Source organism: Oncorhynchus clarkii, chromosome 4 (assembly GCF_045791955.1).
Source record: "Oncorhynchus clarkii lewisi isolate Uvic-CL-2024 chromosome 4, UVic_Ocla_1.0, whole genome shotgun sequence".
NCBI lineage: Eukaryota > Metazoa > Chordata > Actinopteri > Salmoniformes > Salmonidae > Oncorhynchus > Oncorhynchus clarkii.
The window spans coordinates 27,857,807-28,001,985 of record NC_092150.1 but is presented as its reverse complement, the minus strand read 5'-3'; the positions used below and the strand labels follow the sequence as shown (position 1 = coordinate 28,001,985).

At 43.5% G+C, this 144,179-nt stretch overlaps 5 protein-coding genes across 8 annotated transcripts; 3 read left to right on the top strand and 2 right to left on the bottom strand.

Moving 5' to 3' along the window:
- Positions 1–732: 732 nt before the first annotated feature.
- LOC139406676 (24-dehydrocholesterol reductase) lies at positions 733–19,678 on the bottom strand. The gene is made up of 9 exons (XM_071149549.1): positions 19,156–19,678; positions 10,494–10,649; positions 10,295–10,400; positions 6,624–6,742; positions 3,886–4,149; positions 3,620–3,763; positions 2,980–3,177; positions 1,677–1,855; positions 733–1,540 (listed from the first exon to the last, which is right to left on the bottom strand). Exons 1-9 carry the CDS (start codon positions 19,384–19,386, stop codon positions 1,387–1,389), a joined length of 1,551 nt encoding a protein of 516 aa, XP_071005650.1. The 5' UTR covers positions 19,387–19,678; the 3' UTR covers positions 733–1,386.
- A 1,307-nt stretch (positions 19,679–20,985) lies between these two features.
- Positions 20,986–23,908, top strand: LOC139406675 (uncharacterized). Its single transcript, XM_071149548.1, has 3 exons — positions 20,986–21,597; positions 21,692–21,978; positions 22,098–23,908. Exons 1-3 carry the CDS (start codon positions 21,511–21,513, stop codon positions 22,318–22,320), a joined length of 597 nt encoding a protein of 198 aa, XP_071005649.1. The 5' UTR covers positions 20,986–21,510; the 3' UTR covers positions 22,321–23,908.
- Positions 23,909–42,776: 18,868 nt separating this feature from the next.
- Positions 42,777–44,044, top strand: LOC139407961 (barttin CLCNK type accessory subunit beta). Its single transcript, XM_071151825.1, has 3 exons — positions 42,777–42,953; positions 43,718–43,797; positions 43,936–44,044. Exons 1-3 carry the CDS (start codon positions 42,777–42,779, stop codon positions 44,042–44,044), a joined length of 366 nt encoding a protein of 121 aa, XP_071007926.1.
- An 82-nt stretch (positions 44,045–44,126) lies between these two features.
- LOC139406674 (ubiquitin specific peptidase 24) lies at positions 44,127–92,047 on the bottom strand. 4 transcript variants are annotated; one of them, XM_071149545.1, is made up of 55 exons: positions 91,669–92,047; positions 88,018–88,186; positions 87,791–87,858; positions 86,253–86,396; positions 86,044–86,166; positions 85,893–85,928; positions 81,863–81,928; positions 81,523–81,588; positions 81,352–81,426; positions 80,994–81,152; positions 80,714–80,828; positions 80,391–80,602; positions 79,229–79,486; positions 79,002–79,100; positions 78,081–78,188; positions 77,726–77,875; positions 75,200–75,331; positions 74,697–74,808; positions 73,217–73,293; positions 69,276–69,416; positions 67,429–67,665; positions 67,067–67,276; positions 66,756–66,929; positions 66,590–66,675; positions 66,402–66,510; positions 66,058–66,213; positions 65,764–65,957; positions 64,770–64,992; positions 64,511–64,673; positions 64,167–64,328; positions 59,813–59,883; positions 59,586–59,746; positions 59,176–59,237; positions 58,900–59,091; positions 56,203–56,462; positions 54,571–54,816; positions 54,356–54,454; positions 54,160–54,242; positions 53,925–54,066; positions 53,463–53,791; positions 53,230–53,354; positions 52,945–53,086; positions 52,708–52,858; positions 52,280–52,375; positions 51,951–52,168; positions 48,619–48,916; positions 48,364–48,466; positions 48,139–48,257; positions 47,700–47,813; positions 47,520–47,585; positions 47,319–47,385; positions 46,982–47,060; positions 46,713–46,788; positions 46,423–46,620; positions 44,127–46,223 (listed from the first exon to the last, which is right to left on the bottom strand). In XM_071149545.1, exons 1-55 carry the CDS (start codon positions 91,939–91,941, stop codon positions 46,161–46,163), a joined length of 7,857 nt encoding a protein of 2,618 aa, XP_071005646.1. In that variant the 5' UTR covers positions 91,942–92,047; the 3' UTR covers positions 44,127–46,160. The 4 variants fall into 4 exon arrangements, with proteins under 4 accessions (XP_071005646.1, XP_071005645.1, XP_071005647.1 ...); XM_071149544.1 differs by having other exon boundaries at positions 77,726–77,878; positions 91,669–92,035; XM_071149546.1 differs by lacking the exon at positions 79,002–79,100 and having other exon boundaries at positions 77,726–77,878; positions 91,669–92,035.
- Positions 92,048–92,770: 723 nt separating this feature from the next.
- On the top strand, positions 92,771–100,695 carry LOC139407645 (biogenesis of lysosomal organelles complex-1, subunit 2). The gene is made up of 5 exons (XM_071151482.1): positions 92,771–92,973; positions 98,525–98,632; positions 98,874–98,993; positions 99,105–99,209; positions 100,025–100,695. Exons 1-5 carry the CDS (start codon positions 92,802–92,804, stop codon positions 100,054–100,056), a joined length of 537 nt encoding a protein of 178 aa, XP_071007583.1. The 5' UTR covers positions 92,771–92,801; the 3' UTR covers positions 100,057–100,695.
- Positions 100,696–144,179: the final 43,484 nt, after the last annotated feature.

Genomic DNA, 144,179 nt, shown 5'->3' with positions numbered 1-144,179 from the left:
TACAGACACGGTGTGTTTGGAATGTTGGCTCAGTACCCAGACGTTCCAGAATCTACCGCAGTACTCTGTCCCAATGCCCTCAACCTGCCGCGAGTACCCTAACCGTTGACCCCTAACCCAATGCGCTCCAAACATTCTAGGTAACCTGTAACATCCAACCCGACCCAAATGGTAGAAGAATAATTAATACCCTTCTCTTCTATTTGTCCTCTCCATCGCTCTCTCCTCAGATGTTCTTAGTCCCGTGCACTTCTCTGAGTCACACCCCCCCCCCCCGTTAAACCTAACCCTTCACCTCTAACCATGACCCCTGTATTCCTTTCCTCTCCTCCAAACAGAGCACAGTTGGTTCTGGTTGTTATGACATTGCAGAAAAGGGGTGGAGTAAGACTGACAATGGCCACACCTCCTCCTTCAGATCACAGACAGGGAGATACCGTCACAAACCTGACAGAGACGAGCACTCACACAGTAAGACACGCACACACAGTGATACCCGACCTGAAACAACAAAGACCTTTCTCTGACAGAGCTTGTGCGTTTCAGGGAGTTTCCTGGTGCCGCCCAGAAGGAAAGCTTTGATGACAGCTGCAAAGGCACACAGCATACACACAAGCAGCACGCCCCAGATTCAACCATCAGATTTCAAAGTTTTGTTTTTCAACTATCCTCAAATCTATATTGATCAATATGAGATGTCTATGTTTGGTACCGTAGAAAGTAGTAGAGAGATTTACTGTTGACAAATCAAACTTTATTATCATACATCAACAAAAACATTTATGTGGACAAAAGCAGTGACGTCCTTTCTCTCTGAACACGCACACACACACAGACTGAGAACAGGTGACTGTTCTTCCACAAGCCAGAGGAAAATGTGATTGATTAAACACTACAGATGACGTGCGAACCAATAATCATCAGATGAGTTTAAGGCGGAGTGATGTGATCACAGTGGACACAAAGAAACATGCTCCATATGTCAGGATAGATTCTAAACACATGATGGAAGAGCAGACTGGATATGTGTTGTATAACAGGCAGAGGGCATTACATCATTAAAGCCACAGTCTGTAAGATGTCCAGTCATTTGAACTAAGGAAATATACCCCATTAAGTCAAATTAAGGAATTTTAAAACAAACAAATGACAGCACAGGTCTCTCCTAGGGTTATGAGCTAGAGGCTGGTGTTGGGGTTAGGGGTCAGAGGTTAGACATCAAAACAGGCAAGTGTTAGGGCTGTGTTTGCTTCTTCAGCACATTCACATTCAGTGGAATTAACCATACAAACAGGATGAGAACATGGTGCAAACACTCCTTAAAGGCTCTTATCTTCATATTGTTGCTGGTGGGATGGCAGAGTTGAAAGGATCAGAGGTTAGAGGTCAGTGTCGTGCAGCTTTGCAGATCTTGTCGTAGACCTCGGGGAAAGCGTCCTGACAGCCAAGCTCTTTCCTCAGACGGTGATACAACGTCCCGTCAAACATCTCCCAGAACTCACTGCGCTCCATGTACACATCAGCATACAGCATCTGGAACCTGGAGACACACACACATCATCACAATCTGAACCCTAACTCCCTACTCTCTATAGCCCCTGTTGGGGTGTGTGTGTGTGTGTGTGTGTGTGTGTGTGTGTGTGTGTGTGTGTGTGTGTGTGTGTAAAGAAACTCACCCGTGAACCTCTCTGACAAACTGCTCCAGCTGTCTACACGAGGCTTTAGCCTGGAAGTGTTTAACTCCGGGTTCTCCATACGCTCCGATGTCCACATACAGCTCTCCCTCCTCACCTTTAGGATGAACCATCCCCCGGCCCGGGGGGAGCATGAACGGACACAACCACAGAGGGTACACCTGCAGGAAGGGACATACCAACTCGGTCACACCCCTACAACGAGACATACCAACTCGGTCACACCCCTACAACGAGACATACCAACTCGGTCACACCCCTACAACGAGACATACCAACTCGGTCACACCCCTACAACGAGACATACCAACTCGGTCACACCCCTACAACGAGACATACCAACTCGGTCACACCCCTACAACGAGACATACCAACTCGGTCACACCCCTACAACGAGACATACCAACTCGGTCACACCCCTACAACGAGACATACCAACTCGGTCACACCCCTACAACGAGACATACCAACTCGGTCACACCCCTACAACGAGACATACCAACTCGGTCACACCCCTACAACGAGACATACCAACTCGGTCACACCCCTACAACGAGACATACCAACTCGGTCACACCCCTACAACGAGACATACCAACTCGGTCACACCCCTACAACGAGACATACCAACTCGGTCACACCCCTACAACGAGACATACCAACTCGGTCACACCCCTACAACGAGACATACCAACTCGGTCACACCCCTACAACGAGACATACCAACTCGGTCACACCCCTACAACGAGACATACCAACTCGGTCACACCCCTACAACGAGACATACCAACTCGGTCACACCCCTACAACGAGACATACCAACTCGGTCACACCCCTACAACGAGACATACCAACTCGGTCACACCCCTACAACGAGACATACCAACTCGGTCACACCCCTACAACGAGATCTACCAACTCGGTCACACCCCTACAACGAGATCTACCAACTCGGTCACACCCCTACAACGAGACATACCAACTCGGTCACACCCCTACAACGAGACATACCAACTCGGTCACACCCCTACAACGAGACATACCAACTCAGTCACACCCCTACAACGAGACATACCAACTCAAGTCACACCCCTAAAACGAGACATACCAACTCAAGTCACACCCCTACAACGAGACATACCAACTCAAGTCACACCCCTACAACGAGACATGCCAACTCAGTCACACCCCTACAACGAGACATACCAACTCAGTCACACTTGAGTTTGTCTAATTTATTAGGGTATATGTTACGCTGTGGAATCATGCAAAGTATGTGTCTTACGTGGATGTCCTGGTGGAAGCGTGCGATAGCTGTCTGGATGTGTTTCATGGGGACCAGCATGTCCTGGACAACATGGTGTTGCTCATACAGCTGTCTGATGGTCTCTCCCTGGGTCAGCTTCAACAGAGAGATCTTAGGAGGAACCATCCAGCCAAACAACCACCGGAACACTGGGTGGTTACCAAACGGGATGATGTCCTGGAGACACATTCATGTGAACAGGAATCAGCTTTCCAGCAGTGCAGTGGTGTCCAGTACATTTCAGAACGTTTAGCTATTGTAATGTACGCCCTACAGACCACGACCCTCAATAAGGATAGAATATCAGGAAGCTGTAAAACTGCCTCCTTACCCATCCTCTCCCCCTTCCCCAACAACAACATCCTCTGTCTGCCAGAAAAAAACTACATTATTTATAACATCATTTAAGGTTAGGAAAGAAACAATTACCAGCAAACCACACATGACTTCCTAATAGCAGTGTGTGTGTGCATGCATTAGGGAGACTAATGCATGAGCTGGGGGAGAATATGATGACATGCTGAAATCTGCAGGATAAAAGGGTCACTCTGTATCATCTGTCTAATGCATTGTGTGTGTGTGTGTGTGTGTGTGTGTGTGTGTGTGTGTGTGTGTGTACCTGGAGCTCCCAGAAGATGGATCGTGTGTGTCTGTGGTAGTAGTGGCGAAGAGGGATGTACTCTACTGCTTTCTTGTTCTCTGTCAAGTATCTCTCAACGTGCTTGAAGAACCAAGGCTTATAGTGCAGGCCGATCCGGTTGATCTGAAACACACACACACACACAGAGGAGGGATATGGTTAGATCTTGCAGACAGACAGCACTCTCCTCCTCGCTTGTCCTTCTCAGTGTACCCGGTCATTCTTTCTCGCTTTCCCTCTCTCACCTTGTCGGGTTCAGCGGTGTCAGTCATAGTGCCAGTCATGATAACAGCTTCATCCAGTGAGTACTGCAGTCCTTCTACAAATGTGTTGTTCTTGTCCTCAGACGCCTCACTGAACCGACGGCAGATGTTCTCCAGCCCTCTGATTGGCTCATACTGCAAACGAACCCACAACCTCGCAGGGACAATCTTTATTTCCGCGGCAACCAGGAACCCCAGAGTTCCACAGGACCAAGGGACCGCGTGGAACAGGTCAGAATTCTCCTCCTGTTAGAGAACACAAACACACAGAACAACAGTTCCCTTCCTGTAAGAGAGACACACAGCAGAGGACAGAAACAATCCTCCTCCTCTCTAACTCTTTCCTTCGCTCTCTCTTGTTGTACTGTGAAACCTTTGTTTCCAGATTAGCTTTAGCTAGGTGTTGGCTTGTGTTTACTAATGGATTGGAGGTCTGTAGTATTACTCTGTTAGTTATAGAACTGGAGGTCTGTAGTATTACTATGTTAGTTATAGAACTGGAGGTCTGTAGTATTACTATGTTAGTTATAGAACTGGAGGTCTGTAGTATTACTCTGTTAGTAATACTACAGACCTCCAGTTCTATAACTAACATAGTAATACTACAGACCTCCAGTTCTATAACTATGTTAGTTATAGAACTGGAGGTCTGTTGTATTACTATGTTATAGAATTGGAGGTCTGTAGTATTACTATGTTAGTTATAGAACTGGAGGTCTGTAGTATTACTCTGTTAGTTATAGAACTGGAGGTCTGTAGTATTACTCAGTTAGTTATAGAACTGGAGGTCTGTAGTATTACTATGTTAGTTATAGAATTGGAGGTCTGTAGTATTACTATGTTAGTTATAGAACTGGAGGTCTGTAGTATTACTCTGTTATAGAACTGGAGGTCTGTAGTATTACTATGTTATAGAATTGGAGGTCTGTAGTATTACTCTGTTAGTTATAGAACTGGAGGTCTGTAGTATTACCATGTTAGTTATAGAACTGGAGGTCTATAGTATTACTATGTTAGTTATAGAATTGGAGGTCTGTAGTATTACTCTGTTAGTTATAGAACTGGAGGTCTGTAGTATTACTCAGTTAGTTATAGAACTGGAGGTCTGTAGTATTACTCTGTTAGTTATAGAACTGGAGGTCTGTAGTATTACTATGTTAGTTATAGAACTGGAGGTCTGTAGTATTACTATGTTAGTTATAGAACTGGAGGTCTGTAGTATTACTCTGTTAGTTATAGAACTGGAGGTCTGTAGTATTACTCTGTTAGTTATAGAACTGGAGGTCTGTAGTATTACCATGTTAGTTATAGAACTGGAGGTCTATAGTATTACTATGTTAGTTATAGAATTGGAGGTCTGTAGTATTACTCTGTTAGTTATAGAATTGGAGGTCTGTAGTATTACTCTGTTAGTTATAGAACTGGAGGTCTGTAGTATTACCATGTTAGTTATAGAACTGGAGGTCTGTAGTATTACTATGTTATAGAACTGGAGGTCTGTAGTATTACTATGTTATAGAACTGGAGGTCTGTAGTATTACTATGTTAGTTATAGAACTGGAGGTCTGTAGTATTACTATGTTATTTATAGAATTGGAGGTCTGTAGTATTACTATGTTAGTTATAGAACTGGAGGTCTGTAGTATTACTCTGTTAGTTATAGAACTGGAGGTCTGTAGTATTACTCAGTTATAGAACTGGAGGTCTGTAGTATTACCATGTTAGTTATAGAACTGGAGGTCTGTAGTATTACTATGTTATAGAACTGGAGGTCTGTAGTATTACTATGTTATAGAACTGGAGGTCTGTAGTATTACTATGTTATAGAACTGGAGGTCTGTAGTATTACTATGTTAGTTATAGAACTGGAGGTCTGTAGTATTACCATGTTTGTTATAGAACTGGAGGTCTGTAGTATTACTCTGTTAGTTATAGAACTGGAGGTCTGTAGTATTACTCAGTTAGTTATAGAACTGGAGGTCTGTAGTATTACTATGTTAGTTATAGAACTGGAGGTCTGTAGTATTACTCAGTTAGTTATAGAACTGGAGGTCTGTAGTATTACTCTGTTAGTTATAGAACTGGAGGTCTGTAGTATTACTCTGTTAGTTATAGAACTGGAGGTCTGTAGTATTACTCAGTTATAGAACTGGAGGTCTGTGGTATTACTCAGTTATAGAACTGGAGGTCTGTAGTATTACCATGTTAGTTATAGAACTGGAGGTCTGTAGTATTACTATGTTAGTTATAGAACTGGATGTCTGTAGTATTACTATGTTAGTTATAGAACTGGAGGTCTGTAGTATTACTATGTTAGTTATAGAACTGGAGGTCTGTGGTATTACTCAGTTATAGAACTGGAGGTCTGTAGTATTACCATGTTAGTTATAGAACTGGAGGTCTGTAGTATTACTATGTTAGTTATAGAACTGGAGGTCTGTAGTATTACCATGTTAGTTATAGAACTGGAGGTCTGTAGTATTACTCTGTTAGTTATAGAACTGGAGGTCTGTAGTATTACTATGTTATAGAACTGGAGGTCTGTAGTATTACTCTGTTAGTAATAGAACTGGAGGTCTGTAGTATTACTCTGTTATAGAACTGGAGGTCTGTAGTATTACTCTGTTAGTAATACTACAGAACTCCAGTTCTATAAGTAACATAGTCTCCCACTACAAGGTTCTCTCAAAGAGTCAAACAATAAAGAGAGCTATGCTCACCTCAGTACAGCGGACCAGGCTGCCATCAGCCAGCACCAGCTCAAAGGCAACACAGATGTGCTGGAAGAGTCCATAGATATGAGAGGACGACTCAATACCTGTACCCATCACAAGACCTCCTAGAGAGAGAGAGAGAGAGGAGAGAGAGAGAGAGGAGTAGGCTTGATTATTTAGTAAAAAAAATGGGGGAATAGTCTTTTTTAAATATAACTTTCATTTAACTAGGAACGTCAGTTAATTAAGAACAAATTGTTATTTACAATGACGGCCTAGGAACAGTGGGTTAACTGTCTTGTTCAGGGGCAGAACGACAGGTTTTTACCTTGTCAGCTCGGGGATTCGGTCTGGCGACCTTTCGGTTACTAGCCCAACACTTTAACCACTAGGCTACCTGCCGCTCTAATGCTCAGGAACAGTCAAGATACAGCAGTACCTTGTCTTAAGATGGAAGCCCCCACACACACTGGCATGGCTCCAATGGGTCTTCTAGTTTTTAGATATTGTTCTTTTGGAATAGTCCACTTCTCATTCTCAAGGTGACAATGAAAGAACCTTGTTAATGTGGTCTAATGCAGCTAAAATTGGAAGATCTCTTGCTACAAGGAGTTAAATCTAAAGAGTCACTCGGGTGGGATGGGGGGGGGTTATTTTCTAATTCATCCTATTTTTTCGTTTTTCTTATAATGTTGGAATCAATTAGCATAGCGTATATTGTTGCTTGCATGTACTATGAATGCTCCTTACAGTATGTTATTGATAAGCATGTAATGATTATTATTACGTGATATGGACGTGCACTGACAAGGTATTTGTCAAATGCTGTTTATTCTGACGGTTCATTGAAAACAGAATAATAGCAAACTGTAAAAAAATAATAATAATAATAATAACAACAACATAGAACAGCACAGGACAACAAAAACAACACTGACAAAAGTGAGGACACTTTAGGGATTCGGGGAACTCAATACCCTCACAGGTGAAAAAGAAGAGAGCAGGGTAAACACAGAGCAGGAAACAGAGAACAGAGAGCAGGAAACAGTTCCTTGGTTGTGTGTGTGTGTGTGTGAGAGAGAGAGAGAGTCTCTGTGGAAATCCAGATTAATCTGCAGCGTGCTGATGGGAAAACATTAAGCTGTTGATCTAACATTCATGGATCCGTAAAACCATTATGGAATCTGATCCAGGGGCGCTGTGCACTTCCGAAACCATTTCCTCTGAGTTTCACCTTCGGAACTCTACCATCTATAAACCATGTATCATCCAATCCAATAAGAGAGTGTGATGGTTATCACAACCCAAAATAACAACCCTGTGATGGATGTTATGCCATGGAAATGCTAAGAGAAGTATACTACAATCAACGAGTTAGCCAGCTAACTTTGATAAACAACCAGAAATAACTACTGATGTTCGTTTGGGTTCAAACCTCTTAAGGATCTGACCCTTTTTTTCAATTTTCACCTAAAATAACACACACAAATCTAACTGCCTGTAGCTCAGGACTTGATACCATTTGAAAGGAAACACTTTGAAGTGTGTGGAAATTGTAAATGAATGTTGGAGAATATAACACATTAGATCTGGTAAAAGATAATACAAACGAAAAAACATGAGTTTTTTTATATTTTTTTCCTTTTTTCCCCATCATCTTTGAAATGCAAGAGAAAGGCCATCATATAATATTGCAGTTTAGGCGCAATTTAGATTTAGCAGTGTGTGTGCAAAGTTTCAGATTGATCCAGTGAAGCCTTAATATACTGGACAATATTTTGTATCAAGTATGCCCAAATGTTCCCGAATTGGTCAATTGATACATTTTCAAGTACATAACTATAGAGAACATACAAAACATGATATGGTAATACAAAATAAGAGTTTACACACTCCAGGGAATGTCATACATGATAGATAATTAGCTTATACACTAACTGGCACACATCTAGATGGCCAGGCAGGATGGGTGTGGAGCCAGAGACAGCAGGGGTTCAAACTGTAGATCCCAGTTCCTACATTTGAATATAAAAATGTATTTTATCAAACAAAACTATGCTACATTTTATCTCTGGGACCCTCAGGATGACAAATCAGAGCAAGAGTACTGAATGTAAAGTACATTATTTACATTCAGAGGTGAATGTATCAAACCAGTTGCTGGGATAAGTTTTTTGTTGTTGTGCACTCTCCTCAAACAATAGCATGATATTTTTTCACTGTAATAGCTACTGTAAATTGGACAGTACAGTTAGATTAACAAGAATTTAAGCTTTCTGACCATATAAGAGAGACATTTCTTGTTACTTAAAACGGCATGCTAATCACATTAGCGCACGTTAGCTCAACCGTCCCAGTATAGGGACACCGATCTCGTAGATTAAGAAAGCTAAACATAGATATGTGTTTTTGGTTGTTGAGAGAATTAGACCATGCATATTTCACACTCATCTTTAAAAAAAATAAAAGGTTATTTCAGAATATTAGCCTTCGTAGTATACCCCTCTGGATGACAATTTGACAGTCGTTGTTTAGGACAACAACATATGCCACCATACACTGAGTGTACAAAACATTACGAACACCTGCTCTTTCCATGACATAGACTGACCAGGTGAAAGCCTTGATCCCTTATTGATGTCACTTGTTAAATCCACTTCAAATCAGTGTAGATTTGGATTGTTTTTCAAGTTGGCTGGATGCCCTTTAGCTGGTGGACCATTCTTGATACTCACGGGAAACTGTTGAATGTGAAATAGCCAGCAGCGGTACAGTGCTTGACACAAACCGGTGCGCCTGGCAACTACTACCATACCCCGTTCAAAGGCAATTAAATATTTTGTCTTGCCCATTCTCCCTCTGAATGACACACATACACAATCCATGTCTCAGTTGTCTCAAGACTTAAACATTCTTCTTTAACCGTTCTCCTCCCCTTCGTCTACACTGATTGAAGTGGATTTAACAGGTGACATCAATAAGGTGGTGGACAGTAGCTTTCACCTGGATTCACCTGGTCAGTATCATGGAAAGATCAGTGTATATACTAGAGCTGGGCGATATGGACAAAATTCCATATTGCGATAAATTGCCTGAATTGATGCGATAACGATAAATAGAACGATCATTTTATAACATTAATGTGTACCCCAGGTTTTTTTATTACCCTTTAAAATACTACTACTAGTTTGATTGTTGTACTTATCTTTGTACTTCAGCATCATATCATGAGCGTGTTTAGAGAACAATCAAAAAAAACATACAACAATATATACTACATTATAACCCCAACCCATATACCTAAGCAATAAGGCACCTCAGGGATTTGTGGTATATGGCCAATATACCACGGCTAAGGGCTGTTCTTAAGCTTGACACAACATGGAGTGCCTGGATACAGCCCTTAGACGTGGTATATTGGCCATATACCACAGACCCCCGAGGTGCCTTATTACTATTATAAACTGGTTAGCAATGTAATTAGAGCAGTAAAAATGTTTTGTCATACCTGTGGTATACGGTCTGATATACCACAGCTGTCAGCCAATCAGCATTCAGGGCTCGAACCACCCAGTTTATAAAATAACACATACCACCACACAATATAACCTGATCCATATACAACCAATATATGAGGATGATATGCAGATGATATGGTAACGAGATGCATAGCGTACCGACAGTGAGGTCGTCCAGTTCTGGCAGCACAGGCAGAGTCCAGCCCAGGGAGTTGAGGAGAGCAGTTATCTGGCCCATGTTGACCAGGGGCTCCACACGAACCACCTGTTACACATGCACATGTCCAGGTCATACGGGTTTACACACACACACACACTTTTATATACAGAGCTACAGTGTGTGTGTTTGATCTCCTACCTGTCTCTGTGTGTCCACCTCCAGTATGTCCATCATGTTGATCATGATGTTCTTATTGGTCTTCTTGTATTTCCCCACTCTGAGAGAGACAGTCAGCCAGCCTGGTCGACCTGTACACATGTGGGTTTTCCCCCCCTCCTTCCTCCATTCGCGCACCTGCAACACACAGACAGTATTATACTGTAGATTGATTAAGCTCAATTTATTCGTAAATTGCACACAAGGTCCTACCAAAATTTGACTTACGCTTTTAACCAAACCCTTTAAAAGACACGTGTACATACACATACAGGTTTTGGAGAGGTGTGGGGGGGCTGCCACACAGTGCGCCCGGGGAGCTGTTGTTGTTGGGGGTTAAGTACCTTGCTCAAGGGCACAACAGCAGGCAATGGATTCTAGGATTTGGTACCAGCAACCTTCCTGTTGCCAGCTCACTTCACGCCTGATTTTTTTCCCCCCGTCAGACCCAGGATTCGAACTGGCAACGCTCCAGTTGCTGGCTTGCCTCTCTAACCACTCTGAACACTATGGCCCCTGCCTAAAGGTCTGGAACTTTATGGCATAGAAGCAGTGGTGACCCGTCATTCAGGGCAGGTGGGGCAAAGAAAAAAAAATATATATATATATATATTTAGAAATGTCCTTGCTTTTGAAAGAAAAGCACATTTTTGGTCTATTAAAATATCAAATTGATCAGAAATACAGTGCAGACATTGTTAATGTTGTAAATGACTATTGTAGCTGGAAACATCTGTTTTTTATGTAATATCTACATAGGCGTACAGAAGCCCATTATCAGCAACCATCACTCCTGTGTTCCAATTCCACGTTGTTAGCTAATCCAAGTTTATAATTTTAAAAGGCTAATTGATCATTAGAAAACCCTTTTGCAATTATGTTAGCACTAGAGGTCGACCGATTAAATCGGAATGGCCGATTAATTCGGGCCGATTTCAAGTTTTCATAACAATCGGAAATAATTTTTTGGGGGCGCCGATTTTTTTTATATATATACATATATATTTTTTTATACCTTTATTTAACTAGGCAAGTCAGTTAAGAACACATTCTTATTTTCAATGACGGCCTAGGAACGGTGGGTTAACTGTCTTGTTCAGGGGCAGAACGACAGATTTTCACCTTGTCAGCTCGGGGGATCCAATCTTGCAACACTAACAGTTAACTAGTCCAACGCTATAACCACCTGCCTCTCGTTGCACTCCACGAGGAGACTGCCTGTTACGCAAATGCAGTAAGCCAAGGTAAGTTGCTAGCTAGCATTAAACTTATCTTATAAAAAACAATCAATCAATCATAATCACTAGTTATAACTACACATGGTTGATGATATTACTAGTTTGTCTAGCGTGTCCTGCGTTGCATATAATCGATGCAACGCTGGGGGATGATTTAACAAAAGCGCATGAGAAAAATCACAATCGTTGGACGACTGTACCTAACCATAAACATCAATGCCTTAAAATCAATACACAGAAGTATATATTTTTAAACCTGCATATTTAGCTAAAAGAAATCCAGGTTAGCAGGCAATATTAACCAGGTGAAATTGTGTCACTTCTCTTGCACGCAGAGTCAGGGCATATGCAACAGTTTGGGTAGCCTGGCTCATTGCGAACTAATTTGCCAGAATTTTACGTAATTATGACATAACATTGAAGGTTGTGCAATGTAACAAGAATATTTAGACTTATGGATGGATGCCACCCGTTAGATAAAATACCGTAACGGTTCCGTATTTCACTGAAATAATAAATGTTTTGTTTTCGAAATTATAGTTTCCAGATTCGACCATATTAATGACCAAAGGCTCGTATTTCTGAAAACTGTTGTCCTGATTAAAGAAGCAATAAAACTGGCCTTGTTTAGACTAGTTGAGTATCTGGAGCATTAGCATTTGTGGGTTCGATTACAGGCTCAAAATGGCCAGAAACAAATAACTTTCTTCTGAAACTCATCAGTCTATTCTTGTTCTGAGAAATGAAGGCTATTCCATGTGAGAAATTGAAGATTTTGTACAACGCTGTGTACTACTCCCTTCACAGAACAGGGCAAACTGGCTCTAACCAGAATAGAAAGAGGAGTGGGAGGCTCCGGTGCACAACTGAGCAAGAGGACAAGTACGTTAGAGAATCTAGTTTGAGAAACAGACGCCTCACAAGTCCTCAACTGACAGCTTCATTAAATAGTAACCGCAAAACACCAGTCAACGTCAACAGTGAAGAGGCGACTCCGGGATGCTGGCCTTCTAGGCAGAGTTCCTCTGTCCAGTGTCTGTGTTCTGTTGCCCATCTTAATCTTTTATTGGTCAGTCTGAGATATGGCTTTTCTTTGCAACTCTGCCTAGGCCAGCTCCCGGAGTTGCCTCTTCACTGTTGACGTTGAGACTGGTTATTTACACAATGGTTATTATGGCCAAACAGTTCTATTTTGTTTCATCAGACCAGCCACACTACTTGCCTAGAGAGTTTTCAGCTATACATTTCATGGCTGTTTATTTACCACCACAGACAGATGCTGGCACAAAGACCGCACTCAGTCAGCTGTATAAGGAAATAAGCAAACAGGAAACCACTCACCCAGAGGTGGCGGTCCTTGTGGCCAGATACTTTAATGCAGGGAAACTTTAATAATTTCTACCAAATTTCTATCAACATGTTAAATGTGCAACCAGAGGGAAAACAATTCTAGATCACCTGCACTCCACACACAGAGACGCGTACAAAGCTCTCCCTCACCCTTCATTTGGTAAATCTGACCAGAACTCTATCCTCCTGATTCCTGCTTACAATGAAAAATTAAAGCAGGAAGCACCAGTGACTTGGTCTATAAAAAAGTGGTCAGATGAAGCAGATGCTAAACTACAGGACTGTTTTGCTAGCACAGACTGGAACATGTTCCGGGATTCTTCCGATGTACACCACATCAGTCACTGGCTTTATCAATTAGTGCATTGGGGACATCATCCCCACAGTGACTGTACGTACATACCCCAACCAGAAGCCATGGATTACAGGCAACATTCGCACTGAACTAAAGGGTAGAGCTGCCGCCTTCAAGGTGCGGGACTCTAACCCGGAAGCTTACAAGAAATCCTGCTATGCCCTGTGACGAACCATCAAACAGGCAAAGCATCAATACAGGGCTAAGATTGAATCATACCACACTAGCTCCGACGCTCGTCTTATGTGGCAGGGCTTGCAAACTATTACAGACTATAAAGGGAAGCACAGCCGCGAGCTGCCCAGTGACACGAGCCCACCAGACAAGCTATATCACTTCTATGCTCGCTTCGAGGCAAGCAACACTGAGGCATGCATGAAAGCATCAACTGTTCTGAACGACTGTGTGATCACGCTCTCCGTAGCCGACATGAGTAAGACCTTTAAACAGGTCAACATACACAAGGCTACGGGGCCAGACGGATTACCAGGACGTGTGCTCCGGGCATGTGCATTTTTTACACCACCATGATTTACATGCTAAAATCGCCCAATTGTTAAAGCCGTACTCCTGCTTTTCCCTGTAAATTAATCTCTACAGAACATAACACATGGAAGCAAGAATTTGAACTTTGAACCGACACAAGGGAAATACAATACCTGATACCATGATGAAATGCTGAGCTCCCAGAATAAACTCACACACTGCCACACATTCCGAGATCTACGCAGTGAACCCTGCACAGTTTGTTATCCATTCCCAAATCCCTTGTTCTTTCCAAAATCCCTTTAGGAAGAGGGGGATTAAGGTCCCTCACCCCAGGAATTTCACAGCACAGTCACACACACACATAAAATGTATTATAATTTGATCTGTTATCATCTGGTGTTATCAGGGATCTGTGTTTAGGAACACACGCACGCACGCATCTGGGGTTGTTATCAGGAACCTGTGTGAAGGTCCAGATAACATAACATGTTAGAATTTAGACTGTAATAGCACTGCACAAGTTATCAATTAATAGGCCTTTACATGTAGGGTAGTAGAGTAGAGGCTAGAGGTCGACCGATTATGTTTTTTCAACTCCGATACCGATTATTGGAGGACCCCAAAAAAAAACAATGCCGATTAAATCGGCCGGTTTTTATATATATATTTGTAATAATTACAATTACAACAATACTGAATGAACACTTATTTTAACTTAATATAATACATCAATAAAATCACTTTAGTCTCAAATAAATAATGAAACATTTTCAATTTAGTTTAAATAATGTAAAAACTAAGTGTTGGAGAAGAAAGTAAAGGTGCAATATGTGCCATGTAAAAAAGCTAACGTTTAAGTTCCTTGCTCAGAATATGAGAACATATGAAAGCTGGTGGTTCCTTTTAACATGAGTCTTCAATATTCCCAGGTAAGAAGTTTTAGGTTGTAGTTATTATAGGATTATTTCTCTCTATACCATTTGTATTTCATATACCTTTGACTATTGGATGTTCTAATAGGTACTTTAGTATTGCCAGCCTAATCTCGGGAGTTGATAAAGTTGAAGTCATAAACAGCTTGTGAAGAGCTGCTGGCAAACGCAGTAAAGTGCTGTTTGAATGAAAGCTTACAAGCCTGCTGCTGCCTACCACCACTCAGTCAAACTGCTCTAACAAATCATAGACTTAACACACAGAAATACGAGCCTTTGGTCATTAATATGGTCAAATCCGGAAACTATCATTTCGAAAACAAAACGTTTATTTTTTCAGGGAAATACGGAACCGTTTCGTATTTTATCTAACGGGTGGCATCCATAAGTCTAAATATTGCTGTTAGATTGCACAACCTTCAATGTTGTCATAATTAAGTAAAATTCTGGAAAATGAGTTCGCAATGAGCCAGGCGGCCCAAACTGCTGCATATACCCTGACTCTGTTGCACAGAACGCAAGAGAAGTGACAATTTCCCTAGTTTAATATTGCCTGCTAACCTGAATTTATTTTAACTAAATATGCAGGTTTAAAAAAATATACTTCTGTGTATTGATTTTAAGAAAGACATTGATGTTTATGGTTAGGTACATTCGTGCAACGATTGTGCTTTTTCGTAAATGTGCTTTTGTTAAATCATCCTCCGTTTGGCGAAGTTGGCTGTCTTTGTTAGGAAGAAATAGTCTTCACACAGTTCGCAATGAGCCAGGCGGCCCAAACTGCTGCATATACCCTGACTCTGTTGCACAGAACGCAAGAGAAGTGACAATTTCCCTAGTTAAAATAAATTCATGTTAGCAGGCAATATTAACTAAATATGCATTGATTTTAAGAAAGGCGTTGATGTTTATGGTTAGGTACACATTGGTGCAACGACAGTGCTTTTTTTGCAAATGCGCTTGTTAAATCACCCGTTTGGCGAAGTAGGCTATGATTCAATGATAAATTAACAGGCACTGCATCAATTACAGTGGGGCAAAAAAGCATTTAGTCAGCCACCAATTGTACAAGTTCTCCACTTAAAAAAATGAGAGGCCTGTAATTTTCATCATAGGTACACTTCAACTAAAAATCCAGAAAATCACATTGTAGGATTTTTAATGAATTTATTTGCAAATTATGGTGGAAAATAAGTATTTGGTCACCTACAAACAAGCAAGATTTTGGCTTTCACAGACCTGTAACTTCTTCTTTAAGAGGCTCCTCTGTCCTCCACTTGTTACCTGTATTAATGGCACCTGTCCCAGAGTCCCTGTTCACAACCTCAAACAGTCACACTCCAAACTCCACTATGGCCAAGACCAAAGAGCTGTCAAAGGACACCAGAAACAAAATTGTAGACCTGCACCAAGCTGGGAAGACTGAATCTGCAATAGGTAAGCAGCTTGGTTTGAAGAAATCAACTGTGGGAGCAATTATTAGGAAATGGAAGAAATACAAGACCACTAACAATCTCCCTCGATCTGGGGCTCCACGCAAGATCTCTCCCCGTGGGGTCAAAATGATCACAAGAACGGTGAGCAAAAATCCAAGAACCACACGGGGGGACCTAGTGAATGACCTGCAGAGAGCTGGGACCAAAGTAACAAAGCCTACCATCAGCAAGGGCATTGAAGATGAAACGTGGCTGGGTCTTTAAGCATGACAATGATCCCAAACACACCGCCCGGGCAACGAAGGTGTGGCTTCGTAAGAAGCATTTCAAGGTCCTGGAGTGGCCTAGCCAGTCTCCAGATCTCAACCCCATAGAAAATCTTTGGAGGGAGTTGAAAGTCCATGTTGCCCAGCAACTGCCCCAAAACATCACTGCTCTATAGGAGATCTGCATGGAGGAATGGGCCAAAATACCAGCAACAGTGTGTGAAAACCTTGTGAAGACTCACAGAAAACGTTTGACCTCTGTCATTGCCAACAAAAGGTATATAACAAATTATTGAGATAAACTATTATTATTATTATTGCAAAACTATTGACCAAATACTTATTTTCCACCATAATTTGCAAATAAATTAATTCTAATTTTGTCTGTCATAGTTGAAATGTACCTATGATGAAAATTACAGGCCTCATTTTTTTAAGTGGGAGAACTTACACAATTGGTGGCTGACTAAATACTTTTTTGCCCCACTGTATATGCAACGCAGGACAAGCTAGATAAACTAGTAATATCATCAACCATGTGTAGTTAACTAGTGATTATGTTAAGATTGATTGTTTTTTTATAAGATACGTTTAATGCTAGCTAGCACCTTACCTTGGCTCCTTGCTGCACTCGCATAACAGGTAGTCAGCCTCCTCGTCTCCTCGTGGAGTGCAATGTAATCGGCCATGATCGATGTCCAAAAATGCTGATTACCAATTGTTATGAAAACTTGAAATCTTCCCTAATTAAGTGGCCATTCTGATTAATCAGTCGACTTCTAGTAGAGGCCCAACCGGCCACCAGATGGCACTATCTTGTTTAATCTGAGTTTGACTTCAATGTGCTCAGCTGGCTATGCAATTGTTTCCCCCAGCGACCGGCTCATACATAAAACATCCTTCATTCAGGCTGCAAAGGCGTCGGTTTCCTCAACTCGATCTATTGGTCCACCGACCTAAAAGAACTGGGAAAATATGTGTACTGTCTTAGTAAAACAATATTTTCCACCACCATGCTAGAATGGCCAATGCTACATCCTTAATGTTGCTGCACTGTGTTCAGGCAGGGGTAAACAACAGACTGCTGCAACCTGATTGTCTGAACGGTGCGGTGTGCAACATCTGGAAATGTTGATTGTTTTATTAAGACAGTAGGCCTACGCATATTTACTTGCAATACGGCTTTCAAAACATATGGCCCTTATCTTTCATCAGTGAGAAACAATACTTCAAATAAAAAAGATAACTACTACAGCTAGTGTTTGCACAGATCCATTCAGCTATGGGTGTGTCCATCCGACGAAACTACACTTCTGCTACACTTCCTGAGTTACACTTACACACATGCTAGATAACTAATTAGCACAGTTGGTCGCCTCTTGTCTTCCGTCTGTTTTCCTTAAACAAGCGCTGTAGCATGGAGACACGGCCTTGTAGGAACACTAACCCTATCAAGGCGTGTATCAATATAAACTTTTTTTAATGATTTCTCACTGATATGAAAGATAAGGTCCTTATACTTCCAAAACTGTACAGCAAGCGATGCATATTAATGTTCAGACCGAGTATCAGGGATCTTAACAAAACTCCCCCCTACAGAAGACACCTTCGTCCAATGACTCTAATGTGTAATGGAATGGAGAGTCCTGATCAATGACATTTGAATTAAACCAGATCAAAGTACAGTATGGTGACCAAATTATGAAAAATCACTGTTGCTTCTACTTTGATAACATTTGATCATAAAGTTACTGGTCCCCTCCCCCATGTCAAACACTTCGATTCAGGAGGCGGGTGTATTAAGGGGTTAAGGTGACATCACCCTAACCCTCATTTTAATACACCAATGATAACATGATGTTCTCTTACCTAATCTAAATAAGTACCGCTTTGTAACCAACATTGAAGGCGTGTTTGTAGAGGGGCGTAGTTTATATAGCTAGATAGCTACTCTACTGGTGCCAACAGTAGGGTTACAGTAGGGTGTCAGCAAATATATTTAAAAGTTTACCCTATTTATCTCTGGCAAAGATACTTACATATTTCCCCTTTCATCTGTGTCTGGTGTTAGCTAGTTACTGGCTACCTAGGGCTTCAGCCAGCATGGAAGAAAAGGGGGAGGGCCGTTCAAAACCCGAAGCAGTTGTCAAGTAAACACATCAGTCAGTGTTGCTGTGAACCACATAAGAGACATGCCAAACGGGAGATGTATATATATATAAAACGTTGACATCATTGATGCAATTTCAATGTTGTTAGAGTTGCTTTGTGTTGCAACACTGAATCCAAGTTACTTGACATAGGCGTTTTATAGCTGTCAGTCAAGGCAAGCTCATGAATTTAAGCTCCCTGCCCACTCACACTGTCTTTTCAAACTTCCTGGTAGTTAGTAATTTTCTCAAATAAATTTCCACTCCTATCCAAAACAAATATTATGGGTGATATTTTAGTCACACAGGAGGCTATTTTACATGGGAATCAGAATGACTGTTCGGGGCCTTTAATATTATCAATTTATTTAAATAGAGTATTATCACAGGAGTGCATACATAATTGATATTCAGCCTCGTGTTCTTACTTGTCTCTGGATGTTCCATACGCGCTGGTCGTGCTGTTTAGGCGCGGAACACATCTTGAAGATGAGCCACGCGCGCAGGTAATAATACACATCAAATATGACTGAGAGCGGCAGCAGAAACAGACAGACGAATATCCATCTCTGATGAACGATCACGTAGTCTAAGCCTTTCACCTTGATCCACAACAGAAATAGTACTACCAGTCCACCAAGATACAGCAACGGATCCATTGTTACCGCTCTGTTGGTCTACTTGGCCTGATGATGGTCCAATGGGACTTTTCCAGAGAGAAAATCCCTTCTAGGAACAATCGATCTTCTATGACCTTTAGTTGGGAGCGAGCGATGCAAGATTAAAAAGCTTCTGCTTTTAAAATCCAACACAGATTGTTTATGCCAACACGTGCACACACATAAATTCACACACACTTAAACACATAGATAGGTGTGTAAATTTTGAAGTTAGAATCCAGCCACTCCTGTCGTTCTCTCTGATATGCGAGTCTGGCTGGGTGGTCGGCTTGCCCCGCCTCTGGCCGGTGCTCATTGGCGAACCATGCGTCAATCGGGATAACTCCAGTTGCATGTCGGCGCGCTTCGTCCAATCAGAGAGCAGAAAGCTCGTCACACCATTCACCCCCTGCTCATGCTTTCATTAACATACAACAGTTAGGTAATACATGATATAAATCAATAAAACGTTGTAAAAACAAATACAATTATTTTAAACTAGGCCTACAGTATTTCAATATCCTATTATATGCATGATACAATTATTAAACTATATGAAAAACAGGCTATATTAATTCAACTATAAACTATTATAACTTCCATATAATTACAATAGTAGTTATTGCGATCATATAGCCAGGAAATAAAACTATACCAATAAAACAGGTAATAAAACTACATTGATTATTAGGATACATGAAACCCTAACCAATGAAAATAAATTGAATGTGTGAATACAGTGCGAATACATCCTTAAATATCCATAGTTAACTATTAGTCTGAAATCAAACTAGATAAATAATACCATATGCCCTATCCATACAGTGAGGTAGGTCTGGATACATAGCTTTAGCCACATCTATGAACTGTCACAGTGACAGGAGCCATGCTTGACTTGGGCAGGAGGAGCTCACCGGAGCTGAGTACCAACACCTCAAATGTTCTACTGCTTGAGCTCCTGTTCCTCTTATAGAATAGTAGCTCAAATGTATTGTGGAGCTCCTGTTCCTCTTATAGAATAGTAGCTCAAATGTATTGTGGAGCTCCTGTTCCTCTTATAGAATAGTAGCTCAAATGTATTGTGGAGCTCCTGTTCCTCTTATAGAATAGTAGCTCAAATGTATTGTGGAGCTCCTGTTCCTCTTATAGAATAGTAGCTAAAATGTATTGTGGAGCTCCTGTTCCTCTTATAGAATAGTAGCTGAAATGTATTGTGGAGCTCCTGTTCCTCTTATAGAATAGTAGCTCAAATGTATTGTGGAGCTCCTGTTCCTCTCATAGAATAGTAGCTCAAATGTATTGTGGAGCTCCTGCACCTACATATAAACAGTACCGGTACCCAAAATGAGTATCGACTCCTATTTCAGTCCAAGTCAAGCACTGGCACAGGAGAGATTTCTGCGAATACACATACACCGAGGCATGCAAACATGCACACACATGAATGGAGCATTACTTGCCTGGTGAGTTGTACACACACATTAGACAGAGGGTGGGGCGCCAGTAATTAATGGGCTCTGCTGTCAACTCGTCTGTCTCTCCTGCCCGGAACACGCACACCACACACTAATTCTCTCTCTTTTTCTCTCTCTCTCTCACACACTCACTCAGCCCTCCCGGATGATTCTCTCCTGCTTTCAGTGTCTTCATTTAAGAAACTGTATGATATTGACAATTTTTTTTATGTGAGCTTCTGGATATCATTGGAAAATGGGTCTCTATTATTCTAAAAGAAATTGATGGTGATCACCTCATCTTTTGTCTTCATTTCATCATCCAGTCTGGAAGGAATAAAAGAAAACCAACATTTCCTCCATTTCATTTGTATTTCTACTGCTGTACCTGAAGATAATGAACTCTGTGCAAATGTTTTTCAACTTTAACTTTCATTTAACTTCAAATCCATTCATCACCTTTGCTTCTTGAATCCAAATAACCCACACGGACCTGGGAACCACACTTGGAATGGGACCTGGTCCCATGGAACTGACCAGAACAGAGCACGCCTAACGGGTTATTTACCAGGGGGTTACATCCCTGGTGATCCCATAGAGAGGGAGATGCCTTCCCTGAACCACAGAAACTAACACACACACAAACCTCATCCCCGGAGGTCCCAGAGCGATGCCTTCCCTCCACCACGGCGCCATCTTCCTCGGAGTCTTTCTCATCGCGACAGGCGGCTCCACTGCCTTTCTCACCTCCTCACAGGTGGGTACCATAAAGAGATACAATGTACAATCTATTATTATTACTGTTATGATTATGGTTAATAATAAAATAATGTTATGTATTATTATTACAGAGCCGCCTGCAGGCGTTCTCTCTGTGCTGTGTGGTGCTGGGAGCCGTCATGCTGATCCTGGGGCTTCTCTGGGCCATGAGTAACAAGCACCAGGTAGAGTACAGCCAGGGAGAGTACCCCAACTTCCCCCAATACCCCCACCAGGGAGAACACCCCAACTATCCCTACCCACACCCAGACCTCAACTACCCTGGCCGGTACACCCATCCTGACCTGGGACATGTCCTCTTCAGCCCCCGTGGTCCTGTTGGACACTTCCCAGAGTCCCAGTCAGCCCTACTGCAGAGGTAACACATCCTTCTTGAATTGTTATTGTTGAATTGAAAGTACATTAAAAGGTCAATGAAAGGTTACAATGCACTGTGCATGTACTGTAACTGTCCTTTATGTGTGTGTTTGTGTCTAGGACTGAGCACCAACGGCGAGGTGTGTATGGGGCTAATGATGTGGACTACCCCCCACTCAGCCCCCCTTCCCGCTACCCCCCCGGGCTGGGCCCCCCACCTCCCTACGAGGTCGCCATAAAGACCACCTGTAGCTCCACCCACCTGCGCCGCGCCTACTCAGACACACACCTGGCCTCGGAACCCCTGTTTGGCCGATCACGGGAGATCAGCTTTGAGGTGTGACATCACCAGACAGGCCCACACACTGCCTCCACCCACCACACTGGAGGAGGAATACTGTGGCCACACCCTTCACCCAGGCTCTTCCAATCAGCTGTCAGCCCATAGGAAAAGGCAGGAATAGGAGATTGCCCTAAAGCAACACTCTGAGCAGCATATTATCTGTCTGTCTTCAACAACCTGTAGTTGAGCATGTTTTCACAAGCTACCTTTTAAATGAGACATTGAGTTTGCCTGGTGCAAAGGAACCGATGGAATAGCCCAAAAGTGCAAACCACACTCAATGTCCGCAGTGCCTTTTCCTGCCTCTGCTAGCTCTTTACATTATATGCATGTGTAACAGAATATAAAAGTTAAATACTATTTAATTTATGTAAAGTTCAGCAAAATAGTCTGAATACTTTAAATGATTTCATGTCATCTAATAGTCCTTTTGAAATCCAAATGTGATACATTAATGTGTCTGCGAGGACATCTAGTGGTCAGTCGACATGCTAGACAATTAAAACCATACAAATACCACATCCAGCCCCCTCCTAAAGGGTTTTGTCTAGCAGGGATACAGCTTCAGTCAACATAGAATTTTCTTAGCAGGTTTAAAGGCGACGCATGGTCAATCTGTTGTCTGCATTCGCCGTGCAGCATTTACGGTGAGACGGCCTCTGCAGAAATCAGGGCATTCATACTTCTTGTGCTTCGCGGATCAGCGCAGAGCTGTTGAGTAGAGCTGTTATGAAGTAAGTTGTCGAGGAAGTGAGTTTGTGTTTGTACAGGACCTCCCGCCCCCATCTACCGTCAACCAATCATGTCAATGCAGGACTATACAGCGCTGTATGGATCCCTCCACATTGTTACAACATTTGGGAGGCGCATGGCGATGCGGTATGGAGCTCAATTTGGCCTCTTGCACGAGTCCGGAGGCCACGAAATTGCGTCACACCCTCCAAATGGTGTCTCCTACCACATTTTCAGATCAAGCATATAATTTACGCAGCGGTTTAGGTTAATGTAGCAGGTTGTTAAGTTTAGGGAAAAGGTTAGCTAAAATAAAAAATATAACGTTTGACGTCAAATTTGACAAAAGCTGTATCCCATCTAGACATGACCCTTAAAGGCTCTGCATGGTCAATCTGTAACACATGATGGATGACCCACCTGTTCTGCCACAAGGAGAATGTAGTATGCAGAAACAGGCTCCACATACACAATCAGCCCAGAGATGTATCTCCTTGGCTGATTAATTAATGAGTTATGGTACTTTATAAATGCACGTATTGTTATTCTGTGCAATTTTGTTGTATAAGACTATGAATTTAGGAATTAGATTCCAAGGGCCTCATTTATCAATAATGCATAGGCACAAATCTGTGTGTAAATAATGCTTGGGATAATTTCCACGCAAAGTGTGAGATTGATCAATATGAACATTGGATTGAGGCTGCACAAATTTAAGCACAGCCATGACATTGGGTATGCACAGTGGCATGTGGTGGAATAAGGGAACTGCTTGTCAAGTGTAGAATGAGGAAAATATATGTTGAAAATGTGTGAAGTTGGGAGAGTAATCATTAAATATGTTTTTTTTATTCCATTGTATTTCCACTGAATTCATGCAACATACACTACATGACCAAAAGTATGTGGACACCTGCTCATCAAACATCTCATTCCAAAATTATGGGCATTAATATGGAGTTGGTCCCCTCTTTACTGCTATAACAGCCTACATTAATCTGGGAAGGCTTTCCACTAGATGTTGGAACATTGTTGCAGGGACTTGCTTCCATTCAGCCATGAGGATTAGTGAGCTCGGGCGATTAGGCCTGGCGTATTCCAATTCATCCCAAAGGTGTTCGATGGGGTTAAGGTCACGGTTCTGTGCAGGCTAGTCAAGTTCTTCCACACCAATCTCGACAAACACTTTCTGTATGCACTTCGCTTTGTGCACAGGGGCATTGTCATGCTGAAACAGGAAAGGGGCCTCTCCCAAACTTTTGCCATAAAGCTAGAAGCACAGAATGTCATTGTATGCTGTAGCATTAAGATTTCCCTTCACTGGAACAAAGGGGCCTAGTCCAAACCATGACTGTCTTTTAGGGCTCCCGAGTGGGTCAGAAGTCTAAGGCACTGTATCTCAGTGCTAGAAGCATCACTACAGACCCTGGTTCGATCCCAGGCTGTATCACAACCGGACGTGATCGTGAGTCCCATAGGGCGGCACACAATTGTCTCAGCATCGTCTGGGTTGTGGGAGGGTTTGGCCGGCCTAGATAAATAAAGGTTAAATTAAAAAAATACAAATTCCCCGAACCAGGACTGCCAGATGGTGAAGTGTGATTCATCACTCGAGAGAACTCGTTTCCACTGCTCCAGAGGCCAATGACAGTGTGCTTTACACCACTCCAACCGACGCTTGGCATTGCAGACCGTGATCTTAGGCATGTGTGCGTCTGCTCGGGCCATGGAAAGACATCTCATGAAGCTCCCGATGAACAGTTCTTGTGCTGACACTGCTTCCAGAGGCAGTTTGGAACTCGGTAGTGAGTGTTGCAACAGAGGACAGATGATTTTTCTGCGGTACATGCTTCAGCACTCGGAGGTCCCTTTCTGTGAGCTTTGTGGCCTACCACTTCCCGGCTGAACCGTTGTTGCTCCTAGAAGTTTCCACCTCACAATAACAGCACTTACAGTTGACCGGGGCAGCTCTAGCAGGGCAGAAATTGGATGAACTTAATTGTTGGAAAGGTGGCATTGCATTCTATGACGGTGTCATGTTGAAAGTCACTGAGCTCTTCAGTAAGATCATTCTACTGTGAATGTTTGTCTATGGAGATGTCATGGCTGTGTGCTCGACTTTATACTCCTGTCTTCAATGGATGTGGCTGAAATAACAACGAAATGGCACCGACAGAGAAAGCTGCCGTGCTTCTAGCTCTCAGGAAACTTTGCTGTACTTAGTTTTTTAAATTTATTATTTCTTACATTATTAGCCCAGAAGTTTTTTGGTGTTATTACATACAGCCGAGAAGAACTATTGGATATCAGAGCAGCTGTAACTCACCAGCTCTACCAGCATTACGACCAGGAACACGACTTTCCTGAATCGGATCCTTTGTTCGCACCCCCCAGGGCAAATTAACTGATTCCAGAGGCCAACCCAAAACACCGCTGGCAGAGGTACTCGGAGTGGTCTTCTAGTCCGACTTAGGTGCGCACACCACCCACCGCTTCCGAGAATATTACTCACTAATGTTCAGTCTCTGGATAATAAAGTTGACAAACTCAGGGCGATGATTTCTTTCCAGAGAGACATCAGGGATTGTAACATACTCTGTTTCACAGAAACATGGCTCTTCCGGGATATACTGTTTGAGTCAGTCCAGCCAGTTGGGTTCTCAGTTCATCGCGGAGACAGGAATAAATATCTCTCCAGGAAGAAGAAGAAGGAGTGTATGTTTCATGATTAACGACTCATGGTGTGATTGTGATAACATACAGGAACTCAAGTCCTTTTGTTCACCTGACCTAGAATACCTCAATCAAATGCCGACCGTATTATCAAACAGTAATTACCCGTGCTAAGGACTATTCTACGCTTGTCTAACCAATCCGCGCTTCAAAATTGTTTTGATCACGCGGACTGGGATATGTTCCGGGTACCCTTCAACAATAACCTTGACGAATATACTGATACGGTGACTGAGTTTATCAGGAAGTGTATAGGTGATGTTGTACCCACTGTGACTATTGAAACCTACCCTAACCAAAAACCGTGGAGAGATGGCAGCACTTGTGCAAAACTGAAAGCACGAACCACCGCATTTAACCATGGCAAGGTGACTGGGAATATGGTTGAATACAAACAGTGTAGTTATTCCCTCCACAAGGCAATCAAACAGGCAAAATGTCAGTACAGAGACAAAGTGGAGTTGCAATTCAACGGCTCAGACACAAGATGAATGTGGCAGGGTCTGCAGACAATCACGGACAAAAGGAAAACCAGCCACGTCGCGGGCACCGACGTCTTGTTTCTTCGCCCGTTTTGAGGATAACACAGTGCCACCGGAGCGGCCCATTACCAAGGACTGTGGGCTCTCCTCCGTGGCTGACGTAAGTAAGACGTTTAAGCGTGTTAACCCTCGAAAGGCTGCTGGCCCAGACGGCATCCCTAGCCGCATCCTCAGAGGATGCGCAGACCAGCTGGCTATTGACATATTCAATATCTTCTTTATCCCAGTCTGCTGTTCCCACATGCTTCAAGATAGCCACCATTGTTCCTGTACCCAAGAAAGCAAAGATAACTGAACTAAATGACTACTGAAGTAGCACTCACTTCAGTCATCATGAAGTGCTTTGAGAGACTAGTCAAGGATCATATCACCTCTACCTTACCTGTCACCCTAGACCCACTTCAATTTGCTTACCACCCCAATAGATCCACAGACGATGCAATCACCATCGCACATCCCTATCCCATCTGGATAAGAGGAATACCTGTGTAAGAATGCTGTTCATTGACTATAGCTCAGCATTGAACACCATAGTACCCTCCAAGCTCATCATTCTGCTTGAGGTCCTGGGTCTGAAGCCTGCCCTGCACAACTGGGTCCTGGAATTCCTGACGGGCCGCCCCCAGGTGGTGAAGGTAGGAAACAACACCTCCACTTCGTTGATCCTCAACACTGGTGAACCACAAGAAGGCGTGCTCAGCCTTCATAGACTTGAAATCACTGGCGACTTTAATAAATTGAGCACTAGTCACTTTTATAATGTTTACATATTTTGCTTTACTCATCTCATATGTATATACTGTATTCTATTCTAATGTATCTTAGTCTATGCCGCTCTGACATTGCTTGTCCATATATTTATATATGCTTAATTCCATTCCTTTACTTAGATTTGTGTGTATTGGCTATATGTTGTGAAATTGTTAGATATTACTTCACTATCGCTAGAAACACAGGCATTTCGCTACACCCGCAATAACATCTGCTAAGCACTTGTATGTGACCAATAAAATTTGATTTGAAATAGCCAAATCCACTCATTTGAAAGGGTGTCCACATACACTATACAGTGCCTTGCGAAAGTATTCGGCCCCCTTGAACTTTGCGACCTTTTGCCACATTTCAGGCTTCAAACATAAAGATATAAAACTGTATTTTTTTGTGAAGAATCAACAACAAGTGGGACACAATCATGAAGTGGAACGACATTTATTGGAAATTTCAAACTTTTTTAACAAATCAAAAACTGAAAAATTGGGCGTGCAAAACTATTCAGCCCCCTTAAGTTAATACTTTGTAGCGCCACCTTTTGCTGCGATTACAGCTGTAAGTCGCTTGGGGTATGTCTCTATCAGTTTTGCACATCGAGAGACTGACATTTTTTCCCATTCCTCCTTGCAAAACAGCTCACGCTCAGTGAGGTTGAATGGAGAGCATTTGTGAACAGCAGTTTTCAGTTCTTTCCACAGATTCTCGATTGGATTCAGGTCTGGACTTTGACTTGGCCATTCTAACACCTGGATATGTTTATTTTTGAACCATTCCATTGTAGATTTTGCTTTATGTTTTGGATCATTGTCTTGTTGGAAGACAAATCTCCGTCCCAGTCTCAGGTCTTTTGCAGACTCCATCAGGTTTTCTTCCAGAATGGTCCTGTATTTGGCTCCATCCATCTTCCCATCAATTTTAACCATCTTCCCTGTCCCTGCTGAAGAAAAGCAGGCCCAAACCATGATGCTGCCACCACCATGTTTGACAGTGGGGATGGTGTGTTCAGCTGTGTTGCTTTTACGCCAAACATAACGTTTTGCATTGTTGCCAAAAAGTTCAATTTTGGTTTCATCTGACCAGAGCACCTTCTTCCACATGTTTGGTGTGTCTCCCAGGTGGCTTGTGGCAAACTTTAAACGACACTTTTTATGGCTATCTTTAAGAAATGGCTTTCTTCTTGCCACTCTTCCATAAAGGCCAGATTTGTGCAATATACGACTGATTGTTGTCCTATGGACAGAGTCTCCCACCTCAGCTGTAGATCTCTGCAGTTCATCCAGAGTGATCATGGGCCTCTTGGCTGCATCTCTGATCAGTCTTCTCCTTGTATGAGCTGAAAGTTTAGAGGGACGGCCAGGTCTTGGTAGATTTGCAGTGGTCTGATACTCCTTCCATTTCAATATTATCGCTTGCACAGTGCTCCTTGGGATGTTTAAAGCTTGGGAAATCTTTTTGTATCCAAATCCGGCTTTAAACTTCTTCACAACAGTATCTCGGACCTGCCTGGTGTGTTCCTTGTTCTTCATGATGCTCTCTGCGCTTTTAACGGACCTCTGAGACTATCACAGTGCAGGTGCATTTATACGGAGACTTGTTTACACACAGGTGGATTGTATTTATCATCATTAGTCATTTAGGTCAACATTGGATCATTCAGAGATCCTCACTGAACTTCTGGAGAGAGTTTGCTGCACTGAAAGTAAAGGGGCTGAATAATTTTGCACGCCCAATTTTTCAGTTTTTGATTTGTTAAAAAAGTTAGAAAAATCCAATAAATGTTGTTCCACTTCATGATTGTGTCCCACTTGTTGTTGATTCTTCACAAAAAAATACAGTTTTATATCTTTATGTTTGAAGCCTGAAATGTGGCAAAAGGTCGCAAAGTTCAAGGGGGCCGAATACTTTCGCAAGGCACTGTATATACAAAAGTATCTTGACCTGCTATAGCCTATAATTTGACCACATGAGTGCATTTGTTAAGATAACAATCCATATAAAGTAGAATTAGTTAAATTAGAGGTAGGCCTGTGGGTGAAACTGAACTATTGTTGACATACTGTAAAATACTGAGATAATGGGTAATCGATTAGAGATAGCTGATTTTGCTTTTGGAAGATTTGACACATGCTGCATTTTCCAGAGAGCTCATTTTTAGAGACAGGTGGAAGTTTTTCTGCAAAGTACAGATTGGCTCATCAGATATTGTTTCCCAAAACCAATGTTATATGATTTTTGTGGGGATTTAATACCTACTTTAAAAAAGGCAAACATATGCCATTCCGTTGTACATCCAAGTGATATCCACAACAGGTACCTTTCAAAACAGGCACTTTTCAACGGGAGCTTGCTGATCGGCATCTCACACCCCGCGATGAGCCAATGTTTTGTATGCAATCATCAGCAAAACTAACAGTAACATACAATTTCCATACACAATCGCACAACAGTTCGAAGTCAAGAGATTTATTTGCAACGATGGGCTCCCAAATATGAATGGAGAAATAGACGCGCCCACATAAAATACAGTTGAAGTCGGAGGTTTACATACACTTTAGCCAAATAAATTTCAACTCAGTTTTTCACAATTCCTGACATTTAATCCTAGTAAAAATTCCACGGCCGTAGGTCAGATAGGCCTTAGGTCACCACTTTATTTTAAGAATGTGAAATGTCATAATAGTAGAGAGAAAGATTTATTTAAGCTTTTATTACTTTCATCACATTCCCAGTTGGTCAGAAGTTTACATACACTCAATTAGTATTTGGTAGCATTGCCTTTAAATTGTTGAACATGGGTCAAGTGTTTCAGGCTTCCCACAATAAGTTGGGTGAGTTTTGGCCCATTCCTCCTGACAGAGCTGGTGTAACTGAGTCAGGTTTGTAGGCCTCCTTGCTCGAACATGCTTTTTCAGTTCTGCCCCAAAAAATTATATAGAATGGAGGTCAGGGCTTTGTGATGGCTACTCCAATAACTTGACTTTGTTGTCCTTAAGCCATTTTGCCACAACTTTGGAAGTATGCTTTGGGTCATTCTCCATTTGCGACCAAGCTTTAACTTCCTGACTGATGTCTTGAGATGTTGCTTCAATATATCCACAGAATTTTCTTTCCTCATTATGCCATCTATTTTGTAAAGTGCACCAGTCCCTCCTGCAGCAAAGCACACCCACAACATGATGCTGCCACCCTTGTGCTTCACGGTTGGGATGGTGTTCTTCAGCTTGCTAGCCTCCCCCTTTTTCCTCCAAACATAACGATGATCATTACTTTCAAACAGTTCTATTTTTGTTTCATCAGACCAGAGGACATTTCTCCAAAAAGTACGATCTTGTCCCAATGTGCAGTTGCAAACCATAGTCCGGCTTTGTTATGGCAGTTTTGGAGCAGTGGCTTCTTCCTTTCTGAGCGGCCTTTCAGGTTATGTTGATATAGGACTCGTTTTACTGTGGATATAAACTGAGCAAAAAAAGAAATGTCCTCTCACTGTCAGCTGTGTTTATTTTCAGCAAACTTAACGTGTAAATATTTGTATGAACATAATATTCAACAACTGAGACATAAACTGAACAAGTTCCACAGACATGTGACTAACAGAAATAGAATAATGTGTCCCTGAACAAAGGGGGGGTCAAAATCAAAAGTAACAGTCAGTATCTGGTGTGGCCACCAGCTGCATTAAGTATTGCAGTGCATCTCCTCCTCATGGACTGCACCAGATTTGCCCGTTCTTGCCATGAGATGTTACCCCACTCTTCCACCAAGGCACCTGCAAGTTCCCGGACATTTCTGGGAGGAATGGCCCAAGCTCTCACCCTCCGATCCAACAGGTCCCAGACGTGCTCAATGGGATTGAGATGCGGGCTCTTCACTGGCCATGGCAGAACACTGACATTCCTGTCTTGCGGGAAATCAGCCATTCTGCTCGTTCTGTGCGTGAAGGCATTGTCATGCTGGAGGGTCATGTCAGGATGAGCCCGCAGGAAGGGTACCACATGAAGGAGGAGAATGTCTTCCCTGTAATGCACAGCATTGAGATGGCCTGCAATGACAACAAGCTCAGTCTGATGATGCTGTGACACACCGCCCCACCTCCAAATCGATCCCGCTCCAGAGTACAGGCCTCGGTCTAACGTTCATTCCTTCGATGATAAACGCGAATCCGCCCATCACCCCTGGTGAGACAAAACCGCGACCCGTTAGAGAAGAGCACTTTTTGCCAGTCCTGTCTGGTCCAGTGACGGTGGGTGTGTGCCTGTGGGTGAAGTTGTTGCCGGTGATGTCTGGTGAGGACTTGCCTTAAAACAGTCCTACAAGCCCTCAGTCCAGCCTCTCTCAGCCTATTGTGGACAGTCTGAGCACTGATGGAGGGATTGTGCGTTCCTGGTGTAACCCAGGCAGTTGTTGTTGCCATCCTGTACCTGTCCCGCAGGTGTGATGTTCAGATGTACTGATCCTGTGCAGGTGTTGTTACACATGGTCTGCCACTGCGAGAACGATCAGCTGTCCATCCTGTCTCTCTGTAGTGCTGTCTTAGGTGTCTCACAGTACGGACATTGCAATTTATTGCCCTGGCCACATCTGCAGTCCTCATGCCTCCTTTCAGCATGCCTAAAGCACGTTCACGCAGGTGAGCAGGGTCCCTGGGCATCTTTCTTTTGGTGTTTTTCAGAGTCAGTAGAAAGGCCTCTTTAGTGTCCTAAATTTTCATAACTGTGACCTTAATTGCCTACCGTCTGTAAGCTGTTAGTGTCTTAATGACCGTTCCACGGGTGCATGTTAATTAATTGTTTATGGTTCATTGAACAAGCATGGGAAACAGTGTTTAAACCCTTTACAATGAAGATCTGTGAAGTTATTTGGATTTTTACTAATTATCTTTGAAAGACAGGGTCCTGAAAAAGGGACGTTTCTTTTTTTGCTGAGTTTAGATACTTTTGTACCCATTTCCTCCAGCCTCTTCACAAGGTCCTTTGCTGTTGTTCTGGGATTGATTTGCACTTTTCGCACCAAAGTATGTTCATCTCTACGAGACAGAACGTGTCTCCTTCCTGAGCGGTATGATGGCTGCGTGGTCCCATGTTTATACTTGCGTACTATTGTTTGTACAAATGAACGTGGTACCTTCAGGTGTTTGGAAATTGCTCCCAAGGATTAACTAGACTTGGAGGTCGACAATTTTCTTCTGAGGTCTTGGCTGATTTATTTTGATTTCCCCATGATGTCAAGCAAAGAGGCACTGAGGTTGAAGGTAGGCCTTGAAATACATCCACAGGTACACCACCTCCAATTCACTCAAATGATGTAAATTAGCCTATGAGAAGCTTCTAAAGCCATGACATCATTTTCTGGAATTTTCCAAGCTGTTTAAAGGCACAGTCTACTTAGTGTATGTAAACTTGTGACCCACTGGAATTGGGATACAGTGGATTATAAATGAAATAATCTGTCTGTAAACAATTGTTGGAAAAATTACTTGTGTCATGCACAAAGTAGATATCCTAACTGACATGGTTAAACTATAGTTTGTTAATTTGTGGAGTGGTTGAAAAATGAGTTTTAATGACTCCAACATAAGTGTATGTAAACGTCTGACTTCACAACTGTATATCCCCAGACAATTTCAACTATGTAAACAGGTTTCCATGCTTAATGTGCAAGTGGTTATGTGACGTGCAAAAAGACGCTGCTGAATATGGTGGCCAGGTGTAACGCACTGCTCGGTTATTCTACAGAACAGCAATGTTAGCATGTTTTTATTTTTACTGGTCACGCCACAACTGAGCGAGCCCCAAAAAACATTTTGTTTTTACTCAATCTAGCACCTCTATTTCTGTCTTGGAAAAGTGTTTTTTTTCTTTGCTTTGTTTGGTTGCGCGTTGAATTTCATGTTACGACGTTATATATTCCCTCTAATACAAAGAAAACACTTTTTTTGTACAATCATCTTTGAAATGCAAGAGAAAGGCCATCATGTATTATTCCAGCCCATGTGCAATTTAGATTTTGGACACTAGATGGCAGCAGTGTCTGTACAAAGTTCCAGACTGATCCAATGAACCATTGCATTTCTGTTCAAAATGTTGCATCAAGACTGCCCACCTGTGCCTAATTTGTTTAACTTTTCATGTTCAAAATTGTGCACTCTCCTCAAACAATAACATGGTATTATTTCACTGTAATAGCTACTGTAAATTGGACAGTGCAGTTAGATTAACAAGAATGTAAGCTTTCTGCCAATATCAGTTATGTCTATGTCCTGGGAAATGTTCATGCTACTTACAACCTCATGCTAATCGCATTAGCCTAAATTAGCTCAACCGTCCTGTAAGGGACCCACCAATTCTGAAGAAGTTTTAAAATGGGTGATTTTGACCAAATGGTTAATTTGGGGCGTTTCCGAAATGCAACTACCCAAGGTCGTGCACAACCACTGAGGCTAAGAACAATTTTTATTTATCAATGGTTCTCCCCTTCTGGTGTGCGTCTGACGCTAGTAGGATTGTTTGATAAATCACAAATGTTATATGCGTATGAACTTCCTAAATACCGTTCGGGAGTAGTATTTTAGAATAGTTTCTACGCAACGTTACATTGATAAATGAGGCTCCAGGTTAGGCTCTCTCGATCAACACATTCTGGTAATAGAGATGACTGACTGGCCAGTCAATCATCACATTTTAATCATTGAAGATTATAGGTTTGCTTGTTCACTGAAACAATTTGAACCAAAGTGATCTGCTTCAGAGATAATAACCTACACTGTCCAACTAATTGAAAACGAGTCTATGGATAATTAATTACACCACACAATAGGAATGGCATATATCCTCCCCCCTCCTCACACAGCTTCGTCTAGATAAATCAACAGCCAAACATGTTTTTGATAAAACACTGACGATATCCAGATCTTTCTCTTCTCCGCCACTGCCCCACCCTGTCTCTCTCCGTTCCCGCCCCCTCTCTCTGTCTTGATCCTTTCCTCCTACGGTCACCGAATAACATTCAGAAACCGACTTCCTTTTACCACGCGCAGGGGCTGTGTGACTACCGGGGGCGAGTGTCCTGCCCTGCCCACAACTCGACACACATTCAATGTCGACCGCGATGCAACGTTATAACGGATTTAAAGGATCGATCAAGAGTACCTCTGGCAAAGCAAACGGGATGAGTTTTAAATTATAGTCTCGGTCGAGTAGAATCATTTGATTCTTGAGATTCTTACATTTTGTTTAGATAACAATCACAGCCCCGCAAGCCACATGGAAAGCATAAAGGAAGATAAACTAGTTGAAGAGATTAGTAAAAAAACAACGGAGATGTATAGAAACTAAATAATACTATCCTTCCTTTATCCCCGGCTGGGCAACTGGAAGCTTCTTCAGAAGGTAAAATGGTATGCCCTAGTTCAATCAACAAGTGATCATCTGATAACTCTCTAACCCTCTTTGATATCTCAATTTAAATTCAATTTAAAGGGCTTTATTGGCATGGAAAGCACATGTTTACATTGCCAAAGCAAGTGAAATTGACAAGAAACAAATGGGAAATAAACCATACAAAATTAACAATAAACATTACACTCATTCATCTTTCTCTCTCCCCCTGCAGATTGTGTATGATGGTGTTGCAGGAGGAGTGTAGTGTGTGTGAGCCAAGTCAGGGAGTAACTCCAGGCAGACAGAGGGAGAGAAGGAGGCCATCTCCCCAGGGCATGCTGCTATCTCTAGGCCCAGTGATGATGGTAGGAGGGTGCAGATTTCTAGCTGTGTGTGTCTTTTTTTTTGTTAACAAGTATATAGATGGTGTCCTGGCTTACTGTTTGTATGTATGTATGTATGTAGGTAGTAGGGGGTTTCCTGACTCTGCAAGGTCCAGCCCTCTGGCTGGGGGTGCTGATGGCTGTTACCGGAGCGACACTGACCACCGCGGGACTCTGTATTGTCATGACAACGCTACAGGTGTTGGACGTACCTGGACACTTCCTGTTACACCCCCGCACAGGAACACGCTACAGCCCACACCAGGCCCTGGCCATCCAGAGGTAAACACACACAGGGCTGTTACGGCAGTCATGAGTCATGACCACAGTAAATTTTCACGTGACTGTTGAGTCACGGTAATCTCCTCTTATGCACTCCTCGTGTTGTCTATTTTTCATCTTTTTTTTCTCCCTGCATTGTTGGGAAGGGCCCTGTAAGTAAGCATTTTACTGTTAGTCTTCACCTGTTGTTTAGGAAGCATGCGACAAATAACATTTTTTGATTTGATTTGACATGCATTGGTAGTACCAAACACACTGACAACCATCAGGTCCTAATGGCCTGGTACTTTATTGTACCTGTAACCAGTCAGACATCAATGCATATGCAATCAAAAATCACATCAAACTCATCATCAAAACAGTATTTTGCGTTTAAAACTCACCTCAATGTGATTGATCAATTTGAAGAAAGAAGTTCAACAACGGGTTGAAACTGAGTGGAAAACATGGTCCATGTGGGTGTGGTTTCAAAGCCTAACACAAGGAAATGGACAGCCCTTTCTAAGGTGAGGATTAATTAAAAACATACGTATATTAGAGCTTGGCAATAATAATTAAAACATTCTACTTTTTTGATTTTTTTGTTTTGTAACGCTTTGGCAGAATTTACAATTACCTGTCTTTTCCATTTGAATCTGTCTCAATCTGTTTATCGTTCTCTCTCTTAAGTAGAAGTAGTAATGTAGGCCTATATATGAGCCCAAGCCTGAACCCCCCCCCCCCCAAATTAAAATAATAATTGTGCCGTACGTTACACAATGCATAGCCTATCGCATATTACGCACAGCAGAAAAACAAAACAAAATAACAGATTTAAGATGTCTTTGGTACATAATTGGTCTAGCCTATACTCCAAAATCAAACAAATTCTAGTAATCGCCTTTGAGTGTGGACTGTATTATTATGCATACTGGATGGTATCACCCTGATCCGTTTCACCTGTCTTTGTGATTGTCTCCACCCCTGTCCAAGTGTCGCCCATCTTCCCCGTTATACCCTGTGTATTTATACCTGTGTTCTCTGTTTGTCTGTTGCCAGTTCATCTTGTTTGTCAAGCCTACCAGCATTTTTTTGTTGTCAGGTCCTGCTTTTCCTCAGTCTCTCTTTTCTCGTCCTCCTGGTTTTTGACCCTTGCCTGTCCTGACCCTGTACCCACCGCCTGACCTCTCTGCCTGCCCCCGAGCCTGCCGTCCTGTACCTTTGCCCCACCTCTGGATTACCAACCTCTGCCTGACCTGACCCTGCCTGCGGTCCATGGTTACTTTGACACGATCTGCATCTGGGTCTTACCTTGATACCTGATAGATGGACTGGTTACCTTATGCTACGCTCTAGACTATCCATGAGTTTGGGAAAGAATGTATAGGGCTAAGCGATGCGGTTGGTTCATTGATTGTGCAGGGTGGGTTACAGAGTTAGCTTACAATTATAGTGAAATTGTATTGGACATTTTCCTTTCCGAGCGCACTGTCAACAGTTTAATTAAATATTTTTAGCTGTGAAAACATGTTACTATCAATGTTCCCATACAGATTTCATTTGGTTTCCAAAATGAAGCACTGGGTAGCTGCAGGAACAGGGTTTGAGAGCCCATGGCATACAGAGTTTGGGCAGAATATCACCTGTCGAGAGGCTGCATGCGCCTCAAACAGTGGTTGATGGAAGGATTAAATTAACCAGAGTAGCTTACCCTTCCTGATTGAAAAACTAACCAGCATGAAAGTGGCCTCCATTCACTATTCCAGTGCATACAGAGTGAATGTCTTTTTCCCTCTGCCTCTGTTCTTGCCTATTTGATAATGGGCCAATCTAAATCTAAACGAATTTGACATATTAGTGAAGACAAGATTAAATTGAAAATATGACCACTTGATGAGAGAACAGCTGTGCAGCCTGAGACAAGGAACAGAGCACAAGCTATTTTTGTGACTTTCTCAAATCATCAATAGACTATAGGCGCATCATGCAGCCAATATAAACTTAGCAAAAAAGAAAACGTCCCTTTTTCAGGACCCTGTCTTTCAAAGATAATTCGTAAAAATCCAAATAACTTCACATATCTTCATTGTAAAGGGTTTAAACACTGTTTCCCATGCTTGTTCAATGAACCATAAACAATTAATTAATATACACCTGTGGAACGGTCGTTAAGACACTAACAGCTTACAGACGGTAGGCAATTAAGGTCACAGTTATGAAAATTTAGGACACTATAAAGAGGCCTTTCTACCGACTCTGAAAAACACCAAAAGAAAGATGTCCCTGCTCATCTGCGTGAACGTGCCTTAGGCATGAGGACTGCAGATGTGGCCACGGCAATAAATTGCAATGTCCGTACTGTGAGATGCTTAAGACAGCGCTACAGAGAGACAGGATGTACAGCTGATCGTCCTCGCAGTGGCAGACCACGTGTAACAACACCTGCACAGGATCGGTACATCTGAACATCACACCTGCGGGACAGGTACAGGATGGCAACAACAACTGCCCAGGTTACACCAGGAACGCACAATCCCTCCATCAGTGCTCAGACTGTCCGCAATAGCTAGAGAGAGGTTGGACTGAGTTCTTGTACGCCTGTGGTAAGGCAGGCCCTCACCAGACATCACCGGCAACAACGTTGCCTATGGGCACAAACCCACCGTCACTGGACCAGACAGGACCTGCAAAAAGTGCTCTTCACTGACGAGTCGCGGTTTTGTCTCACCAGGGGTGATGGTCGGATTCGCGTTTATCGTCGAAGGAATGAACGTTAGACCGAGGCCTGTATTCTGGAGCGGGATCGATTTGGAGGTGGAGGGTCTGTCATGGTCTGGGGCAGTGTGTCACAGCATCATCGGACTGAGCTTGTTGTCATTGCAGGCAATCTCAATGCTGTGCGTTACAGGGAAGACATCCTCCTCCCGCATGTGGTACCCTTCCTACAGACTCATCCTGACATGACCCTTCAGCATGACAATGCCACCAGCCATACTGCTCGTGCTGTGCGTGATTTCCTGCAAGACAGGAATGTCAGTGTTCTGCCATGGCCAGTTAAGAGCCTGGATCTCAATCCCATTGAGCACGTCTGGGACCTGTTGGATTGGAGGATGAGGGCTAGGACCCTTCCCCCTCATCTGGGAAGTTGCAGGTGCCTTGGTGGAAGAATGGGGTAACATCTCATATCAAGAACTGGCAAATGTGGTGCAGTCCATCAGGAGGAGATGCACTGCAATACTTAATGCAGCTGGTGGCCACACCAGATCATGACTGTTACTTTTGATTTTGACCCCCACTCTTTGTTCAGGCACACATTATTCTATTTCTGTTAGTCACATGTCTGTGTTGAAACTTGTTATGTTCATACAAATATTTGCACATGTTAAGTTTGCTGAAAATAAACGCATTTGACAGTGAGAGGATGTTTGTTTTTGCTGGTTTGTATCATTCACAATTAAATTGCCAAATATCTCTAAATCTAGCGTATAGGACCTGTTTCAAATGATCACTTTTACGCTCAATATAGCCACTTCATATGCGCAGTTGCTCCAGAATGGGAAAAATATCCTTTATTTTATTCAGCTATAATCAATTATATTTTTACTATAAAATCGTATAATATAAAATAATGGCACGGAATTTACAAGCATATCTTACCTGCTAAATGAACAAGCATATGGCATGGCACATGGCCTACTGTATGTTATCTGGCTAACTCATTCTGTTCTTCTGAAATACATTATATTCATATCATAATGTTTCTGTAGACCTGACTAAAATAAATAATTGATTTATTGTGATGTTGTGTATTAAATTGATTTATTATACTTCCAAAGGTGCGCATCAGCGGCTTGTATGTGTAAAGGCCTGGAGAGGCTAAATGTGTTTGTTCATTAACGGTCAATAACAGTGAGCAGGATGGACAGGAGACAAGGATTCTTGGAGACAATGAAACAATGTGATTTGAGCGACATGGGAGTTTGTCACTATATGTCAAGGTACTTTATAATCCGTCTCTCTCTCCCTAGGAGGTTGGACCGGATACGTAGAGAGATGTCAGAGGACTCTGTGCGAGTGACCCCCTCTCTACACCTCCCCTTGTCCCCCACCCCTCCTCCCTGGGACCTGGAGGCACCCCCCTCCTACGACTCTGTCATGAAGAGCCGAGGTCCTTCTGACCTCTGAGGGCTAGGATGGGACTACTGTTCTTTGACTCTGGTGTATTCCCTTACTGCCATTACACAGTGAGCTAAATAAAGCCCACCCGTGCTGGGAGAGAAGTTGTTTGGGAATGGAGGGGAACGCAGAGGCTGTAAGGGGTTTAACCCACCAACATTGTTTACATACTTGTTTAAAGAATGAGTGCGTTATAATGCTGCTATTAAGACTACTACAGCGTAATACACTGCACTCCTATTATGTAATTTAGAAAAAATAACTTTTTTCAACTTTACACCACCTAAAATTGTTGTTGCTGCTGTTACTTGTTAGTATAAGACTGCCCGGCAGCCATATATTTTGACTTTGTAGTGGCATCGTGCTACACCAGGCGACAAGCCCAGCACTAAGCCTTCACTACCAGCCTCAATGGAGCCAGCCTTTAAAACCCCAATCTGACTTTCTTGCGGCCTTGGACTCCATTAGCTGTGTCTGTGACTGTGGAGGGAGTTAAGTGTCATTCCCTAGTGTGAGTGAGAAGGTGTGTGTGTCTGTGTGTGTATGTATGTATGTATGTGTGAGTGAGTGTGATATAGCGAGTGTGTGTGCTTCTGTGGTCTTGTATGCACCACTGATTCTATTTTTTTTTTCTCCCTTTGTTGGGTTTACAGGTACAATATTAAAATTAATATAATTTTCACTGATTTGCTTTTTTGACAATGTAATAAAATTTGGGCAGAGATGATTTCAACCAGAAGTGCCTTGTTGTTACAGTAGTAAACGCTTGTAACAGTTTTTTTCTCTCTCTCTTCATTTTTAAAATGGGATGTCATGATCAACTTTAGTAAATGATTAACCAAAGATCTCTGAGTCGTTTGTGTCTCAGATGTGAGTGTTAAGGTATTGTTATAGCATGCCGTGCATTCGGAAGTATTCAGACCCCTTGACCTTTTCTACATTTTGGTACGTTACCGCCTTATTCTAAAATTGATTAAATAGTTTTCCCCCCTCATCAATCTACACACAATACCCCATAATGGCAAACTGATTTTTAAACATTTTGACCAAATGTATATAAAAAAAAAACTGAACTAACACATTTACATAAATATTCGGACCCTTTAGTCAGTACTTGTTGAAGCACCTTTGGCATTGATTACAGCCTTGAGTCTTCTTGGGTATGACGCTACAAGCTTGGCACACCTGTATTTGGGGAGTTTCTCCCATTCTTCTCTGCAGATCCTTTCAAGCTCTAAGGTTGGATGGGGAGCGTCGTTGCACAGCTATTTTCAGGTCTCTCCAGAGATTTTTGATCGGGTTCAAGTCCGGGCTCTGGCTGGGCCACTCAAGGACATTTATATACTTGTCCCAAAGCCATTCCTACGTTGTCTTGGCTGTGTGCTTAGGGTCGTTGTCCGGTTGGAAGGTGAACCTTCGCCCCCCAGTCGGAGGTCCTGAGCGTCTGGTGCAGGTTTTCTGTACGCTCTGTGCTCCGTTCATCTTTCCCTCGATCCTGACTAGTCTCCCAGTCCCTGCCGCTGAAAAACATCCCCACAGCATGAGGCCACCATGCTTCACCGTAGGGCTGGTGCCAGGTCTCCTCCAGAGGTGATGCTTGGTATTCAGGCCAAAGAGTTTAATCTTGGTTTCACCAGACCAAAGAATCTTATTTCTCATGGTCTGATAGTCCTTTAGGTGCCTTTTGGCAAATTCCAAGTGGGCTGTTATGTGCCTTTTACTGAGGAGTGGCTTCTGTCTGACCACTCCACCATAAAACCCTGATTGGTTGAGGGCTGCAGAGATGGTTGTCCTTCTGGAAGGTTCTCCCATCTCCACAGAGGAACTGGAGTTCTGTCTGAGTGACCATTGGTTTCTTGGTCACCTCCTTGACTAAGGCCCTTCTCCCCCGATGGCTCAGTTTGGCCGGGCAGCCAGCTGTTGGAAGAGTCTTTGTCGTTCCAAACTTCTTAAATTTAAGAATGATGGAGGCCACTGTGTTCTTGGGGACCTTCAATGCTTAAGACATTTTGTGTTACCCTTCTCCAGAAGTGTGCCTCTACACAATCCTGTCTCGGAGCTCTACGGACAATTCCTTCGACCCAATGGCTTGGTTTTTGCTCTGACATGCACTGTCAACTGTGGGACCTTATATAGACAGGTGTGTGCCTTTCCAAATCACGTAAATCAATTGAATTTACCACAGGTGGACTCCAATCAAGTTGTAGAAACATCTCAAGGATGATCAATGGAAACAGGATGCACCTGAGCTCAATGTCGAGTCTCATACCAAAGGGTCTGAATACCTATGTAAGTAAGGTATTTCAGTTTTTTTTAAATAAATGCGCAAAAAATTCTAAAACCTGTTTTTTCACTTTGTCATTATGGGGTATTGTGTGTAGATTGATGAGGGAAAAAATATTTAATCAATTTTAGAACAAGGCTGTAACGTAACAATATGTGGAAAAAGTGAAGGGGTCTGAATACTTTCCGAATGCACTGTATGTTTGCTCAGTTTCTTTGTTCTGTTCTAACCTCAGTTACACTTGAAGTAAATGCTTTCAAGGAGAGAGAGAGAGAGAGAGAGAGATAAAGGGGAGAGGAAAATAGGACGGTGGAGAAGGAGTTGTGGGCCTCCTAGCAGAGTGACAGCCTTCTCCCCTTCATCTCTCCTTGAGAAAGCATTTACTTCAAGTAGAACTGGAGGTAGGACAAGGTGACCCACCACTGGCCGATCTAGAAGAAAAAGAAACGCACACCTATTAAGACGAGGTGCTGGCTAGCGGAGTAGAAACTTGAAAATAAAAGAGCCGCACACTCTAGGAGCTCAGATGGAAAAATGTAATACCAACGTTGACAGCCGAGCTGTCTTCATCAGGGTATACCCACCACTGGCCACCACACAAACATTGTATTATTCTTGTGGGGACCAAACAAATGATTCCCATTCAAAATCATAGTTTCCCTAACCTAACCTTAAGCCTTAAATAGCATTTTTCCTTGTGAGAACTGGCAAAATATCCCCACTTGTCAGAAATGTACTTGTTTTACTATCCTTGTGAGGATTTCTGATCCCCACAAGGATAGTAAAACCACACACACACAGTCTTGTAATAACTGACCTTGTTGGGACAAACAACTCAGTCCCATTCAAAATTCTATTTTCCCTAACCCAAAAACCTAACCCTAGAAATAGCATTTGACCTTGTGGGGACTAACAAAATGTCCCCAGTTGGTCAGATTTTTGTTTGTTTACTATTCTTGTGGGGACTTCTGGTCCCCACAAGTATACTTAAAAACGTCCACATGCACACACCTTATTCTGTCTGCAGGCTGTAATAACCAGCAGAGTGGAACTCTGTTGCTGAATTACAAATCTTGAACCTCCTTCTTTCCCTCACCTTCAGTAGTATCTGACCCAGAGCATAACATAGCCTTAGCTAAGCTCCATACCAAGGTGGAGTGGGTTTGGTTCAGACTTCATTGGTCAGAGTAGCAGCAGCATGGTGGAGGGTAAGCCGTATCGGTATGGTCTGATCGCGGCGGGGATGTGTGTGTTGTTAGTCGGTCTGTTCGTTATGACTCAGGAGCGACCTCACATCTACGCAACACTCTGCTCTCTGGGGATCACCATGGTCACCCTTGGCACCGCGTGGAGCCTCTGCCAGTGCTACCCTAAGGTAAGAACAGGTGTGTGTGTGTGTATGTTCAAGTTTAAACTTACCTCAGGGAGACAACCTTTCCTAGATAATCGATCCCCCTAACAGGTGTGGCAAATCAAGAAGCTGATTAAACAGTATGATCAAAGGGACAATAAAAGGGCACTCTAAAATGTGCAGTTTTGTCACACAACACAATGCCACAGACGTCTCAAGTTGAGGGAGTGTGCAATTGGCATGCTGACTGCAGAAATGTTCAATAGAGCTGTTGCCAGAGAGGATTCTACCATAAGCCGCGTCATTTTATAGAATATGGCAGTACATCCAACTTGGCCGTACAACCGCAGACCACGTGGACCACGCCAGCCCAGGACCTCCACATCCGGCTTCTTCACCTGCAGGATCATCTGAGGAGGGGGAGGGGGGTGCTAAGGAGTATTTCTGTCTTTAATAAAGCCCTTTTGTGGGGGGAAAAAATAATTCTGATTGGCTGGGCCTGGATCCCCAGTGGGTTGGCCTATTCCCACCCATGGCTGCGCCCTGCCAGTCATGTGAAATCCATATACTAGGGCCTAAATCATTTATTTACATTGACTGATTTACTTCTCTAAACTAACTCAGTAAAATCTTTGAAATTGTAGCATGTTACATTTATATTTTTGTTCAGTATAGTAGCAGGACGTGCGGTCTGTCTCCACTCGGTCTCTCCCAGAGCCATACTAAACACAGAATGAGTGTGCATGGAATAAACAAACAGGGTCATTAAATCTGTGTTTGTTTGTCAGGTGGTGTTGATCTCTCAGAGCCTGGAGGAGAGGGGAGCCAGGGACAGCATGGATGCTGCTGCAGGCGAGAAAAACATCAGGTACTGTATACACACATATATACACTCCAGTAATATACTAATATGTAGTATTAGTAGGAAGTAATGTGATCATGAATGTATGTTTATGTGATGGAGCATTGAGATACAAGACTGACGTATCTCCCACTTCTCTCTCAGTGTTACACTGGCTGGTTTCCATGATAACAAGGTCAGCCCTGCCCTGTCTGTCCCTCTGGTCCTCCAGCTCCACTCTTCCCACAGCTGTCCCATACTACACCTGGCTTGACCTGAAATAAAACATATTTTATGGATTTTATATTTTACTGTGATCACTCCTGTTTCACAGACACACAAAGAACAAGACAAAGTTTACAAAAAGGTTGGGCATTCCAGTTTATTTTATATCAAATTTCCCCATAATCAAACTGATGTACAAATGAAAACTGGGTTTCAACATGAATGATGCTCAAAGCAGAATGAGACAGAATAAAAATCTGGATCCATATCAATCTGTAATTCCATCCCTCCCTCCCCCCCTTACTACACACCACAGATGGTACTGTTCTGAGAAGTACTACAGGTGCTGTTGAGGGTCAAACTGAGCAGTAGGCTCTGAGTGAGGAGTGCTGTGTCATTGGCACACCAGACCTAGAACACACCTGAAAGCTCTGACACAGCCTTCTAAGACCAGGATGAGGGCCCGGTCAGTCTGCTGGTCAATACACAGCATGGTAACATACACACAGTTCATTATAGCAAGTCATCTTTTGCCAGGTAGGGGATTGGTGTGAGAGGGACAAGGGATGCTTAAAAATGACACTGACAGAGGGCTGCCTCGCTTCGAGCTCTTAGGAAACTTTGCATTTCACTACACCCACAAAAACATCTGCTAAACACGTGTATGTGACCAATAAAATTTGATTTCAGAGACGTGAGGGAAGTTGGGAGATGAAGGCACTAGAATTCTCCCAGGGGTTAGGTCAAGAGGTTAGCGGTCAGAGGTCCAGGTGGGGTGGGGTTTGGTATCAGAGCTTAGGGGTCAGAGGTTATGCCCCTCTGTGTCCAAAGGCAAACCTGAACAGACAAAGATAAAAAGGCAAAAAAAGAAAAACCCAGCGCCAAATAATAATGATAAAGCAGAGTATGGTGTGTGTGTACATATATAAATAAAAAAAGGGGAAGACAGTGTGTGTGTATTTCATTGGCACCCAAAGTAAAACTTGCTCCTGATCTCTCCTCTGGTTGGCACGATGACCTTCTCTCTGGTGTGTGTCTCTCACAGGGCAGTGGTGGTGGCATAAGTACAGCGACATCAGGAGAAACCAAAAACAAAGAAATTAAAATACCTAAAATCCAGCGCTGTGATTCGCTGTAAGGGGAGGGGAGAGCGCTGAATGATTGGTTGGTTTGGTTCCGTTCGTGTTCTAGAACCCTCCGTAGACTGCGCCATTCCTAGATACCACTGTGGTTACCGGAGCAACAGACATAGCCATAGGAGCGCCTGTTCTCTACGGTGGCATCGGCTGTGTGTACTGTGTGTGTGTGTGTAACAAGCTGAAAACTAAGTTTGGTGTGATAAGAAGTGCTAACACCAAAAGAAAGACAGGTGCGTGTGTTGAGGATGGTTAAGCTGCTCTAGCGAACCTGATCACTATTGCTCTACTCCACTATAGACTGGGGTGGACTATAAAGTGCATACATAAAAACCCTGGTTAAACGTGTGTGTGTGTGTGTGTGTGTGTGTGTGTGTGTGTGTGTGGTGTTCTTCCAGAGCAGGTCATACCGTGGGCTCACACATACACACATCTACAGAGTGGAGCACAGGAGACTAAAATATTATCTTACATTTCAAATTACAGCTATCGAACAGATCTTTACAATAATGAATATGGTCTGTTTAGTTACATTGCCAAATATGAGCAACAACTTACAAAACAAACCCATCCCTTCCGTGTGTGTGGCTACATCTGAAATGACACCCTTTTGCCGATACAGTCTAGTACCACTAGCCGTCACTGAACCTTTGGCCCAAAGTAGTGAACTACAAAGGCAAAGGGGTGAACCTTCTGACTCAGCCAGTAAGAGAAGAATAAACTGCACTGTAACCCATTAGTCTGGTCTCAAAACTCTCCTCCAGCTCTGATTCCATTAGTCTGGTCTCAAAACTCTCCTCAAGCTCTGATTCCATTAGTCTGGTCTCTAAACTCTCCTCCAGCTCTGATTACATTAGTCTGGCCGGAAGTCACTCAAGATATTTCACGCATCGCATCCTTTGTTGCTCCGCCAACCAGGCTGTAGCGGGCCTCTCCCTCAAAACTCTGGCCAATCAGGTGAAAAGCAGTCTCTTGATTGGTTGTTTGGAGCCTTCTCTCAATTGGAGCGATTGTGTCTGGTAGGAGAAGCTAAGGGTCGACATCCTCCAGATCACTCTTTGAATCACCGAGCATCATGGGAGACTCGGAACCCTGAGATAAAGAGAGAGGGGAGAGGGAGAGATTACAGGAGACGTGACATCTCAGAGTAAGAGATCTTTATGAAACCGATTCATACAACACTCTTCAGCCAAGATTTTGAGCTCAGCCCAGTCCTGAGAAGTGACAATACCCTGACAAGGCTCTATTCTAGGACCGCTACTGAGCTCTTCATACTTCTGTCAAGCTGTACCTGTCGGAGGCTGCGGTCTGCGTTCTCGTTGGCTGGGCTGCCGTCAGAGCCGTTGCTGCTGCCAGATGGCTCCTTCTCGTTGAGCAGTGCTGTGGCGTAGGCCAGCGTGTCCTGGGCTGAGATGGTGCGCTGGAACGTTTTGGCTGTGGACGTCTCATTGGACACGTTGCTCTGAGGAGTCCAGTAGTGTTCTGACATCTGACAGAGAAACACACACTGTAACACTAACCCATACTCTATACACACACACACACCTGAAATTGTGTGTGCGTTGTGTGCTTGATGCTTGCCTTTTTCTGCAGCCACTGCACTGCCCAGCTCCAGTGACCAGACAGATCTTTAAAATAGTCCTTAGCAGGAGCACACCTGGAGAAAGAGACAGACAAACACTTGATGTGAAATCAGGAAGTATGAAATGAGAGGTTTTAACTGAAACAAATATTCTTTGTTACTTTCATGTACTTGCTGCAACGTTCAAATCTACTTCCGTTCAATATTTTCAGCCTGAGACAAAAGGGTGGCGACATGAACATATTTCCTGGTCTCTGGAGGAACTCACTTCTGTGCCAGGGTAACCAGGAACTTGACACACTGGTAGCAGCGGCTGCTGTCCACGTTGTTACTCTGGTGCATCAATGCTGCAAACAAGAGAAGAGTGTCACACACACACACACGCTCTCCACACACCTTACACACACTCTCCACACGCCTTACACACGCTCTGCACACGCCTTACAAATACACACGCTCTGCACACGCCTTACACACGCTCTGCACACGCCTTACACACGCTCTGCACACGCCTTACACACGCTCTGCACACGCCTTACACACGCTCTGCACACGCCTTACAAATACACACGCCCTGCACACACTTCCAGTGGAAGGTAGCCTACCTAGCAGGCCTTTCTCTGACTCAAAGGCGTACTTCAGTCTCTGGGTCTGGAGAGGGTCCTCTACCACCTGAGAACACACGTTACACTGTGTGTATTACACTGCCTCGTCGGGGCATGGATTCCCCATCCCAAACAAATTATTTTCTGTTAAATCGCTCAACCCTAATGTACAGACAGGTTTGATTGACAGCGGTCACTCACCAGCAGCTCTTGCAGCAGCTGGAAAACGTTCTTCAACTCATGGGGTGGAGCGGTCTCCAACTGGGTCTATGTACATAAACATACACACACAGATCAGAAGAGTAATGATGTGTTTTGTGCTGGGATTTGGAGTCCTCTGTGGAAATGGATTTGTTCACAACTGGCAGTTGTAGTTCTTACCTTGAGCAGCTGTAATACTCCGAGGGAGAAGGGTTCGTTACAGAAGGAGCAGTACGTCACCATCTCTATCAGCACAGTCAGAGGGCCTGACAACTCCCGCACCGCAAACATCACCTACAGACAAACAAAAATGTTAAGAAAAAAGAATAACTGCCTCTTCCATATACACTGAACAAAAATATTACAATTTCAACGATTTTACTGAGTTACAGTTCATATAAAGGAAATAAGTCAATTGAAATAAATTAATTAGGCCTTAATCTATGGATTTCACATGACTATGCAGAGGCGTAGCCATGGGTGGGCCTGGGAGGACACCCACTGTGGAGCTAGTCCAAGCCAATCAGAATGAGTTTTCCCCCACAATAGGGCTTTATTACAGCCAGAAATACTCCTCAGTGTGTGTGTGTGTGTGTGAGAGAGACCGTGTGTATGTTACCTCTAGCAGGTAAGGCTGTCCCTCGGGGCTGAAGAGCGAGGCCATGATGTCAGCGTTGAGGGGGAGGAGGCGGGAGGAGGCAGGGATACTGCTCACAATCAGCTTACACACACCTTGATCTGAGAAACGCACACACACATCAGCTTACACACACTGTGATCTGAGAAACACACACATCAGCGTATTATGGAACCATCCTAACTGCGGTAAGTGCGTTTGTGTTACCATGTGTGTGCTGTGTGTTGAGTTCTGAGTGGAGAGTCATCAGGGCCAGAGTGGAGTGGAGGTGCAGGAACTCTCTGGCCTGGGCTGGACTCCACCTCCGATTCTAGAGTGGGAGAAGGAATCACAGGAACAGGGAGCGAGAGAGAGAGAGTGAGTGGGAAAAAAGGTAATTAACTTCCAGAACCATCAACAATAACAATCTGTCATATGCATTTCACTGCAGCGGAGTAGGAATTGAGTGTGTGCTGTGAGTACCTGGTTGTTCTGTCTGTTGGGTCCGAGGAGAAAGATGAGCATCCTGCGATACGCTGAGTGTTTCAACAACAAATGGCACGGACCAGAGCCTCTCTGAGCAAAGTTGCTGAAGAGGCTGAAGTATTGGTTGCAGTTTTTGACGTTCTCAGGAACATCTTTGTCCAATAGGGAGAGGAGCGCGTCGGTCAGGCTGTCCAATCCAGAGTCAGCGAAGTGGAGCGCACTCTCTAAGGTCTTCTCCAAGATGGCTGCCACTACGACCCTCACCTCCCTCACCCCACACTCCAACAGACACACTCTGGAAGGGGGGAGGAGAGAAAGATCAGTTAGATTGATGAGTAGAAATGTAAGATATAAGTAGTAGTACTACAGTGGTTCTGTGTAGAGTAGTAGTATTATAGTATAAAAATAAAAAAATGATTTCACCTTTATTTAACCAGGTAAGCCAGTTGAGAACAAGTTCTCATTTACAACTGCGACCTGGCCAAGATAAAGCAAAGCAGTGTGACAGAAAGAACAACACAGAGATATGTAGCGAGGGCCAGCCGACGAGAGCATACAGGTTGCAGTGGTGGGTGGAATAAGGGGCTTTGGTAACAAAACGGATGGCACTGTGATAGACTGCATCCAGTTTGCTGAGTAGAGTATTGGAAGCTATTTTGTAGATGACATCACCGAAGTCAAGGACCAGTAGGATAGTCAGTTTAACTAGGGTAAGTTTAGCGGCGTGAGTGAAGGTGGCTTTGTTGCGAAATAGAAAGCCGAATTCAGATTTGATTTTGGATTGGAGATGTTTAATATGAGTCTGGAAGGAGAGTTTACAGTCTAGCCAGACACCTAGGTATTTGTAGTTGTCAACATATTCTAGGTCAGAACCGTCCAGGGTAGTGATGCTAGTCGGGCGGGCGGGTAGCGAATGGTTGAAAAGCATGCATTTGGTTGTACTAGCATTAAAGAGCAGTTGGAGGCCACGGAAGGAGTGTTGTATGGCATTGAAGCTCGTTTGGAGGTTAGTTAACATTGTCCAAAGGTATACAGAATGGTGTCGTCTGCGTAGAAGTGGATCAGGGAATCACCCGCAGCAAGAGCGACGTCATTGATATATACAGAGAAAAGAGTCGGCCCGAGAATTGAACCCTGTGGAACCCCCATAGAGACTGCCAGAGGTCCGGACAACAGGCCCTCCGATTTGACACACTGAACTCTGAGAAGTAGTTGGTGAACCAGGCGAGGCAGACATTTGAGAAACAAAGGCTGTTGAGTCTGCCGATAAGAATACGGTGATTGACAAAGTCGAAAGCCTTGGCCAGGTCGATGTAGACGGCTGTACAGTACTGTCTGTTATCGACGACGGTTATGATATCGTTTAGTACCTTGAGCATGGTACCGGATTACACAGCGGAGAAGGTACGGTGGGATTCAGAATGGAATGGTCAGTGATCTGTTTATTAACTTGGCTTTCGACGACTTTAGAAACAGTTTGGGTCTAGAGTGTCACCGAATACAAATGGTGTGGCCCAAAAATAAATAAATAAATAATTAAAGAGCAACAATAGAATAACAGTAGCGAGGCTATATACACCGGTACAGAGTCAATGTGCGGGGGCACAGGTTAGTCAAAGAAATTGAGGTAATATGTAGGTAGAGGTAAAGTGACTATGTATAGTTAATAAACAGAGTAGCAGCAGCGTAAAAATGGGTAGGGGATCAATGCTAATAGTCCGGGTAGCAATTTGATTAGTTGTTCAGGAGTCTTATAGCGTGGGGGTAGAAACTGTTAAGAAGCCGTTTGGACCTAGACTTGGCGCTCCGGTACCGCTTGCCGTGTGGTAGCAGAGAAAACAGTCTATGACTAGGATGGCTGGAGTCTTTGACAATTTTTAGGGCCTTCCTCTGACACCGCCTGGTATAGAGATCCTGGATGGCAGGAAGCTTGGCCCCAGTGATGTACTGGGCCGTATGCACTACCCTCTGTAGTACCTTGCGGTCGGAGGCCGAGCAGTTGCCATAACAGGTGGTGATGCTCTCGATGGTTCAGCTGTAGAACTTTTGAGGATCTGAGGACCCATGCTGAATGCTCTGCCCTTATTTTCCTGTAGTCCACGATGATCTCCTTTGTCTTGATCACGTTGAGGGAGATGTTATCCTGGCATCTCTGACCACCTCCCTATAGACTTTCTCATCGTTGTCGGTGATCAAGCCTACCACTGTTGTGACGTCGGAAAACTTGGTGTTGGGAGTTGTGCTTGGCCATGCAGCCATGGGTGAACAGGGAGTACAGGAAGGGACTGAGCACGCACCCGAGGGGCCCCCATGTTGAGGATCAGCGTGGCAGATGTGTTGTTACCTACCCTTACCACTTGGCGATGCGCGCCATTGGAACATCTACATTAAAAAAGTTGAATAAACCTATTCAATATACACCATCACAATAAATCCATTATTCATTTTAGTCTGGCCTAAAATAAACATTATGATATGAAGAAAATATATTTCAGAAGAACAGAATAGGAATCGGCCTAATGTATGCTATCTGGCTATGCGCCATGCCAAAGGCTGTAGGCTAGTTCATTTAGCAGAAAAGATATGCCTGTAAGTCCTATTATTTTATATCAGATTTTATAAATCAGATTTTTTTTGTTAGAATAATGTAATTGAAAAAAATATATCCGGAGCAAGTGGTTTCGTTGAGCATAAAAGTGATAATTTGAAACAGGTCTTATACTCTAGATGTCGGTTTTGGCAATTTCAGTTGTGAATTATACAAACCTGTCTGTCTTCAGAATCAAAACATACAATGGACTTCCTGATGCGACTATAGGCTATTTGAAAGAGTTTGCACAAGCTCTAATATGCAAATGAAGGTTCTACATGCAACGTCTGTCCATTTCACTGCGTTTGGCTTTGAAACATCCACAATGACCACGTTTTCCACTCAGTTTCAACCTGTTGTTGAACTTCTTTCTTCAAATTGCCATCACAGTGAGGTAAATATTTTTTGCCTAATGGTGAGTTTTAAAAGCATGATACTGTTTTGATAAGTGTTTGATGTGATTTCTGATTTCATGTGCACTGATGTCAGAGTGGTTAGAGGGACAATAGAGCCCCGAGTACCAGGCCATTATGACCTGATGGTCGTTAGGGAGCTGGGTACTACCAACATGTCCAGAGTGCATAAGAGGAGATTACCGTGACTCAATGGTCACATGGAATTTGACTGCGGTCATAACTCATGACTGCTGGTGTGGCGGTAATAAGGTCACCGCAACAGCTCTAAGTAGTAGAATATTAGTATTATAGCAGTACTATAGCAGTATTATAGTAGTACTGACTTGGTGATCTCTCGTCCCTCAGGTCCCACCAGGTACTGAGCCATCCAGTGACAGGCTTCACTGCTTTTAGACAGCAGCACCTCCACCGTAGTCATCCACTCCTCTGTGTCCACCCGCAGCTTCTTTTTGGTGTGGAGGTAGGTGTGGAACAGGAAGTGGACTGCTAGCTGGAGACTGACTCTGGCCATGGCCTGATAGGCTGGGTGCTTCAGCTTTGTCTGCCACACACACACACACACACACCTTATAAGAACAGTTTTAAAAGAGTCAGGCATAACTTTGAATTATGCAGACACGTCTCTGTTTATCTTACACACACAAACACATACCGCGTTGACGGAGGCCAGTGACAGAGTGAAGTTGAAGTAGTCGCTGTTGTACACATCTCTGTTCTTCATAAACTTCAGGTTCTCATCTCTCACCATCTATAGACAGATAAACACAGAGAGAGAGACACACCGAGAGAGACACAGACAGAGACACAGACAGACAGAGACAGACACAGAAATGGAGGGGGAAGGGGAGAGGAGTTTGTCTGTGCGCCACAAGACAGTGTTTTATTGCACTGTTGGAGCTAGGAACAAAAGCATTTCGCTACACCCGCAATAACATCTGCTAAATATGTGTATGTGACCAATAACATTTGATTAGCGAACTGAGCTAAAGCCTAGGCATTAACACAGGGTGCTTTTTTAAAGTCTCAGGGAAGGTGACGGATTACAAAATGTGGTCCACCGAACCAGTCCAGTGTAGTTACCTGGTAGATCCTAGCAGGCATCTTCTCCACAAACAGTCCTTTCTTCTCTCCCTTCCGTACGAGGCGGGTCAGGACAGAGAGACGGTCATTGTTGGCCCTGGCAGGGCGAGGGGACGACTGGGGACTGACGTCTGGGCTAGAGGGCGCCGAACTACATGAAAGAGAGAGGGTTACAGTGTGAGTTGTGTGTGTGTGCATGAGGTGTGTGTATGTAGGCTGTGTGTGTGTGAGACTCACAGCGTGAGGTCTTCTGCCTCTTGCCTCATGACGCTGACTCTGCTCTTCTTAGGGAGAACAGGAGAGTTCTGGTCACTGATCCTCTGGTAGAACAACATGTAGGCGTTCCAATACCGCCGCCGCACATCCGGGTAGGGGTTAGCTACACACACACACAAAGTGATGTTAGGGTGGATATTTTATGAGTTTGTCATTAATGTACAGAAGGAACTGAAAAAAAAGGGGATGCTAAAATGTTAGCGCTGCGAATGTTCCATTTACGTTTACCTGTTAAATAGAACTTACACTGATCGTAGACTTTAGGCCGGTACTCTCCTCCAAAGCACTCGTATTCCAGTGTCTCGTCGTTCATGTCAAACTCCTCGACCACATTGTCATTAAACTTATACCACCTTCCTCTAGCACTTCCCCTACAGGAGAGGAGAGCAGAATTGTAAGATGACTATTTATGATCAATGTAATTTCCTCGTCTTAAAAATAGGACATTAGTTTATAACACTTAAGTGTTAGTCTCTCACCGTCGGTCCTTTATGAAGGAGTAGTAATGTCCAGCGTGCGCCTGCCCGCTGTGGACTACGACTCCCACCAGCTCGTAGTTCTCAGAGATAGTGACCTTCTTCCTGGGTGAGCCACCTGCCTCCCCCCGGCCCTCTCCCCCCTCCGCCCCCCCATCCTGACGAGCCATGCCAGACACTGTGTAGGGCTCCATGTTCAGCACCCAGGGAAACCTGATCTGCTCGTCGTATTTGATGGAGCGTCCACTCTCCCAGTCGAATCCGAAGCGCATCAGATGGATACAGAGAACACTGGGCAGGGACTTTATGCAGGTCCGCTTCACTGTGGTACGCTGGAGAGATACACACACCAAGTTAACGTACATGTACACTAACACTGGACATCGACTTAATAAACATCCTGTTTACACACACATTAATACACATCCTCCTTATGCATACATTAACACACACACACACACACACCTTCTCCTTGCACTTCTCGCAATAGTAGGCGTTAGTTCCTTCCAGCACCTCCCCCCTGACGAACTGGTCCAATGAGATCTCCAGACTCTGACACGAAGTCACACCCAGGTTCAGCGCCATAAACGTCTCCTCTCGCTCATATCTACGATCAGGGGTCAGAGGTTAAAGTTAGGGGTTTAAAAGTGATGGCTGTGTGTGTGTGTGTGTGTGTGTATACACGCATGTGTGAGCTTACCGGTGAGGACAGTCTTTGCAGATCTTCTGATCAGAGAAGATTCCCTGGAAAGTGTTCTTAAAGATCTGCTCACGGCCGATTTTCTAAAGAACAAAACAGACAACATCTCAATATGTCAATAATAAAAAGGTGTGTGTCACATTATAGTACAAATATGTGTGATAAGTAGATAAGTGAATAGTGGAGTGTGTGAAACCTTAAGGTGCTCGTCCAACTGGTCCACCAGTGAAGTGAAGAACTCATAGGCATCCTGTTGCTCTCTTACATACAGCTCCTTATTCCACATCTTAAAGATCTACAGAAACACAAACATTCATTATTTTCAAAGGAAACGCGGGTAGTTAGTTGAGTATGTACTGTGTAGTGTACTTGAATGCGTGTGCACGTCCGCGTCTGCGCATGTTCGGGTACCTTCCAGAAGTTCTCAGGGACGTAGTACTGCAGCTTGCTCTCCATCAGGTGTCCGAACAGAGACTGGACCTGACAGAAAACACTCTCGTCTGGCTGCTCCGTGTCGTCCTCTATAGACAGAAAGGCCTCAGCCAGGCCAGGCTGCATGTACAGCTGCTGGAACACAGCATTCATATAGCAGGTGGCTCCACCGTTCTTTAACCCCACGAACCCCGACACAGAGCGACTGTCCACCGGCGGGAGGAACTGGGAGAGGGGCACGGAGGGAGGGAATAGGAGAAGAGTTAGACACTGAAGGTAGAAACATTACATACCTGTAAACGCTTCAGTTCTATCAAGCATTTCTCCATTCACATGTGTTTGTTGTGTGTGGGCACGCGCACACCAGGGTAGTAACGGTACACGTATTCATACCGAACCGTTTGGTACCGGGACCCCGTTTGTTCCGCACTGTGAACCCGAACGAATAAATAAAAAACAGAAAACACTAGGCCTATAGGCTGTGCCTATGCTGCATGGTAGGCCAATGTCTCCAGTAAATCTGAGCTGAAAAGATATTTCAGGCTATTCCGTTAACACAACTAGAGCCTATGCGCACGTTGTAACCCAAATTCAAATCTTAATTGTCGCATTTCAAACTGTCCTGGGGTCGATAAACCAGGAATGGACGTTCCCCACCACCATCGTTTAAATCTCCCGTTTGGGAACATTTTGGCTTTCCAGTAGATTACAACGACGATGGACAACGCCTCAAATGTGGTTGACACATTTACGCCGACATCACCCCAGTATACCGGAGCAAGACGGAAACAACACCTCTCCCCTCTGCATTCAAGCAGCCCTTGGCAGCTGTTTGTGACAGAGCCAAATAACTTACAAGAGCGATAGGTAGGCTATTCTCTGTGGTTGAGAATACTTCTCTTTCTTCAGCACCTCGTGAAAGTACTCGAGCCAACATTACGAACTTCGCATTACCCCGGAAAGAGATGTATCATGCTCCAGACACGCCCCCTTTATGAGTCACCAGTACCCATCTGGCACTGAAGGAGGCAGTGTCACGGTGCGTTCAGAACCGAGATGGAAGTGGGAATTTACCATATACGACTGGGGAGGAAAAAAATCCACTTGAACGGCCGTCAAACTCCTAATTACTAGTGGGAAACTAGTCCATCATCCTGAGAACCCACTTCTCCCACATGCTGACCTCTGACGTCACCTACTAAGGAAATGTACAACAGCATTTTCGGCAGTTAAAATGCAACAAAACATTATTTATAAAAAAAAAGTAATCTATTTATGTGGTTATTGAACCCTATAATTTGTTTGCAAGCATGATAGCTGTTCTTTTAGTTTATGGTTGACGCAGCGTGTTGGCCATTAGCCAAATCATTTCTCAAACAGAGTTAAAATCACATGAATGCATCTAACTGGTATTTACGACTTCATAACTGGTAAACTCCCACCTCCCACAAACTCAGCATCAGAGCGGAAAACTTGAGGCCCAACATAACAATCCAGTCACAACAGACAACGTCAGGAACATTGTGAAACGTGAACGCAAAACACACCAAACCGTTACACCCATCTGTGTGTGTGCGCTCGCATGAGAGCAAAAATGTGTGTGAGACTCACGTCAAACTCCTTGCTGAGCGAGGGGTCTGACTGGTGGTGCATGGACAGCAGCTCTCTGGTGATGAGCTGTAGGTTGGCCACAGAGCTGTCTGCCAGCATCACCAGCACCTCGTAGGCTGCCAGTCTGCTGCTGGCCGTACTGCACTTGGGGAAGAAGTCGTGGCTGGGGGGGGAGCTGGAGGCGGGGTTAGACGTGTTCAGGATGATGCGCGATGCTCGGAAGAGGAAGTCATCTAACAGCTGCTGGATCAGAGAGTGACCTGTGGAGAAAACACACACATAGCGACTTTGAAACCCAAACTGCCTGGACTGTCTTGTAATGCAACATGCAAAAATGTCTAGGATTATACAGTTACAGTTCATATAAGGACATCAGTCAATTAAAAAAAATTAATAAGGCCCAAATCTATGGATTTCACTGGGAAAACAGATATGCATCGGTTGGTCACAGATACCTTGAGAAAAAAAAGGTAGGGGTGTGGATCAGAAAACCAGTCAGTATCTGGTGTGACCATTTGTCTCATGCAGTGCGACACATCTCCTTCACATAGAGTTGATCAGGCTGTTGATTGTGGCCTGTGGAATGTTGTCCCACTCCTCTTCAATGGCTGTGAGAAGTTGCTGGACATTGGCGGGAACTGGAATACACCGTTGTACACGTCAATCCAGAGCATCCCAAACATGGTGAATGGGTGACATGTCTGGTGAGTATGCAGGCCATGGAAGAACTGGGACATTTTTAGCTTCGAGGAAGTGTACATAACCTTGCGACATGGGGTTGTCCATTATCATGCTGAAACATGAGGTTATGGCGACCGATGACAGGCACGACAATGGGCCTCAGGATCTCGTCACTCAAATTGCCATCGATAAGATGCATTGTGTTTGTTGTCCGTGGCTTATGCCTGCCCATACAATAACCGCACCCCCATCATGGGGCACTCGGTTCACAATGTTGACATCAGCAATCCACTCGCCAACACAATGCCATACACGTGAGTCTGCGGTTGTGAGGCCGGTTGGACGTACTGCCAAATTCTCTAAAACAACATTGGATGCGGCTTATGGTAGAGAAATGAACATTATACATTTATGCTAATTATACGCTCCCTCAAAACTTGAGACGTCTGTGACATTGTGCTGTGTGACACAAAACTGCCTGTTTTAGAGTGGCCTTTTATTGTCCCTAGCACAAGGTACACCTGTGGAATGATCATCCTGTTTAAATCAGCTTCTTGATATGCCACCCCTCTCAGGTGGATGGATTATCTTGACAAAGGAGAAATGCTCACTAACAAGGAGATAAACACATTTTTGCCCAAACTCTGAGAGAAATAAGCATTTTGTGCCTAAAGAACATTTCTGGGATCATTTATTTAATCTTATGAACCACGGGACCAACACTTTATATGTGGTTTATATTTTTGTTCAGTGTAACTTGCAACTGTGCTTGGTGCTGGACCGTCTCCCTACCACAGCAAAGCATTCGGAAAATATAACCTTTTAAGGATCTGAACTATATGTGTGTATGTATGGCAGGCTGTGTTCTGGTGTGTGTGTGTGTGTGTGTGTGTATATATACTCTGTGTTCCGATGGTGTATATGTACAGTGCATTGGGAAAGTATTCAGACCCCTTGACCTTTTCCACATTTTGATTTGGAAAGGCCTCCATCATTCTTAAACGGATGAAGTTTGGAACCACCAAGAGACTCTTCCTATAGCTGGCCGGCCGGCCAAACTAAGCAATCGGGGGAGAAGGGTCTTGGTCAGGGAGGTGACCAAGAACCCGATGGTCACGCTGACAGAGTTCCTCTATGGAGATGGGAGAACCTTCCAGAAGGACAACCATCTCTGCAACACTCCACCAATCAGGCCTTTATGGTAGAGTGGCCAGACGGAAGTCACTCTTCAGTAAAAAGGCACATGACCGCCCGGTTGGAGTTTGCCAAAAGGCACCTAAAGGACTTTCAGACCATGAGAAACAAGATTCTCTCTGAAACCAAGATTGAACTCTTTGGCCTGAATGCCAAGCATCACGTCTGGAGGAAACCTAGCACCATCCCTACAGTGAAGCAGAGTACAGAGAGATCCTTGACAGACTGGGGCAAAGGTTCACCTTCCAACAGGACAACGACCTCAAGCACAAAGCCAAGACAACGGAGGAGCAACTTCGGAACAAGTCTCTGAATGTCCTTGAGTGGCCTAGACAGATCCCGGACTTGAAGCCATCGAACATCTCTGGAGAGACCTGAAAATTGCTGTGCAGCGACGCCCCCCATCCAACCTGAGAGCTTGAGAGGATCTGCAGAGAAGAATGGGAGAAACTCCCCAAATACAGGTGTGCCAAGCTTGTAGCGTCATACCCAAGAAGACTTGAGGCTGTAATCGCTGCCAAAGGTGCTTCAACAAAGTGCTGAGTAAAGGGTCTGAATACTTATGTAAATGTTATCATAAAAATAAAAAATAAAAATTACATTTGCAAAAATTCTTGAAAACAGTTTTTGCTTTGTCATTATGGGGTAGTGTTTGTAGATTGATGAGGGGGAAACCCATTATGGGGTAGTGTTTGTAGATTGATGAGGGGGAAAACCATTTAATAGATTTTAGAATAAGGTTGTAACATAACAAAATGTGGAAAAATTCAAGGGGTCTGAATACTTTCCGAAGGCACGGTATATGAATGTGTGTGTTCTCACCCAGTTGTTCCTTCTCTGTGCCACAGAGTGACAGTAGTGTTTTGATGAGGCGGAGGTGTCCAGCCTGCAGGATGTTGTCAGCCTCACTGGTCTCCATCTCAGAGCTCCAGCTGGGCTCAAAGTTATCCAACCAGCTGATCTCATCTTCCAACATGGCCACCGCACTCACTGACAACACCTCCATCTCCGAACCTGGAGTGGGACAGGAGCATTCATCATGTGTCAATGAGTGTTGGAAAACCGTTGGTGTGTGTGTCTGTGTGTGTGTAAACTTACTGGTCAAGTCATCCAGTAGTTGACATCGCAGGTCAAAGTACTCAGTACACTGTGACAGCAACCTGGACAGACAGAACAATATTACACTCAGATATAGACACAACAGACAGAACAATATTTCACTCAGATATAGACACAACAGACAGAACAATATTACACTCAGATATAGACACAACAGACAGAACAATATTACACTCAGATATAGACACAACAGACAGAACAAAGTACACAGAACAAAACAGGCTGTGGCTGCAATGATTGAATAACATGTATGTTATCAAATCATTGCAAGCGGTGTGGTCAGCATGTTAGTCCACCTATCATCTGTCACGGATAATTTGGCCCCATCTGCTGTTTAAGGTAACTTACTACTGCCTCCGAGTAGCAATGACAACAATGCGTGTGTGTACCTCTGGTTGACTCCTCTCATGACAGACGTGGGGCTCCAGAGAGGCAGCTGGGAGGCGAGGACGACTCGAAGCAGGAACACGTTGGGTTTGACGATCTCAGGGAACGCAGAGCTGTCGGATTGGCTCAGAGTGTACAGCTGGTCACATGCCACGCGCCGGATCTGACAGAGACACGGGTTAGAACCCACACACACACAGTCTCACACACCAACACACATCCTAGGTACCTCTCCACTGGCTGATCCTAGCAGGATGTCGATGATGAAGTCGCTGACACAGGGGAGGATGTAGAATGAGCCTGGAGAGAGACACACACACTGTTAGCATTCTGTCTTTACAAAACAGTGTCTGTGTGTCAAATCAAGGCCACATTGTAATCATCACATGCTTGGTAAACAACAGATGTAGACTAACAGTGAAATGCTTACTTACGGGCCCTTCCCAACAATGCAGAGAGAAACAACAGATGTAGACTAACAGTGAAATGCTTACTTACGGGCCCTTCCCAACAATGCAGAGAGAAACAACAGATGTAGACTAACAGTGAAATGCTTACTTACGGGCCCTTCCCAACAATGCAGAGAGAAACAACAGATGTAGACTAACAGTGAAATGCTTACTTACGGGCCCTTCCCAACAATGCAGAGAGAAACAACAGATGTAGACTAACAGTGAAATGCTTACTTACGGGCCCTTCCCAACAATGCAGAGAGAAACAACAGATGTAGACTAACAGTGAAATGCTTACTTACGGGCCCTTCCCAACAATGCAGAGAGAAACAACAGATGTAGACTAACAGTGAAATGCTTACTTACGGGCCCTTCCCAACAATGCAGAGAGAAACAACAGATGTAGACTAACAGTGAAATGCTTACTTACGGGCCCTTCCCAACAATGCAGAGAGAAACAACAGATGTAGACTAACAGTGAAATGCTTACTTACGGGCCCTTCCCAACAACGCAGAGAGAAACAACAGATGTAGACTAACAGTGAAATGCTTACTTACGGGCCCTTCCCAACAACGCAGAGAGAAACAACAGATGTAGACTAACAGTGAAATGCTTACTTACGGGCCCTTCCCAACAATGCAGAGAGAAACAACAGATGTAGACTAACAGTGAAATGCTTACTTACGGGCCCTTCCCAACAATGCAGAGAGAAACAACAGATGTAGACTAACAGTGAAATGCTTACTTACGGGCCCTTCCCAACAATGCAGAGAGAAACAACAGATGTAGACTAACAGTGAAATGCTTACTTACGGGCCCTTCCCAACAATGCAGAGAGAAACAACAGATGTAGACTAACAGTGAAATGCTTACTTACGGGCCCTTCCCAACAATGCAGAGAGAAACAACAGATGTAGACTAACAGTGAAATGCTTACTTACGGGCCCTTCCCAACAATGCAGAGAGAAACAACAGATGTAGACTAACAGTGAAATGCTTACTTACGGGCCCTTCCCAACAATGCAGAGAGAAACAACAGATGTAGACTAACAGTGAAATGCTTACTTACGGGCCCTTCCCAACAATGCAGAGAGAAACAACAGATGTAGACTAACAGTGAAATGCTTACTTACGGGCCCTTCCCAACAATGCAGAGAGAAACAACAGATGTAGACTAACAGTGAAATGCTTACTTACGGGCCCTTCCCAACAATGCAGAGAGAAACAACAGATGTAGACTAACAGTGAAATGCTTACTTACGGGCCCTTCCCAACAACGCAGAGAGAAACAACAGATGTAGACTAACAGTGAAATGCTTACTTACGGGCCCTTCCCAACAATGCAGAGAGAAACAACAGATGTAGACTAACAGTGAAATGCTTACTTACGGGCCCTTCCCAACAATGCAGAGAGAAACAACAGATGTAGACTAACAGTGAAATGCTTACTTACGGGCCCTTCCCAACAATGCAGAGAGAAACAGATGTAGACTATCAGTGAAATGCTTACTTACGGGCCCTTCCCAACAATGCAGAGAGAAACAACAGATGTAGACTAACAGTGAAATGCTTACTTACGGGCCCTTCCCAACAATGCAGAGAAAGAAAATAGAGAAATAATAGAAAGGTAAAACACATAATAATGAATACACAATGGGCAGCGATAACTTGGCTCTATACACGGGGTACCAATACCGAGTCAGTGTGCAGGGGTACGAGGTAATTGAGGTAGATATGTACATACAACTAAGAATAAAGTCACAGATAATAAACAGTAGTGTGTGTGATGAGACAAAAGAAAGTTAGTGCAGAAAGGGTCAATGCAGATAGTTAACCAAACAGCTACCTGGACTATTTAACTAACTATTTAGCTGTCTTATGGCTTGGGGGTAGAAGCTGTTCTGGGTTCTGTTGGTTCCAGACTTGGTGCATCGGTACTGCTTGCCGTGCTGTAGCAGAGAGAACAGTTTATGACTTGTGTGGCTGGAGTAAGTGACCATTTCTAGGGCCTTCCTTTGACACCGCCTGGTATACAGGTCCTGGATGGCAGGGAGCTTGGCCCCAGTGATGTACTGGGCCGTACCCTCTGTAGGGCCTTGCGGTCAGATGCCAAGCAGTTGCCATACCAAGCAGTGATGCCGCCAGTCAAGATGCTCTCAATTCTGAGCTGTATAACTTTGAGGATCTGAGGGTCCAAGCCAAATCTTTTCAGCCTCCTGAGGGGGAAGAGGCATTGTCGTGCCCTCTTCACAACTGTGTTGATGTGTGTGGACCATGATAGATCCTTAGTGATGTGGACACCGAGGAACTTGAAGTTTTCGACCCCTCCAACTACAGCCGCGTCAATATGAATGGGGGCGTGCTCGGCCCTCTGTTTCCTGTAGTCCACTCCACGATCAGCTCCTTTGTCTTGCTGACGTTGAGGGAGAGGTTGTTGTCCTGGCACTACACTGCCAGGTCTCTGACCTCCTCCCTACAGGCTGTCTTATCATCGTCAATGATCAGGCCAACCATTGTCGTGCCGTCAGCAAACTTAATGATGGTGTTGAAGTAGTACGTGGCAACGCAGTCGTGGGTGAACAGGGAGTACAGGAGGGGACTAACCACGCACCCGAGGGGCACCCGCGGTGAGGGGTCAGCATGGCAGATGTTTTGTTGCCTACCCTCATCACCCGGGTGCGGCTCATCAGGAAGTCCCGGATCCAGATGCAGAGGGAGGTGTTCAGTCCCAGGGAGCTTAACTTAGTGATGAGCTTGGAGGGTACTATGGTGTTGAACGCTGAGCTGTAGTCAATTAACATCTCTCACATAGGTGTTCCTTTTGTCCAGGTGGGAAAGGCCAGTGTGGAGTACAATAGAGACTGCGCCATCTGTGGATCTATTGGGGCGGTATGTGAATTGGAGTGGGTCTAGGGTTTCTGGGATGATAGTATTGATGTGAGCCAATGACCAGCCTTTCAAAGTATTTCATGGCTACAGATGTGAGTGCTACAGGGCGATAGTAATTTAGACATGTTACCTTGGTGTTCTTGGGCACAGGGACTATGGTGGTCTGCTTGAAACATGTAGGTATTACAGACTGGGTCAGGTTTTGAAAATGTCAGTGTGTGTTACCTAGCTGCAGTGTTCGTAGCCGTAGACAGGAGACCAGTAGAGACAGGAGTGTGTGTGTGTTACCTAACTGCTGTGTTTATAGCTGTAGACAGGTGACCAGTAGAGAGAGTGTGTTGTAGAGACAGTGTGTGTGTTACCTAGCTGCTGTGTCCATAGCTATAGACTGGTGACCAGTAGAGACAGGGTGTGTGTGTGTTACCTAGCTGCTGTGTTCGTAGCTGTAGACAGGTGACCAGTAGTGACAGTGTGTGTGTTACCTAGCTACTGTGTCCATAGCTGTAGACAGGTGACCAGTAGAGACAGTGTGTGTGTTACCTAGCTGCTGTGTCCATAGCTATAGACAGGTGACCAGTAGAGACAGGGTGTGTGTGTGTGTGTTACCTAGCTGCTATGTTCGTAGCTGTAGACAGGTGACCAGTAGTGACAGTGTGTGTGTTACCTAGCTGCTGTGTCCATAGCTATAGACAGGTGACCAGTAGAGACAGGGTGTGTGTGTGTGTGTGTGTTACCTAGCTGCTGTGTTCGTAGCTGTAGACAGGTGACCAGTAGAGACAGGAGTGTGTGTGTGTTACCTAACTGCTGTGTCCATAGCTGTAGACAGGTGACCAGTAGAGAGAGTGTGTGTGTTACCTAGCTGCTGTGTCCATAGCTATAGACAGGTGACCAGTAGAGACAGGGTGTGTGTGTGTGTGTTACCTAGCTGCTGTGTTCGTAGCTGTAGACAGGTGACCAGTAGTGACAGGGTGTGTGTGTGTGTGTGTTACCTAGCTGCTGTGTCCATAGCTATAGACAGGTGACCAGTAGAGACAGGGTGTGTGTGTGTGTGTGTTACCTAGCTGCTGTGTTCGTAGCTGTAGACAGGTGACCAGTAGTGACAGTGTGTGTGTTACCTAGCTGCTGTGTCCATAGCTGTAGACAGGTGACCAGTAGTGACAGGGTGTGTGTGTGTGTGTGTTACCTAGCTGCTGTGTCCATAGCTATAGACAGGTGACCAGTAGTGACAGGGTGTGTGTTACCTAGCTGCTGTGTTCGTAGCTGTAGACAGGTGACCAGTAGTGACAGGGCCTCTCTAGCGATGATGCAGTCTTTAATAGAAACACTCTGCTGCTTCACACATATCCCAGCATGCAGAGCTGTGGGTGGCGCTTCGCCCTCACTGCTGGAGCTGCAGTTACTTCCTGTCGAGAGAGAGAGAGAAGTAAAAAGAGAGAGGAGAGAGAGAGAAATCCTCAGTATAAGGCCAAAGAATGAGAAGAGCGTAATAGACAATCCCTTTCATTGCTCACAATTCAGGCTGATGTGTATGTTGTTAAATGTGTGTCAATATATTCCACCAGTGCCTTGTATGTGTGTGTCTCACCAGTGCTGCTGACACGGGTGCGGACCCCAAGTGGGAGGAGCGAGCTGTGCTCAGGTCTGATTGGCTGTGGACTGCCGACGAGGTCCAATCGGCCAGCGGCTGCTGCCCATGTCAGACGCATGAAGCACGCCAACGTCGAGGTGAAGTCCCCCACCTCCATTGTCTATGGAGAAGAGACATGGTTAGAGGTGTGTGTAAGATGTGTGTGTATTAGTTGCATGTTTGTGTTAGGTATGCATTAGTGTGTGTGTGTGTGTACCTGTATAGCCACGCGTGCAGCAGGGATGATCTCCTCTACTCTGATGGAGGAGCGTTCAGACAGAGACATCTGTCTATAGGAGCTCTTCTCTGGCGTTCCACACAGCGACAGCTGTCTCCCCGGTCGCCCCGCATTACGGAACGGCCGACTAGACAGCGTGTCGCCCTCTCGGATGACATCATCATCCAGCAACGACGGCATACTTTGGCCAACCAAAAGGAACCTGCAGGGGAAAGAAAGATCCAATCACATTCAACCTCTCTAACAACTTATCTAAACGTGTGTGTGTGTGCAGTGGTAGGTTTAGTTATAGGCGACATGGACAGCCACCCAGGGCGGCACGGGGCACCCACACATTTGCGCGATCGTTTTTCTATCGCTCATTAGCACGTCACGTCAATGATATCATGTCACCATGTGGGACTGTGGGTCAATGATATCATGTCACCGTGTGGAACTGTGGGTCAATTAACCTTGTCGGAGTGGGCGCCCTGATTCTAGTTGCCTGGGAAGTTCTCCCACTCAGAAGTACGAGATGGGGAGGGGGGCGGGAGTAGGTTGACCAGAGGTCTCCCACTCAGAAGTACGAGATGGGGGGGGGGGGGGTAGGTTGACCAGAGGTCTCCCCACTGGAAGCCCGAGGTAGGGGGAGCGGGGAAATCTATCAAATAGCGCACCTCTAAGGTTGTACAGTACTAATGCACACCACCAAGGTGGACTGGTTTAGTCATGACTCTTGGTTGACAGTGTTGGGGGATGGGTAATGTATTGATGCTCGAGTGCCAAATCAACACAAATGTTTCTATTTGTCTTTGTTACTTATTTTTGATATTTATGAGTTATTTTTGTATATATTTTATATAGTTTTAAATGTTCTGATTATTTATTTGTGTTGTTCCAAATGTCTGAATAAAAATGACAGTTAGTGCAGAATGGTGGGTGGGGGTTCGCCCAGGGAGCTATACAAGCTAGAACCACCACTGTGTGTGTGTACCTGGCCAGTTGTAGACAGATGGAGTAGACTCCCTGTCTGGTCTCATAGTCCACCTCAGAGGGAATAGAGTCTCGCTGCATCACGTTCACCACCAAACTGAGACCTCCAGCTTTCAGGAAGTTCTCACAGAAAGACTTGACACTGGTCTTAGCCATCTCGTCATCTGAGGTTGGCATCAACTTAGAACTCAACACCTTGAGAAAGGAGAAGAAAGAGGTCACAGAACGAAGTGTGTGAAGTGTGTCCGTGCACAAATGTGTGGGTGTGTACAGGAGTGTGTGTGTGTGTGTGTACCTCTAGGTTGTAGAGGACTCTGAAGGTGGACATCCCGGGAGCAGAGGATCTGAAGAGTGATTCCAAGATGGAGGCAGCACTGGGCTGGTGCTGCTGCTTAGAACCCAGAGACGGAGACCGAGAGCCTGACCCCTGACCCAGGGTGAACAGCGTCTTCTACAGCAGACACACACAGGAAACGCATACATGCTATCACCCTCGCTCTGGTCAGAGGGGTTTAACTGTCCTCATCATTTCAACCCAAACACAAACTAACCCACCGGGCCTGATGGTTGCTAGTACAGGGTTAGATTATGATAGTACTGAAGGGTTAGTAGCTATAGAACTAGTTAATGCAAATGTACCTGGTGACTCCATACACTGGACTCTTTGGGAACAAAGTTATCTAGAGCATCCTGAACCTCTGGGTCTGTTGGGATCAGCAGCAGCAGCTTACGCACACGAAGGGTTGTCCTGGAACACACACACAGAGAACGTCATACATTCAGGTCCAGGTCCTTGAAGGATCTGTGTGTGTTCGTGCACAACTCACCGGGGTTCGTCCAGGTTGGCCAGCTGGTAGAGCATCTCAAACACGTTGCACACCAACGCCATGACAACACCTGGAAGGGACTTCTCCTACAAACACACAATCAGACACAAACATGAACTGAATGTGTTCGTATACACATGTCAGTGAGTGATTGTGTGTGGTTTACCTGTTCCATAGCGTAGGCTGAGTTGAAGACCGCAGAGCTGGAGGAGGAGGCGGAGGCGGAGGATTCAGAGCTGCCACCTGAGGGTGTCCCTGTGCCAGAGCTCTTCACTGTCAGAGACTGCTCATCACTGAACCCCAGCTGGGACAGCAGCTTCTGGTCCCGGTTCATTGTCAACTACAGAGCAAGAGAGAGAGTTACACAAAACACACAGATACATATGATACACAGTCACACACTTCCATCCTTTGGCTTACTACGCTGTCACACACACTGTTCAGTCAACAAGACACACAAATAACACACACACTCACCACGCTGTCATTGGCAAAGATTTGGACATTGTCGACTGGACAGCTGAGGTGCTCGGCGATCTTCCATCGGATGCTGCCTACAGTTTCATTACTGTGGGCCTCCAGGGTGAAGGTGTCTTTGGTGGACTCATAGGTGACGTGTAGAGAGACAGGGTGGCCATTGAAGGACGCTCCGTGAGGTAGAATGGTACGAGGCACAGAGTACAGATCCTACACACACAGTCATTTTTCTATCTTTCCATGTCAAGCTCTCATCCCCCAAATTGAAATGTTTATATCGACATATAGGTGAAAGTAGTCTAACGTTTAAACAAAAATGATAAAATGCCATGTTACATATTTTGGTCAGTGTGAGGTCTTACCTCGATAGTGATGACGTAACGCTCAGCCAATAGCAGCAGCCTCTCAATGATAACCAGTTTGGTGGACCTGGAAGGTGATTGGACCGACGTAGCAACAGTTGGCATGGCGGTGGCCGTCAGCATCTTGGTTGCCCTGGTAACAGCATGAGTCAACGTGGGGCCTCCTAGAGCTGAACTGGCTGCCTCCAGTCGTTTGTAACAATCAGCAATGAACTTCTTGTGTAAAGACACAGAATCCTACAGACACACACAGCGGGGATCGAGAGACTGAAAAACAGCTTCTATCTCAAGGCCATCAGACTGTTAAATAGCCATCACTAACATTGAGTGGCTGCTGCCAACATACTGACTCAAATCTCTAGCCACTTTAATAATGGAAAAATTGATGTAGTAAATGTATCACGAGTCACTTTATATAATGTTTACATACATTACATTACTCATCTCAGTATATATACTGTACTCTATACCATCTACCGCATCTTGCCTATACCGTTCGGCCATCTCTCATCCATATATTTATATGTACATATTCTTATTCATTCCTTTACACTTGTGTGTATAAGGTAGTTGTTGTGAAATTGTTAGATTACTTGTTAGATATTACTGCACGGTCGGAACTAGACGCACAAGCATTTCGCTACACTCGCATTAACATCTGCTAACCGTGTGTATGTGACAAATAAAATTTGATTTCAGAGTTAATAACAGAGATGGTAACCATGACCCCCACACACACACACACAGGTTTGGGTACTAACGGACTGCATGTAACAGGGATTATGTAATCGGATTACAAAAATGAAGTAACTATCAGCACAGATTGCTTAAAATAAATATGGCGTAATCAAATTAGTTATTTTCTTAAAAACAACGTATTACTTCATCTAATATCAAGATGTTTGCTGCAATAGAAATTGCAGGTTTTTGCGAGCTGTGCTGAGTGTAAGTCACCTTTTAGTGGAAATGGATACTTTTCCTTTCTGTTCGAATCTATTTAAAATCTCCAAAACTGCCAAATTACTTTCCTTGGTTGTCTCTACAGAAAAAAGAAAAAACATCAGACCCCCGCTTTACTGAGAACTAAATCATCCCCCATTTCATCAGGATCTTTCTGTCAAAAGGACACTTTAGATTAGTTAACACAGCTCCATCCTGTTTGTTCACTTCCTAAGCCCTGGGATGACACACACAGCTGCTTGCACAGCTAACCCTCTAGTTTCAGTGGAAACTACACTGAAATATACCTGTCAGCTTTGGCAGACCGATCTATGTGTTTTTGCAAACTGAGAATAGTCTACATTCAGAATATTTGCACAATTGATCATCCAACTCATGAAATAATCAGATCTCTTGGATCCGTTACATATGTTTACTTTATGGTTCCAGACTGTTGTTAAAGGTGAGCCAGACATTCAAACGATCATTTCCTCTTTTACTGAGCACTATCTGCTTGGTGGCTGGGTGCAGTAGGCCTAGAACTGCACAATCAAAGAACAAGAGTTGGGTCTGCTTTCCCTACAACTTGACAGTGAAGCAGACTTTTTAGCAGTGGTGCCATTTCATCAAGAAGATGCAACAGGCATCTGAGCCAGCAATTGCCCAAAGATGCTGGTGAGCTGGGTGGGCAAGAGGGAGATAGGTGGGCAGAGAGGTCACTCATCAGTCTGCAGCATAAACTGATGTGGCAGATGCTGGCTAACCAAGTAATCCAAAAGTAACCAGATTGCGTAACTCATTCCAATGGATTATATTACTAATTACTTTTACTGTCATGTAATCTCTAATCAGTAACAGATGACCTTTCTCAAGTAATCCTTCATCAAACCCTGCACACACACACACACCTTCTTCATCTTTGGGTTGAGGTTGGTGTAGCTGTAGGTGATGATGAGCTGGATGGCCTCGTTAGCGATCTCCTCGTCAGGCGTTTCCATGGCGATGCGCCAGATAAAGTCCATCCCAGACAGGTCCAGCCGCTCCACACACTACACACACAGGACCGAAATGATAAAAGGGTTGGGGTGTTTAGGTCCCACAGGTGCATTAATCCTAACGGTCAGGCTAGTGTTAGCCTCATACACTGAATAAATTGACAGAAACTGGTCAGATTGTTGGAGTCCATAAATTACTTTCCAGCTCTGAAAATATGTCTCAATACTGATATGGAGATGAACGACTGTCTAGACATATCATGAACCAAATGATTTAATAAAAAGAGGTCGTTTCACCATGTCAGTGCCTTTTGAGATGTGTAACTTGAAGAAAATTGATTTCGCCTAATTTTTAACATTGTTATATAGAGCACATACATGTTCAACTTAAATGTTTTTTTAAAATAAAAAGTAAATAAAAAGACTATAGCAGTGGTTCCCAAACTTTTCTAATAGTCCTGTACACCTTCAAACATTCAGCTGCGTACCCCCTCTAGCACCAGGGTCAGTGCACTCTCAAATGTTGTTTTTTGCCATCATTGTAAGCCTGTCACACACACTATACGATATATATGTTAAACATAAGAATGAGTGAATTTGTCACAACCAGGCTCGTGGGAAGTGACAAAGAGCTCTTATAGGACCAGAACACAAATAATAATAAATAATTGTGCACTTTAGCCATCTTACATATAAAACCTTATTTGTTCGACAAACATTGTGAATAACTCACCACAGGTTAATGAGAATGGTGTGCTTGAAAGGATGCTCATAACTCTGCAATGTTGGGTTGTAGAGTCTGTCTTAAATCATTTTCCACACACAGTCTGTGCCTGTATTTACTTTTCATGCTAGTAAGGGCCAAGAATCCACACTCACGTAGGTATGTGGTTGCAGTGGGCATCAGTGTCTTAACAGCATAATTTGCTAAAGCAAGAAACTCTGAGCGTAGCCCAATCCAGAAATCTGGCAGTGGTTTCTGATTGAATTCAATTTTCACAGAACCGCTTGTTGCAATTTCGATGAGGCTGTCTTGTTCAGATATCGATAAGTTGCCTGGAGGCAGGGCATGAAAGGGATAACGAATCCAGTTGTTTGTGTCGTCTGTTTCGGGAAAGTATCTGCGTAATTGCGCACCCAGCTCGCTCAGGTGCTTCGCTATATCACATTTGGCATTGTCCGTAAGCTTCAGTTAATTTGCACACAAAAAAATCATACAAATGATGGAAAGACCTGTGTGATGTCCTTGTTAATGCAGACAGAAATGAGTTCCAACTTCTTAATCATAGCCTCAATTTTGTCCCTGCACATTAAATATAGTTGCAGAGTCCCTGTAATCCTAGATTCAGATCATTCAGGCGAGAAAAAACATCACCAAGATAGGCCAGTCGTGTGAGAAACTCATTGTCATGCAAGTGGTCAGACAAGTAAAAATTATGGTCAGTGAAGAAAACTTTGAGCTCACGTGTCAATACTTTGCCCCTTGATAACCAGCACACTTCTTCTGTATGTTGTCAAAGCGTAAAATCGTCGCTGCCCATATCATTGCATAATGCAGAAAATACACGAGAGTGCAGGGGCCTTGCTTTAACAGAGTTAACCATTTTCACTGTAGTGTCCAAAACGTCTTTCAAGCTGTCAGGCATTCCCTTGGCAGCAAGAGCCTCTCGGTGGATGCTGCAGTGTACCCAAGTGGTGTCGGGATCAAATGCTTGCAGGCGCGTTAACCCTCCACTATGTCTCCCTGTCATGGCTTTTACGCCATCAGTACAGATACAACACATCTTGACCACCAAAGTCCATTTGATGTCACAAAGCTGTCCAGTACTTTAAAAAATATCCTCTCATGTTGTTCTGGTTTCCAGAGGATGTCTTCCTTAATTGACCCCCATAAACGTAATGGACATATACCAGTAGCTGGGCCAGGCCCGCCACATTGTCACGTGTGCGCCCTCCCCAGCCTCTAGGTCACCGGGCTGCTCGTTATGGCGCACACCTGTCACCATCGTTTAGCGCATCATTGCATTCTGACACTGACCTGGACTCCATCCACTCCTTGATTACCTGCCCTAAAAATGTCACTCCCTTTGGTTCCTTCCTCAGCAGTCATTGTTTCAGTTTGTCTGTGCGTTGTTCTCGTTTCTTGTTTTGTATTATTTATTTATTAAAAACACTCACTCCCTGAACTTGCTTCCCGACTCCCAGCACACGTTACACACGTCTGTTGACTCATCCAGCTGTAAAGCATATAATAATTCAGTGGCCTGTATGCAAAGCAGTAATTGTTTCAAAACATCTCCTGCCACATCACTGATGAGTCGTGAAACAATGTTGTTTGATGGAGATATTGTCTGTATAGTTTTTTTGTCCTTTTCCCCCAGTCCCAGCCATATTCGCGGTAGCAGGAAGAATTAAGTCCTCCACAATAGTATGGGGCTTGCCTGTCCTAGCCACTCGGTAGCTCACCATATACGACACTTCTAGACCCTTCTTATTAATGGTATCTGTTGCTTTTATGCGTCTTACTACTCGAAAGTCATCTTTATTCTCGCTCAAAAAACTCCCGTGGCTTATTTTTCAAATTGTCATGTTTTGTTTCTAAATGTCTGCGCAAGAGTGAAGGTTTCCTGCGAGAGAGTAACGGTTAATGTGATTGGATGTTAATTATTTGACTAGGCTACCTGTATTTGACATTGTATTACTTCGCTGAACACTAGATGGTTTCATTTTATTTTTGGCAGTGAAACGAGGCTACTCAGGCGAGAGAAAAAAACGCACCCAAATGTATAGTCCCATTGGAACATATAAATGTACTGTTTGAAAATGAGAAAAACATTTATTTATTTTTTTAAATGTGAATCACATTTATATTTGGCGTACCCCTGACGGCATTGCACGTATTCCCAGTTTGGGTATACCTGGACTATAGTAAGTATTATTAATGCCTATTAAAGGTGCACAATGCAGATATCGCTCTGCCATTTCCTGGGTTCTAAAATTCTAGTAGTTTGCTTAATTTCAGTTAGTGACAAAACAAGCAAGTATAGTGTAGAGATTCATTTGTACCATCTAAACAGCTGTGAAACATATTTTCCATAACCAAAATACTGAATTTTCAGCTGTTTGAAGCTGGTGTACAAAACCGAAAGTTTAAAAAAAGAAAGCTAAAAATGAAACTTTTGACAGATCTTTAACTCAAATTTCTATGTCAATTTTGTCGGGTCGCCCCAAAAGTTTAATATTGCCACTTTAAGTGCCAAATAAAGTCAGATTTGACCATAACAGGTCTAATGATTTCATCTTAAAATCCATACATTCTTTTATGACAGAAGGAATGGAAGCTTGTTTTGTGCAATAGGCAATTGAATGCAAGCTTCACACATTTGTAAAACATTTCTAGCCTGTCTATATATGGTTAACAAGGTTGATGTGTTATCCTCAACCAACTCAGTTTTCCACTACAAAACACTTTATTCACATTCAAAGCCAGATTTATTGAATTGTGGTCTATATTAAAAAGGGCACTTATCTGAATATAACAGGCTTTTAAAATTCTATATTGGAGCACAATTTCGAATTAAAATATCAAATGGGTATCAAATAAGGCACTCATTTCGTGTAATGACCTAAAAAGGGCGGTGTGTAGACAAATATAACTATACTTATGGGAACCAAAACAAATGCAACCAACTGGGGCCATTTTGGCGATCCTCATAAAAAAAAAGGCTATTGCTAGAATTAGGGTTAGGATTAAGTTTTGGGGTTAATCTTAGGGTAAGGGTTAGGGAAAATAGGATTTTGAATGTCCCCACAATGTTAGTAAAACAAGACTGTGCGTGCGTGTACTGACTCACCAGTTGAGTCCCCTGGCGTTTCAAGCGATGGTCACACAGGTTGACGTTCTCAAAAAAGGTCTTGAACAGATTGAAGCCTGAAAAATCCCAAATAAAACCCTGGTTAAAGCCACTATGTAAGATCTACATGCAGTGCATTCGGAAAGTATTCAGACCTCTTGACTTTTTCCACATTTTGTTAGGTTACAACCTTATTGTAAAATGGATTTCATTATTGGTTGTCCTCAATCTACACACAATACCCCATAATGACAAAGCAAAAACTGTTTTAAAGAAATGTTTGTAAACATAAGTATTCAGACCCTTTAAATCAGTACTTTATTGAAGAACCTTTGGCAGAGATTACAGCCTTGAGTCTTCTCAAACCTGTATTTAGGGAGTTTCTCCCATACTTCTTCGCAGATCCTCTCAAGCTCTGTCAGATTGGATGGGGAGTGTCGCTGCACAGCTATTTTCAGGTCTCTCCAGATATGTTTGATCGGATCTTCAGACTTGTCCCAAAGTCACTCCTGCATTGTCTTGACTGTGTTCTTAGGGTCATTGTCCTGTTGGAAGGTGAACCTTCGCCCCAGTCTGAGGTCATGAGCACTTTGGAGCAGTTTTTTTTCTTTTTTCCGCTCATCTGACTAGTCTCCCAGTCCCTGCTGCTGAAAAACATCCCCACAGAAATCTCAGCCACCACACTTCACCGTAGGGGTGCTGCCAGGTTTCCTCCAGACCTGACGCTTGGCATTCAAGCGTTGGCAAACTCCAAGTGAGCGGTCATGTTCCTTTTACTGAAGAGTGGCTTCCGTCTGGCCACTCTACCATAAATGTCTGATTGGTGGAGTGCTGCAGAGATGGTTGTCCTTCTGGATAGTTCTCCCATCTACATAGAGGAACTCTTGAGCTCTTGGTCACTTCCTTGACCAAGGCCCTTCTCCCCCGATTGCTCATAGGCCAGGCGGCCAGCTCTAGGAAGAGTCTCGGTGGTTCCAAACTTCTTCCATTTAAGAATGATGGAGGCCACTGGGTTCTTTTGGACCTTCAATGCTGCAGACATTTTTTGGTGCCCTTCCCCAGATCTGTGCCTCGACACAATCATGTCTTGGAGATCTACGGACAATTAATTAGACCTCATGGCTTGGTTTCTGCTCTGACATGCACTGTCAACTGTGGGACCTTATTTAGACAGGATGCACCTGAGTTCAATTTGGAGTCTACTAGCAAAGGGTCTGAATACTTACGCAAATAAGGTTCCGTGTTTTATTTGTAATAAATATGCAAACATTTAAAAAAAAAAAACAGTTTTTGCTTTGTCATTATGGGGTATTGTGTGTAGATTGATGAGGAAAATTGTTAATTTAATCCATTTTAGAATTGATTAAACAAAACTTGGAAAAGTGAAGGGGTCTGAATACTCCAAATGCACTTTATGTCAATGAGTGTGCTGCTATCAAAAATGTTTAAAAAAGATACATTGTGTGTGTGTATATCTCACCATTCATAGTAATCTCGTAGGGCTCCAGTTTGAGGATCTTCTCTTTAAAGAGCTGCTGCTGAACATCACTCTCCAGATCATGCTGGCCCTTAGTGAACCACTCAAAACACATCTACACACACAGGTAAAGTCAGAGTGGTGGAAAAAGTACACAAATGTCATAGTTGAGTACAAGTAAAGATATCTTAACAGAAAATGACTTAAGTAAAAGTCACCCAGTAAAATCCTACTAGAGTAAAGGTTAAAAAAAAGTATTTTGTTTTAAATATACTTATGTATCAAAAGTAAATGTAATTCCTAAAATATACTTTAGTATCAAAGTAGATATAATTTCTAATTCCTTATATTAGGCAAACCAAACATCATGAGTTCTTTGTATTATTATTATTTTTAAATTCACACACACACACACACACACACACACACACACACACACACACACACACACACACACACACACACACACACACCCTGAGAGAGGACTATGTAACATGTGTAGGTACCTCTCTGTCCAGCTCGCAGACTTCGGGCCCAGAGACCAGGCAATCCCATAGTTCTTTGGCTCTGTTCCAGACCAGGTAGAGGCTGGCCTCCTGGAGGAAGAAGGCCAGGAACCTCAGATGGCCGTCTAGATACTGAGGAGGGAGAAAGAGTCAGAGGCTTGCATGTACTTCAAACCACAATCATCACTGTTCCGAGTAACTCTAAGGCTTCATGCCACAATGATTACCACCCTGAAGCACTCACTTCTGTAATCATTAAGTTCTTTGAGAGGCTGGTTATGGCACACATTAACGGCACCATCAAGCCACTCAAATTTGCATACCACCCCAACAATCTCAATTGGTCTCCACACTACCCTCACCCACTGAGATAAGAAGAATACCTGTGTGAGAATGCTGTTCATTGACAACAGCTCAGCATTCAACACCATTATCCCTACACGCTTGTCACCAAGATTAGGACTCTGGGTCTGAACACCTCCCTCTGCAACTGGATCCTGGAATTCCTGACGGGCCGACCCGTGATGGTGAGGGTAGGCAACATCACCTCCACCAGGCTGACCCTTAACAGAGGGGCCCCACAGGGATGTGTGCTTAGTCACCTTCTGTACTCCTTGTTCACCCACAACTGTGTGGTCACGCACGACTCCAACGACAACGAGTCAGCCTACAGGGTGAAGGTCAGAGCAAGAATCTCTCCTTCAACGTCAGCAAGTCCAAGGAGCTGATCGTGGACTAGAGAAAACTGGGGGCATGGACGCCCCCATCCACATCGACGGAGTGGCAGTGGAGCAGGTAGACAACTTCAAGTTCCTCGTTGCCGAAACCACTAAAGACTTAAAATGGTCCAAATACACACACACACAGTCTTGAAGACGCAACAGTGCCTCTTCCCCCTCAGGAGGTTGAAAAAGTTTGGAGTGGGCCCTCAAATCCTTAAAAACGATCTACAGCTGTACCATTGAGAACATATTGACTGGCTGCATCACTGCTTGGAATGGCAACAGCACCGCCCTCGATCGCATAGCGCTACAGAGGGTTGTGCGGACAGCCCAGTACATCACTGGGACCGAGCTCCCTAGCCATCCAGGACCTCTATATCGGTGTGAAAAGAAGGCCCGGAAAATCATCAAAGACCACAACCACCCAAGCCATAGACTATTTTCTCTGTTGCCGCACAGCAAGAGGTACCGTTGGATCAAGTCTCACAACAACGGGCTCTTGAACAGCTTCTATCCCCAAGCAATACAACTGATAAATAGCTAACAAAATGGCTAAATGGACAGAGTTTACCTTTATTGACGTTTTCTTTTATATTTGTCTCTATGCACACTCACAGGGCCCTACACACAAACATTCACTCCATCATTTGCTCATTCACATATACTATGCATATACATTTATACTGACTCTACAGACGCACTCACATGCAAGCTGCTGCTACTACTCCGTTTCTTATATCCTTTTGCCTAGTCCCCTTACCCCTGTACATATCTACCTCCTTCACTCCAGTATCACTGCACATGTAAATATGGTATTGGATCTGAATTTTTAAATATTTCCTTTCTACAGTATGCTTACTTAATTAAAAGTGTATTTCATATTTATTATTTCTTGTGTGCTTTTTTCTAGTAATACATTGTTTTTGATTATTGCATTGTTTGGTTTAGAACTTGCAAGAAAGGCCTTTGGCTGTACTTGTGACATTAAAATGTCAAAATCTCAGGAGGTCAAAATCCTCAGTCCATCATCTCAACTAGGGCCAGGACGATACGAGTATCGTGGTATTTAGTATCGTGACAAGGAAACAAAACACGAAAGCGGATTCAACGTCTTTAGAAAAACAGCCCTAATGTTGGAAACAAACATTATGTTGTCATCCAGTCACATATTTTCCAAGCTATATCACACTATATTTTACATACAGCAGATTTGTTTTTATTTTTTACATTTTTGCTCCCCAATTTCATGATTACGATCTTGTCTCATCGCTGCAAATTCCCAACGGGCCTGGAAGAGGTGAAGGTCGAGTCATGCGTCCTACGAAACATGACCCACCGATCCACACTTCTTAACACTCGCTCACTTAACCCAGAAGCCAGCTACACCAATGTGTGGAGGAAACACCATTCAACTGACAACTGAAGTCAGCCTGTAGGCGCCCGGCCCGCCACAAGGATTCACTAGAGCGCGATAAGCCAAGTAAAGCCCGCCGGAAAACCCTCCCCTAACCCGGACGACGCTGGGCAAATTTTGCCATTCATGGCCGGATCGAACCCCAGGCTGTAGTGACACTGCAACACTGCGAATCAGTGCCTTAGAACACTGCGCCACTCAGGAGGACATACAGATTTTTTTTTAAGGACCAAAGAGTTGTCTGCTTGGTGTTATTTTTTGCCATGGAAAAAATATTGCAATACTGGTATCGTCACAGCCCTAATCTCAGCCACAAACTCCTACCAAAGCTCTACATTCATCAACCCATCAAAGCAAATCACACACAGACAAGCAGACACGCTGCGGTACCTCCTGGTAGGTGTATCGTCCATCTACGAGTGTGTGTCCGGCCAGTCCATTGCTCCCAGCTGCAGACACAGCCAGTCGATGACAGACCACCAAAGATCCTGTGATCAATTTGACGATCTCAAAGTTCTTCTTCAAGTCCTGGATGATGCTCTGCTGGGGAAGCACATGTGCTATGAAGATGTGTCTGTTAATTTTAAAATGTGTCAAGTAATGTGTTCATGTACTTTTAATGCTGTCAACTGCTGCCATCTTGGATAAGGTCTCTCTTGCAGGGGTAATGTGTGTGTGTGTGTGTGTGTGTGTGTGTGTGTGTGTGTGTGTGTGTGTGTGTGTGTGTGTGTGTGTGTGTGTGTACCTTGTCCTGTTTCTGGTAGGTCTGTTTGATGAAGGAACGTGTGATCTCATGGAGCTGCCGCAGAGCTGGAACCACCCAGACCGCTTGGGGGCTGCCCTGCTGTGAAGACTACACACACACACTAGATGAGCAGTACCGTCAGATTCCTTCAGCTCATCCAATCACATGACACAGAACACCAGAGCCACCCCACACACACACCTTACACCTTGATGCCCAAACACAAACCTTATCCAATCAATACCTCACCCCTTGACTTATACACCTGGACTTCCCCCAACACACACACACGCCGTATAACCTCAAATGAAGACTGGCCCATTCCACAGAAAATTAGACACCTGATGTAGTACTGAAACAGCTCATGTTACCCTGCGTCCTTAACCAAGTGGGAAGGTGGAATTTACCACATACACCTAAAATCGACTTGAATGCCCCTCCAACTGGTAATTACTAGTGGGAAACTCGTCTATCATCCATGAGCGCAGACTTCTCCACATGCTGACCTCTGACAACTAAGGAAATTCTCTCGATAACAGCATTTTGGGCAGTTAAATGCAACAACAAAAGCAATCTATAAATATGGTTATTGAACCCTATAATTCGTTTACAAGCATGATAGCTGCACTTTTAGTTAATGGTTGACGCAGCTTGTTGGCCATTAGCCAATCTGTGTTTCTCAACGAGTTCAAAGCACGTGAACGCATCCAACTGGTATTTACGAGTTCACAACTTGTAATTTCCACTTTCCCACTTAGTTATGAACGCAGCATTAAAATCAAGTCTAGCAATCCTTCAGTGACCAATCAAATCCCCCCGTGATCCAGCACTCCTCCAGAATTGGTTGGTGTGTAGCATTGAGAAGATTGTAGGTGAATGCTGACTGGTCAGTAGAGTTGGAAGTGGAGGGGCTTCTCTTACTTTGGCCAATGAGTTTTCTTTGGCTTTCTTCTTGCCCCAGGAGCCAGTAAGAAACGAGCTCTGAATGTCGCTGGTTTTACCCTCCTCCTCAGTCTGAGTCTACAAACATAAACTGGCTTATTCAGGGCGTGTGCGTGTGTGTAAAAAAACGTACATTGATATTCAAAGGCTGTGAGTGACAAAGCGCTTCAACCTACAGAGAAACAGAAAGTGTGTGTGTTTCTCACCTTCTTGATGTCTTCTATACATTTGATGATGTAGCAGCGTTTGACAGTCTCCTTCACAGCGTACGCGTCAGTGAGGATGGCCAGGTGTTCCTCAGACGCCTGCTGTACCAGGGAGGTGGGCAGGGTTGGCAGGTGGGCTAACTCCCACAGCACCTCCAGCACCTTCCCCGTGGTAGCCTCAGAGCGGGCCTCTCTACCGATCCTCCCAATCAGACTGAGCAGCTTCTGCCTCACACGGTCACTCTCTACCTCCCAGCTCTGGAACACACACATACATATTCAGGGCCTAAAATGTACTTTTTGTTCCACCAGCTATGGTGGCAGGTAGATGAAAGAAGAAAAAAAAATCTACCAGCCACTCAGATTTTTTTTACCAGCCAAAATATGTTTGTTATAATTACATTTAAAAAAATAAACCACGCTTTGTAATTTTTCTAAAACAAGAAATGTATTAGAAAGAAGTAAATGTGGTAATATTGCTCAATTTCATTTCATTTTTTTTCAGTCTTTTACCCAGAATATCAGATGAAAACATTTTCCCGCTTCCCCTATAAGGGCAGGAGGACAGGAGGTTACAGAGGTAACAGGGCCACTCAAATCATGTCACTTGTGTCTGTGTGAGATTTGGGATGTGACTAGTAGTAGACAGCATCTACAGCGTATCTGCTATCAATTGAAGCAGGAGATTCAAACGAACATTGAAAAACAACCAAGCTTGTGAACAAAACAATGTAAATAGCCAAGAAATAACAGGACAAAGTCTCACTTTGCAGACTTGAGTTAATTAAAACCAACTTTTATGCCTGTGCCAGCGCCTCCAAAAATGTATCTATCAGCACTTCACTCACAGTGCGTAAAGCTGTTGCTGCGCAAAGTGATATGTAGGATTTGTATTTCTTTGTGATTAGCAGCTATGAAACAAAACAGCAGAAATAGTTAGAAAACTCACACATATACTCATAGTTGACTTCTGACTCTTATTTTTATTAACAAATGGGAAGGTAATGCTTGCAGTGTAGAGCCTGCAAATTGACCACCCCCCAACGTGGCTGGTGAAATAGACATTCTTAACCGCCAATAGCTAAATCTACCAGCACTTGCCTGAGCATAAAATTAACACACACACACACACACACAGACGTTCCTAAGCACACATACAGACCTTCTGTATAAGGACAAACAGGTGGCTGAGCTGGTCTAAGTTGAACTTGACGGCAGCTGCAGCCATGATGGTGTGGATGTTCTCAATCACCGTGGACGACTGTCCTGCCTGTATCATCCAGATCTTGGAGAGCTCGTCCAGAGACAGTTTACTGCCCAGCAATTCAATGATGCCTTTTATTCGATCACAATACTGGGCCTGGTCTATGTTACCTAGAACACACACACACTTCTATTACTGCTTTCTCTTACCTGGAATCACATGTCAAGATAGATAAAAGTACAAATATGTTGTTCCAGTGCTAACATTAACATTGTCTTTACCCTCCAGTGCTATTGAGAGGACAGAGTTTTCTACCAGCCAGTCCAGCAGTCTGTCTGTGTCAATGGCATTCTTCACCGTCTTAGACATAGTACTCTCCTCGATCAGCTTAGTTACCTAGACACACAAACACATTTCATACCGTTTATAGCAAGAAGCATCCACATGGACAATAGCATAACAATAAGGAGAGCGACACCAGTTTGTCTTGGCCCCGCTAACTTCGGCAAAGGCTTCCTGTTTTACATCTAACCTTTCATCGTGTAACCCCTGACCTCTCACCTCTTTGAGGGAGTTCATCTTGGTAGAGAAGTGAGGAGTCTTCAGCATGCGTAGCAGAGTGTCCAGGCGCAGGTCGTCCACCACAGTGACCAGGGTGGTCTGGAACCTCATACACAGCAGCTTTATGGCCGACAGCAGTTCTGGGATGCTCACCAGCTTCTACAGGACGGACGGTATCAATCATCTGATGCGGTGTTCATAGGAAACTCTGTACAGTCCGACTGTTCGCTTCAGACTTTAAGCGCTGAATGAACGGTTTTAGACGTTGGACACTGATATTTATAACATTTACGGGAGCATCCCAAGGTCTGTAGAGCAGAGTCTTGCGGGTAAACAAGGCAGGGGGGTATTGTGGTACCTTGTCTTTCAGGTCCTTCTCCTCCAGGTTCTGAACATAGGTGATCATCTTATGGATAACAGGATCCAACATGGGCTACAAGCAAACACACATTATTATTAGTCTCATGAAGTTATCATCATGCTGAGGATGTACCATATGTTGCGTGTGTGTTAGAGGGAAATGTCTTACCTGCACCAGACTGGAGTTGAGGTATTCTGCACACACAGATAGAGGCTGGACCAGAGCAGACACACACTGCAGAGAGACAGACAGTTGCATACACACATAGTCTAAAAAAGAAAATGTTAAATGGTTGTTTCCCAAGGGTGAGGAGGTGGGGGGGGGGGGGGGGGGCTTGAGAAGCTACAGTCTCCAGTGCAAGAGAGAGATTAACATGCTAATGGTGGAGAAGGTCTTTGCTGTGAAAGGGATCAATGTGTGCGTTGTTTTCCGGTTAGAATCCTCAAAAGGAAGGACTCACACAAGGAGATCTAAGAGTAGCCACACAAGTACGCATGTGTGTCCTTACCCCAATCTCTATCTCCTGTGTATTGAGTTTAGCCTGGATAGCAGTGAACCCTCCCATCTCTCCAAACTAGAGAGAGCAAGAAGGGAAAGGACATTGAGAGAAGAGACAGAAATACAACAGTCACTTCACTGAATAGAGAGACACAGACAAAAATGAACGGCAATTCGACTGTAACGGAGCTGTATGACTACTTTGAAGAATTTACATAGTAAAAAGGTTTACATACATTTACTGGAAAAACTGCAGATGCTAAATTTGGTCAAATAATTGAGCTAAAATCCACTTTTTCGAGCTGAAAGACGACGGCCAGAGCTTACTCATGATGTTGCACAACGATTTAAGTCAATAAGTCATCGTTTTAGTCAAAGTATGATACTGTATTTTTATCCAAACTGTGCACTCCGTGTAAATCCACATGAATGCAGTATCTTTTCCTATGACATAGACATTGTTGTCAGCCTACGTTTTGTTTCAGGACTGGGTTTTATTTTAACGTTACCACCCACCAGCATGGCATTGTATATTAATCAGAAACAGCTGCAATTTTATTCCTCTTCACGACTGAACTGATCCAAACAGACTTGTGTTCACTGAGCCATGGAGCAAAATAAAATAAGGGGTGCAAATTAGTTTAACAGAAAATTATCAGATTCCTTTAGATCATTTGCAAATGTTCACTGATTTGTTAGTAGGTCTGTATAAAAAAATATATATACACACACAGACACACACCACACACAGTGGCCAGTCACCCCGTTCACGAAAATGGTTCGCTCCTACAGAGAGTGAGTCACGTGGCTGTGGCTTGCTAGAAAAGCAGGCAGACAGGCGTTGAGGCATTCATTTACTGTTTGATTGAACGTTAGAATGAGCAAAACGAGTGACCTAAGCGACTGAGCGTGATATGACCATCGGTGCCAGGCACGTCAGCTTCGGCGTTGGCTTTTCACTCAGGACAGTGTCTGCGGTTTACTGGAAATGCTGCGACAAACAAAAAATATCCAGTCAGTGGCAATCCTGTGGGCGAAAACAACTCGTTGATGAGGGGTCGAAGGAGAATTGCAAGAATCATACAAGCTAACAGGCAGGCCACAAACAGACAAAAACAGCACAGTACAACAGTGGTATGCAGAACAGCATCTCGGAACACACAACTCGTTGGTCCTCGTCACAGATGGGCTATTGCAGCAGGTGACCACACTGGGTTCCACTCCTATCAGCCAAAAACAAGAAGAAGCGGGCATGCGATCACCAACACTGGACAATTGAGGAGTGGAAAAACTTCAGGCTGGTCTGACGAATCCCGGTTTCTGTTGCGTCATGCTGATGGCAGAGTCAGGATTTGGCGTAAGAGTCCATGGCCCCATCCTGCCTGGCGTCAATGGTACAGGCTGGTGGTGTAATGGTGTGGGGAATGTTTTCCTGGCACACGTTATGTCCCTTGATACCAATTGAGCAACATTTCCATCCCCCGAAGAATTCACGCTGTTCTGGACGCAAAGAGGGATCCGACCCAGCACTAGATGGGTGTACCTAATAAACTAGCCACTGAGTGGCTAGTGACCCCTTTATAAATGGTATTATTGTGTGATGTGATAGCATTTTGAAAACCTGCCCCCCCCCCCCGTCGCCACAAGATTTTGACCGCTCTTGTTTTGCTACACTACACGCTCCACTGCTTTGACTGGTGTAACAATAGCTAGAAACCACAAGTGTCTACGCAGATAACGAAAAGGCATACACAAAAGAAAATTCAAGGAATTTATAGTGAGTTACATGTCACTTGCAGCGTGCATGATCATGAGCAAAGTCATTGTAGCCTATCATTTCACTTCCCATGAGAACCATGAGCATTGTTTTTGCTGTACCACAGCCGGAAACTGCCCGCACGCGCGCTGTTTGTGAGTGATCGCAATTATAGAATTGTACCAAATCACGTCTATAAAAGGTTGGAATACTTTCTTTCTTGACAGCATTCCACTTACACATATGGTAAAAGTCACTCACAAGATGTAATTAGAAAGAACACAAAGGGCCTTTATTATTGGAGTTGTTTTTATTTTATTAAACAAATAATAAGTTATTTGTCTAGGTACAAAATGAACAAACGTCTTATCCACGATAATTAAAAAAATTTTTTTTTTTTTACTCTGATATAAGAACAAAATGTTTGAAGCAAAGCATCAGTATCAAATAAACATGTTATCCATAATAAAAACAAAAAAGCTATGATAGGAAACAGTGGGTGAGATCAAATCTTCTGGAGACCTTCAAATGTTCAGGAAATCATTTCCTAGACAGATTTGCCTGGTAGTTAGCAGATTCAGCAGGGTAGACTTCTCTGTGGAAAACAGTTCCTCTGGCAATCATAGATACCTTCTTGGTAACGAGGGCACTCAGCATGTCTGTACTGAGGGAGGCTCTGTACTGGGTTTTGTTCTTGGAAACGAGACTGAATATTCATTCACAGTCTGCATTGCTGGGGATGTTGGTGGAATATGACCAATATGCCCAGCATCACAGCCAAAAGGTGGGAGTAGACCAGGCAGCCCCCCCTTTTCATTGCGCCGATTTCTCTCCAGGCCTGATCCATGCGTATGTTGACCAGACTCTGCTTAAAGGTTGTTGCCGGAGAGTCTAAACTCATCTTCCACAAAATCAACAGAGGCTCCCTCAGGAATAATGCAGGGAAAGCGTGCCATGCAAAAGTTGAGGGATGAGAACTAGGCAGTCTGCCTGTTGGCAATGTCAGCAACTAAAGGGACGCAGAATTAAATGTGTATCACAATCGCACAAATGCGACCAGTTATTTTTCGTATTTGCATTTCATTTCTTTCACTAGCAAATGCGAGTGAACTGCTGGCACTTTAGAGCCCACTGAATGTCCATCTTATGTTCGCTAACGTTAGCTTGAAATAATTAGTGTTTACCTTTACACAACACACAAGAGTCGAAAAGGGATTTGTCCATGCGTTTACGGACAGCTGACAGTCAGCAAACTCAGCATCACAACAAACAGGAGGGGCAGACACGGGTAGCTACGTCCAATAATGATGTATTGATCTGCATGTCCGTTGACATGCAGCTCGAGAATCAGGATGTCAGATTGACTTTTTTCTTAAAATTGAGAATCAGGATGTTAGATTCACTTTTTATGAAAATGTACATCAACAACAAAAAAACTAAAATCAGGGCCTGTTTATTTCTGCGTACTTTTAACTTAGGCCAGTGGCTGCAATCTGTGGCGATGTCTTGACAAGCTGTTCATTGCGAAAAATAAAATACTTCTGCATTTCCCACTGTGTAATCACATTGAAAATAAGAAGAACTCCTGATAAAGTTGGGTAGCTGATATTCAGATCTTAAATAGTGGGCCTATCACATGGATGGGGATTCATAAAAATCCATTGAGGGCTGACATTGTGGGCTACATCCCTGTCCGCAAGTCTTTTTGGGGTGTTTTACAAACGGTAGGCTTACCACATAAATGGGCATTCAGAAAATAACATTTCAGGCTACACCTCAGTAAGTGTGCCTTTTGGACTTTTTTGGTGCAGTCCGGACCGGCCTTGATTTCCACATCCACGGACATTGGTTTTAGGTCCGGTCCATCCTTGATTTCGCCCAAAAATAGATGTCTATAAAATTACTTATTTTCAACTTTCATTCAGAACCAAAAATGAACTGGATTTCTATGTCTGGATAATACGTATTTTTCAACATCCGGAAAAAGACGGCTTTTCAGCGTCCTGGAAAATATGTATTTTAATAACATAAGGAAAATACTTTTCCGCCTTTCATTCAGAACCTAAATTTAACCTAACTTCAATGTCGGGGGGGGGGGGGGGGGGGGCTTTAAAAGTAGTCATTGTGCATGGATATATACGGTTTGTTAAACCTTGAAATCAGTGGGGGTTTTTTTGGTATACATTTTAAAGTGAAAAATATGAGTTCTCAGCATAATTCTGTTACCATGAAACTGCCCTGAACTATCACAGAGGTGTGTGTAGGTGTGTGTGGGAGGACTTACCCGATTGACCAAATCTACCAGCCAGCCATGAGGCTCCTGTAGAAACAAAAAGGCACACGCACACACACACACGTGATCAGTCACACATACATTTTCTCTGTTTTCTATTTCATACTTGTGCTTTAGAGCCACACCCATATTACAGCCTCACCTTTTGGTAGCTGTTGCTAGGTGACACAGCAAACATGGCTTCCTCTCCAAACACCTCGCTCCAGTTCCTCTGGCACGTCTTCATACGGTTCTTAAAGTGGTACTCATTGTCTGGGTTGAAGGCCTACACACAGACAGCTAATGGTTTAAGGGGCGAGGTGTGTGTGTGCGTGTGTTTACTGTATGCATGAGGTCTGTGTGTGTACCCACAATAGTCAGTACACCCATCACGCCAACTGGTATGGGGTCCCGTTTGACTCTCTCAGCCACCAGCTCCACCAGTAACATCAACATGTTGTAGATCCCCTCATGGATCTCTGTCCCCCACTTATGGACCGCACTACTGGTCAGGAGCTAGAAAGGGATGGGAAGAGCAAGCAGAGTGAGTGAACGTGTTAATATTCCACCAAACAGTCCTGTTCAAATAGGTCTCCTTTCTTGAAGATGAGGGAAACTGGCTTTGAAACAGGTTCTACGTCTCTCACTTATAAGTGTTATGCACACACACCCACACACTAGAGGTTGACCGATTAATTAGGGCCGATTTCAAGTTTTCATAACAATCGGAAATTGTTTTTTTTTTTTTTACACCTTTATTTAATCTTTATTTAACAAGTCAGTTAAGAACACATTCTTATTTTCAATGATGGCCTAGGAACAGTGGGTTAACTGCCTTGTTCAGGGGCAGAAAAACAGATTTTCACCTTGTCAGCTCGGGTGATCCAATCTTGCAACCGTAACTAGTCCAACGCAATAACGACCTGCCTCTTTCTCATTGCACTCCACAAGGAGGCTGCCTGTTATGCGAATGCAGTAAGCCAAGGTACGTTGCTAGCTAGCATTAAACTTATCATAATCACTAGTTAACTACACATGGTTGATGATATTACTAGATATTATCTAGCGTGTCCTGCGTTGCATATAATCTGACTGAGCATACAAGTATCTGACTGAGCGGTGGTAGGCAGAAGCAGGCGCGTAAACATTCATTCAAACAGCACTTTCATGCGTTTTGCCAACAGCTCTTCGTTGTGCGTCAAGCATTGCGCTGTTTATGACTTCAAGCCTATCAACTCCCGAGATGAGGCTGGTGTAACCGAAGTGAAATGGCTGGCTGGTTAGCGCGCGCTAATTGTCGATGTGTTGCTGGTTCAAGCCCAGGTAGGGGCAAGGAGAGGGACGGAAGCTATACTGTTACACTGGAAATACAAAAGTGCCTATAATAACATCCAATAGTCAAAAGTTAATGAAATACAAATGGTAGAGGGAAATAGTCCTATAATTCCTATAATAACTTCAACCTAAAACTTCTTACCTGGGAATATTGAAGACTCATGTTAAAAGGAACCACCAGCTTTCATATGTTCTCATGTTCTGAGCAAGGAACTGAAACGTTAGCTTTCTTACATGGCACATATTTTACATGGAACATATTGCACTTTTACTTTCTTCTCCAACACTTTGTTTTTGCATTATTTAAACCAAATTGAACATGTTTCATTATTTATTTGAGGCTAAATCGATTTTATTGATGTATTATATTAAGTTAAAATAAGTGTTCATTCAGTATTGTTGTAATTGTCATTATTACAAATAAAAAATAAATACAAAAATGGTCAGATTAATCGGTATCGGCTTTTATGGTCCTCCAATAAATTGGTGTTGAAAAATCATAATCGGTCGACCTCTACCACACACACACACACACACACACTTAAAGGCTTCATTCATGCATACACACAACTCACCTTTTTAAAGGCCTCGTGCATACACCTGTCCATAAACTGCTTACAGTTTTCATCCGCATCTGCCAGACCTGAGAGAGAGACAGAGTGAGAGAAAGAAAGTGAGAGAGAGACTGTAGTTATTGATTGACAACTGGGTGTAAAATAATGTGTGAAAAGCATCCAACAGTTACAAGTCACAAAACCCACAACAACAAACCCACCCCACACACTTACTGGCTCTCTCTTACCTTGTTTGGCAAGGCAGGTGGCTGCGATCAGACATTTGCCCAGTGACTCCTCTCTCTTGTAGGGGATTGACCAGTGGTCAGTGAACACTCTGTTCTCCAGTTCATACAGGTTAGTGGTGGGGAACTCCATACTGCTGCCTGAACAATTCCCATTCTCATCATTACTCCTCTGAAACACACAGAAACATTTTATAGTTCTACCAGTGTTGTAGTTTAGTTTAGTCAGTCACCAATTGTGCAAGTTCTCCCACTTAAAAAGATGAGAGAGGCCTGTAATTTTCATCATAGGTACACTTATTTTCCACCATAATTTGCAAATAAATTCATTAAAATTAAAACTCATTATGGTGGTTATTTGACACAGTTACAATCATGGTCTTGAATTGGACTTCATTTTTCTGATATCGGTCTTGACTCGCCCCCCTCTCGGTCTTGGGTCTTGACTAAGACTCGATTTGCTCCGGTCTTTAAAAATCGGTCTCGCTTTGGTAGTCTTGAACACAACACAACAGGCTGTGAGAGTGGTGGGTGTGTATGTTCAATAACCCCTCTGCCCTTTCAGTACAGCATAACAATATATGATCGATGGAAGGATGAAGGGGGAGGGAAGTTTCAGCTATCTTCCTTCATAGAAAGAATTGGAAAGAGATGAGCTCTAGATGGATGGGTGAATGGAGGGAGTCAAAGATGAGCATTTCTCTAAGACAAATGTCAACAGCCAAACATTTCACTGCTGGGGAGCACCTACTAGGTAGGTGCTGCCCAGAACAGCACAGTCCAATCAGAGACCCCTTTTTGAGGTCAAGACGACAGCATGATCTGTTGACCTGTCTTTTAACAAATAACTGGGGTCAGGATCCTAGATTGAGATGACTCCAGGACTACAAAGCATGTGTATAGGAGAATCTCATTAGAAATATGTTTTAGTGTAGAAATAGAATAATCTGGGTTAATAGATACTACCTGGGGAGGTTTCTAACTAGCTACTGCTGAACCAATAGGCAGTGTTCACTGTTTCCTCTCAGCATTATTAACACAGTAACAATAACAGTACTAGTGCTGTTTTACTGCCTGAGGAGAAGCTAAGGGGAGGACTGGAGCTCTGGGCTTCTCTCAGGAGGACGGGGTGTGGTGTGTTTGTTAGTGTGTCTATGTCTTTTTGGTATGTGTGTTTTTATTGAGTGTGTGTGCTGCTGTGTTTATGTACGCATGTATGTATGTTGCGCAGGGCAGCTAGGTAACCATATGAGAATGTAGGGATGTTTGTGTGTGGAGCTAAATTTAGGATGAGAATGCAGGGCCACAGACCTGTGACATGCCTCCTAACAGCAGACAGCAGAGACGCAAAAACAAGCTGGAGAGAGAGAGGGAGATGGAGGAGAAAGAGTGGGACGGAGGGATTTGTCTTGCGTAATGGTCTGAATGTGAACCATTTGAATATGTAACCTGAAAAAAATGTTTTCAATATAAAAACAAAACAGGGCTGCTTTTGATGCAGACGGTTCCTGGAAAATGTGGTAAATTTGAAATGTTTTCGCAATGCTGTCACCTACTGAATGCAACCCGGGTGTCAGACACACACACATGCCCACACCCTGGTGATCAACGTCACCATGCACACGGTTTCGCACAGCAATGAAGACAGCGGACATAATCTGCTGTGTGTAGAGAATAGAGATGGTACCCTAACCGCTAGACTAGAGAGATACACCTTACGATTGGATGCTAAGCAGTTGCCATACCAAGCGGTGATGCAGCCAGCTCAATGGTGCAGCTGTAAAAAAAAATATTTAAAAAAATAGGATCTGAGGGCCCATGCCAAATCTTTTCAGCCTCCTGGGGGGGAAAGAGGTGTTGTCAGGCCCTCTTCAAGACTGTGTTGGTGTGCGTGGATAATGATAGATCCTTAGTGATGTGGACACCGAAGAACTTGAAGCTCTTGACCCCTTCACTACAGCCCCGTCGATGTGAATGGGGGCGTGCTCGGCCCTCTGTTTCCTGTAGTCCACGGTCAGCTCCTTTGTCTCGCTGACGTTGAGGGAGAGGTTGCCGTCCTGGCACCACACTGCCAGGTTTCTGGCCCCCTTATCAAAATGCAACATTCCAAAATGTAGCCGACTGTTCTGGATGTTGTCCTCTAACCAGTGATGTAAAAATACAGCCTATCCAGTTCCATGTGGTTTTAGAGTTGTGGTAGTTTAAACAGCGCATACCCCCCACCCCAATCGATGACTGATTTATTGCCACTTGACAAAACGACAGGGTTTTGGAGCTTGTGCAGTTTATAAGTAGCTCCTTAAAAAAATACATTTGTTTACCATTGTTGCACATGTATATGTAGATAGTACATTTCATGTTTAGGTTTTCAATATATCAGAAACAATTATTGATTCGGACACTAAAACTGTTTTGACATTGGACTATTATTCATCATTATGTCTTAACAGGAAGCAGCAACAGCATCAGTTTCAATTTAAGTATTAGGAATATAAACTGATCTTTCAACATAAAATATCCAATGGTATTTTACTTAATCAGGTAAAAACCGATGAATGAGACCAAAAACGTCTGCGATTGAGTTATTTTGATGATACCCAAATGACCAAACGGTTTTGTCCTGCCCCTACTTGATGCTCTCTAGCTAGCTTGCAGATGCTGTATGCTGGAGTTTAGTTAGACATCATGTAGTTAGACATCACGTTGTCACTGGACTATGAACAATTTAAATAACTTTTTTTATTAGACAATATTTAAAGCACAAGATGGCCACATCAGTTTCACGGGCGATTGCGAAATATCAGGTTCTCTAATGTACCTAGTTATAGACAACTTAGTTCGCGTAGCTAACGTTGGCTAGCTACATTTGTAAATTTTTAGTAATTTAACAGACGCTCTTATTCAGAGCCCATACATGAGCAATTAGGGTTAAGTGCCTTGCTTATCGACGGATTATTCACGTAGTGGGCTCGGGGATTCCAACCAGTGGCCTTTCGGTTACTGGCCCAACGCTCTTAACCGCTAGGCTACCTATCGACTTCGTCTCCGGCCTAACAACACCGGTGCCAATATCCAACAAACACCGGCTTCTCGGGCATTATCACTAGCTCCATTACGCTAAACTGCATACAGATGTGCATTTCCCCAAGATAATGAATGCGAAGATCTTAATATCACCACATTCACTCTGCAAACCGGCTTTATTAATAACGATTGCAAACACGAGTTAGTTGGTTAGCAAGTTTGCCCATGTAACGTTAGAGATTCGCGCATTCCCCATCCCCAAGCGCTGAGCTAGCTAACTAACTAACTACCTAATCGGATGTTGGCTAGTGTGCACCCAATTTCAATACTGATGATTAAAGTATCTAGTGCTGTATGTACAACTCAACTAGCCGAATGTCGAATTTATGCAGACCGAGAATGAGCTAACGTTAGCCAACTGTAAATTGAGTTATGCATGCCGCGGATTTTCCTTCTATATTTTGACAGTCAGGCATGAGCGGAACGCGCTATGCAGTATTGTAGGGCGAGCCCTGTCTGGCTACCTAGCCATCATCATCGCTAGATTTGATAGCGCTAACGACGTTAGCTAACTTGTGTTCTAGTTTACAAAACCAGCGAACTACCGTTACTATCCTTCTTCACCCTTACCTCGCTCTCCACCACATCGTGGTATGCGGGAGGTGGGTCGAACCCTCCAGTCCCGGTCCGCCCACTGGACTCCCCGTCTCCACTCGGGCCTGGGGCAGGGCCACTCTCCATCGGCTCATATCCATACCCAAGACCGGGGCTTTCGTTGGTCAGGAGCGCAACAGCCTCGTTGATGTCGTTCTTCGCCAGGCGTAGCGCCTTGCGTATCGCCACTGCATCTGGGAAACCCATGCAGAGGAGAGTTGTCATATGTTGTTCCTCTTCTGTCTCCATGGTTAAGTTTTGTGTCTCAGGCTAGCTACAAACGGGATGTAAAACAGCACAGCCCTGTAGCGGTGCATGGCGCCATGTTTACAATCACGCAGGCTGTCACGATGGTTCACTGGATACTTCCTGCGTAGAACGTCAGCACCCTGACCCACCCATATGAACCGAAGAGAGGACTGAGGATCCCCTTTATTTTACCCCAAAACCTCTAACATTAGGCTGACTAGCTAGCTCTGCAAACACTAACATTATGTTTCACACTGATTCGAAGTGTTGATAATGCAACACGACTACAGACAAAACACTCGACCTCACTACACTCGAACAATGACAAAACAATATAAATATAAATAAAACTATCAATCAATATGAATAGGAAAAATATAAATGAATCGTGTTATTGTTTGTGTGATGATGGTTAGTGGTGACAAACACACGACGTAGCACGCACCTGTCAAGTAAAAGGGTGTAGCTCGAATTCAGAAGAGGGGGAATAATTCATTTTTATAATTTTATTGAACCTTTTGTAAAAAAAATTATATTGAACCTTTATTTAAGTCAGTTAAGAACAAATTCCTATTTACAATGACGGCCTTCTGCGGGGACGGGGTTGGGATTAAACATTACAAAATGTAATAAAAATATAGGACAAAACACACATCATGACAAGAGAGACACCACAACACTATATAAAGAAGGACCTAAGACAACAACATAGCATAGCTACAACACATGAAAACACAACAATACAACAACATGGTACAAACATTATTGGCCACAGACAACAAACAGCACAAAGGGCAAAAAAGTTGAGATAACAATAAATGTCACGTGGAACTCCATCATGTGACTAGCGGAAAGGCAAAATGGCGGCCACGGGAGAGGAGGCTGCTGCGATGGATAGCATCTCCAGAGTACCCCCTGTCCATCCTACCGTCCTCAGCCTGGGAGGGAGCTCCGAACCCCGGGGAGAGCCTAGCGAGACTGTTGCTGACGGCCAGGTTGTGCCCGCGGCGCCCAAGAAGCCTACCAGCAGCAGTGAGTGGTGCTTACTAGCTTCCAATTCCAGCTAACCGTAGCAGGTCGACAAACACAAATGGGCCAATGGAGACGCCCTGGCTGCAAATTGATGCGCTATTTTAGTTATTGAGAGCAAGAAGATTAACAATTTGTATGTTGTTTACTCTGGCCATCTTCTGCTATGAGACTGGTGTTAGTACCTTAAGGGCCGGCTCTAGCCTTTTGGGGACCCTAAGTGAGGGGGCCCTGCGATTCTACACGTTTTGCCATGATGCCATGTTAATTATACAGTATCTGAGTGAGCGTGACTCACAAAATCAATGGGGGTCCCATGGAGGTTAGTGCCCCTGGACTGTATTTGGCCATGATAACTGACTAGACTAACATAGCAATCTAAAAATTGTTAGCTGACATGGCTAATTGAGTGACTGTCTGACTGACAAAACAAGAGAGAAACTGCTGATGTAACAACCACATGTTGAACTTGCACCTTGTGTATTCTAACTCTAAACATTAAGTTGAGACCCCAACTGAGTTAATATATACACTACATGACCAAACGTATGTCGACACCTGCTCGTTGAACATATCATTCCAAAATCATGGACATTAATATGGAGTTGGTCCCACCCCCCCCTTTGCTGCTGTAACAGCCTCCACTCTTCTGGGAAAGCTTTCCATTAGATGTTGGAACATTGCTGTGGGGACTAGCTTCCATTAAGCAAGCGTTGCAACCCGAGGACAGACGATTTCTATGCGCTTCAGCACTCGGTCATCCCGTTCTGTGAGCTTGTGTGGCCTACCACTTCGTGGCTGAGCCGTTGTTGCTCCTAGATGTTTTAACTTCACTATAACAGCACTTACAGTTGACCAGGACAGCTCTAGCAGAGCAGACATTTTATGAACTGACTGAAAGATGGCATCCTGAGCTCATCAGTATGGGCCATTTCACTGCCAATGTGTGTTTATGGAGATTGCATGGCTGTGTCCTTGATTTTATAGACGTGTCAGCACACATGTGGCTGAAATAGGCAAATCTGCTAATTGGAAGGGGTGTCCACATACTTTTGTGTGTGTACGGTACCAGTCAAGTTTGGACACACCTACTCATTCAAGGTTTATTTGTACTATTTTCTGCATTGTAGAATAATAAATAGTAAGACATCAAAACTATGAAATAACACACAAGGAGTCATGTAGTAACCAAAAAAGTGTTAAACAAGTCTATGTTTTATAATCTTCAAAGTAGCCACCTTTTGCCTCTGACAGCTTTGCACACACTTGGCATTCTCTCAACCAGCTTCACCTGGAAGGAGTTCCCACATATGCTGAGCACTTGAGGGCTGCTTTTTCTTCACTCTGCGGTCCAACTCATCTCAATTGGGTTAAGGTCAGGTGATTGTGGAGGCCAGGTCATCTGATGCAGCGCTCTCCTTCTTGGTCAAATAGCCCTTACATGGCCTGGAGGTGTGTTGGGTCATTGTCCTGTTGAAAAATAAATGACAGTCCCACTAAGCACAAACCAGATGTGATGGTGTATCACTGCAGAATGATGTGATGGTGTATCACTGCAGAATGATGTGATGGCGTATCACTGCAGAATGATGTGATGGCGTATCACTGCAGAATGATGTGATGGCGTATCACTGCAGAATGATGTGATGGCGTATCACTGCAGAATGATGTGATGGCGTATCACTGCAAAATGCTGTGATGGCGTATCACTGCAAAATGCTGTGATGGCGTATCACTGCAAAATGCTGTGATGGCGTATCACTGCAAAATGCTGTGATGGCGTATCACTGCAAAATGCTGTGATGGCGTATCACTGCAAAATGCTGTGATGGCGTATCACTGCAAAATGCTGTGATGGCGTATCACTGCAAAATGCTGTGATGGCGTGTCACTGCAGAATGCTGTGATGGCCATGCTGGTTAAATGTGCATTGAATTCTAAATAAATCACAGACCGTGTCACCAGCAAAGCACCATCACACCTCCTCCTCCATGCTTCACTGTTGGAACCACACATGCATAGATCATCTGTTCACCTACTCTGCATATCACAAAAACACAGCGGTTGTAACCAAAAATATAACATACTCATCAGACCAAAGGACAAATTTCCACCTGTCTAATGTCCATTGTTCGTGTTTCTTGGCCCAAGCAAGTCTCTTCTTATTGGTGTCCTTTAGTAGTGGTTTATTTTAAAGCTCGACCGATTAATCAAAATGGCTGATTAATTAGGGCCGATTGCAAGTTTTCATAACAATCGGCCTAGGAACGGTGGGTTAACTGCCTTGCTTGGGCAGAACGACAGATTTTTACCTTGTCAGCTCGGGGATTCAATCTTGCAACCTTACTGTGAACTACTCCAACGCTCTAACCACCTGCCTCTCATTGCACTCCACGAGGAGCCTGCCTGTTACGCGAATACAGTAAGAAGCCAAGGTAAGTTGCTAGCTAGCATTAAACTTATCTAATAAAAAACAATCAATCAATCATAATCACTAGTTAACTACACATGGTTGATGATATTACTAGTTTATCTAGCGTGTCCTGCGTTGCATATAATCGATGTGGTGGGCATTTGCGAAAAAGGACTCGTTGCTCCAACGTGTACCTAACCATAAACATCAATGCCTTTCTTAAAATCAATACACAAGTATATATTTTTAAACCTGCATGTTTAGTTAATATTGCCTGCTAACATGAATTTCTTTTAAATAGGGAAATTGTGTCACTTCTCTTGCGTTCTGTGCAACAGAGTCAGGGTATATGCAGCAGTTTGGGCCGCCTGGCTCGTTGCGAACTATTGGAAGACTATTTCTTCCTAAAAAAAGACAGCCAACTTCGCCAAATGAGTTAACAAAAGCGCACTTGCGAAAAAAGCACAATTGTTGCACGACTGTACCTAACCATAAACATCAATGCCTTTCTTAAAATCAATACACAGTTTAAACCTGCATATTTAGCTAAAATAAATCCAGGTTAGCAAGCAATATTAACCAGGTGAAATTGTGTCTTTTCTCTTGCGTTCATTGCACGCAGAGTCAGGGTATATGCAACAGTTTGGGCCGCCTGGCTCGTTGCGAACTAATTTGCCAGAATTTTATCTAATTATGACATAACATTGAAGGTTGTACAATGTAACAGCAATATTTAGACTTAGGGATGCCACCCGTTGGATGAAATATAGAACGGTTCCGTATTTCCCTGAAAGAATAAATGTTTTGTTTTCGAGATGATAGTTTCCGGATTCGACCATATTAATGACCTAAGGCTCTTATTTCTGTGTGTTATTATGTTATAATTAAGTCTATGATTTGACAAAGCAGTCTGACTGAGTGATGTTAGGCAGCAGCAGGCTCGTAAGCATTCATTCAAACAGCACTTCTGTGCGTTTTGCCAGCAGCTCTTCGCAATGCTTCAAGCATTGCGCTGTTTATGACTTCAAGCCTATCAACTCCCGAGATTAGGCTGGTGTAACCAATGTGAAATGGCTAGCTAGTTAGCGGGGTGCGCGCTAATAGCTTTTCAAACATCACTCGCTCTGAGACTTGAAGTAGTTGTTCCCCTTGCTCAGCAAGGGCTGTGGATTTTGTGGAGCGATGGGTAACGATGCTTCGAGGGTGGCTGTTGTCGATGTGTTCCTGGTTCGAGCCCAGGTAGGGGCGAGGAGAGGGACGGAAGCTATACTGTTACACTGGCAATACTAAAGTGCCTATAAGAACATGCAATAGTCAAAGGTATATGAAATACAAATGGTATAGAGAGAAATAATCCTATAATTCCTATAATAACTACAACCTAAAACGTCTTACCTTGGAATATTGAAGTCTCATGTTAAAAGGAACCACCAGCTTTCATATGTTCTCATGTTCTGAGCAAGGAACTTAAACGTTAGCTTTCTTACATAGCACATATTGCACTTTTACTTTCTTCTCCAACACTTAGTTTTTGCATATTTAAACCAAATTGAACATGTTTCATTATTTATTTGAGGCTAAATTGATGTTATTGATGTATTATATTAAGTTAAAATAAGTGTTCATTCAGTATTGTTGTAATTGTCATTATTACAAATACATATTAAAAAATCGTCCGATTAATCGGTATTGGCTTTTTTTGGTCCTCCAATAATCTGTATCGGCGTTGAAAAATCATAATCGGTCGACCTCTAGTTTCTTTGCAGCAATTCAACCATGACGACACCATCCACCTCTACCCAGACGACACCATTCTGTATACATCTTGCCCTTTTTTGGACACTAACTCCAAACGAGCTTCAATGCCATACAACACTCCTTCCGTGGCCTCCAACTGCTCTTAAATGCTAGTAAAATTAAATACATGCTCATCAACTGACCGCTGCCCGCACCCGCCCGCCCGACTAGCATCACTACTCTGGACGATTCTGACTTCTGAGAATATGTGGACAACAACAAATACCTAGGTGTCTGGCTAGACTGTAAACTCTCTTTCCAAACTGATATTAAACATTTCCAATCCAAAATTAAATATAGAATTGTCTTTCTATTTCGCAACAAAGCCTCCTTCACTCACGCTGCAAAACATACCCTCGTAAAATTGACTATCCTACCAATCCTCGACTTCGGCGATGTCATTTACAAAATAGCCTCCAACACTCTACTCAGCAAACTGCATCCAGTTATCACAGTGCCATCTGTTTTGTCACCGAAGCCCCAGAACTACCCACCACTGCGACCTGTATGCTCTCGTCGGCTGTCCTTCGCTACATATTTGTCTGCTAGGTAAAGCTCCGCCTTAACGCAGCTCACTGGTCACCATAGTAAAGCTCCAGCAGGTATATCTCACTGGTCATCCCCAAAGACAACACCCATTTTGGCCGCCTTTCCTTCTTTATTACAGACATAAATACTCCTCAGTTTCATCAGCTGTCCGGGTGGTTGGTCTCAGATAATCCCGCAGGTGAAGAAGCCGGATGTGGAGGTCCTGGGCTGGCATGGTTACATGTGGTCTGCAGTTGTGAGGCCGGTTGGACGTACTGCCAAATTTTCTAAAATGACGTTGGAGGCAGCTTATGGTAGAGAAATGAACATACAATTATCTGGCAACAGCTCTGGTGGAAATTCCAGCAGTCAGCATGCCAATTACACGCTCCCTCAACTTGAGTCATCTGTGGCATTGTGTTGTATGACAAAACTGCCCATTTTAGAGTGGCCTTCCTGTATATTGTCCCCAGCACAAGGTGTACCTCTGTAATGATCATGCTGTTTAATTAGCTTCTTGATATGCCACACCTATCAGGTGGACGAATTATCTGGGCAAAGGAAAAATGCTCACCAACAGGGATGTAAACACATTTATGCACAAAATTTGAGTTTATTAAGAAACTGCTTATGCCTGGAGTTGGCCATGAGTACCTTTTATTACATTAGAATGCAGTAGCTAAGCCGACTATCACAGCATCATGCCAAGGGACTGGCAAATTGGTCCTACATCTGAGGTAGCAGAATCCTCCAGAGTACGGATGATGGGATGTTTCTACAACATGTCAATGGCGTGTAATTCTGCTGTGTGTGTAGGTGACGGTGGGGTGGAGACTGCAGAGGAGGCTGTAGAACCAGACATCCATGAGCTCTGTACAGACATGTTCGATAAGATGGCGGTCTTCCTACAAGGAGAACTCACAGGTGTGCCTGTCTATCTGTCTGTATTCCTGCATGTCTGTCTCTCCTGCCTGTCTCTGACTGTCTTCTGTCTCTCCCTCTACATGTCTATACAGCTGCATACTAGTATATGCTGAGTGTACAAAACATTAAGAACACCTTCCAAATATTGAGTTTTATTACACTCAGTGAATACTGTCATGTCTTCAGCATAACAACAATGTCATCTCCTGTTTCATGCTCCCCCGTTTCCCTCTTCTCCCAGGCACCTGTGAGGACTACCGTCTGCTGGAGAATATGAACAAGCTAACCAGTCTGAAGTACATGGAGATGAAAGACATCAGCATTAATATCAGCAGGAACCTGCAGGACCTCAACCTCAAGTGTATGTTTATTATCCTTTCAAACGTGAGGGGAAAGCTTGCGACCCTTTATGAAAATGACGGGTTTTTTTTTACCTTAATTTAGCTGAAAAATACATTGTTTTGTGTGTTAGACGCCAGCCTCCAGCCCTATCTAGACCAGATAAACCAGATTGAGGAACAAGTGTCGTCTCTGGAGCAGGCTGCTTATAAACTGGACACCTACTCCAAGAAGCTTGGTAAGACAGAAACACACACAGAGACAGTGTAGCATGCCTGTGGAAACACATACCGTAGCTTCATATTGCAAGTCTATATTTATACCAGGGCTGTAAGTGGAAAAGGGCCTACTGAGTTTGTGTGTAACCTTAACCCTCGCCAGACTGACTGGGAGAGAGAAGTGGTAGATATAAATACATATGTTAGCTTGTTCACTATGGCTTCTCTATTAGAATCTGCTAGCAGTCTCTATAGCAGATGTGCTAAGAATAGCCGTGCTGCAGTGTTCAGCTCAACATTAAAGCCCCATGCATTGTTTTTAATGTTGTTGTTTTTAAACGACTCCTAAATATATATTTGCATCATTTATTACCCTGTTCCTCTTTTGGCCATTGAAATGCTAAGTCTGATCGTGTGGGCATTAGGAAAGAAGTTTGAAGATATTCACATACACAGCCCTGATTGGCTGATAGGATGATCCAGAGCCCACCCGCTTACCCTGATGAATTGATTATTGGTCTTTTATAATCAGATCAGATTGTGACGTCATGATCTGGGCCGAAAACTCCATCCCACGTGAACAGGCTGTGTTATTTTGACCTCATAGTGTCATATTAAAAATGCACTGGCCCTTTAATGTTAGGAACAGCCTTATGGTGCCCTCTGCTGTTTAAGTTCACCTCTACACCCTGAGCTCCAACAGCAGAGAGCGCTAGCACACTGTCCCAAATGAACAGCTAAAAATTCACTTCCCTTGGACACTACTCCTAAGTGTGTGTGTGTGAGACTAACTAACCTTCCTGCACAGTCAGTCAATCTGTCTGTCTCTCTGCAGAGGCCAAATTCAAGAAACTGGAGAAGCGATGATGAGGAGTAAATATGGAAGAAGATTATATGAAAAGGAGGAAGAGGAGGCCTGAGGGGCTACTGGTCCTCCTTCTCCCCGTCTGTTAACCCTTTTGATCTGAGGAAGCAACACCCACATCTTTACAACACCAGCCTTATATAGAGAGGTATGAGGTAGCCTGGGGTTGGTTGGAGGGATATCCCAGATGTTAGACCTAGTATTATCATTTTTGTTGGATCATTAAAGTTGCTTGTCCATGGGGCTTTGGGTAGTTTGAGTCCATATTCCTGTTAGCAACATTCCAGGCCGCTCTGTGTCGTCCTGTCACTATGATTATTTACTTCCTGGATTTAGTGAATTGACCCCTACCTTGGTGCACACTACCCTAGAATCAGCAACCTCCTTCTAACCTTGAAGGTACACAGCTAAGAAGATGACAACCAAATTCACTTTTCTACTGATGGACTTTAGCTTCTTTAAATGTTTTCCTCTGCTGGCATCATGAACTGAATTCAAACCTTTTTTATGATCTTTATAATACTTATTTGCTTGTGTATACTAATGTCCCTAAAAAGCATTGACATACATGTTTGATTGCAGCATGTGTACAATGTATCTTCTAAAAACATTAACTAATAATAATACATCTGTGAAGGAAACTGATGTGTTGTCATTTGGTCAGCAGATGGAAGCGGTACTCCATGTTCATAATGAAGTGCAGGCTGTGTATGTGAGACTAGGGTGTGATCTCCCAGATGACATTGTTGATTCACATTTCCACTGAAACATTCCCCCAGACCCCAACCAACCACACACACACAGACCCCCTCTACACCCTAACTAACCACAAACCCTCTCATATCCAGAGCAACTTACAGGCGCAATTAGGGTTAATAGCCTTGCTCAAGTGCACATTGACAGATTTTTCACCTAGTCATCTCAGGGATTCGAACCAGTAAACTTTCGGTTACAGGCCCAATTCTCCCTGTCTTTGTCTTTATCCCCTTTCCTTCTCTCCCTCTTTTGTCCTGGAGCAAAGCAAATCTGATATCATTGCCAGGGGCAATAGATTATCAGAGTGGATGCCGATATGGCCTCCTGCACTGCTCTCCTGTGTGTATGTAAGTGGCTGCATGGGGGTTGTGAGTTTGTGTGTGTGTGTTTGTTTGTAGGGGCTTAATCTAAAGCAGGTCTCTGTCGTTAGGCCAGTGAAGGCCCAGCTCATTATTCATAATGTAACATTATTTACCTCCCTCGCGCTCTCTCTCTCCCCTAGTCGATAAATGTTTCAACATGGTGTTTTCATTTGTTGCTACAACTTACAATCTTCAGAGGGTACAATATATGACAAACTCGGTTTGAACTCAGGTTGTCTGCGCGCCACAGGACGGTCGACTCGCTGAGACAGCATCATGAGTGTAACGCTGCGTATGGGGGGTTAAATCCGATACGTAGGGGAACGGGACAAGGGAGGGAGAATTAAATGAGGCTCTGGTTTCTTTCCCCTGTCATCCGACTCTTTATTGCTCAAGAAAGAGTCTTATTTTTATGTTTGTACTTTTACCCATTTTTCTCCCCAATTGGTAGTTAGTCTTGTCCCATCGCTGCAACTCCCGTACGGATTCGGGAGAGGCGAAGGTCGAGAGCCAGGCGTCCTCCACAACACAACCCTGCCAAGCCCCACTGCTTCTTGACACACTGCTCGCTTAACCCGGAAGCCAGCCGCACCAATGTGTCGGAGGAAACATTGTACAACTGGCAAACAAAGTCAGCTTGCAGGCGCCGACCCGCCATAAGGAGTTGCTAGAGCGCGATGGGACAAGGACATCCTGGCCGGCCAAACCTTCCCTTAACCCGGACAATGCTGGGCCAATTGTGCGCCACCTCATGGGTCTCCTGCTTACGGCCAGCTATGACACAGCCTGGGATCGAACCCAGTGTAGTGACGCCTCAAGCACTGCGATGCAGTGCCTTAGACCGCCGCGCCACTCAGGAGGCCCAAAGAGTCTTATTTAAAGCGAGGCGTGATCGAGGCTTGCTACAGTCTATCAGGAGGCTCCCTGAGGACATCCCTTCAAGTGCCAATACAGTTTACTCTGATTTATTATATGAATCTGTGTAACCACTGAAAGACCGACACAAAGCCTGACAATCACACACTCTAGATCAGGGGTTTTCCCACCTCTCCTCTGGGACCCCAAGACATTTCACAATTTTGTTGTAGCCCTTAACCAGCTCACCTGATTCACCTATTCAAGGGCTTGATGATTAGTTAAAGTTGATCAGGTGTGCTAGCTGTCGATAAGTTAAAAAACTTGGAAAGGCTGGGTGTCCCCGAGGAAAGAATTGAAAACCCCTGCTCTAGATGGATAGAAAGACAGATGGGACACTAGCCAGTATTGGCACAAACATATTATGCGTACGCACAGACTGTTCTTACTGGTACTGACCACAAAAGTCCCTGAGAGAGTCCTTGAGAAATATGATTTTAGAAATATCAAACATCAATCAAGATGACCAATTACAATAGCAGGGCAGGATGCCACACCACACTGTTGAGTAAGTGAGGGGTTCTGGAAAAGCTCAGTTGTATTCATGAAGTGTGCATGCGCATGTGTTTTTCAATTTTCTGCTTTGATGTGTGGTACGTCTCTGTTCTCAGCACCATGTCTAACTGGTACCAGGTCACTGCAGGTCCCACTGTCTCCCAGACCTACAGGCACCCGAGTCCCTATGGGGGAGACTGGTGAGGGGTCAGAGGAACGACAATGTATCTTATCTTCACTGCCGACAGATGGCCGCCTCGCTTCGCGTTCTTAGGAAACTATGTTTTATATTTTATGTATTATTTCTTACTTGTTACCCTAGGAAATCTTAAGTCTCATTACATACAGTGGGGAGGAACTATTGGATATAAGAGCAACGGCAACTTACCAACATTACGACCAGGAATACAACTTTTCCCGAAGCGGATCCTCTGTTTGGTCCACCACCCAGGACAATGGATCGGATCCCAGCAGGCAACCCAAAACAACGGTGCCGTAGAAGGGGCAGACGGAGCGGTCTTCTGGTCAGGCTCTGTAGACGGGTACATCGCCCACCGCTCCCGAGTATACTACTAGCCAACGTCCAGTCTCTTGACAACAAGGTAGACGAAATCCGAGCAAGGGTTCCCTTCCAGAGAGACATCACGGAAATATGGCTCACTCGGGATATACGTTATCAGAGTTGGTACAGCCACCTGGTTTCTTCACGCTTCGCGCCGACAGACACAAACAACTCTCTGATAAGAAGGGCGGGGGTGTATGCCTTATGATTAACGAGTCGTGGTGTGATCATAACAACATACAGGAACGCAAGTCCTTTTGTTCACCTGACCTAGAATTCCTTACAATCAAAACCCGACCTCATTATCTACCAAGAGGACTCTATGTAAACTGGAAACCACATATCCTGAGGCTGCATTTATTGTAGCTGGGGATTTTAACAAGGCTAATCTGAAAACAAGGCACCCTAAATTTTAGTAGCATATCGAATGTGGAACCCAGGCTGGGAAAATTCTGGATCACTGTTACGCTAACTTCCGCGATGCATACAAAACCATCCCTCGCCCTCCTTTTGGCAAATCTGACCACGACTACATTTTGTTGCTCCCAGCCTATAGACAGAAACTAAAACAGGAAACGCCCGTGCTGAGGTCTGTTCAACGCTGGTCCGACCAATCTGATTCCACGCTTCAAGATTGCTTCGATCACGTGGACTGGGATATGTTCCGGATGGCGTCAAACAACAACATTGATGTATACGCTGATTCGGTGAGTGAGTTTATTAGCAAGTGCATCGGTGATGTTGTACCAACAGCGACTATTAAAACCTTCCCCAACCAGAAACCGTGGATTGATGGCAGCATTCGCACAAAACTGAAAGCACGAACCACTGCTTTTAATCAGGGCAAGGCGACCGGAAACATGACCGAATACAAACAGTGTAGCTATTCCCTCCGCAAAGCAATCAAACAAGCTAAGCATCAGTATAGAGACAAAGTAGAGTCGCAATTCAACGGCTCAGACACGAGAGGAATATGGCATGGTCTACAGCCAATCACGGACTACAAAAAGAAAACGTGCCCAGTCTTGGACCCCGATGTATTGCTCCCAGACAAACTAAACAACTTCTTCACTTGCTTTGAGGACAATAAAGTGCCACCGACACGGCCCACTACCAAAACCTGCGGACTCTCATTCAATGCAGCCAACGTGAGCAAAACATTTAAACGTGTCAACCCTCGCAAGGCTGCCGGTCCAGACGGCATCCCTAGCCGCGTCCTCGGAGCATGCGCAGACTAGCTGGCTGGTGTGTTTACGGACATTCAATCAATCCCCATCCCAGTCTGCTGTTCCCACATGCTTCAAGAGGGCCACCATTGTTCCTGTTCCCAAGAAAGCAAAGGTAACTGAGCTGAACGACTATCGCCCCGTAGCACTCACTTCCGTCATCATGAAGTGCTTTGAGAGACTAGTCAAGGATCATATCACCTCCACCCTACCTGACACCGTAGACCCACTCCAATTTGCTTACCGCCCCAATAGGTCCATAGGAATTGCAATCACACTGCACACTGCCCTAACCCATCTGGACAAGAGGAATACCTATGCAAGAATGCTGTTCATCGACTACAGCTCAGCATTTAACACCATAGTACCCTCCAAACTCGTCATTAAGCCCGAGACCCTGGGTCTCGACCCTGCCCTGTGCAGCTGGGTCCTGGACTTTCTGACTGGCAGCCCCCCAGGTGGTGAGGGTAGGAAACATCTCCACCCCGCTGATCCTCAACACTGGGGGCCCCACAAGGGTGCGTTCTCAGCCCTCTCCTGTACTCCCAGTTCACCCATGACTGCGTGGCCATGCACGCCTCCAACTCAATCATCAAGTTTGCAGACGACACTACAGTAGTAGGCTTGATTACCAACAACGACGAGACGGCCTCAGAGTGTGGTGTCTGTAAAACAACCTCGCACTCAACGTCAACAAAACAAAGGAGGTGATCGTGGACTTCAGGAAACAGCAGAGGGAACACCCCCCTATCCACATCGATTGGACAGTAGTGGAGAAGGTGGAAAGATCCTCGGCGTACACATCATGGACTTACTGAAATGGTCCACCCACACAGACAGCGTGGTGAAGAAGGTGCAACAGCGCCTCTTCAACCTCAGGAGAATGAAGAAATTTGGCTTGTCACCAAAAACACTCACAAACTTTTACAGATGCACAATCGAGAGCATCCTGTCGGGCTGTTTCAGCGCCTGGTATGGCAACTGCTCCGCCCACAACCGCAAGGCTCTCCAGAGAGTAGTGAGGTCTGCACAACGCATCACCGGGGGCAAACTACCTGCCCTCCAAGACACCTACACCACCCGATGTCACAGGAAGGCCAAAAAGATCATCAAGGACAACAACCACCCGAGCCACTGCCTGTTCACCCTGCTATCATCCAGAAGACGAGGTCAGTACAGGTGCATCAAAGCTGGGACAGAGAGTGGAAAAACAGCTTCTATCTCAAGGCCATCAGACTGTTAAATAGCCATCACTAACATTGAGTGGCTGCTGCCAACATACTGACTCAAATCTCTAGCCACTTTAATCATTTAAAATTGGATGTAATAAATGTATCACTAGTCATTTTAAACAATGCCACGTTATATAATGTTTACATACCCTACATTACTCATCTCATATGTATATACTGGACTCTATACCATCTACTGCATCTTGCCTATACCGTTCGGCCATCTCTCATCCATATATTTATAGGTACATATTCTTATTAATTCGTTACACTTTGTGTGTATAAGGTAGTTGTTGTGAAATTGTTAGATTACTTGTTAGATATTACTGCATGGTCGGAACTAGAAGCACAAGCATTTCGCTACACTCGCATTAACATCTGCTAACCATGTGTATGTGACCAATAAAATTTTATTTAAAACTACACTGATCAAAAATATAAATGCAACAATTTCAACGATTTTACTGAGTTACAGTTCATATAAGGAAATCAGTCGATTGGAATAAATTCATTAGGCTCTAATCTATGGATTTCACATGGCTGGGCAAGGGCGCACCCCTAAAGAGCCAGGCCCAGCCAATCAGAATGACTTTTTCCCACAAAAGGGCTTTATTACAGACAGAAATACTCCTCACTTTCATCAGACGATCCCGCAGGTGAACAAGCTGGATGTTGAGGTCCTGGGCTGGCGTGGTTACACGTGGCCTGCCATTGTGAAGCCGGTTGACAAATTCTCTAGAATGATGTCGGAAGCGGCTCATGGTAGAGAAATTAATTTTTAATGATCTGGCAACAGCTCTGGTGGACATTCCTGCAGTCAGCATGTCGATTGAACACTCTCAACTTGAGACATCTGTGGCGTTGTGTTGTGTGACGAAACTGCACATTTAGTGGCCTTTTATGATCACCAGCACAAGGTCCACCTGTGTAGTGATCATACTGTTTTATCAGCTTCTTCATATGCCACACCTGTCAGGTGGATGGCTTATCTTGACAAAGGATTAATTCTCCCTGTTGGGATGTAAACACATTTGTGCACAGAATTTGAGAGAAATAAGAACATTTTCTGGAATCTTTTATTTCAGCTCATGAAACATGTTACCAACTAATTACACATTGCATTTTATATTTTTGTTCAGTATAAATACCCCCAAACACTGTTTCATGCTTAGTGACCAACATACTGCAACACAAATACAGAACACCACTAACTTCAGAGTAAACAGCATAGTGCCTTGCTTGGCCTGCAGAACCTAGCAGCTATCTTCTGTCCAGATAGAGTGCTGGTCAGCCAGTGGTCATGTCATCGTTGTGGTTGACACTTCATATGGGTGACCGAGAGAGACACAGCACTTTGTTGCGACTCTAGGGGCAGTATTTTCATTTTTGGGAGAAAAAAAACGTTCCCGTTTTAAACGGGATATTTTGTCAGGACAAGATGCTAGAATATGCATATAATTGACAGCTTAGGATAGAAAACACTCTAACGTTTCCAAAAGTGTAAAAATATTGTCTGTGAGTATAACAGAACTGAGGTTGCAGGCGAAAGCCTGAGAAAAAGTGCCCCATATTTTGAAAGCGCTGCGTTCCAATGAGTCCCTATTGAGCTGTGAATGTCCTATCAACGAGCTTACGCTTTCTACATATTCCCCAAGGTGTCCACAGCATTGTGACGTAGTTTTACGCATTTATGTTGAAGAATAGCCGTAGGCGGCTACATTGCGTAAGTGGTCACCTGATGGCTCCCAGGGTGACTCGCGGTAAAATACAGAGGTAGCCATTACTCAAATCGGTCCTACTGAAAAACTAATTGTCCCGACGGATATATTATCGAATAGATATTAGAAAAACACCTTGAGGATTGATTATAAACAACGTTTGCCATGTTTCTGTCGATATTATGGGGCTAATTTGGATTATTTTTCACCGTTTTCGTGACTGGAATTTCCGGGCGATTTCTCAGCCTACAAAAATAATATTTGAGGAAAAAATGAACTGGCTATCTACCTGGGAGTCTCGTGAGTGACAGCATCCGAAGCTCATCAAAGGTAAACGATTTAATTTGATTGCTTTTCTGATTTCCGTGACCAAGTTACCTGCAGCTAGCTGGACAAAATGCTATGCTAGGCTATAGATAAACTTACACAATTGCTTGTCTAGCTTTGGCTGTAAAGCATATTTTGAAAATCTGAGGGCTGTGTCTCAATATATTTCATTTGTGATTTTCATGAATAGGAGTATTTTCTAGGGATATTTATGTCCGTTGCGTTATGCTAATTAGTTTCAGGCGATGATTACGCTACAGCATGCAGGTTTGGGAGTCACAAGAAGTTTTCAATTAACAAGTCACAAATATCCTGTCTAAGAGAATAAACATATCTGAGTAGTTTGGCGTTTAATTGTTAATAGTTTAGAGTTGGTGTGTGTGTCATAATGAGCACATTTTCTGGTTGTAAATGTTTTATTTTCTTTCTCTTTTTTTTGTTGCGAATTTTTATCCATTTGTTTTTAGTAGCTACTATCTTGTCTCATCGCTACAACTCCTGTACAGGCTCGGGAGAGACGGCGCGCATCCAACCCAGAAGCCAGCTGCACCAATGTGTCGGAGGGAACACCGTGCACCTGGCAACATTGGTTAGCGCGCACTGCGCCCGGCCCACCACAGGAGTTGCTGGTGCGCGATGAGACAAGGATATCCCTACTGGCCAAGCCCTCCCTAACCCGGACGACGCTAGGCCAATTGTGCGTCACCCCACGGACCTCCCGGTCGCAGCCGGTTACGACAGAGCCTGATGGCACAGCTGGCGCTGCAGTACAGTGCCCTTAACCACTGCGCCACCCGGGAGGCCCGTAAATATGTTTTCTGATTGAGATGCTGTTTACTCTGAAGTTCATGGTGTTCAGTATTTATGTTGTAGTATGACATAACTAAATTACAACTATTGGTAAAGGCATCTTTTTCAAGACAATGAAATATTTGGGTATTTCTGTTGATTTTCTTTTTAAATACGTTAATAAAATGTCATACAATAAACCAACCAATTTTGTGCGCTAGGCTGTTAACTCTATCTCTGCTAGCTAGGGGTAAATACTTCCCCCTACCTGCAGACCACAGCAGGATATGTGTGTACGTGCATGTGCACCACCATCTCCAAAGTGTGTGTGTACCACTATGCTTCTGATTGATGGCATGGGCCCCCTTCAGAGATATTTACACACAATAAATAGAGCACATCTAACCTGGTCCAGATGCCTTCTGTGTGTGTCCTCCCCTAGTCCGGACCCCTGCTCTGCTCATGTCACAGCCCTCCTCCAGGCTGGATGGCATTAACAGCAACTACATCCATGTGGTTCACATTGTGGCTGTGATGGATAAGTGATGTGTGTGTGTGTGTATGTGTACCACAAAAACATCCACCTCCATGGGGTGACTCCTGAACCCACGTTTTTGTGTGTGTGTGTGTGTGGGGGGCGGGGGGGGGGGGGGGGGACTACTAACTGTAGACCTCCATGCCTCCTCTCTCTGGCCCTGAGCCCCCACTGCATGGCAGTTTCATACAGGAACAAATAGGTAGAGATAGTGTAATGTAATATCAGCTACAGGGCCACTTTGTCCCAGCATCTATACCAATACGAACTATTTTCGGCTGGCGTTAATGTGGCGCTAATTTCATACGCACGTTCGTTTGCAATTTCGTCATGTAAAAACTGGCACACGGGCATTTTCCAGCTCTAACGCCAGGTTCAGCAAATTTAGCTGTCTTATATCAGCTCGCTGCTCTCAGATGGACAGGGCGGAGATATTTAAGACGTGTCCTTAAAAACATGATTCAGTGTGGTAATTTCAGGCAGCGCTGATAGGGATATTTAAGATCAACCAAAAGCTTGTTTTAGCAGTAATGCAGTTGGTTATGGCACACTGCCCATATGGCATGGAACAAGAGTAGCCTAATGTGGTTTTGGTGCCTGTATTGGTGCCTAATATTTTGAAACATATAAAAAAACGAATGTTTTTTAAACATCTTATTTGATTAAAAACCAAGCACCTCTCAATTAAGATGTAAAAACTCCATCCATGATGCAGATATTGTGTTCGTGCCCATCATGAAACGAGAGAGAATTTCTTGTTTTCCGTTTAATTGTATTACAGCCGAATTTAGGATGATTTGTCTTCCTGGTTCTAATGCAACTTCTGGGATCTGATCCGTAAAGTGGCTACAGATTTGTTCATTAAACATATGACTCATTTGGGAGCAGTATAACGGTGAGTTGACCTTCTCCCTTTCTATTTATATTGGATCAATGTCCAGCAACTGTGAACAGTTTGGAGGCGCATAAACCCCCCATAGTCAGCTTTGTTTTAATATTATATGCCCACGGGGGGGAGTTATGGTGCCTGTAAGTCTGACATCGCCTATTTAAAACAAGTTGTTTCATTTTGTTTAGCATTTGATTATAATTATTCCTTCTATTTTTTTTTTTTGCCCTATCAATTATTAATTTAATCTTGCTTATTGACAATGTTTGTCAAGTCCATGCTCAGCCATAATGCAATTTACAGTAGGCCTAGCCCCTATATCAGTGTGAATGATATTGAAGCCATGCAATTACTTGGAACAATGTGAACTACAAATGTGTTAAAGATAGGTCTACATTTTGTTATTTCGTTTCTGTAAGCGATTTAACAAACTATAACAGACTAACTTTGGAATTTGAGTTTATTCTGAGGCAATACATAAAAGACAGTTAATACACAGCTTGATGCTGATTGATCATTGAGGGGGCAAGCCTCTGCACACCCACAACTTGTTTATTCATCAAAACCCAGCCCTTTTGCGACAACGCTAGCAAGTCTGCCTATAATTGTGATAGGGGAAAAAGCAACAATGTTCCTGGCGAAGAAGGCTGATATTCTGCAAAAGGTACAGGGATTGGACTGCTGAGGACTGGGGTAAAATCATTTTCTCTGATGAATCCCCTTTCTGATTGTTTGGGTCATCCGGAAAAAAGCTTGTCCGAAGAAGACAAGGTGAGCGCTACCATCAGTCCTGTGTCATGCCAACAGTAAAGACCATCCTGAGACCATTCATGTGTGGGGTTGCTTCTCAGCCAAGGGAGAGTGGGCTCACTCTCACAATTTTGCCTAAGAACACAGCCATGAATAAAGAATGGTACCAACACATCCTCCGAGAGCAACTTCTCCCAACCATCCAGGAACAGTTTGGTGACAAACAATGCCTTTTCCAGCATGATGGAGCACCTTGCCATTAGGAAAAAGTGACAACTAAGTGGCTCAGGGAACAAAACATTGATATTTTGGGTCTATGGCCAGGAAACTCCCCAGACCTTAATCCCATTGAGAACTTGTGGTCAATCCTCAAGAGGCGGGTGAACAAACAAAATCCCACAAATTCTGACAAATTCCAAGCATTGATTATGCAAGAATGGGCTGCCATCAGTCAGGATGTGACCCAGAAGTTAATTGACAGCATGCCAGGGTGAATTGCAGAGGTCTTGAAAACGAAGGGTCAACACTGCAAATATTGACTCTTTGCATCAACTTCATATAATTGTCAATAAAAGCCTTTGACACTTATGAAATGCTTGTAATTATACTTCAGTATTCCATGGTAACATCTGACAAAAATATCTAGACACTGAAGCAGCAACCTTTGTGGAAATTAATATGTGTCATTCACAAAACTTTTGGCAATGACTGTGCAGTGATCCGTGAGCTGCCCTGACAGCTGGTGCTTAAAGCTAGTGAGGGAGATATGTCTCCAGCTTCAGTAATTTTTGCAGTTTGTTCCAGTCATTGGCAGCAGAGAAGTGGAAGGAAAGGCGGCCAAAGGAGAAATTGGCTTTGGGGGTGACTAGTGAAATATACCTGCTGGAGCGCATGCTATGTATCGCTGTAGAATGCTGTGGTAGCCATGCTGGTTAAGTGTGCCTTGAATTCTAAATAAATCACAGACGGTGTCACCCGCAAAGCACCCCCACACCATAACACCTCCTCCTCCATGCTTTACTGTGGGAAATACACATGCAGAGATCTGTTCACCCACACCGCGTCTCACAAAGGCACGGAAGTTGGAACCAAAAATCTCCAATTTGGGCTCCAGACCAAAGGACACATTTCTATCGGTTTAATGTCCATTGCTTGTGTTTCTTGGCCCAAACAAGTCTCTTCTTCTTATTGGTGTCCTTTAGTAGTGTTTTCTTTGCAGCAATTTGACCATGGAGGCCTGAGTCACGCAGTCTCAAATAGCCACCCACCCACCAGTCTCTAATGAACAGTTGATGATGATGTGTCTGTTACTTGAACTCTGTGAAGCATTTATTTGGGCTGCAATTTCTGAGGCTCGTAACTCTAATGAACTTATCCTCTGCAGCAGAGGTAACTCTGGGTCTTCCATTCCTGTGGTGGTCCTCATGAGAGCCAGTTTCATCATAGCACTTGATGTTTTTTTGCGACTGCACTTGAAGAAACTTTAAAGGTTCTTGAAATGTTCCGTGTTGACTGACCTTCATGTCTTAAAGTAATGATGGACTGTCGTTTCTTTTTGCTTATTTGAGCTGTTCTTGCCATAACATGGACGAGGTATTTTACCAAATAAGGTAAATAAGGTATCTTCTGTATACCACACCTACCTTGTCACAACACAACTGATTGGCTCAAACGCATTAAGAAGGAAACAAATGAACTTTTAACAAGGCACACCTGTTAATTGAAATGCATTCCAGGTGACTATGTCATAAAGCTGGTTGAGAGAATGCCAAGAGTGCAAAGATGTCATCAAGGCAAATGGTGGTTATTTGAAGAATCTCAAAGATAAAATATATTTTGATTTGTTTAACACTTTTTTGTTTACTACATGTTTCCATATGTGTTATTTCATAGTTTTGATGTCTTCACTATTTTTCTACAATGTCGAAAATAGTATAAATAAAACCCCTTGAATGAGTAGGTGTTCTAACACTTTTGATCGGTAGTGTGTATACGTACAGTGCCTTGCGAAAGTATTCGGCCCCCTTGAACTTTGCGACCTTTTGCCACATTTCAGGCTTCAAACAAAGATATAAAACTGTATTTTTTTGTGAAGAATCAACAACAAGTGGGACACAATCATGAAGTGGAACGACATTTATTGGATATTTCAAACTTTTTTAACAAATCAAAAACTGAAAAATTGGGCGTGCAAAATTATTCGGCCCCTTTACTTTCAGTGCAGCAAACTCTCTCCAGAAGTTCAGTGAGGATCTCTGAATGATCCAATGTTGACCTAAATGACTAATGATGATAAATACAATCCACCTGTGTGTAATCAAGTCTCCGTATAAATGCAACTGCACTGTGATAGTCTCAGAGGTCCGTTAAAAGCGCAGAGAGCATCATGAAGAACAAGGAACACACCAGGCAGGTCCGAGATACTGCTGTGAAGAAGTTTAAAGCCGGATTTGGATGCAAAAAGATTTCTCAAGCTTTAAACATCCCAAGGAGCACTGTGCAAGCGATAATATTGAAATGGAAGGAGTATCAGACCACTGCAAATCTATCAAGACCTGGCCGTCCCTCTAAACTTTCAGCTCATACAAGGAGAAGACTGATCAGAGATGCAGCCAAGAAGCCCATGATCACTCTGGATGAACTGCAGAGATCTACAGCTGAGGTGGGAGACTCTGTCCATAGGACAACAATCAGTCGTATATTGCACAAATCTGGCCTTTATGGAAGAGTGGCAAGAAGAAAGCCATTTCTTAAAGATATCCATAAAAAGTGTAGTTTAAAGTTTGCCACAAGCCACCTGGGAGACACACCAAACATGTGGAAGAAGGTGCTCTGGTCAGATGAAACCAAAATTGAACTTTTTGGCAACAATGCAAAACGTTATGTTTGGCGTAAAAGCAACACAGCTGAACACACCATCCCCACTGTCAAACATGGTGGTGGCAGCATCATGGTTTGGGCCTGCTTTTCTTCAGCAGGGACAGGGAAGATGGTTAAAATTGATGGGAAGATGGATGGAGCCAAATACAGGACCATTCTGGAAGAAAACCTGATGGAGTCTGCAAAAGACCTGAGACTGGGACGAAGATTTGTCTTCCAACAAGACAATGATCCAAAACATAAAGCAAAATCTACAATGGAATGATTCAAAAATAAACATATCCAGGTGTTAGAATGGCCAAGTCAAAGTCCAGACCTGAATCCAACCGAGAATCTGTGGAAAGAACTGAAAACTGCTGTTCACAAATGCTCTCCATTCAACCTCACTGAGCTCGAGCTGTTTTGCAAGGAGGAATGGGAAAACATTTCAGTCTCTCGATGTGCAAAACTGATAGAGACATACCCCAAGCGACTTACAGCTGTAATCGCAGCAAAAGGTGGCGCTACAAAGTATTAACTTAAGGGGGCTGAATAGTTTTGCACGCCCAATTTTTCAGTTTTTGATTTGTTAAAAAAGTTTGAAATATCCAATAAATGTCGTTCCACTTCATGATTGTGTCCCACTTGTTGTTGATTCTTCACAAAAAAATACAGTTGTATATCTTTATGTTTGAAGCCTGAAATGTGGCAAAAGGTCGCAAAGTTCATGGGGGCCGAATACTTTCGCAAGGCACTGTATATATAAATATAAATCGCAACATACAACAATTGCAAATATTTTGCATAGTTACAGTTCATGTAAGGAAATCATTATATTTTAATTAATTAATTAGGCCCTAATCTATGGATTTCACATGACTGGGAATACAGATCTGTTGGTCACAAATACCTTTAAAAAAAAGTAGGGGCCACCATTTGCCTCATGCAGCACAAAACATCTCCTTTTCATAGTGTCGATCAGGCGGTTGATTGTGGCCTTTGGAACGTTGTCCCATTCCCCTTCAATGGCTGTGTGAAGTTGCTTGGTATTGGCGGGAACTGGAACACGCTGTCATATACGTTGATACAAGGCATCCCAAACATGCTCAATGGGTGACATGTATGGTGAGTATGCAGGCCATGGAACTGGGACATTTTCAGCTTCCAGAAACTGTGTACAGATTATTGCGACACGGGGCCATGCTTTATTTCAAAAATCCACTGGGGCTGATATGCTTTATTGATTTTTGCTGCAGCCCGCTGCCCCCCTGATTGCTGAATCATTAGCCCATATTTTTTACCTGATGATTATTTAAGGTACTATCCATATTGGAAGGCGGCCCCAGTACTCCCCCTTCACAAAGGTGGTGACCCTAGAGACCTAAATAATCATTGCCCTATTTCTAAACTTTCTTGCCTAGCTAAAATATTAAAATCCTTGATTAATTCCCAGCTAAGATATTTCTTATCCTTGAAATGTATTCTAAATGCACATTATTCGGGTTTTAGACCAGGTCATATTACTATCTCTGCTGCATCCCTATGTATACATTGTGTTTAACTGTAAGGATAAAAGGCAACATTGTGCTGACTTCTTCATTGACCTGTCAAAAGCTTTTGATAGTGTTGATAACTTACTGCTAAATCAGAGGCTTTCCTCAATTGGCCTAGACTAGGCTGCACGTAACTGTTTTTAAAAAATTACTTGCAAATACTGTAGCTTGCGAAAGTATTCACCCCCTTGGCATTTTTCCTATTTTGTTGCCTTACAACCTAGAATTAAAATAGATTTTTGAGGGGTTTGTATCATTTGATTTACACAACATGCCTACCACTTTGAAGATCCAAAATATTTTTTATTGTGAAACAAACCAGAAATAAGACAAATAAACTAAACTTGAACGTGCATAACTATTCATCCCCCAAAGTCAATACTTTGTAAAGCCACCTTTTGTTGCAATTTCAGCTTGCAAGTCTCTTGGGGTATGTCTCTATAAGCTTGGCACATCTAGCCACTGGGATTTTTGCCCATTCTTCAAGGCAAAACTGCTCCAGGTCCTTCAAGTTGGATGGGTTCCAGCAATCTTTAAGTCATACCACAGATTCTCAGTTGGATTGAGGTCTGGGCTTTGACTAGGCCATTCCAAGACATTTAAATGTTTCCCCTTAAACCACTCAAGTGATGCTTTAGCAGTATGCTTAGGGTCATTGTCCTGCTGAAAGGTGAACCTCGGTCCCAGTCTCACATCTCTGAAAGACTGAAACAGGTTCCCTCAAGAATTTTCCTGTGTTTAGCGCAATCCATCATTCCTTCAATTCTGAACACTTTCCCAGTCCCTGCCGATGAAAAGCATCCCCACAGCATGATGCTGCCACCATCATTCTTCACTGCGGGGATGGTGTTCTTGGGTGATGAGAGGTGTTGTGTTTGCGCCAGACATAGCGTTTTCCTTGATGGCCAAAAAGCTCAATTTTAGTCTAATCTGACCAGAGTACCTTCTTCCATATGTTTGGGGAGTCTCCCACATTCCTTTTGGCGAACACCAAACATGTTTGCTTATTTTTTTTTCTTTAAGCAATGGCTTTTTCCTGGCCACTCTTCCATAAAGACCAGCTCTATGGAGTGTACGGCTTAAAAGTGGTCCTATGGAGAGATACTCCAATCTCCGCTGTGGAGCTTTGCAGCTCTTTCAGGGTTATCTTTGGTCTCTTTGTTGCCTCTCTGATTAATGCCCTTCTTGCCTGGTCTGTGAGTATTGGTGGGCGGCCCTCTCTTGGCAGGTTTGTTGTGGTGACATATTCTTTCCATTTTTTTAATAATGGATTTAATGGTGCTCTGTGGGATGTTCAAAGTTTCAGATATTTTTTAATTACCCAACCCTGATCTGTACTTCTCCACAACTTTGTCCCTGACCTGTTTGGAGAGCTCCTTTGTCTTCATAGTTCTGCTTGCTTGGTGGTGCCCCCTGCTTGCTTGGTGGTGCCCCTTGCTTAGCGGTGTTGTGGACTCTGGGGCCTTTCAGAACAGGTGATACTGAGATCATGTGACAGATCATGTGACACTTAGATTGCACACGTGGACTTTATTTAACTAATTATGTGACTTCTGAAGGTAATTGGCTGCACCAGATCTTATTTAGGGGCTTCATAGCAAAGGGGGTGAATACATATGCACACCACTTTTCCGTTTTTTATTTTTTTAAACAAGTTTTTTTTTCTCCATTTCACTTCACCAATTTGGACTATTTTGTGTATGTCCATTACATGAAGTCCAAATAAAAATCAATTTAAATTACAGGTTGTAATGCAACAAAATGAATACTTTGCAATGCACTGTAGAACTCAATGTGTATCTACTGATGGTGTTAAATCAGTTTTCCTGGATATTGCGAAAGGTGTCCCGCTGGGGTCGATTCTGGGTTTTACTTTTTACTGTTTACATGAACAATATCACATTTCCTGTAGAAAATTGTAACCTGCACTTGTATGCTGATGATACTGTTGGCTATGCAATTGCCCCCACGGTTGACCAGGCTCTACTGAACTACAGTCTGCCTTCATTGTATTACAGAAAAACTTTATTGACCTGAAATTAGTATTGAATGTTTTCTAGAGCGCATAAAATAACTCTGATTTATGCATATGCACTTTGGATTGTGTCCACATTGATCATGGCCCTGCTTACAAATATCTGGATAGATGAAAAGCTGTCTTTTAAAAAGCATATTGATGAGTTAGTTAAGAAACTGAGAATAAAAATGGGTTCTTCGCTAAATAGTAGAAAGCAAATTATTCAGTCGATGTTCCTATCGTCCTAGTCTATGGTGACATCTATATGAACACAGCTGCCACTTCATTAAAGCGCACTGCGCTTTATTACAGACAACAATTTTAGTACTCATGGCTGCATTCTCTACCAGAAAGTTGGTTGACCATCTTTGATGGGTTAGGTTGATACATTGCTATGTTTTCACTTATAAAGCCCCTTTCCTAAAAGTCACACTGTACCGAACATCTTTACTAAACTTTAGACATACGAGTTATCACACCCGGTCTTAGGGATGCAAGCATACCCATGACATGATGCAGCCACCGCTATTTTTGAAAATATGGAAAGTGGTACTCAGTAATGTTTTGCATTTGATTTGCCCCTAACATAACACTTTGTATTCAGGACAAAATGTGAATTGCTTTGCACATTTTTTACAGTATTACTTTAGTGTCTTCTTGTAATCAGGATGCAGGATTTGGAATATTTCTATTCTGTACAGGTTTCCATCTTTTCACTCTGTCAATTAGGTTAGTATTGTGGAGTAACTACAATGTTGTTGATCCTCAGTGTTCTCCTATCACAGCCATTAAACTCTAACTTTTTTAAAGTCACCATTGGCCTCATGGTAAAATCCCTTAGTGGTTTCCTTCCTCTCCACCATCTGAGTTAGGACGGATGCCTGTATCTTTGTAGTGACTGGGTTTATTGATACACCATCCAAAGTGTATTTTATAACTTCACCATGTTCAAAGTGATATTCAATGTCTGCTTTTTTTTTTTTTTACCCATCTACCAATGCCCTTTGCGTGGCTTTGGAAAATCTCCCTGGTCTTTGTGGTTGAAACTGTGTTTGAAATTCAATGCTCTACTGAGGGACCTTACAGATAATTGTATGTGTGGGGTACAGAGGTAGTTGCTCAAAAATCATGTTAAACATTGTTATTGCATTATTGTACTTTTAGTGAGTCCACACAACTTATTACGTGACTTGATAAGGAAATGTTCACTCCTGAACTTTTTAGATTTTGCCATAACAAAGGGGTTGAATATTTATTGACCTAAGACATTTCAGCTTTTCACTGGTAATTCAAATGTGTGTGTGTGTAGACCTTGTACTGTGAGCTCCCATGTGTGTCAACCATGCCACAAGTTGACACTAGTTCTCGATGTGCGACGTCATCTCTTCCCCCCTTTGTTTCCCCGCTCAGGAGAAACTTTCTAAAATTGTCTTTTTGTTTCAACGTTCACAACAGCCCAGTTTCCTCTGGCGTCTAGCTGTGTGTGTAATTGATACTCCTATAAAGGATGTCCTGAAAACAGGAACTGTATGGAAATAGGCAAGGATATGGAAGGGTGTCAGTCTTCCTCTCTGACATTATTTATATTTTATATATACAGTGGGGCAAAAAAGTATTTAGTCAGCCACCAATTGTGCAAGTTCTCCCACTCAAAAAGATGAGAGGCCTGTAATTTTCATCATAGGTACACTTCAACTATGACAGACAAAATGAGAAAAAAAATCCAGAAAATCACATTGTAGGATTTGTAATGAATTTATTTGCTAATTATTTTGGAAAATAAGTATTTGGTCACCTACAAACAAGCAAGATTTTTGGCTCTCACAGACCTGTAACTTCTTCTTTAAGAGGCTCCTCTGTCCTTCACTCGTTACCTGTATTAATGGCACCTGTTTGAACTTGTTATCAGTATAAAAGACACCTGTCCACAACCTCAAGCACATGGGCTACCAACAGCTTACCACAGAAAATACACTTAGTATTACTTTCTTAGCTACAGTATACATATCTCCTAGGCATATTACATAATTTATGAAGCAACATACAATACATTTTTGGACTCACTTTGTTGTGCTGTGCTCACTTGATCAGGAAGGTGGCGCGGTGGTCCTTCATGGGCAAATGTCATCAATGTCTGGCATTCTCTGAATTTAGGGAGCTTTCAAGACAACTGGAAACTCTGAAAAAAAACAAGGTCAAATCATGACGTCAGTGATCTTCAGGTCAGAGCTCTTGAAAGAGGCCCAAGTTCCCAACTTGGAATTTTGAGTTGGATGACTGTTCAAAACATATTTCCCAGTCAGAGCTAGTTTTTTCCCAAATTCTCAGTTTTCTTGAACTCACTGAAGTCTGAGATTTCCCAGTTCTGAGTTTCTAGTCATTTCGATCGCAGCAGAAGTCATGCTGGATTGACAGCATGGCCAATGTTGAATGTTTATCCTTTTAAGCTTGGGAAAGAGACCCTTAAACCCAGACTTGGACCACACACCTAGTGATTGCTTTGCAGTGCTTGCAATTACCCACTGTTTTCTTCCAAACAGCTCATTGTTGAATTTGAGATTTCTAACTTGTTGTGTAATGTTTATGGCCGATGAGCACCGATAAGTTTTATCTATAATTTCTCTATAACTCTATGGCAGCACCCAAGGGGCTTGAATTTTCGAGCTCCCAGCTCCCTGGGCTACAATATCCGGACCCCTTCTACTGCCGGTACGGGGCATGGAACCCCGCCGATCCTTTACGACTGGAATACCGACATATTCTGCTCAAGGATTCCAACAGGCTCCTCAGGCGCGACGTCCGCTGAAGGCCCATTCTGCTAACCGCTGCCTGCTAGCTATCTAGAGCTACTTGGAACCCTACTAATCCACGACTGGTCTATCGATGTCACCGAACGAGGAGGAAAAAACAGACTTTCCTCCATCGCGACTTCCCCCAAAGGCCCTTTTGCTAACTTGCTAGCCCCGGTCTGTTAACTGCTAGCTTGCTGGCCCCGGTCTGCTAACTGCTAGCTTGCTAATCCCGGTCTGCTAACTGCTAGCTTGTTAGCCCCGGCCTATTAACTGCTGGCTTGTTAGCCCCAGCCTGCTAACTGTCTGAATCGCCGTGGCCCCAGCCAGCCCAACCACTCACTGGACCCATATGATCACTTGGCTACACATGCCTCTCTCTATATCAATATGCCTCATCCATTACTGTCCTGGTTAGTGATTACTGTCTTATTTCACTGTAGAGCCTCTAGCCCTGCTCAATATGCCTTAACCAACCATGTTGTTCCACCTCCTACATATGCGATGACATCACCTGGTTTAAACATCTCTAGAGACTATATCTCTCTCATCATTACTCAATGCCTAGGTTTACCTCCAATGTACTCACATCCTACCTTACCTTTGTCTGTACACTATGCCTTGAATCTATGCTATCGTGCCCAGAAACCTGCTCCTTTTATTCTCTGTTCCGAACGCGCTAGAAGGTCAGTTCGTATAGCCTTTAGCCGTACCCTTATCCTACTTCTCCTCTGGTTATGTAGAGGTTACTCCAAGTCCTGCAATGCCTAGCTCCACTCCCACTCCCCATGTGCTCTCATTTGTTGACTTCTGTAACCGTAAAAGCCTTGGTTTCATGCATGTTAACATTAGAAGCCTACTCCCCAAGTTTGTTTTACTCACTGCTTTAGCACACTCTGCCAACCCGGATGTCTTAGCCGTGACTGAATCCTGGCTTAGGAAAACCACCAAAAACACTGAAATCTCCATCCCTAACTATAACATTTTCCACCAAGATAGAACTGCCAAAGGGGGCGGTGTTGCAATCTACTGCAAAGATAGACAGAACTCTGCAGGCTTACTACCCAGGTCAGTACCCAAACAATTCGAGCTTCTACTTCTAAAAATTCACCTTTCCAGAAACAAGTCTCTCACCGTTGCCGCTTGCTATAGACTAACCTCTGCCCCCAGCTGTGCCCTCGACACTATATGTGAATTGATTGCCCCCCATCTATCTTCTGAGCTCGTGCTACTTGGTGACCTAAACTGGGACATACTTAACACCCCGGCCATCCTACAATATAAGCTTGATGCCCTCAATCTCACACAAATTATCAATGAACCTACCAGATACAACCCCAAATCCGATAACACAGGCACCCTCATAGATAGCATCCTAACTAACTCGCCCTCCAAATACACGTCTGCTGTTTTCAATCAATCCGTAATGGGTCTGCGATCAAACGACCACCCCTCATCACTGTCAAACACTCCCTAAAACACTTCAGTGAGCAGGCCTTTCTAATCAACCTGGCCGGGATATCCTGGAATGACATTGACCTCATCCCGTCAGTAGAGGATGCCTGATTATTCTTTAAAAGTGCCTTCGACACCATCTTAAACAATCATGCTCCATTCAAAAAATGTAGAACCAGGAATAGATATAGTCAGACAGGTCTGGAGTGAACCAAGGACTATATCTATTCCTGGTTCTACATTTTTTGAATGGAGCATGCTTGTTTAAGATGGTGTCAATGCATTAGCATTGAATAGCCCCCACGATATGCAACTTTACAGGGAATTTGGGAACAAATATACACAGGCAGTTAGGAAAGCTAAGGCTAGCCTTTTCAAGGAGAAATTGCATCCTGTATTACAAACTCAAAACAGTTCTGGGACACTGGAAAGTCCTTGGAGAATAAGAGCACCTCCCAGCTGCCCACTGCCCTGAGCCTAGGAAACACTGTTAGCACCGATAAATCCACTATAATTGAGCATTTCAATAAGCATTTCTCTACGGCTGGCCATGCTTTCCACCTGGCTACCACTACCCCGTTCAACTGCCCGGCACCCTCCACAGCAACCCGCCCAAGCCCCCACCATTTCTCCTTCACCCAAATCCAGATAGCGGATGTTCTGAAAGAGCTGCAAAATCTGGACCCCTACAAATCAACCGGGCTAGACAATCTGGACCCTCTCTTTCTCTGCCGAAATTGTTGCAACCCCTATTACTAGCCTGTTCAAACTCTCTTTCGTATCGTCTGAGATTCCCAAAGATTGGAAAGCTGCCACAGTCATCCCCCTCTTCAAAGGGGGTGACACTCTAGACCCAAACTGCTACAGACCGATATCTATCCTACCCTGTCTTTCTAAGGTCTTCAAAAGCCAAGTTAACAAACAGATTACCAACCATTTCGAATCCCATCGTACCTTTTTCCGCTATGCAATCTGGTTTCAGAGCTGGTCACAGGTGCACCTCAGCCACGCTCAAGGTCCTAAACGATATCATAACCGCCATCGATAAGAGACATTACTGTGCAGCCGTATTCATCGACCTGGCCAAGGCTTTCGACTCTGTCAATCACCATATTCTTATTGGCAGACTTGACAGCCTTGGTTTCTCAAATGATTGTCTTGCTTGGTTTACTAACTACTTATCTGATAGAGTTCAGTGTGTCAAATCGGAGGGCCTGTTGTCCGGACCTCTGGCAGTCTCTATAGGGTTGCCACAGGGTTCAATTCTCGGGCTGACTCTCTTCTCTGTATACATCAATGATGTTGCTCTTGCTGCTGGTGATTCTCTGATCCACCTCTACGCAGACGACACCATTCTGTATACTACTGGCCCCTCTTTGGAACCTATGTTATCTAACCTCCAAACGAGCATCCATGCCATACAACTCTCCTTCCGTGGCCTACAACTGCTCTTAACCTGTTGCGACGACCAAACCCGGATCCGGGATTCTATTTATAGACCTATGCTCATTACCATAACGCAACGTTAACTATTCATGAAAATCGCAAATGAAATGAAATAAATATGCTAGCTCTCAAGCTTAGCCTTTTGTTAACAACACTGTCATCTCAGATTTTCAAAATATGCTTTTCAACCATAGGAAAACAATCATTTGTGTAACAGTAGCTAGCTAGCGTAGCATTTAGCGTTAGCATTAGCGTTAGCATTAGCGTTAGCATTTAGCAGGCAACTATCACAAAAACAAGTAAAGCCTTCAAATAAAATAACTTACCTTTGAAGAACTTCTGATGTTTTCAATGAGGAGACTCTCAGTTAGATAGCAGATGCTCCGTTTTTCCAAAAAGATTCTTTGTGTATTAGAAATAGCTCCGTTTTGTACATCACATTTGGCTACCAAAAAAAAAAAAAAAAAAAAAAAAAAAAAAAACGAAAATTCAGCCCTCAAAACGCGAACTTTTTTCCAAATTAACTCCATAATATCGACTGAAACATGGCAAACGTGGTTTAGAATCAATCCTCAAGGTGTTTTTCCACATATCTCTTCAATGATATATCCTTCGTGGAAGCCTGGTTTCTCCTTGCTCTCAAATGGAAAAATAATTGCACCTGGCTTTACGCTCCAATTTCGACGCAGGGACACCAGGCGGACACTTGGAAAATGTAGTCTCTTATGGTCAATCTTCCAATGATATGCCTACAAATATGTCACAATGCTGCTAACACTTTGGGGGAACGACAGAAAGTGTAGGCTCATTCCTTGCGCAATCACAGCCATATAAGGAGACAATGGAAAACAGAGCTTCAGAAATTCTGATCATTTCCTGGTTGATGCATCATCTTGGTTTCGCCTGTAGAATGAGTTCTGGGGCACTTACAGACAATATCTTTGCAGATTCTGAAACTTCAGAGTGTTTTCTTTCAAAAACTGTCAAGAATATGCATAGTCGAGCATCTTTTCGTGACAAAATATCGCGCTTAAAACGGGAACGTTTTTTATCCAAAAATGAAATAGCGCCCCTAGAGATCAAAGAGGTTAAATGCTAGTAAAACTAAATGCATGCTATTCAATCGATCACTGCCTGCACCTGCCCGCCCGTCCAGCATCACTACTCTGGACGGCTCTGATTTAGATTATGTGGACAACTACAAATACCTAGGTGTCTGGTTAAATCTAGAATCAGCTTCCTATATCGCAGCATAGCATCCTTCACTCATGCTGCCAAACATACCCTCGTAAAACTGACCATCCTACCGATCCTCGACTTCAGCAATGTAATTTACCAAATAGTCTCCAACACTCTACTCAGCAAACTGGATGCAGTCTATCACAGTGCCATCTGTTTTGTCACCAAAGCCCCATTCACTACCCACCACTGCGACCTGTACGCTCTCGTTGGTTGGACCTCGCTTCATACTCGTCGCCAAACCCACTGGCTACAGGTTATCTACAAGTCTCTGCTTTGCTTGCTGTGAACAAGGTAAAGTCCCGCTTTATCTCAGCTCACTGGTCACCATAGCAGCATCCACTCGTAGCACGCGCTCCAGCAGGTATATCTCACTGGTCACCCACAAAGCCAATTCCTGCTTTGGTCGCCTTTCCTTCCAGTTCTTTGCTGCCAATGACTTTAACGAACTGCAAAAATCACTGAAGCTGGATACTCATATCTCCCTCACCAGCTGTCAGAGCAGCTTACAGATCACTGCACCTGTACATAGTCCATCTGTAAACAGCCCATCTATCTACCTCATCCCCATACGGTACTTATTTATTTATCTTGCTCCTTTGCACCCCAGTATCTCTACTTGCACATTAATCTTCTGCACATCTACCATTCCAGTGTTTAATTGCTATATTGTAATTACTTTGCCACCATGGCCTATTTTTTTGCCTTAACTCCCTTATCTTACCTCATTTGCATTCACTGTATATAGACTTTTTTGTTTTCTTTTTATCTACTGTATTATTGACTGTATGTTTTGTTTATTCCATGCGTAACTCTGTGTTGTTGTATGTGTCAAATTGCTATGTGTTATCTTGGCCAGGTGGCAGTTGTAAATGAGAACTTGTTCTCAACTAGCCTACCTGGTTAAATAAAGGTGGGAAAAAAATGAGAAAAAAATCATATATGAACAATTGGGAGTTGGGGCCAATTTAATTGTAACATTTTCCATTGTGTTAAATACAATCTGGGAACAAACTTAAAATGTATAAATTGAAGCTTCGGATTATGGGATGCCATGGTCATATTTTTCCATATTCTGTTCCAGTTAAAGGGTTGTACTTTTAATGGCTAGCTCAGAGTACAAACTTTCCAAAGGTTGTTTAAATATTATAGAGATCAGACCTTTTGGGGGCGCAGATCATTTATTTATAAATCCCATCATTGGATGTTTCAGTAGTTGGGTTACCCAAGGGACTCCAGAAGCCAGTGATGCTGAAAAAACAAGTTGCCTGGTAATGTGTATGTATCTTTCAAAACTTGGAATTTTCTCAACCCATTACTGTCCATCATTTTGGCAAGCGTACGAATTCCACATTTCGACCACTGGGGGGATGCAAACTGCCGCCCTCCAGATCGCAAGGCATTATTGTGAAACATTATATCAAAATGACATGTATGGGCATGTCATTTTGATTCCCAGTTACAATGTTTTTCAATAATTGGTTTAGACATGATTCGTCTGCCCCTGGCTGAGTATCGAGATGGGGCGAAATGCTAGTGCCTGGAAATTCAATTACAAGTTTGGTACGGATAGTCCTCCTACATCTTCTCCTCTTTGTAAGTTAAAATTGATTCATTATCGTTTACCTTGCCATATACATTTTGAAAGTGCACTATGAATTTTATCCCAATAGCCAGAAATTCAGCCATGGCAATATATTAATTTTGACTATAGATATTCAAACGATTAAATCAACTGGGATATTATTCCATCTAATGAGGTCTGATTGGATTTATTTGAGCATTCTGTTTTAACCATTGCCAGAAACTAAGGGAGGAAATATACTGAACAAAGATCTAAAAGCAACATGGAACAATTTTTAAAGATTTCACTGAGTTACAGTTCATATAAGGAAATCAATCAACTGAAATAAATAAATTAGGCCCTATTCTATGGATGTCACATGACTGGGAATAAAGATATTGGTCACAGATACCTTTATAAAAAAAGTAGGGGTGTGGATCAGAAAACCAGTCAGTATCTGGTGTGATCACCATTTGCCTAATGCAGCGCGACACATCTCCTTTGCAGAATTTATCAGGCTGTTGATTGTGGCCTGTGGAATGTCATCTCACTCTTCAGTGCGAAGTTTCTGGATATTGGCGGGAATTGGAACATGCTGTCGTACACGTTGATCCAGAGCATCCCAAACATGCTTGGGACATTTTCAGCCTCCAGGAATTGTGTACAGATCCTTGCAACATGGGTCCTTTCATTATCATGCTGAAACATGTGATGGCGGCGACAATGAGCTTCATGATCTTGTCACGGTAGCTCTGTGTATTCAAATTGCCATCGATAAAATGCTATTCTGTTTGTTGTCCATAACTTATGCCTGCCCATACCATAACCCCACCGCCACCATGGGGCACTCTGTTCACAACGTTGACATCAGCAAACCTCTCACCCACACGATGCCATACACGTGGCCTGCGGTTTTGAGGCCAGTATGGCGAACTGCCAAATTCTCTAAAACAACTCTGGAGGCGGCTTATGGTAAATAAATTAGTTATCATTAAATTCTCTGGCAACAGCTCTGGTGGACATTCCTGCAGTCATCATGACATTTGCACGATCCTTCAAAACTTGAGACATCTGTGGCATTGTTTTGTGTGACAAAAATGCATATTGTGGCCTTTTATTGTCCCCAGTTCAAGGTACACCTGTGTAATGATCATGCTGTTTAATCAGCTTCTTGATACTCCACACCTATCAGGTGGATGGATTATCTTGGCAAAGGAGAAATGCTCACTAACAGCAATGTAAAAAAAATTGTGAACAAAATTGGAGAGAAATACTATTTTTGTGTGTATGGAACATTTCTGTGATCTTATTTCAGGACCAATAGGACCAACACATAGGACCAACACTTTACATGTTGTATTTATATTTTTGTTCAGTGTAAATTGCAGGTTTTGCAGAATTTATTCTCGTCTGTAATGCATGCCAGTGGGGTATTGGCGCTCTTTTTTTCCTTCGATATTGTGAATTTACATTTTTGAAATTTCACAGATAACATATTTGGTTTTCTTAACGTTCTGGGAAAGTTACAAAGTTGGGAACACACACTCGGGATTACACAATTACATATGAACTATTAACACAATTATAATTGCAGTTATCAATTTGTTGTATATCACGAGTTCGGAGAAATCTGCAATCGGATTCACATCTAATTCAGCCTCACTCTCAATTTTCTTAAGTTCTTCCAAAAGTTCTGTGAAGTTCCTCATTCCATATTACTTCATAAACATTTCCTCTGTTCTCCTTTTTTTCTTGTCCATCATCTTCACCTTCACCAGATCTTTCAGAAGGCCTGTGTAATCCCCCACTCCATGTTTAATATGTATTTTTGGTGGAAGAAAAAACAAGTTATTTACAAAATGATGTGCACTCACCTCCACACACATTTTATCTCTTCTTTCAGCAGTTTGATCCAATATGGCCCTTTAGATATGCACCGTTCCCAGAACCTTTTCTCCTCCATCAACCAAACGGGAACCACAGGGAACGATAGGTGAAAGTTCGAATTTAACAAAAAAATAACATTTTATTTGAACGTTCTCAGAACAATGTGTTTCTAGCTTTCCAAAATAGTAAAGTTCCCTGTGGAAGTTATTTTTCTGAGAACCAAAAGAGAACCTTTAGGAAACGTTACAGGAATGTTCTGTGCTAGTTGGGTTCTGGTTGGATTCATAGTCTTTCCCCATTTACTGTCCTGATTGCCCCATTCTTATAACCTCCGATGATAAGGGATTGAGTCTATTGGAGAGGGTCAGCTTCAGCAAATTGAGGTGCATAATCACTGATCTACAAATAGTATTCCCCCCCTCCCCTAGTTTAGGCAATCCCCCACCACCAAATACTCATGCACAACCAGACATTAAATAATCGATTGGAGACTACTTGTGTCAATTAAAGAGCGTTTCCTAGGATTTTTGGACTACAGCAAACCCAGTGCTGGAAATAACAGTCAATGAAAACCCACAAAAAACAACCAAAACACCTGGCTAGAGACTACAGGTGCAAAGAACACAAATATTTTAGAGATCTTAGAGATGCGTGGTCTAGCTTTTCGGTTGGCGCCAACTGGTAAGATGCTTCAGGAGGGTGGTCATGTTTGCTAGCAAGGAAGAGGTCCTGGGTTTGAGCCTCGGTGTAGGCTGATTCAGGAGGCCTAAACCGTGACATCCTTTACGCATGCATGCTTACATACACACTCGCATGCATACACACACCTCTCTGCTGGTGTACAGCTCATGTAGGATTGACCTCTTGAACAGAGTAAATTCTTCCCCAGACCACCATAAGCATTATGGGATTGATTTTTCCTTTGGGGTCGTTAGCAACATGTTCTGACTGCGTTTCAGCTGTCAGTGTATCAGTTAATAGGAAACTATTATATAATGGTTGCAGTTACATTATGAAAACACTGTAGTTGTCCCTGTCCTGTGATAGGTTATGTTGTTAAATAGTTACGTAGTGAAAGAATTGTACAGTATAGATAAAAGGGTTCCAAAAGGGTTCTTCAGCCGTCCCGATAGGAGAACCCTTTTTGGTTACAGGTAAAATACTTTTGGATTCCATTTACCGGGAAGGAAAAAGGGTTCTTCAAAGGGTTTTCTTATGGGGACAACCGAAGAACCCTTTTAGGTGCTAGACTGCACACACACACAAATTCCCAGCGGTGGAAACACAGATGCTTTTCTCCTCAGTGGAAATTGCCTCACTCAGCCAGGTAAATATGAAGCTTCCAGTAAACACTCGGAGCCAGTAGTAGAACAACGATGTGAGAGAGAGAGAGAGAGAGAGGAAGAGAGAGAGAGTCGGTGCTTCAGAGCTCCGGGTGGGTTAGAGTGCTGATATCCGTCCCCCAGGGATAACCCTGGGGCCTGACGGGAATCTCTCTGGAAACGCTGATTACTCAAACAGAAACTCAAACTGATTACTCAAACAGTGTATGTGTTCAGGTTCAGGTGCTCAGTAGCAGTAACAAGATGGCAGCAAACTCCTACTGTCTCATCTCCTCTCCTCTTCCTGCTTCTCTCTCCAGGAACAAGATCATCAAGAGTCCATCAGAGCTATTTACAGTCCATCCATTGTGTGTGTGTGTGTGTGTGTGTGTGTGTGCGTGCGTGAGTGCGGAAGCAGTTCTGAAATAGCGCATTAGAGTGCCAGGAGCCAGAGTGGCACCAGACCACAGACACACACATCTGTCTCTGTGTCAGCCTCATCCTTCGCCAATCCTCCTCTTCCTCCTCACCCACTGCCATTAACTGACCCACTCTCTCAAAGGGGCATCATCATATATAGGAAATGAGAACACCCTTGATGTGTCTACAGCTGAGTTGGCCATGATAGTTCTGTCCCGTTATGGTATACTTACCAGCCTACTGGTCATTATGGACCGTTGGCCTATCACGGATCTGCGATGTTGAACTATGAACTGTAGACCCTCTCCGGCCCCTTACTCTGTCCTGCTGATGACTGTTCCTGCTGTCACATCTCTTGCCAACACACACATAAGCACGCACAACACTCTCATACACACAGCGAGAGAGAGAATGAGAGCTGGCATGTGTACCTGGCTCAGGAACAGAGAGTTGTACTAGAAGTTACCTTCAGATCAATAGCATCTGGTAGGAGGATAGGGTCCAGTACACACACACACACATACACACACATACTCCCCAGCAGTCATAAACAGAAAGCGTCTGATGTTTGGACAAACAACAGGCAGACTAATGACTCAACAACAAAAACATGCTGCAACCCTTTCTTTCTATTCTCAGTTGTTCCGACCTGTCGGTCTGCTAGCCATTACTGTTGGAGGGAGAAAACAGCAATCAACTCTCTGGCCACAATCCTGCCACACACAAGTTATAACACACATGCATATTTGTGTGTGTGTGTGTCTGCATGCGGATGTATGCCAGGGCTCGATAAACTAATGTCAGGTCAACGAAACAGAGCGATAAAGAGAGAGAGGGGGAGAGAGAGCAATACTAAGAAGGAGAAGGATGAAACAGAGACGAAGAGGAGGAAATGCGGAATAGCGATATGTGACTCAGCAATAATCCATAAAACACACTCCACATTCTGTGTGTGTGTGTGTGCGTTAGCTAGGACAGGCCTGTTAGTCCACTCAGCTACAGTTTATCCCCCAGCATGCTTTGCAGCATGCCAAGATCAACAGCAGAGGCTTTGGAGCTGAAGAGGCTATTTCCTGCCTCCACAACCCCCCCCCCCCCCCCCAACGTGTGTGTGTGTGTGTGTGTGTGTGTGTGTGTGTGTGTGTGTGTGTGTGTGTGTGTGTGTGTGTGTGTGTGTGTGTGTGTGTGTGTGTGTGTGAGTGTGAGAGTGTGTAGGAGGATGCAGGTACATGAGGCAGTATATGATCTTGGCTGTTTAATTTCACTGGTCAGGAGAACACTGAGTGCATGTGTGTGTATGTATACTGTAAATGTGTGTGTATATGTGTGTTTGTGCAAGGGAGACTGCAGGGATGTTTATATTGAAGGATAAGCCAGGAGCAGCCAGCTGGTTTGAGTTGAAGACAATAAGAGAGATTCAACCTGCATGTGGTTTTCATTTACCCTTCCCTTCTCCCTTCGCCTCCGTCCCCCCTTCTCTCTCCCCACCACACTAAAGGCTGAGTTATCTGCCCCTCTTTGGCATCTCTTAATCCCTCCCTCCCTCTCTTGATCACTTAATTTCCTGGGCAATCTCTCCTCACCATTCAGAAACACATGAGCGAGCCACATGTCTATCAATAACCCATTCTCCAGCCTGTCTGCTGTGTTGTTGTAATGTCCAGTATATGACGTCATGTTTACATTACCAGCAGAGCCGCAGACTGCCCTGTTGTTCACCAACACCTCATCAGAACACCATCTCTGTCAAAGTAACCCACACGGATTTCATCAAACTCCTCCTCTGGACACATCTCAGCAGATAGGGAAGCATCTTTACTCTGTTCAGCAATCAGCTGCTTCCTAGACATTGAAGTGTTAACCCTCTCTTCTTTTAGAGGTCCTAAAACACATTTGGTGTTCTCAAAGGAGAGGTCAACTCAGGAGGTTTACCGAAATCAGAACCACACATAAATGTCTCAGACAGATCGAACATGGTGGGATCGCTGACGTCCTCCTCAACTCTAGACTTGCTCTTCTTAGACAGCATGTGTAACCTCACACGCAGGGAACACTCTAGGGTACTTTTCTGATAACACATCAGATTCCTCTACTCTGGGTTCCTTACAGGTAACAGGACTTGGCACGACCTTCCCACCAGCCACATCATTGCCCAAAATTAAAGACACTCCCTTCACTCACTCCAACGACGACAGACCGACCCAGTAGCAAGACCCGATTTGAGTTTGACATTATAGAAAGGAACTTCCATGCAACCCATCTCCACGCCTTGAACTAACACACTGTAACCAGTTGCTGAAGTGTCAGACGAAGGATAAACAAAATCAAGGATTGGGCTGCCCAAATGTATTGCAGTATCTTCACAGGCTGTTCAACAGCATCACCACTCTGCAGAGACACAAACCCGTCTAAAACAAAGGCTTCATACACATCTGATCCAAAATCTTGTTTAGGAGATAATCCATTCCCAACCAGAGCCTTAACTGTCTGGAGGGCTCCCATAAGAAGAAATAGCTTTTTCTCCCTCATTTTTCTGTTTCAACTTATGACACAAGAGACAATGTGTCCTTTCTCACGTAAGTAATGACAAACTGGCAGATACAAAAAAAACTGTTTTTGCCAATCCTTATCTTTGGGCACTGCGGAACAAGACTGAAACCTCGTAGTAGAAAGTGACTCTGGATTGCTTCTTGTGTAAGGGATAACTACTGTGTGCTTTGTTTGTAGTTTTGTGTCAACACAAACTCATCTGCAACGACTGCAGCTTTCTCCAGAGTGAGATGCTTCCCGCTGGGCAAACACTGGTTGAATCAATGTTGATTCCACGTCATTTCAATTAAATTACGCTGAACCAATGTGGAATAGACTTTGAGTTGTTGTCTGTGCCCAGTGGGTTGTGCTCATAAATGAAGGCAATTCTTGAACTGTTCGAGTTGAGTGTCTTTAAATCCTCAAGGTCCCCTGACCTCTTGAGAACCACACCACAGAGCAAAAAGACAAGCTTGTTCCCTTGAGAATCTCCTCCTCCTCAACTGTGCTGTGTGACCTGGGTGTGTTCAGCAGGACACGATGTAGAAAAAAAACGAGTGTTTCTTATTGGACAAGTTTCACCTAGTTTTTTTCCCCCCGTTTTATTTTTTGGATGAAGTTACACAGATGACCATGCGGTCCATATTCTCTCATCACTCCCCAGGATGTGGTCGATGTTGGTCAGTGTGTGTGGCCATTGAGTGGATGATCTGTGGTCATGATCTCCAACAGTAAGTATTAATGTGGAGGTTTCTTGAAGGGCTCATTAAAACTGCCAACAGCATGATGAGTAATCAGGTTAGCAGATGACTCAGAGTACAGAGGGATGAGAAGGATGAGAGGGAGAGACAGAGAGGGGGAGAAGGGGAGGAAGAGAGATGGAGGGGTGCAGAGGGAATAGAGAGAGGGAAAATTTGAATATACAGTACCGGTCAAAAGTTTGGACACACCTACTCATTCAAGGGTTTTTCTTTATTGTTACTATTTTCTACATTGTGGAATAACAGTGAATACATCAAAACTATGAAAGAACACATATGGAATCATGTACTAACTAAAAAAGTGTTAAACAAACCTAAATATATTTTATATTTGAGATTCTTCAAAGTAGCCACACTTTGCCTTGATGACAGCTTTGCACATTCTTGGCATTCTCTCAACCAGCTTCATGAGGTAGTCAACTGGAATGCATTTCAATTAACAGGTGTGCCTTGTTAAAAGTTAATTTGTAGAATTTCATTCTTTCTTAATGCATTTGAGCCAATCGGTTGTTTTGTGACAAGGTACGGGTGGTATACAGAAGATAGCCCTATTTGGTAAAAGACCAAGTACATATTATGGCAAGAAAAGCTCAAATAAGGAAAGAGAAATGATAGTCCATCATTACTTTAAGACATGAAGGTCAGTCAATAAGGAACATTTCAAGAAATTTGAAAGTTTCTTCAAGTGCAGTCACAAAAACCATTGAGCGCTTTGATGAAACTGTCTCTCATGTGGACCGGCACAGGAATGGAAGACCCAGAGTTACCTCTGCTGCAGAGGACAAGTTCATTAGAGTTAACTGCACCTCAGATTGCAGCCCAAATAAATGCTTCACAGAGTTCAACTTCTTGTGACTCCCCATCCCGGGTCCGGGAGTGTAATCATCGACTGACACTAATTAGCATAACGCAACGGACATAAATCTTCCTAGAAAATCTTCCTATTCATGAAAATCACAAGTGAAATATATTGGAACACAGCTTAGCCTTTTGTTAATCACCCTGTCATCTCAGATTTTCAAAATATGCTTTACAGTCAAAGCTAGACAAGCATTTGTGTAAGTTTATCGATAGCCTAGCATAGCATTATGCCTTGCTAGCAGCAGGCAACCTTGTCACAGAAATCAGAAAAGCAATCAAATTAAATAGTTCGGATGTTTTCACTCACGAGTCTCCCAGGTAGACAGCCAAAGTTCATTTTTTCCCAAAATATTATTTTTGTAGGCGAAATAGCTCCGTTTGTTCTTCACGTTTGGCTGAGAAATCGACCGGATATTGCGGTCACCACAATGCCGAAAAATATTCCAAATTAGCTCCATAATATCGACAGAAACATGGCAAACGTTGTTTATAATCAATCCTCAAGGTGTTTTTCAAATATCTATTCGATAATATATCAACCGGGACAATTGGTTTCTCAGTAGGAGCGATTGGAATAATGGCTACCTCTGTATTTTACACGAGAGTCACCCTGGGAGCCATCAGGTGACCACTTACGCAATGTAGCCGCCTATGGCTATTCTTCAACATAAATGCGTAAAACTACGTCACAATGCTGTAGACACCTTGGGGAATATGTAGAAAGCGTAAGCTCGTTGATAGGACATTTACAGCTCAATAGGGACTCATTGGAACGCAGCGCTTTCAAAATATGGGGCACTTCCGGATTGGATTTTTCTCAGGCTTTCGCCTGCAACATCAGTTCTGTTATACTCACAGACAATATCTTTACAGTTTTGGAAACGTTAGAGTGTTTTCTATCCTAAGCTGTCAATTATATGCATATTCTAGCATCTTGTCCTGACAAAATATCCCGTTTAAAACGGGAACGTTTTTTTTTTCAAAAATTAAAATACTGCCCCTAGAGTCGCAACAGGATTTATTAAGAGGAGACTGTGTGAATCAGGCTTTCATGGTCGAATTGCTGCAAATAAACCACTACTAAAGGCACCAATAAACTGTTATTTCAAGTTTATCAGATGCACTCAGATTCAGTTTTAAAATGCAACTCTCTAATTCAGATTCAAAACCAGCTTACAACATCCTAGTACTTTGCTAGCCAGGAAACAGATAGAGTTTGATTCTATGTGGTAAACAGAAGCTTCTAGCGGTTTCTGAAGCCAATGTTGCATGCATTTCTACCGATCAATTTGGTGATGCGGTCGCTCAAAAATGTTGCCTGATAAGGGGTGTGAGGGCTGCCTCTACACACTTGCTAAACGGTCAGGGAGCTAGCGCTGGCCTGAAAGGGACGGTGAGGTATTCATAGGTTGTGCCTTGAAAAGCAAACCTTAGAAACCTCCTTTGTGCTGGCTGGATGCTTATGTGAAAATAAGTGTCCTGCAGGTCGACTGTTGTGAACCAGACGCCTCAACAAATAGAGCAAGACTGCACATTGAACTTAAGCATAATGAATGTGAACTTTGTCAGATAGCTGTTGAAGCCGCGTAGGTACAGAATGGGATGAACACTTCCCATCTTTTGGGAACCAGAGAGTACCGGGAGTAGAAGCCGAGGGGGCTCTCTGCCACTGGTATTGCCCTGATAGCCCCTTTGCTTAAGATTTCCTGCTTTAGTATGCATGCTGAGTCGCCAGTTGCTTCTGGTTCCAAAATGACGTTGAAAACGTGTGGTCTCAGAACGAACTGCAGTCTGTACCCCTTCGTAACTGTGGCCCAGACCCAGGGTTGGACTGCGCATGCATGCCAGTTTCCTGCTCTGGTGGCGAGTAGTCCACAGGTCGGTAGACTCTCGCTCACCGTTAGTGCTGGATAATCCTCTGGTGGAAATGGAGCAAGTGTCCTTTTCAATTTATTTTTTGCTCTGTGTCCTTAGCAAGACGCCTGGATACAGCAGAACTTTGTTATTGAAAAGGGCAGTGTTGACACACTGGAAAATGGGGACAGTGCATGGTGAAGACTGACAATTAGTCTTCATGCCCAGGCTGCTTGAACTAGAGCCAGAGGGAGAGCCATGGCACGGAGGACAATAGGGGGTAGATTACCTCAAATCAAATGTATTTATAAAGCCCTTCTTACATCAGCTGATATCTCAAAGTGCTGTACAGAAACCCAGCCAAAAAAGCTCAACCAGCAAGCAATGCAGGTGTAGAAGCACATTGGCTAGGAAAAACTCCCTAGAAAGGCCAGAACCTAGGAATAAACCTAGAGAGGAACCAGGTTATGAGGGTTGGCCAGTCGTCTTCTGGCTGTGCCGGGTGGAGATTATAACAGAACATGGCCAAGATGTTCAAATGTTCATAGATGACCAGCAGGGTCAATTAATAATAATACAGTGGACAGTGGATGTCGAGCGTGCAACAGGTCAGCACCTCAGGAGTAAATGTCAGTTGGCTTTTCATAGCTGATCATTCAGAGTATCTCTACCGCTCCTGCTGTCTCTAGAGAGTTGAAAACAGCAGGTCTGGGACAGGTAGCACGTCCGGTGAACAGGTCAGGATTCCATAGCCTCAGGCAGAACAGTTGAAACTGGAGCAGCAGCACAGCCAGGTGGACTGGGGACAGCAAAGAGTCATCAGGCCAGGTAGTCCTGAGACATGGTCCTAGGGCTCAGGTCCTCCGAGAGAGAGAAAGAAAGAAAGAGATCAAACTTAAATTCACACAGGACACCGGATAAGACAGGAGAAGTACTCCAGATATAACAGATTGAACCTAGCCCCCCGACACATAACTACTGCAGCATAAATACTGGAGGCTGAGACAGGAGGGATCGGGAGACACTGTGGCCCCATCCGACGATACCCCCGGACAGGGCCAAACAGGCAGGATATAACCCCACCCACTTTGCCAAAGTACAGCCCCCACACCACACCACCTCCGCCTTCCTTGAGAGTGAACACATGGACCTCCATGAAGAAAAACTAGTTAGTAGGATAGTTAGTCTTTTGGCGAGCTAGCCAGGTCAGCTAAGTCTTGCAGGTAAGCTAGCCAAGTCCCAGTAACTAACCACAGAAGACAAACCGAAGAAAAAGTGGAAAGGCTGATACTTTTTATTTATTTTATTTATTTAAACTTTATTTATTTGATTTAGTTAAACTTTATTTAACCAGGTAGGCCAGTTGAGAACAAGTTCTCATTTACAACTGCGACCTGGCCAAGATAAATCAAAGCAGTGCAACAAAAACCACAACACAGTCAATAGAATAGAAACATCTATGTACAGTGTATGAAAATGTAGAAGATTAGGGAGGTAAGGCAATAAATAGGCCATAGAGGTGAAATAATTCCTATTTAGCATTAACACAGGTGTGAAAGATGTGCAGATGATGATGTGCAAGTAGAGATACTGGGGTGCAAAAGAGTAAAATGATAAATAACAATATGGGGATTAGGTAGTTGGGTGTGCTATTTACAGATTGGCTGTGTACAGGTACAGTGATCGGTAAGCTTCTCTGACAGCTGATGCTTAAAGTTAGAGAGGGAGATATAAGTCTCCAGCTTCAGTGATTTTTGAAAATTAGTTCCAGTCATAGGCAGCAGAGAACTGTAAGGAAAGGCGGCCAAAGGTGGTGTTCGCTTTGGGGATGACCAGTGAAATATACCTGCTGGAGCACGTGCTACGGGTGGGTGTTGCTATGGTGACCAGTGAGCTGAGATAAGGCGGGGCTTTACCTAGCAAAGACTTATAGATAACCTGGAGCCAGTGGGTCTGGCGACAAATATGTAGCGAGGGCCAGCCAACGAGAGCCTACAGTCGTGGCCAAAAGTTTTGAGAATGACACAAATATTAAGTTGCACAAAGTTTGCTGCTTCAGTGTCTTTAGATATTTTTGACAGATGTTACTATGGAATACTGAAGTATAATTACAAGCATTTCATAAGTGTCAAAGGCTTTTATTGACAATTACATGAAGTTGATGCAAAGAGTGAATATTTGCAGTGTTGACCCTTCTTTTTCAAGACCTCTGCAATCCACCCTGGCATGCTGTCAATTAACTTCTGGGCCACATCCTGACTGATGGCAGCGCATTTTTGCATAATCAATGCTTGGAGTTTGTCAGAATTTGTGGGTTTTGTTTGTCCACCTGCCTCTTGAGGATTGACCATAGCAATATCCTTGCCTGTGAAGTTCTTTTTGTGCAAAGCAATGATGACGGCATGTGTTTCCTTGCAAGTAACCATGGTTGACAGAGGAAGAACAATGATTCCATGCACCACCCTCCTTTTGAAGCTTCCACTCTGTTATTCGAACTCAATCAGCATGACAGAGTGATCTCCAGCCTTGTCCTCGTCACCACTCACACCTGTGTTAACGAGAGAATCACTGACATGATGTCAGCTGGTCCTTTTGTGGCAGGGCTGAAATGCAGTTGAATTTTTTTGGAGGGGGGGATTCCGTTCATTTGCATAGCAAAGAGGGACTTTGCAATTAATTGCAATTCATCTGATCACTCTTCATAACATTCTGGAGTATATGCAAATTGACATCATAAAAACTTAGGCAGCAGTTATATTTTTGTCATTCTCAAAACTTTTGGCCACGACTGTACAGGTCGCAATGGTGGGTAGTATATGGGAATTTGGTCACAAAACGGATGCCACTGTGATAGGGTACATCCAGTTTGCTGAGTAGAGTGTTGGAGGCTATTTTGTGAATTAAATCGCCAAAGTCAAGGATCGGTAGCATAATCCGTTTTAAGAGGGTATGTTTGGCAGCATGAGTGAAGGAGGCTTTGTTTCGAAATAGTAAGCCGATTCTAGATGTGATTTAGGATTGGAGATGCTTAGTGTGAGTCTGGAAGGAGAGTTTAGCTAACTAGACACCTTGGTATTTGTAGTGGTCCACATGTTCTATGTCAGATGCAAAAAGTTTCCTTTCGGAAGAGTCATCCAACACCAAAGTCAAGAGCTGAAAAGCCTGCGCTCGGGGCGTAACCTCACAGCACACCTGTGAACAGTTGAACAGGAAACAGATCAAGACGTGCTGAGGAGGGCTCAGTAGAACTTTTCTGTGAGGAAGAGAGGTGAGAATAATCAAAGGGTGGGCAAATGGCTGGTTAGTATGAGAGGAGGGGCTCCCTTATTTGCCACTCAAGCTGTCTGTCTCTGACAGACGTGTGTGCTTGGTTCTTTGAGCTGCTTACATATTCTGGTTAATCCAACTGTGAGATATCGAAAACAAATAATTGAAAAAGATCTTCCAAACACATATTGAGAGTACGAATGCACGCATGCACATCCTGTTAAAGCTTGGCTTAGACTCCAACTACTGCCTTTGGGGGACAGGGAATTAAGTTGCAGTGGGACTGTGTTGTATTTGTCTCCAAAAATGATTGTCTGAAAAGTTTTCAATTAAATTTAATTTGTTGGTCAGGATCTCAGAGTCCTTGCAGAATGTCAGAAGTTAGACACAAATGCACGCATTCACGCTCGTACACACACACACACATACACACACACACACATATACACACACACACACACACACACACACACACACACACACACACACACACACACACACACACACATCCCTCAGGTCCTCTTTGGACAGAGTATATATAAAGCAAACATGGACATTAGTATCCATCTGTATTGAATTAGAGGCCACAGTATGGATAAACTCATTACTGTAATGCAGAGGGGAGGGGAGGGGGGGAGGGGGGGACGCAGAACCAAAGAGCTGGGTTGTGTTCCTATTAGTGATTCCATCTACATATATTTCCCAAACATGTTGTTGATGGTACATTTTAAGTACTCCTAACCAATTGTGTTTTTTTGTTTGTTTCTTTGCGTTGTTTGTTACTTATTTTTTTAACGTATTTTGTACATAATGTGCTGCTACCATCTCTTATGACCAAAAATCATTTCTGGGCATCATAACTTCGATTACTCACCATGGACTGGCAGAATCCTTTTTTTCCTTTAACGAGTCCGACGAGCCCGACGTGAATGATATACCGGTTCCCAGGGAACAGGCCCAGATCCCCATCATTCGTGTGAAGAGAAGGTGGAGAAAAAGGAGCCAGATGGCTGCCTTCTGAGAATTCGTAGGTGATCAAATAAACCCCCACATCCTTCCATTCTGCTAGCAAAAGTGCAATCTTTGGAAAATAAAATTGATGACCTATGTGGAAGATTAAACTACCAACGGGACATTCAAAACTGTAATATCTTATGCTTCACGGAGTCGTGGCTGAACAACGACATTATCAACATACAGCTGGCTGGTTATACGATGTATACGCTGCTTTTAAGCACCAGCTGTCAGAGCAGCTCACAGATTACTGCACCTGTACATAGCCCATCTATAATTTAGCCCAAACAACTACCGCTTCCCCTACTGTATTTATTTGTTTATCTTGCTCCTTTGCACCCCATTATTTCTATTTCTACTTCACACATTCTTCCACTGCAAATCTACCATTCCAGTGTTTTACTTGCTATATTGTATTTACTTCGCCACCATGGCCTTTTTTTGCCTTTACCTCCCTTATCTCACCTCATTTGCTCACATCGAATATAGACTTATTTTTCTACTGTATTATTGACTATGTTTGTTTTACTCCATGTGTAACTCTGTGTTGTTGTATGTGTCAAACTGCTTTGCTTTATCTTGGCCAGGTCACAATTGTAAGTGAGGCCTTGTTCTCAACTTGCCTACCTGGTTAAATAAAGGTTAAATAAATAAAAAATAGTCAGGACAGAACAGCGGTGTCTGGTAAGACAATGGGCGGCGGACTATGTATTTTTGTAAATAACAGCTGATGCACGATATCTAAGGAAGTCTTGAGGTTTTGCTCGCCTGAGGTAGAGTTTCTCATGATAAGCTGTAGACCACACTACATACCTAGAGAGTTTTCATCTGTATTTTTCATAGCTGTCTACATACCACCACAGACTGATGCTGGCACTAAGAGCGCACTGAATGGGCTGTATTCCGCCATAAGCAAACAGGAAAACACTCACCCAGAGGCTGCATTCACTCTGTTCACTCATGACTGCATGGCCAGGAACAACTCCAACACCATCATTAAGTTTGCCGATGACACAACAGTGGTATTCCTGATTACCGACAAGGACGAGATAAGCCTATAGGGAGGTGAGAGACCTGGCCGTGTGGTGCCAGGACAACAACCTCGCCCTCAATGTGATAAAGACAAAGGAGATGATTGTGGACTACAGGTGAAAGAGGACTTAGCACGACGGGGCTGTAGTGGAGCAGGCTGAGAGCTTCCTTGGTATCCACATCACCAACAAACTAACATGGTCCAAGCACACCAAGACAGTCTTGAAGAGGGCACGACAAAACCTATTCTCCTTCAGGAGACTGAAAAGATTTGGCACTGGTCCTCAGATCCTCAAAAGGTTATACAGCTGCACCATCGAGAGCATACTGACTGGTTGCATCACTGCAAGGCACTACAGAGGGTAGTGCGTACGGCCCAGTACATCACTGGGGCCAAGCTTCCTGCCATCCAGTACCTCTACACCAGGCGGTGTCAGAGGAAGGCCCTAAAAATTGTCAAAGACTCCAGTCACCCTTGTCATAGACTGTTCTCTCTGCTCCCGCACGGCAAGCGGTATCGGAGTGCGATGTCTAGGTCGAAGAGGCTTATTAACAGCCATAAGACTCCTGAACATCTAATCAAATGGCTACCCAGACTATTTACATTGCCCCCTCCTCTTTTACACCGCTGCTACTCTCTGTTGTTATCATCTATGCATAGTCACTTTAATAACTCTACCTACATGTATATATTACCTTAACTAACCGGTGCCCCCACACATTGATTCTGTACCGGTACCCCCCTGTGTATAGTCTCGCTATTATTATTTTACTGCTGCTCTTTAAATTACTTTTGACTTTTATTTCATGTTTTGTTTAAACTGCATTGTTGGTTCGGGGCTCGTAAAGTAAGCATTTCACTGTAATGTCTACACCTGTTGTATTTAGCTCATGTGACTAATAAAATTACATTTTATTTGATTGTGTTCATCCTCAGAATATAGAGGGAGTAAGTAGTCACTTACTCACAGAAACAGAGCCATTGAACAACAAATGATTAAAAGCAAGTTTATCTGTATGCCTAACCGCTACAGAAATAAAAATATGAGACAAAAGAGTAAATGACCACTCCTCTGCTAGCAACAGCGACACTCCTTCATGTTAACTCCTTCATGCTAAACATAGCCAGTATGAATGATATATATGGTGATATTATTTATCAAAGTGCAGCTGCTACTGCTCTTAAACTTTGGATGCCATCTACCATTGTGCCCTTCTTTTTTTGTTACAATTTTGCTACAAATCTTTGCATCATGTATCAGAAGGTTGGCTGGACTTTGCTAAAGACTCGTAGATCTCTACACTACTCTCTTTTTTGTTTAAAAGGCCCTACTTCATAACTTCCATCTTATCTAACTTTGCTGTTGAAGTAGAGACACCTGAACTGCCTAACCTGTTCAGAGGATTGGTTAACTCTTGAGGTTCCTAGGGTCTCCACCAAGCTAGATAAATCTGCTTTTAGTTTTAATGCACCGTATTGCTGGAACAAAATTCAAAATGCATTTCATCTTGATACACTGGTGCCATTCGGGGAATTTAAAGTATTGATTGGGGATTTATTTGTGGAGGAATGTAGCTGTTTTTCTGGGGGATTTGTGATGTTTTATTTGTGCTTCTCGTAACTGCGTTTTGGTATTTTAATATAAGCAAAAATATAAATGCAACATGTAAAGTGTGCTGAAGTAAAAGATTCCCGAAATGTTCGACATTAACAAAAAAATGTATTTCTCTCAGGTTTTGTGCACAAATGTGTTTACATACCTGTTAGTGAGCATTTCTCATTTACCTAACATAATCCATCCACCTGACAGGTGTGGCATATCAAGAAGCTGATTAAACAGCATGAGCATTACCATTTTTTATCATTATTTTAATTTGATTTTATTTAACCAGAAAGGCTAGTTGAGAACAAGTTCTCATTTACAACTGCGACCTGGCCAAGATAAAGCAAAGCAGTTCGACACATACAACAACACAGTTACACATGGAATAAACAAACATACAGTCAATAATACAATAGAAAAAATCTAGATACAGTGTGTGCAAATGTAGTAAGATTAGAGAGGTAAGACAATAAATAGGCCGTAGTGGCGAAATAATTACAATTTAGCATTAACACTGGAGTGATAGACATGCAGAAGATGATGTGCAAGTAGAGATACTGGGGTGCAAAGTAGCAAAAAAAATAACAATATGGGGATGAGGTAGTTGGGTGGGCTACAGATGGGCTGTGTACAGGTGCAATGATCGGTAAGCGTCTCTGAAAGCTGATGCTTAAAGTTAGTGAGGGAGATATAAGACAGTGATTTTTCCAATTCTTTCCAGTCATAGGCAGCAGAGAACTGTAAGGAAAGGCGGCCAAAGGTGGTGTTGGCTTTGGGGATGACCAGTGAAATATACCTGCTGGAATGCATGCTATGGATGGGTGTTGCTATGGTGACCAGTGAGCTGAGATAAGGCGGGGCTTTAGCTATCAAAATGACCTGGAGCCAGTGGGTTTGGTGATGAATATGTAGCGAGGGCCAGCCAATGAGAGCATACAGGTCGCAGTGGTGGGTAGTATATTTTGTCGCCGAAGTCAAGGATCGGGAGGATAGTCAGTTTTACGAGGGTATGTTAAGCAGCATAAGTGAAGGAGGCAGATTCTAGATTTCATTTTGGATTGGAGATGCTTAATGTGAGTCTGGAAGGAGAGTTTGCAGTCTAGCCAGACTCCTAGGTATTTGTAGTTGTCCACATATTCTAAGTCAGAACCGTCCGAAGTAGTGATGCTAGATGGGTGGGCAGGTGCGGGTAGCGATTGGTTGAAAAGCATGCATTTAGTTTTACTTGTATTTAAGAGCAGTTGGAGGCCACGGAAGGAGAGTTGTATGGCATTGACGCTCGTCTGGAGGTTAGTTAACACAGTGTCCAAAGAAGGGCCAGAAGTATACAGAATGGTGTCGTCTGAGTTGAGGTGGATCAGAGAATCACCAGGAGCAAGAGTGACATCATTGATATATACAGAGAAAAGAGTCGGCCCGAGAATTGAATCTGTGGCATCCCCATGGAGACACACTGAACTCTATCTGAGAAGTAGCTGGTAAACCAGGCGAAGCAGTCATTTGAGAAACCAAGGCTGTTGAGTCTGCTGATAAGAATGCAGTGATTGACAGAGTTGAAAGCCTTAACCAGGTTGATGAAGACGTCTGCACAGTACTGTCTTTTATCGATAGCGGTTATGATATCGTTTAGGACCTTGAGCGTGGCTGAGGTGCACCCATGACCAGCTTGGAAGCCAGATTGCATAGCGGAGAAGGTATGGTGGGATTTGAAATGGTCTGTGATCTGTTTGTTAACTTAACTCGAAAACTTTAGAAAGGCAGGGAAGGAAAGATTTTGGTCTGTAACAGTTTGGGTCTAGAGTGTCTCCCCCTTTGAAGAGGTGGATGACCGCGGCAGCTTTCCAATTTTTAGGGATCTCAGACCATACAAAAGAGAGGTTGAACAGGCTAGTAATAGGGGTTGCAACAATTGCAGCGGATAATTTTAGAGAGGGTCCAGATTGTCTAGCCCAGCTGATTTGTAGGGGTCCAGATTTTGCAGCTCTTTCAGGGCATCAGCTTTCTAGATTTGGGTGAAGGAGAAGTGGGGAGGCTTGAGCAAGTTGCTGCGGGGGGTACAGAGCTGTTGGCCGGGGTAGGGGTAGCCAGGTGGAAAG

Bases quoted from the DNA above. Each gene is read 5' to 3' on its own strand.
- LOC139406675 (XM_071149548.1), top strand. From the start codon at position 21,511: ATGCCTTCCCTCCACCACGGCGCCATCTTCCTCGGAGTCTTTCTCATC. The intron at 21,598-21,691 runs GTGGGTACCATA...TTATTATTACAG, and splicing joins CCTTTCTCACCTCCTCACAG to AGCCGCCTGCAGGCGTTCTC. The intron at 21,979-22,097 runs GTAACACATCCT...GTTTGTGTCTAG, and splicing joins CAGTCAGCCCTACTGCAGAG to GACTGAGCACCAACGGCGAG.
- LOC139407961 (XM_071151825.1), top strand. From the start codon at position 42,777: ATGGTGGAGGGTAAGCCGTATCGGTATGGTCTGATCGCGGCGGGGATG. The intron at 42,954-43,717 runs GTAAGAACAGGT...TTTGTTTGTCAG, and splicing joins TCTGCCAGTGCTACCCTAAG to GTGGTGTTGATCTCTCAGAG. The intron at 43,798-43,935 runs GTACTGTATACA...CTTCTCTCTCAG, and splicing joins GCAGGCGAGAAAAACATCAG to TGTTACACTGGCTGGTTTCC.
- LOC139407645 (XM_071151482.1), top strand. From the start codon at position 92,802: ATGGCGGCCACGGGAGAGGAGGCTGCTGCGATGGATAGCATCTCCAGA. The intron at 98,994-99,104 runs GTATGTTTATTA...TTTGTGTGTTAG, and splicing joins GCAGGACCTCAACCTCAAGT to ACGCCAGCCTCCAGCCCTAT. The intron at 99,210-100,024 runs GTAAGACAGAAA...GTCTCTCTGCAG, and splicing joins CACCTACTCCAAGAAGCTTG to AGGCCAAATTCAAGAAACTG.
- LOC139406674 (XM_071149544.1), bottom strand. From the start codon at position 91,941: ATGGAGACAGAAGAGGAACAACATATGACAACTCTCCTCTGCATGGGT. The intron at 47,386-47,519 runs GTGAGTGACCGC...GTGTGTTCTCAG, and splicing joins AGCTGCTGCAAGAGCTGCTG to GTGGTAGAGGACCCTCTCCA. The intron at 46,621-46,712 runs GCAAGCATCAAG...TTTCTCTGTCAG, and splicing joins TGCAGTGGCTGCAGAAAAAG to ATGTCAGAACACTACTGGAC.
- LOC139406676 (XM_071149549.1), bottom strand. From the start codon at position 19,386: ATGGATCCGTTGCTGTATCTTGGTGGACTGGTAGTACTATTTCTGTTG. The intron at 10,650-19,155 runs GTAAGAACACGA...TGTGTGTTGCAG, and splicing joins TATGGAACATCCAGAGACAA to GTGCGCGAATGGAGGAAGGA. The intron at 1,856-2,979 runs GTAAGACACATA...CCCTTCCTGCAG, and splicing joins GCTTCCACCAGGACATCCAC to GTGTACCCTCTGTGGTTGTG.